The following is a 105,002-nucleotide window of genomic DNA, read 5'->3' as shown; positions in this document are numbered from 1 at the left end:
ATAAAATGACCAGAGCCTCAGCAGGTAAGCAACAATTATATAACACAACAGTTTTAGTTCTGCTTCTACTTTTTATTCTTAATTCAGTGAATAAAATGTTTGTCACGCCTAGTTTTAGTTTTAGGTTTTTCATTCATTCTGGGAAACTTTGAAATCTTAACTCTTAAGCTCCTTTAACTGCCTCCTCCATGAGTGTGCTGAACCTGCCCTCTCCTGCAGGCTCGGCATATGGCCACTGTGTTCACACTACTGCTATTTGATGAGCAGCAGGTCTGCTGGTGGAGCTCATTAACCCCCCAGCCTCCACCCCATCTACAAGTGCTTAACCAGCCACAAAAGCTGATGGGGAAAGTCATTTTTAATGGTTTAGCGGTCTCACAGCAGGGGTGGGGGAACAGATTTGTCCCTCAGCTGGTGGTGAAGAGCTGCCTGACGCTCATCGGAAGCCTGATCTTGACTTTCAAGACCAGAGTAAACGATCTGAGCCTGAGAGCCATTGCTGCAGCCGACCTCTGACCCAGCAGAGAGCTCAAAGGTCGCTGCATAATCTGCTGTATTGTACTCAAATAAAAATAAATCATGTATCTCCCCGCACCTCCTCTTTTTTTCCTCCTCCCTTTCTTCTTCGTCCCTCTTCCTCCGTTAATGTGTCACCTCGCTGGAATGCCGGTCTGTGAATTAGACTCCTAATTGTTGCTGCAGTTTAACAGACCTGCTGTCAGACTGCAGATTAACTCGTGTGTGTGTGTGTGTGTGTGTGTGTGTGTGTGTGTGTGTGTCAGTGATGAATCTCAGCACTAGCAGCTGCAGACAGGTTACACTTGCTCCGTCTCTGCAGTCAAACCTGTGAACATGCATCCTGGTCATGCCTAAATGCACTGAGCTGCTGCCGTGTGATTGGCTAATGAAAGGTTTGTCCTGAGGAGACCAGGTGAACAGGTGTACCTAATACCTAAAACCTGATCCATTCATCCATTTTCATTCCAACTCCATCAACCACATCTGAAAACATCTCTTCCCTCCCATCGCTCGCCTCCACGGCAGGAGCAGAAGTCTTAGTTATCCAGGACTGCTTAAAGACTGGGCCTTATGAGTGTCAAGCATCAGGCCCAGGGCCAGAACCGGCCCAGCAGAGACTCCAATGCGACCATCTGGACGACATTTTTAAAATATGAAAGAGCGCAAACAGTTTGGACTTCCAACTTTTAATTTTCATGATTTTTGTCCTGCTGAGAACAACCCCCGTACTCCCATTCACACCCCACCAAAGTAATGAGTAATAAACAATTAACGGACTGAAAGCTTCTCACCTTTTCTCTCTGGTCCCACTGCGACACTTTTACTACAGAAAAACACATTTTCTGTAATTTTACACATTTATAGCGCAAATCTGGCTGAGATTGTTTTCCTTTACTACAGCTGTGTTTCTTTAACATGTAGAAAATCTGACCCAGAGCCTTGTGTTTGACACCCCTACAGTATCACATAATGGTGTTTGCAGTCTGCCCACTGATCCTGTCACGTGTGGCTCTTTTCTGAATATTCCACAAAGTGCACTGAGCCCGCTTTCGCCTGAATGAATGAACTCAGAACTGGAGTTTTTCCGCGCCGTGCCTGCAGGGGGGACCCTCAGCTCCGTCCCGACAGCTGACTGCACAGACGGATCTGCACACGCACACCTGTCTGTGTGAGAGCTGCAGTCGGCTGCAGTCTGGCCGGACCCTCAACCGGGCATCGCGACATTTCAGCCCGTCACCGCTTCTTTCGGGACCCGAGCGAGAGTCCGCTGAGCTTCACGCGCAACACGCACTCCGAAAACCCGGGAAGACTTCTGCGCCCCGCGGCTCTCCTGCGCTCTGAGTCTCTGCAGGTAGAAAACACGATGAACACGCAGCTGCTTTAAAGTGTGGACTTTTTTAACGCAGGCAGGTGCAGTGAGAGGCGCAGACCGCAGCGGAGTTTTATTAAACAGGTTTATTTAAAAGGTTTGGGGGGAGCTTTGGACACAGCTTCATATCTGTGCGGTTAAAATGATTGTGCTTACTGAGAAAGGTGCAGTTATTTTAATCCAGTGTTCAGTTTTGTAACTATCCATTCTTATGCCGGTACTTTACACATTTAATGATTATAAGAGTTACAGTCAGGGGCGTTTCCAGGGCTTTTAAAAATGAGGGAGCCCACAGGAAGTGGGAATCTTTAATCAGAAATGTAAAAAAAGACTTATGAGTTGATTTTCATGCACTCATTCAGATGGATTACAAAGACTTTAAATACAGTGTTGTGTTAAATAAGAGTTTTACAAAGTAGTGAGAGTATTTTGACTAAAGTAACCCCCCCCCCCCCCACCCCCCATGGTTAGAGTCCATTTTCCCCTGAATTGTCTGAATTAAGAGATTCAAAGGGACACGGGGGAGTCTCCGGGCGTTTTTAAATGGGGTGGCACAAAAACCAAAACAACACAGTGGTGGGATTTCTGTTAAGCAACGGTTCTGCATGTAGAACATTAAATCTAATCAAATCTATAAGAAGCAGATCTCTGATGTTTTTTGAAGAGTTTCTGTGTAAAATATCTGAGCTCTATGATGCATGGCACACACTCGGTTAATATTTTACAAGGTTTTTGTTATATCTATGTTTTTTTAAATTATTATTATGAATCAGATCTGAATATGTTCAGAATGACAGTCATTCTGAACATATTCAGTAAAAGGACTAGATGCATTATCAGGGATTGTAACATCTCGTCCTTTTACTGAATATGTTCAGAATGACTGTCATTCTGAACATATTCAGTAAAAGGACTAGATGCATTATCAGGGATTGTAACATCTCGTCCTTTTACTGAATATGTTCAGATTGAACATCATGGCAGTCAGTGTACATGCAGTTAAAAAAGTAACAGAACATTAATGTATAAATGAAGTTAACCTTATATACATTAATTTTTACAGAGCCCCGCAGGGGACATGGGAGAAAAAAAAATTAAGACGGACTTTGCGAGATCTCGCAAAAGTTGAATTCCAACAATGGCGGCAGCTACTTAGTTGTAATTTTACTCTTTCTGGGTCACAAAATACACTTTTAAGATATTTTGAGGCATGAATGTAGCTGTGTAAACGTCAGATATCTGCTCGGTTTACAAGACATCACATATTTGCAAAAGTGCTCCGATGTTTTCGGAGATCTGACACCCACTAGCTCGAAGCTAACGGGAGGTCGAGACCTACTACAGCCGGGAGGAACACCGCTCTCCCGGCACATCGTGCCTCGACCTCCTGGTCGGCTTCGAGCTGGCGGCCTCCGAAGAATGCGGCTAAAACTTTTGTGAGATCTCACAAAACTTTTGCGAGATCCCGAGTTTGTTTTGCGAGATCTCGCAAAAGTCCGTCTTAATTTTTTTTCTCCCATGTCCCTTGCGGGGCTCCGTAAATTTTAGTAAAACATTACTGTGATATTTCAGAACTTAACTTTTTTAATTGCTTTCTATCCACAAGTAGCACACATGCTTGACAGGATGACAGGATTTACATATTTACATTTTGGGGGGGGATTATGGGTGATGGGGTAATAATTAAAGTGGACACTCTGGTTTGCAGAAGCGCTTTCAAAGGAAATAAACCATGAAGAAGGTTGTGATGGCTGCAAGAATATTAAAAACATGCACAGCATTGGGTGAAATATCTTCTAGTCCCTGCTGAACTGCCCCCAAAATTTAACGCTAAATATCAGATGATTTAGTTCCAGGTTAACTAAATCCAATTTATAAAGCTCCAATACTTGGATTTTATTTTAAAATGTTGTATTAAATTCATTTTAAGTGCAGAATGAGCTAAAAAACAAAACAAAAAAAGAACAACTAATTGGAGTGTGTGCACTTTTCCCATTGTGCATTGCTGCAGGCAGTAGTTTTACTGCTCCTGTTTTGTGATCTGTGACCTGTAGGGGCATTTGTTGGCTCTATTTTTCATGGTGAGGAGAAAAGATGTCTTCTTTTCTGTAAGAGTAGCCACACTACTTTAGGTACATTTTTTATTCTCAAAAACAGCCTTGCAGTTTCTGCAGTCCCTCTTGTTGCCTGTAGGGGGCAGACAGCATCACTGAATAAATGTTGTACAGATATCTCAGTGTTCAGGTGTCCATATACTTTTGCGTTCTGAAGTGTTGATCATCACCATATCAACACTAGTCTGAACCTCAAACAACTCTTTGAAACCGTGAGCCAAAGTGTGGAGCAGCTAACGTGTCCCCACAAGGATTAAACAGCCCCCACAAAGATAGATACACAAGTATAAAAACACACTCCCTCCCTCCCTTCATTTGTTTCTCTGTAGGGATTCCCCGTCCTTCTCCATTTCTTCACCATCACCATCTCATGCTCCAGGCCCTGGCTCTCGGCCCAGACACTGTTGACTGTTCCATGGAAACCCTGGCCTCTGTTTGGGTCCATGACCCCGTTGACCTCAGCGACCTCGGAGAGCAGCGTGACGAGTCATCGCCCGAATGGGGTGAGTCCAACTAACAGCATCAGATAGTAACAGTTAGTGAGAGGCCGAGGATGCAGAAGGCAGCTGTACTCTGCTGACTGCGATGTATTCTTCATGGAAGGAATTATTCTACATTTCTATAAATGCCACATTCAGCAGAGTGAGAATCAGCGAGCTGGAGGATCATTCATCAAACACAAGAAGCTCCCGGCATGTTCAACATGAGCGATCTGTCTCAGCTCTCTTTGCTGCAGATGGAAACATCCAGAACAGTTTATATTAAGATTCATCTTTTAATTTTCTCAGGCTCTTCTTTCTCCAAGAGTCCAATTTGTCAAGAATGCCCTGCCCTGGTTTCTCCACACTGCAGCTCCTCTAACGACCACTAGATGCTGCTGATGTGAAATCAGAGCCTCAAGACCAAAAACCAAGGGCTTTATAACCATCCACGCATTGTTGTGAAGACTTTTAATAACAATTAAAGGAAGTTTCGATGTGGTAGAAGTGAAACCAGTACTGATGAAATGGAAGAAACCTGCATTCTTACTAATGGCCAGCAGGGGCAGCTCCTCTGGTTTAAATAGAAGTGTCATTATATAGAAGTCTCCATCCATCCATCCATCCATCCATCTTCATCCGCTTTATCCGAGGTCGGGTCGCGGGGGCAGCAGCCTAAGCAAAGAGGCCCAGACCTCCCTCTAGAAGTCTATGAGGATAAAAGCCTTCTGCTCATTTATGGTCGCGGCAGTTGGTTTCAAGTCCTTTTAAATCCAACGTGTTTTAAATTAGGGTCACATTAGAGTCAGCTCAAAGTGAGCCATGGTTTACCATGCGAATGAAAGGTCAGCCCCGCCCCTCACCTGTCACATCTGGTTTCAAAAAGCTAAGATAGCGGCAGCTAACACATGAATTATACTTCTGTGTCAGAATTACGCCGTAATTAACCGGAACCTTCTATGTAACCTGATGTGCACCTCCAGAGAAATGTAACTAGACGTCGGGTCGGTGCATACCACAAAGACTTGAATGTCGTGCAAGGTTGTGGTGTAGGAGAAAAATGAGTTTCTGGTTACGTCAGTTAGGACCCAGATTTCCTGCAGAAGTCTAAATCAAGCTATCAGTCCTCAGTTTGAGGATTTAAAATTGGACCTCAGCAACTAATGGGTGGTCTCACAGGTGGAAGCCTCTGGGCCTGAAACATTAAGACAAATCTATTTATTTGGTTATGTGGACACAAGTTTCAAAAGAACCAAATCTCTAATGCTCAGCTGGAGGTTGCTCCAATCTTGAGCATACACTCCTGTGTTAAAATGTAATAAAAAGCCTACTCTGACTTTGAGAGCATGGTTTTGAATCCAGAACTTCAGCCGGGCAAATAGTCTGACTAAATCCTCCACTGCCACCAGTTTAAAGTCTGCTGTGTGTCTTCCTCTCAGAGTCTCATTGTGTCTTTGACTCCACGCCTCCGGCTGCTCTGATGTGGACGGAAGATCTCTCTCCTCACCTCCAGAGAAACAAACAGGTACCAACAGGTTCTCACATTTAATTTATTATTGTTTTAGTGCACACGAACTACAGTTAGCTCAGCAGCTGAGGTTAAACATGGAGTGCAAAAGACACAACCTGACCCTCAACGTATAGCAGTTCCTTTTTGTCCTTTTTGAGTAAGCTACTGTAACACTTCTTATTTCAGCTGGTACACTGTGAACGTAAACATCTAGCACGTCTAACTGACAGCAATATTTGTTAGAGAGCATGCACAGGGTCAGAAATGAGTCCATCAGAGGGACAGCTCAGAGTCAGAGAGGCTGAGATGGTTTGGACATGTGCAGAGGAGGGACAGAGGATGATGAAGATGGAGCTGCCAGGCAGGAGGAGAAGAGGAAGACCTCAGAGGAGGTTCATGGATGTAGTGAACAAGGACAATGCAGAGGGTTGGTGTGACGGAGGCAGATGATCCGCTGTGTATTCAGTAAACCGTAACACATTTCAAAAGAACCGGTCGATGTGTGCCACTGAACCTCTGCAGTTCATATACCCGCGTCCTTATAATCTGCATTGCTGTGATGTGATTGTATCCTTCCAGCTCCAGGACACTCTGCTGCAGAGGGAGGAGGAGCTGGCCAGGCTGCAGGAGGAGAACAACAAGCTCAGAGCATTCCTCAATTCCTCCTTTGTGAGAAACCTGGAACAAAAGGCAAAGGTCCGTGCAGCATCAGACGCACTGACAGCAATAAGACAGAAATAAACCAGCAGTCTAAACAAAGACACTCAGATCTTCATCTACTGAGCTGAGAGTCATAAAGACATATTTCACGTGTCCTGGGTGTGCCCGGGGGATTCTCCTTGTTAGTCATAGCCCCCCAAAAAGAGAAAAAATAACTTGCCTAGGAGAAACTAGTTAGACGCCCAAACCACTTTAGCTGCCTCCTTTCGATGTGGACGCTCTAGTCTTCCAAATGGCCGACCTCCTCACCTTATATCTAAGGCTGAACTGCTTGTAACGCCTATCTTGTGGTCGTAGTTGAAGGTAGGAACTATTCAGTAAACTACCAGGTATGCCCTCAGCCTCAGCTCTCACGTTAACACAAAAACTGGTATGGGTCCACATCACTGCTGACTTCATACCAACCCTATCAGCCTTCAGATCCATCGTCACCTTGTAGCTCTAACATGAATATGTTTTGTACAGAAGTAGAAAAATTATGTAAAACAAATTATGCCAACTGAAACATTCAGACACTGTTAATGAAACCATTGATCACTAATCCTGGAGACATCTCAAGTCTTTCAAAGTTCACTTTTATATCAGTCCAAAATGTCTTTTGCTCTATCAAAGCATTAAATGTTTTCCACCGATAAAGAAGATAATAACACACTGCTGTTATTCTGTCCTTGTTTCTTATAGAAACTAACTGCTGATGGGAGGAGGAAGCTGAAGAGAAGCCTGGCTTGCTTTGACAGTTTCTGTGGGGATCAGCGAGCGCCCCCCCAACAAATCAGCAAAAGAGTCTGCAGGAACCTCACTGCCCAGTTCTGCTCGGAGTCTTTAGAGACATCTGCTTGCTCAGAACCAAACCTGGACCTCTGGGTCCTTCGAACTCTGGGACTGAAGGATCGGGACACCATCGATACATCCGAGGAGTCCTCCTCTGAGTGGAGCCTCAGGAGTTTGGTTTACGATACTGCCGTCAATCCATCCTCATTCCCAGAATGCAATCCCAACTCTTCTTTCGGCCCTCCTGTCATCATATCCACAGATACTTCAGTCCACAGTTACTGTCAAAGAGCAACACATGGAACCAGCTGTAGGTACAGTGCTGCTGAATGCCAAGAAGCAAACTGTGAAAATCCTCCTGAGTCAGCTTCAAACTGCCCAGACGACTTCACTGCCACTCGAGTGAGCACACATTACGAGTTTCCTGAAGCCACGACCAGGACCTACAGCGCCCCGTCTGCTGAGACCTGTTCTCTCACTGCCTTCAGTCAAGTCCAGACTTTGGAGGGAAATCCTGCTGACCATCACTCTTACTGGTCTTCACTACAAGAAACCCAGACACCATCACAAGACACGATCCAGTTCAACCCACCAGCGGAAAGAGGCTTCCCCACCCCCGTGTTGCCTTCAGGTGCAGACCAACCCAGGAGTTCTGCTAGTGGCTTCATTCCAACGAGCCCATGTCATCCTCCGGCAGCACCACATACGCCTCGCAACCGGACAGATTTGGCATTCAGCATGTCCCTCAGTCCGTCCAGCAGCGTCAAGACCCACAGCTTCCCCCAGGGACAGGCCTTTGTCAGAAAGGACGTGGAGGGCCGGTGGAACTTTACCTGGGTTCCCAGACAAGAACCGTAGGAAACCAGATGGTCCTTACTCTGAAAGACAATCAAAAGCCTCACGTTGTCTTACTGCATAAACATCTCAGGCTGATCCTTTAGAACAGCAAGTTCAAGTGGACTCACTATGGCTTTTAGACAATGTTCTGGACTGAGTATCAAAAAATGCCTTGAAGGACCCTAAGATTAATCTTGAAGACCACACGGACAGATGTTTAAACAGCTCAGAGACCTTTGTCCTATGACAGCTTGAAGGAAAACCTCTTTAAGTCGCCTTTATGATGCCTATATTAATGACGGTTACTTGATTGCATTCTGTTTACTCAATAATCCAAAAGCTAAGAGTACAGTAGCAACTGGAAAAGAAAAACACGAGCCTGAGCAACCAAACCATTTTATTAAGTATAGATCTAATAAAAAAACATAATCTTAACTTAATGAAACATTCAAATTAACAAAACTGCCTAAAATAACACCTGTATGCGTTTAGTCTGTATTTGAAACTGCCACATAAAAATAATAGTACTGAAACTTTTGCTGCTTTGAGTCTGTATTTTCTACATACATATATGTGTATCACATGAACGTCAGTGAGGGACCAGAGCCATTATGACCAGATGACAAGTTCATTTCTGAAATCTTGTTGGCTCCTGCGAGTTAGCTGAGGACCTACTGACTATGGTTCAAGAGGGACTTTTAAATGGACCACGGCATTGGAAATGTGCTGAAGCCAACATTAAGCCCTGGGGCTGGAAATTAAGCCAAATCCAAAGTGCCCAAAACTGCAGTTCCTCTAATGTCCACCAGAGGCTCCAAAACTGAGGCAGTGGTAATAAAAACTGAGAGAGGCCGACAGTGATCACTGACTGTTTTTAGGGGCTTGTTCAGATTCAATAGAACAACATACAAAGCATTAAAACATGTTATAAACACAACAACGTTAATAAACACAGAGCAGTATTCATACGTCATCACTTAAAGACTGTCATGTTAAAATGTCCAACATTACAGCAGAAATAAACATTATAATTCCCTCGAAGCACAGGCAGACGCAAGTGGTTTTCTGTCACTGGTTTATTTGAAGACTTCTCTCCAAAGCCACCGTGAAAACTATACAGCATTAACAAAATAAAACTCAGCGTAAGACACAGCAGTAAAAACACTGCACAACAAACACTATAAATAAATACCTTGTTGGCTGCATGCTGCAAAAAGGGAATTAGCCGCCGTTCTTCTGAGGTTTCCTTTAACGGTTTAACCGTGTGTAGTTAAAGTCCACTTAACATGTCTTTCAATAAAAACCATCCTTTCTGCGCGCTTACAGGTGTTTTTCTTCGTTCTACCCAAAGAGGAAACTAGCGCAACTTGTAAGCGAACTTGACTTTCAAAATAAAAGCACCAAAACGTTGACTACAAAAAACAAACAAAGTAATGTACAGCTTAAACAATTTACAATCATGACATGGATCTTGACAAGATAAAAAAAATAATCCAAATTATATACAATGTCATCATGCCAACAGTTACAAACATGTTCACAGTTGTGCACAAACTTGTCACCTGGTCATATTTCACAACTGGTAAAGGTTACTGTTGTAAAGGAGTGTATTTCACCCCAAACCACCATCCTTTTCAAACTCTACCCCACTAGACTTTGGTGCCTTAAAAGAACCAGCGGGTGGAAATAAAAGTAAAAGCAAGTAAAAGTAAAACTACTCTGAATCAAAAAACAAAACCAAGTTCAAACACTAATTATGACGATTGCCATCATCCCTCCAACCTTCTCGCAGTGTTTAACATAAGAGTCATTGGGGTCTGATTCACTTTCTGAGTCAGCTTTAAATGATCACTAAAACAAATCACTGCTGTTTTAAACTTGGGGTTTAAAAAAACAACAGAAAAAGTTCGTTTTTATGGTTCACAGTGGATGGTGTTAACCATATTTCACATGTTTTCCATACTGGTGTGTTTTTAGGAACATTCTACCAATAAATTCAGCAAAAGTTTTTCAATGATTGCTGAAATTACAATTGATTCAAATGTGCCCAAAGCTGTTGTTGTTTATGTTATCATGTAGCTGTTTTGTTTTCAAATGCAAAGTTTTACTTTAAAATCTCATTTTTCTACCATATCTATAAAAATGTGTCTGATAACACCGTCTGCCTACATGTGAGTCCAATTAACATGAAATTGTTTTCATATTATTTGGAAAAATATTTTCTTAACCCATGGTTTAAACTATCAGATATGTTTACATGTGAAAGCATTATCCAACGTAAAAATAAAATGTGCTTCATTTCTAAGTGTTGGACTCTAAATGTCAAACATGTCAAACAGCAAACACAGTTATTTATTAGAAGGTGTGTGGGCCAAACTAAAGCTTTTTATGAGCTTTATTTTTCCATTTAGGATGTCAGGGCACAGATTTGGCCCATAGCGTAGTCTGACCCCAACATCAGCTGACATTAGCTCAGTCGCCACAAAAGCTCATTTCCTTGGAGGTGTTTGGTTCCGAACCAAAGACGTGGACACTTTAGAGGTTCAAATCTCAGAGATTATCTGTCCAAGAGTTTGTTCACTGAGACACTCCACAAGCTGTTTTCACCCAGACAACCACCGAGAGACGCCTGCCTTTCAATTCAATTCAGTTTTATTTATACACCAACTCACAACAACAGTCACCTCAAGGCGTTTTATACTATAACCCTACAATAATACAAACAGAGAAAAAACCAACAATCATATGACCCCCTATGAGCAAACACTTTGGCGACAGTGGGAAGGAAAAACTCCCTTTTAACAGGAAGAAACCTCCAGCAGAACCAGGCTCAGGGAGGGGCGGGGCCATCTGCTGTGATTGGTTGGGGTGAGAGAAGGAAGACAGGATAAAGACATGCTGTGGAAGAGAGACAGGGGCTGTATCCCAATTCAGGGTCTGCAGCCTTAAAGGCCGCATTTTAAGGCCGATTACGTCACAGCGACGCGACGAAGGCTGTCCCAATTCGAAGGCTGCTCGAAATGCAGCCCTCAAATGCGTCCTTCATTTCCCTGAACTTTAAGGCTGTGGCGGTGCAGACTTCGTGGCCCAACATATCCTAGAATGCATAGCGCGGCGGTGGGTGTGGATAATTTTGCCGAAAAAAAACGGCGGATGAGGGGCGCCCAAAGAGTAACTTAGTAAACTAAGTGCTGAATATTATGTCACTTATTTATGTGCAAATGTTTAATAACTAAGAACATTAAAACATTACTGTTGGCCACATGTTGGCAAAGTCATGTGACATCAGTGACGTTTGTACTAACTTGGTTTTAAAGCCTTTACTTTAAAATATACGCCGTTCAATAGCTGAGCTTAATCTTACAGAGAATGATCAAAGCTCATGTAGAAACAAACAAACAAATGAACAAACGATTTTCTCCTTCATTTCTGTCAAACAAAGCTGTATGACACGTTTCCAGCTGTTAGTATCATGGTTGCTAGGCAACCTGGGCAGCGCAACGGAGGCTAGACCGTCCCATTTCACAAGCCTCGCACTTCCGGCCTTAGCGGTCTTTAAGTACGCGGCCCTTGAGGATCGTTGAGGCTGCAGACCCTGAATTGGGATACAGCCAGAGATTAATAACAAGAGAAGTCTACTAACACATAGTGAGTGAAGAAGAAACACCCAGTGCATCATGGGAATAAGCAGCCTAAGTCTATTGCAGCATAACTAAGGGAGGATTCAGGGTCACCTGCTCCAGCTCTAACTATCCGGTTGTTAAGTGATGACGTGACGAATCCTACTTCCGGGTCTAAAGTACTCTGCGTTTAATATGGCTTTTGTGTTGTTAACATGTTTAATGTTTTGTATTTTCTTCTATTTGATCTCAAAAAGCTCCTAAAACAGTCAGTGATCACTGTTGACCTCCCTCGGCTTTTATTACCACTAATCATTTATTTAAGCTCAGTTTTTAAAACCTTAGGATGTAACTACAGCCCAGCCCATGCAGCAGTATATGAATGACTAACCTCGTATTGTGGATGGATTATCTCAGTTGTTCTCCTGGCTGAAGTTTGGTCCTTTTACAGCATCCTGCCATGCGATTACATTTGTTCCTGACCACCGAGAACACTCACGTTAACTTTTATCGAGTGGAAAAAAAGTTAGCTTGTTTATATTATGCTAACATAGCTGTGTCGCTAGCGGTCACGTAGCACATCATTATATACCAGCTAGCTCAACTTCAGTAACCCTACAAACGTCACTGCTGTTTAGTTTTCTGTCTTCATTTATGCTGGAAGTGATAACAGAGCTGTACGTTTGAATTTGTTTCCAAAACCCCGCAGTCAGGACATGCTATATTGTATTTAGATAGAAGCTAGCGAGCTAACTCCCTGCTAACTTCTAACTGCGTTAAATGTCATAAATTCCGTTTTCATGGATGCCTGGATGTTAAACTCAATTGTTACACCTGGTAGAGCAGAACGCTGATCATTTTATTAAAGATGAAAGACTTTAGACAGTTTTTCAACTCTCAGTAATGCCATAGTGATCGTTTGATATATGGACCTGCAGCGGAGTTTAGGTCCAGACACGGCTAGTGACGTCAGACTGAACAACTGGATATGCTTTACCAAAAGGAAAGTTTGAGGCCTAATCTTGAAAGTAGAGATAGTGTCTGTCTCCTGAATCCAAACTTCCCTGTCCTGTGTTGAGGACAGCAGAGCCTCATCACATGCAGACCTGAAAGGACAGCAGAGGGTGTCCACATACTTTTGGTCACGCGGGCGTCTCCTGCACTCCTGGAAACACTAAAAACATTGGAGTGATGCTGTATTCAGATGTAGCAGGTGTGATGAGTTTTCAGGAAGCTTTCTGATTCGAGGCACGCTAAGAATTAAAGTTTTGTGAGTTTGCTCTTCGTCTGTTACCAGTTAAACCAGTCTGACCGTCCTCCTCCTCGCCCTCACCTCCCTCTCTTCTCAGGAACAAAAGGAGGCCTGCGACTCCCCAGAGACGCCCCCCTCACATCCTCCTCCACCCCGATCCGCCCACGCAGGTAAAGATGATGGGTTTTACTTTCTCCCTGGGGGTTCTCAACATGGGGTCCTGGCCCTGCCACGGGTCCCCTGAGAGCGAAGCAGGACCGAGGGAAAGATGGGAGCGAGCAGTGTCCGTGGCGGGCCGACCGAGGAGGGTATCTCTAATGAGAAGGTTAAGACCGGCTGCAGATGTCCGACAGATTGGAGGCTCTTTTAGGGCTGGAGGGACCCGGAATCTGGCAGGAATGTGAAAGGAGGGTCGCTCTGGATCACAGACTCTGAGTGTCGGCCAGGGAGAGGGGTCATTAAAGAGGGCGGCCGGCTGAAACTCGATCCACGCCGGCTTACCCGGGAAACAACCCGACAGCTTGGCTCGCCTCAGATTGCTGCAGCTAATGAGTCGACACATTTCACACAGGTAAGCTTTCTCAGCTCGCCACTTGTTTCAGTTTCTGGACGGAGGACCTGAGCTCAGGTTTCTGGGGTTTTTCATCTTCTACACCCACTAAACCTCCACCTGCCCTCCGCAGCAACACTCAGCGTCACTGAGCCACTGAGCTGCAGCAGCTACAACTACACACTGACACCTGAACAAGTGCTTTACATCAGTTAAGCTGCGATGAAATAAAGGCACGAAGAACCTTTTCAAAGTCTCTGAAGCATCAGTCAGGTCACACAGCCTTACGTGTTCAGTCTTTGTCTAATATTACTGTAATGAACTTTAACCTTTAACATGCGAACTGAGGCCTGCACGGTCTGAACTCAGGGTTGGACGTCCACTCCTGGGAAGACTGCAGCTTTGTGCACACACGGAGAGGAACTCTGTGTTCAGTATCTGGCCTGAGGAGCAGCCAGGGATCGAACCTCCTGATTAGCAGACGACCTCCGGAGCTGCAGCCAGTGTTTCACAGTGTTTCAGCATTTTGCCTCAGTTTATGTTAAACAGATAATGACACAGTGTAGTATCTCATGTGTTTTAGTGCATTTTTATTCACCTGATTTAAAGACCTGCTAACTACAGTTATGTTCAGATACATAAAACCAGAGCAGAGCCAGAGCTGTACATCCAGGCTAAAAGTGAAGGACAGTCCCAGTTTCCTGCTGATGCACAGCGCTGCATGCACACAAGAACAACACGATTCAGTGTATGAGTGCCATAAGAATAACAGAGAGACTTTTAATTAGAAATTCATTTGGAATATGAATCTGCAGGCGACGTTAACCTCCTGTTTAAACACAACAATTAATGAAGGAAGAGTGGCGAGATAAAGAACGCCTGCACACACTGCTCTGGACTGTGTGTGTGTGTTTAAACGATATCGATTCTTCTCTAACAGTAATTAGCTGATTGATGAGGGAGCTTCACAGTCAGGACTGCACACACACACACACACACACACACACACACACACACACGGTGACAGACTGACCGAGCACCCGCCGTGTTGTCGCGCTAATTGCTTTTAGGTAATGCGTCATGTATAAGTGTATGGATGATGCTGACCTCTGACCTCTGGATGGAGTGATCAGTGAGAGAGAAAACCTGATGAGATGTGATGAGAGTCCTGCCGCTGCGTCGGGTTAATGTGCGTTTAGAGAACAATGAGGAAGTGAAGGGCGAGTGGACACGCCGAGGATCAAACAGCCAGCCAGGAGAAAATAGATGAAAAAATAGAAATGAAAATTAAGACTTCACAGTCGCCTCTGTTGGTGCACAGCGAGCGTTTTCATTGGTTTATCATGGGTTTATAATCTGTAGCTGATGGATTTAATAAGAGATAATCCTGTTTTGCATGGATGCCTAACTTTATTGTAACACCTGAGCAGAGACACTGTGACTCTCTCACTCTTATTTGTATTAATAATAATTAATAAATAAAAACCAAAGTAAGAGGAAAATCGATATGAGACAATCTGAAAAAGTGCAAAATGGTAAAATTTGTGTTAAGGAACAGAAATCAGCATATTAAATATAGATGAGTGTGTGTGTGTGTGTGTGTGTGTGTGTGTGTGTGTGTGTGTGTGTGTGTGTGTGTGCATGCGCGCTGAGTTTAATGGTTGATGAGTCCTAATGGCATTCTGTGTGATGATAAGTAACTACACACCAACTGTCTTCTGCTCAACAATTAACTCACTGTCACCACACACACACACACACACACACACACACACACACACACACACACACACACACACACAATGAGGTGGAACCATCACTGAATCGTATTTGGACAAAAGGTTAAAGGTCCCCGTGAGCTACCATCCATGGAGCTGCCAGATCCACGCTCTGTAGCTAACTGGCTAACAGCCTCCATGTTGGCTTACTGTGGAAATGACAGGTTTCTCCGTCTCATCCAGGTCGGGGGTCAGTCTGAGTGGAGATGCCCAGACGTCCCCTTCCTGGTCACTTCCTCCAGCTCTTCCAAGGACTCCCAAACAACCCCAGAAACATAATCTCTACCCCTGGTCTCTGGTCCACCGGGCGCTTGTCCTCCCAGCTGTACACGCCCAAAACATCTTGTCCAGGAGGCACCCTGGTCAGATGCTAACCCCGAGTCCCTGCTAAATGATCAAGGCCCTCTCCCTCTCTGAGAGCCCTTGTGAAGAAGCTCGTTTCCACTGATTTCATCCACTTTCATTCTTTCAGTCACTGCTCACAGCTTGTGACTGCAGGCTGAGGGCAGAGAGCTTATAGCAGTGGAGTGGTTTGGGTGCCTATCAGTGAGCCCTATCACTGATCAGGGAAAATCAGTGAGATCAGAAAACCTCTCTGATGATTACAAAATCAAAGGACCAGTTCACCCTGCCCAGGCCAGGGCGACTGGGGCCCCGCCCTGGATCCAGGAGGAAGGGCTGGAGGGCAAGTGTCTGGTGGACGGGGACAAACCTGTCACCTACAAGTCATTGATGTCAGAGGACATTAGCTTATTTTATGGAGCTGGTGTGAGTGTGCTGTATACATAAAGATGCTGAAAAAACCTGTAAATGTCCATCAGCTTCCCCTGCTTCAGCTGTAACAGGTTAACGATCGAACAACCCTTAATTTTTATTCTTGTCATTTCATGATGTCAAACAGTCCGAGTTCTTCCACCACCACAGAGTGACGTTACAGAGGATCCAAGCACACCGCTGTGGTTCGAGGAGTCAGCTCTGAATTCTGCTTCCTGTCACAGAGGACTGGAAGACGAAAGTGGACACCGAGAGTTATGGTCTGATCAAAGCTCAGGAAAGATGAACGAGGATTCGATATGGACTAAAAACATTGCGGAAGTGAAGCAACTGTGCAAAAGTAAGGAGACAGAAGTCAATACAAGCATCTAACGCCACATCCGGATATATCAAAACTGGCACGTTAGGCCCTGAAGTACTTATTTGATCATCTGACTGTATATTCGTGTCTTCGTGTTTCCGTGTTTCCAGAGAAAATCAGAGTAAACTGATCAAAGTCAAAGTGAAAAGAAATGCGGCGGAGGAGGTCGAGGAGGCGGGCGAAGGAATTTTCAGTCAATGGTGGATCAAATAACGGCGGTCGCGTGTTGCAAGCGTGCATTGAATGTAAATTTGCAGAGACGACCTTTGGTACAGTAGGCAACACACACACACTGTAATTAATAACCAGTTGAACCAGTCCACACTGGGAACATCAGACTGGATTACACATAAATATCTAAGCTGGTAACGCTGTGGTTGGGGGGTTGATGGGGTGTGTGCAGCTCTGTTTCCTTTACACTTTCCTCCACCTGTCCTTAGCACGTCAGCTATAAAAGAACTGATTGTGTTTCTTCTGTATCTGACCAATGATGTGACGGCTGTTTGGTCAGTTCCTCTGATAAACTGTCCAAGACGTCAGAGCTCCAGTTTGTTGCAGCCATAGAAGCTAGATAGCGTTCCACTGTAAATACGGTGATGTATGGCTCCCACAAACCAACATGGCAGCAGTCAAAAGGGTTCAAAGCGGCGAGTGACGTGATGGTGAAACTTTCCTCTGTCGGGGCTGCCGGGGGCTCTGATGCATGTTTATTCAGGCTAACGCGCAGCTGTAAATAAAGTTTGAAGACTGCAGCGTTCAGCTGTCGTGCTCATCTTTTATAAATCCAACATGCATGCAGAGGATCTGTGACGCTGCCAGAGGAAACTCCTCTAACTAAACTTTTAATCGATGTCCTGCTGCTGCGGCGGCGTCCTGCTGGCAGGGACGAGAGGGTCTGACTGAGCAGCGGCTCGCATTAATAAACGCTGATGAGCCTGTTTTTCTTTAAAAGCCATTTCTGCTTTATTAGTGCGAGCAGAGTAAAGAGCGACAGGTAGAGACAGATGAGAGGAGCGGGTAAAGGTCATGGTGACAGTGATGCTCAGTGGCGCTCATAGAGCATATCTCCAGCTAATCCCTCTGCTAATACAACCAGTCACAGTCACGCCATTATTTCAGGCTTTAGTCTGAGACCGCGGTAGCAGGAACACTGCACTGGGCTTTTAGCTCATCAGACTCTTTTAGGGGTTTGGGAGTAAAATTTAAGTTTAGGTAAGTTAGGCTTTGACACTTTGTTAAAATGATTAAAATTAGAGTTAAGAGGCCTGTGAATGCATTAATGTCACGGCTGTTCCTTCCCCTACTCATGGACCGGAGCGGGAAGCAGCCAAAGTATGACAACCACTTATCCAGAGTACCTCAGCACTACTCTTCATCAGAGCCCCCCAAACACAGCCAGCGAGTTTGAAGTGGATTGGTTTAACAGCTGCTGAGATAAGCAAAGAAAAGAGACGGAGATACGGAAGTTTCTTCGTGTGGAAACACCCTGTTTGTTAGTGGAAGTGACCTGGAATAGAGCCTGTTTGTTATAGTCATCGGCCTTTCTGCTGCTGTCTATGAATGTGAAGGTTTAGTAACTGCAAATACTTAAATACTGTAGCATGAAATGATCATACTTCATAGTCCACACAGCGTCGCTGTCACAGCGAGGAGGCGGAGCAGTCGCCCCCCTGCAGCATACCTGCATTGTTCTGACAGACAGTGAAGCAGCACCAGTCCAACTGTTTGCTTGTGACTGTGTTGTTGGCTGTTTTGGGCGGAGCATAGATTCTCACGCCGCTGTTTCCTGGAACACATTTCTGTGAGACTGTGCCACAAATCATTGTTAAAATACACGGAGGTGCGTTTGCTGCTCTCTGCAGACGAGCTGTCGAACACCATCAATGAGCTGCTATTGATCTCTGCGTGCACACAGCAGGAGATGATGGATGATTTAAATTTAACGCTCAGGTTTTTTGTGTTTCAGGGCTTCGGCCAAAGACGCCACTTAAACATGAATTAATTAGAAAACAACTGCAGCAGTTCAAAAACAGCTAATGTTACTGGTCTCTGGCTCATACGTCTCTGACGGGGTTCAGCGGTTTGTGTCTCAGCTGAAGGTGGCGTGTGAACTGCCAAAGCCTCCCCTGTGCAGTGAGGAAACAGCGTGTTTGTGCAGTTTGGTAGATACCTGCTGGACGAAGGTCGAGCTCACCTAATCACCAGGAGAGGAGCTGGACCGCAGGACGGATACACTCACATCCTGGTCCCTGGACGTCGGGCTATTCTCCGGTGAATGAGACGGTTGTGTCAGTAAAGTTTGTGCTTACATTTGTACTTTGGTGATAATTTCTAAGAGTAAGGAATCACAAGATGAAAAGTTAAACCAGACTACAACCAGTAATTCTCAGGAGCAGTTTATTAAAAGACAAAACAAGAGCAGGCCAGCAGACCAATAACTGAAACTCCCTGAAACCAGCCACCTAATCTTGCCCAATTGATTCAATTTTATTTACATAGCATCAAAACACAACAACTCAAGTCACTTTACATTGTAACAAACTTACAGTAATACAGAGAAAAACCCAACAATCATATGACCCCCTATGAGCAAGCACTTTGGCAACAGTGGGAAGGAAAAACTCCCTTTTAACAGGAAGAAACCTCCTGCAGAAGCATGTGGCCTGTCTACATTCCCAGTGACCAACAGGGAATGGGAGAGCATGAAGACAGTACAAAGACACTCTGTGGAGCCAGAGATTAATAACAAGCCTTCCTGTGTTTGCTTCACTTTCCTGTTACTTCCTTAGTTTCTCGTGGCTCTGTTCCTGTTGGGTTCGGCTCTGATGTTGGTTTATGTCAGAGGGAAGGCTCAGATCTCCCAGCTGAGTGGCTTCCCTTCTCTTTGGTAACTTTGGCGCGCCTTCTGTTGGCCATGGTTAATTTCTTTTGCTTCTTCTTAGATGTTAATAACTGACAGATTTCTTGGAACCACTTCACTCTTTTTAGTTAGGCGGGACGTGATGTGTAGAAAGACTTTCTGGGGGTTGTGACAGTTGACAGTAAGAATTCAGGTTTTTTATTAATCCATGCGTGCTGCCCTGATAAATATATAAACCTCATGAAAACAGAGGCGATACGCAGACTGTGCGTACTAACTCTGGACACACAGGAACTCCCACACTCAGGCTGGTGGTCGAACAGCGACACCTGCTGGTTTGTGCTGATTTAGCCTCTCATTTACGTTTCTGCTGATTTTCCCACCTGAAGTCACTTGTTACCGTCAACGGATCAGATTTGTTTAGGAAGTTGTGTAAATGACCCAGAAGTGCTTTCTTAATCACATCAGCAAAGGATGCGCTGGAGGATCCTTTGTAAAGGAAAGCAGTTAATGACATCCCACAATTCATAGCTGTGGACCAACATGTTCATTAATGATAATGTGTTTTCCATTTCATGCCATAACATGTTTGAACCTGTGTCAGGAAAAGTGATTAAGAAAAGACGTTTGATGAGAATGTCAAAATAAAAGTCCTGCAACTACATTTTAGCTGCTCAGTGACTATTTCTGAGCCTCAGTCAGTAAAGCACAGAAGAAGCTCATAATCATTAGCATTAAACATGTGCTCCCAAAGAGCCAAGACATCTGACAGTGAAACACATTCCTCCATCAGAGGTGGAAAAAACAATCACCTCAACTGTTTCAGCACGTTTTCCACAATCCACTAAAAATGAATAATTAAAAGAAATTTCAGATGCCAAACAATTATCATCGTCAACATAGATTTTTATTAACCAGTGTCTCTTTATAGAAATGGTATCACATCACGTACAAGCACGTTCAGTCTGTCCACGTAAAGATGAGCAGTGCCATCTCTTTATTAGTCATCAAAGAAAAGCAGGGTTTGATCTGAGAACAGCCGCTGACATGCAGAAACAGCAAAGCTACAAGAGGAGATAACACTGATTAAAGGTCTCGGGTGAAAACAGACGGGGCTGTGGAAACATTATGAAATCAACATAAATAACGAGGGACTCCTTTTCTATTAGAAAACACAGAGACTAAAGTAAGATATATAAAAATAAGGCATTTCCAGTTATTTTATAGGTGAACTGTGATTTTGTTAGCAGCTAGTGTCGTCACCTGTCGTGTGGTGGCGGGCTGATGAGCTACTTTCATCCATGATACATGAACCTGGATTGTTCTCATGTTCTTGTCATTTATCGTCAGTGGGTGTAGCAGCAGCAGCCCCTTTGTCCACCTGTCAATCAAAGAGGCCACACCCCCAACAATGCAAATTTTAAGCCTTAAGATCATTTAAACAGGAGAGTTAGCCAAAGAGAACGAAACCGTTTGTAAACACGTTGATTTCTGCTGTAAGATCAGACATTTCAACATCTGTGGGGACTGACTCACTGCTGGAGCCTCAAGAGGCCATTAGAGGAACTGCAGATTTTGGCACTTCAGCATCAGCTCAATTTTGAGGTTGATTCTCGTATAAAAGCCTTAAAGATTCAAAGTGTTTTGTTGTGTTGGTTTCATATTTTCACTGTGAGCTGTAAATCTTGTGAATTAAGGAAAGACACTGAAAACTTTGTCCCTGAGTTTGTCCTTAAGGCAGCGTTTCTCTGTGGCCTCGATGCAGTTTTACTAGAGACCAAATAAGGGAAACAATACTCTGGTTTATTAAAAGGTGTATTAACTTCCTCAATATGGACAAAAGTACGGGACCACCTACGTAAGACAGCTGTAAGAGCTGCTTGGCCATGCAAGAGGAACTTTGGAGCGCTGCAGCCTTTGACTCAACAGAGCGTCGGCGACTTTTGCAAACTGTGCGCCCGAACACTCGAGACCTCGTTCAATTACTTTACACAGTCTGTCACTGCATGGCCGAGTGCCTAAAAGCTTCCACTTTGAAATAATACCCCCGAAAGCGTGGTGAAACATTTAGGAGGGAAGTCGGACTTGATGCAACAATGGTTTCCTGTTACAGCACCTACTTCAATTCAAACTGACAACCCCTGAATTCAATAATTAGGAGATGTGACCCAGTACTTTTGTTCATAAGCGTAGTTCTTGTACTATTGCAGAAGTTCTGAAACCTTCAAGATCTGCCATTTAGATCAGCGGTCCCCAACCCCCGGGCCTCGGCCCGGTACCGGTCCATGAGTCGTTTGGTACCGGGGCGCGAGAGTTGAGGCTCAGGTGTGAAATGTATGGTTTTCAGGGTTTTTATCGGTTTTCAGCATTATTTTGTTATTGTTTTTATCGTTAACTCGGTTTTCCTGGGTCTTTTCACGTGTGATATGAATAAATCTTTTTTTCGGTACCGGTACTAGTTTTATTTTGTTGCATTTATCTTAAAGGCCGGTCCGTGAAAATATTGTCGGGCATAAACCGGTCCGTGGCACAAAAAAGGTTGGAGACCGCTGATTTAGATCATCCTGAAATATACGGATCTCCTGCTCTCCAGAGGATGAACTCTAAAGATTTGAATTACCCCTGGACTTTGCTGTCTATCGCCTCCCTCAGGACAAACCCATCTTAATGTTTCTTCTGACCTCCCAAACACTTGTATTTTCCTGACGTCATTTGAATGCAGCATCTCCTTTGAGTTAGAAATAAAGGTCTTTATCAAAGGGTGGAGTTGGTGCCATTTTCACCACAAGCTCCACCCCTTTTCCCTCTACGATGGAAGAACTTCCTCAGACGTCCTTGAACTGCTCACCGCCTGCTGCTGGTTGTGTTTCCCCATTTTGTTCTCCGGACTGATAGTGAGGGCGGAGTCAGAATCTAGGTGGTGTATGAGGGTGGGGTTAGGAGAGCAGTGAGCATCATGGGCGGAGTTAGGAACTGGGTTGGGGTGTGTTTCTGGGACCGGGTCTGAACGAACTTCTGTCCTATCGCATGGTTCCTGCTGTGTTTGTGTCTCTACTGTAAGCTCCACCCCTGCCCCCTCTACATTGCCCATAAACCCAGCGCACCCTGAGCAACTCCTGCTGTGCTGTGGCCCCTCCTCCATATTTATGACCCCTCTCTTGAGGTACCCTCTGGGCTGCGTCCGCCTGTCTCTGCGGCTAACATTGGTACGCCCGTTTCGGTGGCCCTGATTGGTTCTGTCGCTCTGGCTCTGGATCCGTTGAGCCCTCTGCAGGGCCATGGCAGCCAGGTCTGAGTGCGATGATGTGCTGTCGATCAACCTCCTGCCCAGAGCGAGTGGGCGGACGGGCAGTGCCAGCCTCAGCCTGAGCCAGAAGCGAGAGCGCCGCGGTTCAGATCGGGTTCCTCGCCATGTGACGGTGGTGATGGTGGCCTGACGGAGCTGAGGGACCTCCACGCAGGCCAGTTTGCTGACTGAGCGGTAAACCACAGCGATAATAGAGGCTCGGAGACTATTCTCGAGGTACAGACCGAGACGACACTCCAGGAGACTGAAGCTCTTTTCTGCCAGGAAGTTTGGGCTGAGAACCAAGAGGAGGCGGCGGCTCCGCTGCATTGACTGCAGGATGGCCTCTGATAGGTCTGACAGGGGACAGACAAAAAGACTCAAGGACTGCAGCTCAAGGTTCAGCTTACATCCACACGTACACGGGTACTTTTAGCTCTGCCACGAAGGAGACGTGGCAACTTTAGTTTGTCTGATCGTTCCAGAGTTACTGAAAATGTTACGGATAGATCTGCATAAACATTTCACCATAACATTAAAGGGATTCTTCACCTGAGATATGTCAATGTTGGACATTTAGTTGCAAATCTTCATGAAGACACATCAAACTGGGAGACATTGTCTTTATGTTTATGTTTATGTGTGTGTGAATGGGTGGATGACTGGATATGTAAAGCGCTTTGGGGTCCTTAGGGACTAGTAAAAGCGCTATATAAATACAGGCCATTTACCATTTACCATTTACCATTTATGTTCTCCACAAAATATCAGATATCAGGGGCTTCATTCATTCATGGTGTGGAGGGAAGCTACGACCGAGGCATAGTTTTATTTTTGTGTGTGTGATTCTGAAAATGGAAGACATCAAATAAAAAACACTGACATGAATAATGATGGTGAAAGGAAAAGACTTTTATACCAAAAAACAGAAATAAAATAACCACAGTTCACAGCGTGACAAAGTGCAGGATGCATTCTCTCATTACAATACTGATTGTTCAGGTTAGAGATAAATAGCGTAGCATATTTTAGTAAGAAAAATATACAATGAGAGCTGATTTTTTGTTGAAATATCAAATATAAAGTGGAAAATAAAGAAAGTGCACAGTAATTAACAAACAAATAACAGGTTACTCAATGCTGATATCTAAAACCTGCAGTGCATGAAGCATGAATCCATACTTGGTTTTTCTTGTGTTGTTTAGCAGGTACGATAACTCCTCTATGCAGATGACACCCAGCTTTACCTCTCTGCTGGTGTCTGTGCAAAAACTCCTCAACGTCACAACTATCCAAGCGATGTCACATGTGTGCACGCACAAATCACACAGGTAACCGTACCCACCAGTCTTTAAGAAAATGTGGGTGTTCCCTGACTGGTTCCTGGAGGTTGCTGTTACTGGGTGAAACTGGTTGTACCAAAGACCTTGGATGCTAACAGATTGCTGTAGCTGCACCTACGTTGGATGAAAGTGTCCGATTTGTCTGAAAACACTGTCAACTACTGAGCGGTAATGAAATCACTTGTTGCCATGTTTGCCTTCAAAGTAAAAGTTGTACTTTTTGAGTGGATTTCAGTTCTAAGGCAGAACTTTGTCTTTGAAGGCAAACTATTCATTTCCGGTTTGTGTCGCACTTTAAGTTTTACGACTGTCTGGTGGTTATTTAGTGGGTATTTTCAGATAAGTCAGTATCTTTCATACACACTACAGGTGATTGTGTAGTGACCTGCTCATTAGGCAGGTGTTGTGCTCTTTGTAACCAATTAAAATGACGACTACATTCAGCTACAGAGGACATACAGATATATAAATGGAAATGCTCCCCGTCTGTGGCACATGTGATGTGTTAGCATCCATTGTATGGATTTGAATAAATTTTGTATAGATGGTCATGGCCCCCCCCCCCCTCCCCGAGGATGACTCTTACCCACTTTGTTATCCTGACACCTCTCCACGAGTCCCACCAACAGGTGACCTTTGGTTTTTAACAGATATGTAGAAAAAAACGATAGAACCCATATGAACCTAACACTGAATGCTAACATGATACAGATATAGGACTTGATTTTAATCCACCTCTATAGTCTATTAGTGTGTTAACTGTGTGTTACGATTTGATTAACATGTGTTTAAGGCTATTTTGTGCATGTTTGCACAAAACACTGTAAAGTAAAACCAGACCTCTTTTATAAAGCACCAGTTTAGAAAACACAAAAGTTTTTAACTCTGGACAAACAAAAAAAATGAAATACATAAATGTGATAATGACACATGTGATAATGAGTGGATACTGTAGATGATGAAATGGCAGCTAATATCAAAGTTAAAATAAAATGAGTGAAATTGAAAACCTGTAAAACAAACACTTCTATCGAAGCATCTGCATCGTCCTCCTCCCGCTCTTGAGGGCGACCAGCTTTAACGGCATCGTGACTTCAGCTCCAGGACTGACAACACAGACTTCCTGTTGTAATGAACACTGCAGCCTCTAGGGGCGCTTTCAGCATTTTAACTAACGAACTAACCCTTTAAAAATGTTAGTCTGAAGCTCGTTTTTAGCCATGCTAGCAGCTTTGCAGTAAGGACGGTAACATCCACGCTTGAACGTTGATGTTCAATGAACCACTTCAAACAATCACGGTTTCCACAAAGATGAACTCCTTTCCCCAAAGCACGATTAATTGGTCCTTCGAGAGCCGGAGCCCTGGAGTCGACATTCACCGAGGGGAGAAGAGACACGCTGAAAGACTGACGTCAGTCAGGAAGTTCCTGTAGTAAAGTCCCGAGATGCTAAGCAACGCCAAGTAAGTTGGAGAGTGACTCTATAATCGCAACTGGGTTTGTCTCCCGAAGCTGGGTTTGTGTCCCGCAACTGGGTTTGTGTCCCGAGAAATCGCCCTGGGTTTGTGTCCCGAGTGTCCCTTCATTGGGTTTTGTCGCGCGACTGGGTTAGGGTCCCGAAAGATTGGGTCGGTGTCCCGAGTGTAACGGTGAGAGTTCGAAGTAGGCCTAATTTGTGTTGTTGTTGTTGTCATATGCGTTTGTGTGAATGCTGCGGAGCAGGTGTGGTCTGTGACACGGTTGTTGTTGTTATCATAGGTTCCCGAGCAAGTAAGACTGCATCACAGGGAGACAACGCATTCATGCAAGAATTCACTCCCAGCGGCGCGAGATATTCATATTCTAATACAAAACTGTGATTTTGAGGGTAAATTGGTTGCTGTAAAATGTTTAGATTCAAGTCTTAGAAATTTTCAGAAAAAAAAACCCGCCTTGAAGAGTGTGTGGAGAAGGCCAGCCCACATCAGCAGCAGTTAAGATATGCTCTGGTGAATGGCTTTCCCCCACCCCTTGCTGACACAAAATGCTTAGATTATTCTTTGGCTTGCCCTGATCAACAACAGCCTGTGCTCCAGACCTTAGATTTAATTGAGGTGGATAGTTGTTAAAAGTAATCTGCATTAAGCTTGTGGTTGCTCAAATTCAGTACAATGACATATGAGATGAAGTAAAATAGGTAAATATTTAAACTAATGATGTGCATAGAGGCACTTGACCTGTGTGAAAGACTGTCGTCTTATTATGAGCCATTGTTGAGATGTAGAGCACACCTGTGAAAACAACTAATATGCTGAACCCTGTATGAAACATCTAAAAGTACATGATGGAGAAGCTGAATTGAATATGAAAGTGCACGTCTTTGCCACTGTGGGGCAAAGCACGCAACCACTGTGTGAGGTTGCGTTGTGGTCTCTTCTGAGCTGATGAGCAAGCTACACATTATCAGATCGAGAGCTGGCTGAGAACTCATCAAAGAGAGGGAAACAGAACTATGATAACTGTGATAACTGGAGTGTGCAGCGTTTCTGTGAGTTCAGCTTCTTCTTTCAGATGTGCAGCAGTTTTTCTGCATCTTGACTCGTGTGTAGAGCGTTCATAGCATCAGCATCATGATTCTATGAAAAGCACATGAACCAGAAGCTATGGTGGTGATGACAGCAGTTTCCTATGAACATCACCTAATGCTGTGCCACTGCACTGTGCATATGATGACACTCTGAAGACTGCTGGGATCATAACAGCAGTAAGATAACTGGACCCAGCACCCTTTCCACAGAGGGGTTTTTCTGCAGAGCGTGGACAGTGGAGGAGTCATAAGTACCCCCCTCGCAGGACGAAGGCCTGAAGTGAGGTGATGGGGGTTGGTAGAGGCCATAAAACTAGAGTGCTGAAGAGGTCTGCAGCTTTCATGATAGCTGAGACCCATGTTGACAAACAACAAAACCAACTGGTATGTTTGAATGCTTATTCTACTCTGGTCCTATGGACAGTGATGGAAACAACTGGAAGAGACATTCATGACGCCCTGCAGAACTCAAACCACTCTGCATAGATGATGGGTGATCACAGCAAAGCTGGGATGTTTTTGAAAATGTTACTTTCTTATTTTAACTATTAAATTAACAATTCATTTGTTTGCTCGTAGGATGCAGTTTGCCATTGGATGAGATCAATGAGGAATGGGATAACTGCTAATACATTTGTCAAACTGTGTACGGTTACAGTAATTTAGGGTGATTGACATATGCTGTGTATAAAAATGTTTGCATTGAAACTGTCAAACATGAGGTGATCATAACTTTTCTAGCATAAAGGTCAAAAAGGGGGGAATGTTAGGTTTTGTATTGTTGATTGTCATTTATGCTTAGAAATATCTACTTATATATGCTTAGAGTTTTATAATTAGTTGTAGATTGGTAGAGGTTTGAGCCTTAATAGTCTGCAAACTTTGTGTGCACACCTACATCCTGGGAGCATGGGAGAGGTCGTACCTTGTCTTATTGTTTCATGGTAGGATAAACGTGGCTGTATCTGTTTTAGGCTAAGTGCCTTTTGTTTAGATGAACTGCTGGACTTCCAGACCAGCAGGTTTAGGGAAGTTATTTATGGGGTCACACACACACACACACACACACACACACACACACACACACACACACACACACACACACACACGGTACTCTTTGTTTGTATGTAGACGTCATATGTTAATGAACCTATGCATATTCATGTAACCTCAATAAAAGAGCAGTGTTACGGGGGAGCGGACGAGAGCAACTGGGGTCAAGCGAAGGAACGGCGTTTGTCCGGTTCTCTCCCGTGCACGAGAAACATGAAGAACTTTGTCTACTTCGTGTCTTGCTTGCTGTGTAATTATATTGTCTTCAACGTTCCAGCGAATAGGTTCAAGCTACAAACCTGTCAGGGAGATTTACATTTTCCTTTTTAAATATCTGCACAGCTGTTAGATGATTAGTGTGAAATATGGCTCGCACATACATGGACGTCTGTCCTCTGAGCTGCACGTGCTGGGCTCGACCTGCACCGACGGTGTCGAGCAGCCAATCCTCTGTTCTCAGCTAGATGTAAGAAGTTATTCCGTTTTTTTCTACCTTACGTTTTTGTAAAATTCATAGTTCATTCCAACCGTATTTTTTAACCGTTTTTAAATTACTTGAACTATTTTGTTCCATTTGGGAGGTTTTGGTTATTGTGCAGCCTGTTGGTCAATGATTATATAGTTCATAGAAATAAACTTGACTACTGTACTCACATGGTGTTCTATGTCAACCACAGTCAAGAGTAAACTGTTATATTTAAGCACCAAGAGCTACGCAGCTATGTTTAGGCATAAAGAACTTGGTCGGCTTCAGCAAATATTGTGGTTTTGGGTTAAAAATGCGACGGCCACATTTAAAACTGAAACTTTGTCCAAAACAAGTCACACTATGACATCGCGTGTCGTTGCTCAGAGGCCAAAGGAAACCGTGCGGGTATCTGTAAGTGGTTTTGGCCAAACATCACCTGAAGAGGAAACAAGGTGGAGCACAGTCTCATTAACCCAGGACGCTGAAACGTGCCATTTGTTCATAATGCGACACTGATAAAAACATTAGCTTGTTGATGGGAAATGTTTTCTGGTGTAAATACTGACAGAGCTGCTAGCATGGCTGTGGACTTTTTCATATCCTTAAAGGGAAAATGAAACTTTGTTCCATAAAATGAATAAATCTGAGTCAGTCCTGGTCAAAAGCATGACTCTCATTCAGAGAAACCACGAGCCTTCCCCAGGCTGAGCTCCATCAGCTGTAACTGTTCTCAGAGAGCTGCTGCTACGCTGCAGAATTCAGGACTTTCTGCGGGTCTTTGACGGTGTTGCTGATCAGCCCCGTTTGGGAGTTTGTACTGTTCTGACTGTGAAGCCTCATCAGCGCCACCTCCTTACTGCTCTCTTCTTCGTCCTCCCCTCGGCTGCTAACCCTCCTCACGGGCAACTCCACCCTCAGCCTCTTCCAGAAGCGTGACGACAGCTCTCTGGACTTGTCCCCCTGCCATCGGACCAGCGCCAGAGCCACCCGGGCCCGCCTCAGCTCCCTGACCCAGCCCTTCCTCCGGACCGGCTTGTACTGGACCAGGATCACCCGCAGGTGCCCAGCTAGCGCCATAGTGTCAATGCCGGCCTTAAGCTCCAGCAGAGCCTGGGAGCCCTGCGAGGCGTAGCCGGGACTGACGACCACCAGGAGGCGCCTGCTGCGAGCCACGAAACTCAGAGTCTCATCTGTGATGGCTGCAGGGAGAGAGGGATAATGAAGGATGGACGGATGAAAGGATGGATGGATGACGTGTGTTTTGGTTCACCTGTTCAGTGTGTGTGTGTGGTGTGTGTGACAGCACACGTGAGTACTCACTCCCGCCTGGCAGGCTGTCTCGGTCGAAGATGCACACCGAGTACCCGAGCTCGTTCTCCAGGACTCTGCGCAGCGTCAACAGAACAAACTGCTCCTCCTCACTGTTCCTCGCATACGAAATGTACACGTCGAACTCCTTATCATCTGAACACACGCACACGCACACACACACGCACACACACTCCATTACAGAGGGGAAACTTCTGAGCTTCAGTCGTCAGGAAGTCAGGACGTAAATGTCACCCACACATGTCGAGTCAGCGAGATAAAAGTGAGTGGAAACTGATCTGATAAAGCGCCTCCTCCTCCTCCTTCTTCTTCTTCATTCTCTACAAAACTAAACTGAACAGTCTCACTCAAGGTTTTGGACTTTTCAAATATGCTGCATGTTTCAGTGAATCGCTGCTCTCCACATCTGTTCCCATTTTTCCACATGACATGAAAACGTCCCTGCACACACACACTGCTCAGACGTCCTGTGTGACATTTCTGGTATGCACAAGTTTCATTTGCAGATAAGATACAATCTTTTTCTACCACGACATGTGAAAACTGTCAAATTTTGCCTCCGATCGAGATAAAGCGAGGGGATTTTTCTGTGAGAAGCTGACCGAGTGTCCTCGAACGCAAACATGTAGCTCTGGAGTGATTTTAGGGTCACAAACGTTCTCCTTTAATAAACTAAATGCTGCAAGCGCAGCCAGGCAGCGCGACTCGTAGAGAAGAAATTTAGTGTCAGGGCATAAAAAGTGAAGTGAGACTGCAGATATTTCAGTTACCTGGCCAAAAACAAGGCTGTAGCTTTATTACCTCGTGTTTTACACCCCGAATATGCAGAATCATAATCGCACAAAAAGGCGATAAAAACGGTGCGTCTGAGGGTTTATCTGACTGCGGGTCATAAAGGGAACGGGCGAGCAGGTGGAGGGAGCTGGGGGCGGGGTCTCACCTGTGTGCCGCTCGTCTGTGCCAAACCAGGAGCGATAGAGCAGCAGCAGCTCCAGCCAGAAGACGTGATAAACCACGAAGAGGATCAGCATGAGGAGCAGAGTGACGCCGAGGCCGCAGCCCAGCTCCACGGTGGGCAGCGACACTGCAACACAAACACACCTGAGGCCTCAGTGACGGCTAAGCCACGCCCCCACGGACAGAAAACAACACAGGGCAGGGGGTCTTCATCATTTCATTGTAACAAACCTGTAAGAAATGGAACGACATCTGTGCTTTTGATGCTTTCTATCTAACGCTGCTCGAGCTCAAGAGCGCCCCCTGTGGGAGTCCACAGTGGGAGTTCTACATTACGCTGGACGTTATCTATGGTTTTGTCATCGACACCTTGGTCTACTAAAGACGTCACAGGTGTTGGGTGGGGATCACCCAGGACCATAATTCCCAAATCGAACTTCCTGTTTGTTCCCTGAGACCTGAAGCTCATCTGGAAAGTGTTTACTGAGCTTGAGTTTCAGATGCATGACGAGCCTTTAATGTGAAACATCCACACGGCGTGAGCAGCGCTTCCTCACCTTCCTCCTCCAGCTGAGCTCTGCGGGTATCGAAGCCTCGCTCGTTCTTCACGGAGCAGTAAAACTCTCGCTTCAGGTCTTTGGACTGGAAGTCCTGGATCACGAGGATGTTCTCGATAGTCAGGTCCCTGAAGTGGTCTCTCACCACCCTCAAAGCACAAAAAGAAGTGACATTTCAAAATAAAAGCACGCTTTCTGCAGGAATTTACTCTCCGCTGCTTTCGTCTGATAGTTCGAGTTGTTTTAAATATGCTGTGCTGCTGATGTCTCGCAGCCTAGTATATATATCAATAAAGTAGTGTTTCAAGTTTGTTACATTTAAACAGCTCCTTTCACATTATAAGCACTGAGGCTACAGACACACTTTACACATTTTATCTTGTTTTTGTAAAACACTCTTTGAGTTGAACTTTAATTCACTATTTTGAGCTTTTTACTGAAAGGTTTGGAGTTAATTCCAACGGTGCAAAAATAGGAGACGCTGATGAAAGTGAAGGAGGCGTCATTTAAAATGAAAAACCCAAATAAAAGCAAAAACCTTAGCAGTGGTCAGCGCTCTTATCATCAAGTTTATTTGAAGATGTGACTTTATAACAAGCGCCCGTGCAGAGCGGCCGCTGGCGCACGCGCTCTGTTCGCACCTGTTAATTTGTGTGAATCGATCAGGAAGTTTGTCCAGCGTCTTCCCATCAACTGTCCACCAGATCTCCCGCCACGGTTTGTCCAGGACGAACGGAAGCTGACCTCTGCACACCAGACGCACCTCGGTGCCTGAAGAGACAGAAGGATATTCATTTCAGTGCAGGATGAAGGTAAAGTGTTTCCTGCTGCAGGCGTGGATGTTCACGTTAAACAGTTCACTCCACTCGTGGATCTGCATGATGCCATAGAGTGGGAATATCCTAATGTGGTCGTTTTGAACTGCGACTCGCGCAAAGCTGCACGTGGAGCTGGAAATGAGCGGCACACGTCCAACTTGGTGACGGACATGACTCAAAGTGATTTTAGTGTATTCTCTGGATTCATTTCTGTTGAATATTTGCGGTTCATTAAACGATCCGTGCAGAACACATGTTCCCGAGCGTGTTTTTATATCTCGATGTTTCTTTGCTGCACAGCTTCATAAATGCAGTAATTCGGTCTAATTAACGACCCGTTCAAACTTTTTGGAGTCGCAGTGTTTGCAGCTTTGGAAAACGCAGCTGCAGTTTCATGACTTTATTTTCCTTTCACAGACAATGACGCTGATATTGAAGTCTTAAACTGCTGCTGATGACGGCGCTGCGGCAGTCGTTTCCTTCAGACATTTATCAGCCTGCTGGCTGCAGTCCTGCTCGCCTCCATCGGCACCGACTCACACTGTGTGTGCATGTCGCGTGCGTTGATGGAGCGTGTGCACGCCGTTAGCAGCTCGTTCTGTTTTATGAGACGTTCTCCCGCAGCTTCCACTAATTCTGAGCGGACGATTAACTTTGTGAATGTCGAGTCTCAGAGAGCCAGTTTGAAAGAAGCTGCTGGCAGACGAAGTGCCGCCCGTCACGTCCTCAGAGTCCAGCTGCAGGTGGAAGAACTTCCTCCACAGAGCCACACGACTCTTCCATCAACTGCTGATGTTGTCCATGCACATCTGGACAAATCAGCCTGGTTAGATTCACCCCTGTCCCCGTCCTCTGTGTTAATGAGAGACGTGGCGTCTGTGCAGACCTTTGTGTTCATCAGTGTGAGCAGGACTGAAGGCTGCTGTAGATCAACCTCATTACACTCAAAATGTTCTTAATGGGTTCAAAGATATCTGTGCAGCACGTTTTATTCAAGCAGGATTTATGTTCCTGCTGTGAAGAAGTCACAGGACAGCCAATCACATCAAGTTATTTATTTAACATGTGAGCTCTGTTGGTTTTGGTTTTTCTGTTCTTTCAATTTTTTATTCGTCTGCACGTTTTCCATTTTGACCAATCGTTTCTGATCAATAACAAATTAACACTATCGCTCCGTCAACAGCGACCTCCGGCTGTCATCTGCACCGATCAATGCGTCTGCTGCCTCGCATACAAACAGGGTCTCCACAATACACGACTGCAGCAGCTCAGGGTGAACGACGACACAAAGAAAACCCTTAAAAACTTGATTTTTCCTTCCGGTCCTCATCATGACACATTCCAGCCAACAGACATTTTCTCTCGTTCAGGGTCTGCCCCGGGGTCTCCTCCACACTGTTCCCAAAGGAACGGGCACTCCAGCCTGTTCCTGATGGGAACCTGGTCTCAGACTGAGAGGTGCTGAAGCTGGAGGTCATCGCTCCGCAGAGCCAGAAAGACCATGAGGCCACTGAACCCACAGCCCACCAGGACTCTGAATTAGTGCCAGCAATATGAACCAAACAATGGGCCCCAAGGTAAAGCCCAAGGCACGTTTGACCGGCATCTCCAAGTCACGGCAGGGACGGTCAAATGCTCATGAAGTTTATGCAAATCTTTAAATCTACACATAGGAGCGTTTAGCACGTCCTCGAGGCCTCTGAGCTGTAAAGCTGCAGTACAAACAGGAGAAACGTGCAAAGACAAAGATGACTGAACAGCGCTCGGGGGGTTTGTTCACGTACCTGTTTTGACTGTGAAAATCTGGTCATGTGTGGGGTTCATGATGCTGGGCTCTTTGGGCAGCGAGAGGGGCACTGAGAGTAAATGAGAGCACCGGTTACCTGCACAGTTACTGCCTGTAATCTCTGTATGCGAGTTACCAGAAACGGTGTCTCACAGATGGCCGTGACGTTGATGCTCCTGGTGAAGTTGAGTGTTTGGTTCCTCCTCTGGTACTGGACTCTGCAGTAATATAAACCCTGATAGTGTTCCATCATGAGGTGAACCTGCAGACTGTTTCCTTTCTGCTCCCTGTCGCTGTCCCAGAACGGATACCAGTCGCACACCTGAGAACGGCGAGATTCACACACTTTAGTTTCATCCAGCCCATCCAGACCCGATCTGCAGACGATATCCTGCAGCTCCGCTCGGCTTTACAGCGTGTTTCAGTTCAGCTGTTTGCTTTACTGACTCGTTGACAGAAGGATTAATGAACAGAGCTGCCACGTTTAAGAGAGGAAAAGCACGAATACCACACTGAACATATTCTGTTAATTGAAAGAAGAAGTAAAACTGTTATTGCAGAAACACAGGCATCCCATCGTACGAGGAAGAGAAAAAAAACATTTGTGAGAGAAAAAAGATTAATCAGCTATAACGGTGCTGATACGTCTGTGGTTTACTCAGTCATTAGTATCACAAGGTGTATAACGAAACCAGGGAGACTTCTTTACAAAACACATTCATTTCTAGTTAAACATAAAGTACTTCATTGAAGGGATTCCATAAGGCTCAATATTGGTCCCACTGCTATTTTCAAAATATGGAAAATGACTTTATACAAAGTTAGTTGAATTCTAATAAATATGTTTCTATATCATTAATATGTCATCATTTCACCTCTGCCCCTGAAACAGTGCCTTGATTTTCTTTAAAATAATATATAATAAGTGAAGAAATGTTCTATCGTAGAAAAACATCAACATCAGTCAGAGTAACTAAAGAAAGGTAAAGATAATGTACAGCCATTAGAAAAGTTGCTGACTGGAAATAAAACAGAGCAGCCCAGTAACCATGATTCAAGAGAGCGCCAACATACAGCGACCAGAACAAACCAATAAATCCGTTACACTGAAGGCTGATTGGAGATGAACTCAAACGACAGATCGTGTCAGAAGGTGGACGTCGTCCAGCTGCGGCGACTTCGCTTGGTTAAGTCGCTACTCGCAGAACAGACATCGATATGTTTGGTATTTGATTCAGTTTTGAGTTTGTGTTGGGGCCCAATGTTGTGTTCAAAACAATAAAAATGTTTTTATTTGCAGAAACATTAAAGATATACTCGATTACTTTTGATCTACTGACATTTAAGAAAATGTCAATTCAATAAAGAACCGAGTGTCTAAAAGGATTTTAATTTGGTGTCATACAGAGAAAGCACTCAGAGGCTGAAGGACCAGGCTTTATGTCAGAGACAGCATGATTTTAATGTGATTCTGAGTATCTGAATGCAACAGAATCAAAGACTGCAGATAAAACAGGACAGAGGTTAACAGCAGTGCTGAAAACTTACCGGGTGCGCCACAAAGTACCATTGGACCTTTGGTGCGCTCTCTGACATCTTGGTGGCGTCCTGCAGGTCTGGACAGTCTAACGTCTTCCCCTCCTGTAAAGGGATCAAGTCCTCAATCGGTGCCACGGCAACCGGAAGCGCACACTTAACAACGTCGTCCGGCCGCAACACTTTGAGGCGGATGGCGATCTTACTGCAGGAGGACTTGTTACTGCAAGTCAGAGACGGGAGATGTCAGCAAGCAGGAACCCATCCAGAGCATCTGCACATTTCAGCTCCGGCCAAACATTCAGATTTTTATTGGGGGGGGGGGGGGGGGGGGGGGGGGCAGTATGGAGATTATGTAGGGAAGTGAGGAGAGTGAATGACACACAGGAAACAGTCTGGGGTGGACTCCAACCCAGGCGCCAGCTCAGGAAGGCGCACGATGCTCACGCCTTTCCCACGATGCTGCATCAGCTCTTCTAAAAGTTTCGGGGAACTGACGGCATTCAGAAGCGGCGTTCAGCCGAAACATGACAAAGTGGAGCAGAGCAAACCACAAACCCACAGGACGCGAACACAGGCTGTGATTTTGGGTCATCGCTGGTCTCGGCATCATCAGCACAACAGAAAGAAGCTGGTTGACTCTCTGCTTCATCTCTAAAACTATTGAGCCTCTTATGTTATCACAGGGTTGTGATTCAGATCAAAGATTCTAAACATCACCAACAAACTGATTATTATCTTATCATATGAACAGTCGTGCGCACGCTAGCCCAGCTGTGCTGTTTTATTCTCGAAACCAAACGTCAGGAACTTACAGGCTACAAATACGTGAACTCAGAGGCTCGTGAGAACTTGAGTTTTGACCTCTGAAACATGTGGATGCTATTCCTGCATCTGTGTCTGCACGGCTTTGTGCATGTGCCAAATAATTCTCTGAAGCCGGTAAGACAGAGGAAACAGGAAGTGACCTGACCACACAGGAACGCAGAACTAGATCACCTTGTTCTTTGAGGTCTGCTGCAGTATTGGTACTGAAAGCAGCTCTGGCAGCACTCGTACCACAGACGGCAGCAGCCTCATGACGGACGGACCGGCAGTGAAGTAAACGACGACATCAGAAGAAATACGTTTGTGTTTGTAGCAAATATGAAAATTAAAATACAGACGTCGGTTTTTTGTCTTCATTAGTCACAAAATAACTGATGTGAGCTTAACTGGTTGTGGCTCAGACAACTTACAGGCAGAGCTGTAATGCCTGTCTGGCTGGGCCTGATCTCCATGAAATGTGTGCTGTGCGTATGTGTGTGCATTCATGTCTTTGTGGGGACCAAAAATTGGAAGTTCAGTGTACTTGTGGGGACCAACGTTTGAAGGCATGTCTGAGACTCAAAATGTGGTTTTAGTGTCAGGGTTACAGTCGGGTTATGTCAATTAAAAGTCCCCACAAGATATGAATCCCCGACGTGTGTGTGTGTGTGTGTGTGTGTGTGTGAGAGAGTCTTATTCATGTGCTGAGATAATCTGCCCAGTTCAGATTTATTACGGCCGACTCCTCCAAGTCCCCAAAAACGTTCAGATGGAGCTGAAGGAAACCCCGCCCGTCCTCAGTGACTCGTCCGCTAACACGGCGAGCTGTTTGCTCGCCGTGTTAGCGGACGAGTGTACGCCGTGTGCAGAGTGCAGCGGGTTCGAGCCCTCCTCTCTCTCTCCTGTCTGTCTAATAAAAATTCCACGAACAATCATCTTTAAAAACAAAGCGTGACTGTTGTGCACGGCCGTCTAAGTTTTCATGTTTTTTTCAGTATCATTAGAAATGAATGAATCTTGTTTTGGACGCGCTCATGGGCTTATTATATTTTTATATTATTTTGTTTGTGTTTTCTAATAAATACAAAACACAATAGCGACGCAGAGACCAAACAACCAGAAACACAACAACATTATTATTGAAATAAAAAAAGGAAAAGCTTTATATAAAGGTAGTCAAAGCGTCCTCTGAGCGCCGGCTCATCGTTTAAAACGCTTCTTCATCGGTTTGTGTTTCAAGGTGCTCGATGAGCTCACCATCAGCCTGCTGCTGTTGCTCCATCTGATTAACGTGTGATCTCCACACCGTCCAAATGCTTCACGCTTAAAACTCTAACTCCTATAACTAGTTCACATTCTCATTCTTCTGGATTTCAGAATAAAAGACTTATTTATAAATATGTTTCCGTGCGTTGCATGGTCAGGTGACTCGTGAGGTCGAGTAACGCTGATCTGCTTCCTGTTCCCATCACTCGAAATGAATACGAGGCAAATTCAAACGTGAACACTTTTAGTAAAACGGGGCAGGTGACACTTTACTACATCACGGGATCATCACTTTGGCACAGATTGACCCTCGTAGACCGATCTCGCTCCATCGTCCCGAGGCTTGCCCGGACCCTCCTCATCCCCTCGGGACCTGATCCTGTTTGCTGACTGTTACTTGGAGGTTTGGAGCGAGTCCAGCTGACAGGACTTATCCGTCGAGCTGAGCGGCACATTTAAGATGCTCTCACAGCCACTTTGGAAGATTAAGTGTGGAGCGGCCAAGACGGAGGATCGAAGCTAAGAGACCGGCTTGTTGCATCTGACTGATCTACAGGCTGATGACCGGGCTGGACCGGCCGTGTTGGACCATCAGCCGGCTGGAGTCGCTAAAATCGAGGCCTATCCGCGAGACGAGTCTGAAGACTCTGTCAGAATTTATATTAATTGGAGAACAGAGAGGTCAGCTGCCCGCTCAGAGCTGTGGCTGCAGTGAAATTAAATATAATGTGGTCACTGAATGCTGTTGGAGATGGAGGCCCTCTGTCACCCCTCGCCTTACAGCGGCAGTGGAAGTGGGTGTGGCCAAGGCTGAATTGCTAATCATTTACACCTGAGGATAAAGGTGTGCCGGAGGCTGGCTCGGTGAAGCTGCTTCGTAGCACTTTTAAAGCAGTTTGAAATAAAAACAGCATTTCTGGTCGTAACAGAAGGATTACATACTGGTCGCAGTGTGGCTGGTATTGAACTCAGAGGGGGAAGGACCAGTATAAAACCAGTATTTGTAATAAAACCTCGAGGTTCTGACGCTCTGGGCCGTTGACAGGTGAAAACATTAAACAATAACAGGCTCTGAAGGTTAAAACATCCTGAGGAAACAAATTATGAACAGAAAAGAGGAGGTCGTGTTTAAAGAGGCTCAGTGAGGAACCAGGAATCCTCCACGTCCAGATGAACAGAATCAACCTTTTGGGATTTACTTACCTGGATGATTGAGCGTGCTCAAAGACAAATGTTTGATATATTTGCAACATGCGCTTCGGTTCAGACAAAAACTTTCCCAGCAGCCCCGGCGTCTTACCGCAGCATGCAGATGTACTGGCCGGTGTCGGCGGCGGCGGCTGGCTGCAGAAACAGTCTCTCTCTGTCTTTGCTGAGCCGCGAGCTGCAGAGCAGGATGACATCACCAATGAGTGAACGTAAATCAGACACGACTCAATTAGAACAACATTAGAACAAAGTCGGCGAGGCGGATCGAGCCGCCTCCCAAACACCATACGTCCTCTCTCGAAGGGAAATCGTTACAGCCCACTTCATCATTCAGCTCCTCTCAAAGTGTCTCAATTAGCCACAACCCCCCCCCCATCTGCTTTAAACTCAACCAGGCTCATCTGTAATCGATCACAAACACATTGGTTGTTTATTCCCTCTGTTATTCTCCAGACAACATAAAGTTTATATAGAAATAAACCTAAAACCTTGAACTGGAGCAGTGGAAACCTGCAGGGCAGAAAAAGTGAAGCCGGTTTTGGTCCTTTGGCTTCAGCTTCCTTCTAAACTTGGTCGATCGTGGCTCAAGAGTTGGGCGTTCGCCTTGTAATCGGAAGGTTGCCGGTTCGAGCCCTGGCTTGGACAGTCTCGGTCGTTGTGTCCTTGGGCAAGACACTTCACCCGTTGCCTACTGGTGGTGGTCAGAGGGCCCGGTGGCGCCAGTGTCCGGCAGCCTCGCCTCTGTCAGTGCGCCCCAGGGTGGCTGTGGCTACAACGTAGCTGCCATCACCAGTGTGTGAATGTGTGTGTGTGGATGGGTGGATGCTTGTGTATAGTGTAAAGCGCTTTGGGGTCCTTAGGACCAAGTAAAACCAAGTAAAAGCACTATACAAATACAGACCATTTAAACTTCCCCTGAAAATGACGCCGACGCGTTAATGGGGGTTACCTGTACGTGATTGGCTGCTCCAGGTCGTGGCCCTCGGGGAGGCGGTACCAGAAGAGGTTGTGCCCGGCGCTCTGGGTGGAGGTGTAGTTGTAGACGGAGGGATGAGAGAAAAGAGGACAGGAGAGCCAACCGACCTCGCCCTCCACTACAGAGACCGCCCCCTCGCTGGACTCGCCCCAGTCGTAGCACATGGGCTCTGAGAGGAACATTAAAGGAACAGTTCAACCAAAGCAAGTCCTCGGCGTGCAGATCACACCGAGAACGAGCCAAACATTCAACGGATGAACTTTTTTATCAGAAACTGATGAGTGAACAGGAAGAGGAGTTTGTGGGGGTTCTCCCTCTCTGGATCAGGATGCTGGTCTGGCTCTGATTTTTCTGTGCGAATTAAACAGCGCTTAGTGGATGTCATCGTTAACTGGCCTTGTTAAAGGACGCGTCCGCCTCATTAAAGGATTAAAGCGCAGAGGGCAGCTGCTGCACTGCTGAAATTAAACTGCTTGCAGCGGTTATTAAATTTGGTGCAGAAAGCTGCACAGAGCGAAGGACAAAGAGCCGTGCACGTGAACAGATGGAGGCACAGATTTCTGACCCCGACCTCCAGGCTCAGAATATCCCAGCGTCTAGCTGGGAAACACAGACATCAGCATCTGGCACACAGACAGGCTGTGGACATGCTGCCTCACATGTCCACAGCCAACTGAGACCTTTTTTACTTCTTTAAAGTTAGTGTGGGAACCAGATTATGCAACACAGAAAACATTTGTTGTGGCTTTTTAGCCTCTCGTATGTTTGGAAAGCTGAGGAGAGAGAACAGGGCCAACAGCCTCTGCATCAGCCCCACACGGAGCTCTCTGCAGCACAGAGCGGTGCAACAGTCACGCCTCGTTTCTTTATGTTGGGCAGGAAAATTGGAAATAGGTGCAGCGATTTATTGAAACTTGGAGAAACATACACAGAAATACGGCAAAAATATGTGACTGCCTTTATTTTTCTGCTTGACCTCTGAGCAGCTCTGTCGCCTCTGCACGATGGAAACATGCAACCTAAGCTAAGGCATGCAATAAAAACGGGCTTTATTCATGTCCTTACAAAAATAGACTGACTGTGCTGTGCCTGGATGGTGTGTGTGTGTGTGTGTGTGTGTGTGTGTGTGTGTGTGTGTGTGTGTGTCCCCTGTGATGAAATTTTTCCTGCTGCAGAAAGCAGATGTTCTGATGATGCAGATGTTAATAACAGATGTTAATAATATGAATAAAGCCAAACGGGCCTCACTCACAGTTTTACTGGGGCGCGGAAAATAATGTTTATTTTTATTTTTTGTAAATATGAAAACAACTTCATTAATATTTTATTTATATATTATTCTAGTAATCTGGAAAAATAATCTTCCAAAGTGTTTGACTGAATGTGGACACCCCACGCCCCCCTTTAGACTCAGCCCTGCCTGCTGAAGGTGATGAAGGTCTCGGGTTAAGCGAAACATCAAAACCATCTCTTTCTCTTAACCTGAGCTCGGTAACAGCTCCGCCTCTTTGCTCTCTGCCGAGTGTGTGTAGACCAATGGGTGCAGCGTGTTTAACTATGACATCATCATCTTAGTCACAGGCATGCTCTTTGATACGTTTCTACTGCGGGGCTGTTTTCAGGTGCAGATACGGGCGAAACGCTCACTGACGTCGCGAAGCTCAAAGCAAAAAATGAGCATCAGGGATTTTCTGTGATACTCTGTGAACTGGGCACTCCTACAGAAACAGACAGTAAAATATCATCAGCATAGAAATTACACGAACATCTGCTTAAGTTCCAGATTGCCGTCACTGTCTCTGCTTATCATACAAAGGTGGAACAGGAAAAAACAGGGTGAATTTTAGCCCAGCACAGACATCCCGCCGTGCTGAATGAGGTGTCAGTAAAGCCATTAGTGCTGTAGTAGTTATAGCTGATGTAATTCTCCTGCAGTGAGGATGAAACAGCTCTAACTGATGGCTGTAACTAAAAGAGAAAGTGCAAACCCTCATCCAGGATTTTTATCGTAAGCAGGACTTAAATTACCGATTGATCATCAAAATTAGCGCAGACCAATTTTCCCTCAATTGATTTAATTGAGCAGCGGTCTCAGCGCTGACCCGAGGCCAATCAGTCAGTCAGATTACAAAGCACGCAGCTTGCTCTACAAGCACCTCATCTATAATGACTGAATGACTTAAATGGAGGATAAAGATGATTGCTGTTCAACACAGCATGGGATAATAATAAGGACGACTATCATCCACCACGAGGAGCAGACTCTTGTAGAATGTGCGACCCCTAAACCCACCTAAGCACAGGAAATACCCTTAAAATCACATTTAAGACCCCCCCTCACAGTCTAAACTGAAACACACACTGAAACTGTCTGAAGGTGCAAAACATTATCAGGGATCAGTGGGACCTCTGTAACCATAGAAACCAGGTAACTCATGCATTATGAGACAAATCCAACAACAGAAACTGTTTCGATTTCGTGGCTCGTCCAGCGGCTCGTCTGGGGTCCCGAGCCTCAGTTTGAGAAACTGAAGTGCAGGTGGTTTCAGGATGGTGAACACCGAGCTCTGGATTAATGGAGGCTCTGTGCCCCTCCTGTACGGAGCTGGATCGAGTGTGCGTGTTGGTAATTGACCTGTCAGGTTCTCCCGGCCGGCGTATTAGTCTTTCTATTAAAACCTTCTCCAGCATCCGTCCACCTCTTCCCGTCCTCCTCCCTCGATATCCATCCATCCATCTACACTAACGCCTCCAGCCTGATCCTACCTCTCCACACACACATCACCCATCTGTCCGTAACAAGCTGCAGCGTTTAGCTTCAGTCCCAGCGATCTGTATGAGGATAATAGGACTACAGTGATGGCGTCGCTGTGTTTGTGATGCTTCGATAATCTGGTTGAAACAGTTTAACATTGATCTGCAACTCGTGTCACAATCGAGGTTTGACTTTAGTCCTTTTATTTAATTTTGCCGTTTTCAGACGTCAGAAATAGCTTTTATTAATGAACCAATCAGGGATGTTACACATCAGGTGACATCTACATATATCAGCATCGTCCAGGTGACGTTTATTTCTTCACATCCTGCTGATGGTTTTAGTTACTCTGGAGGTCTTTAAGCTACTATTACACCAAACATCTGAGCTTTTAATCATGGTTATCAGGAGTGCTTGTCAGGCCCTGTTTAGTCTCTATAAACAGATCTGCTGTGTGGGTGTGCAGGTCACCCTCAGCCGTGTGCGTGCGTCTGCAGCGTGAGCGTGGAGGGAAACTCGCGACCTTCAGGGTGAAAATTAAAATCACGTTGTTGTTTTTGAAACGGTTGATTTATGGCACGTTTGAAGAGAGCAGCTTTTCCGCCCGCAGCGTCCCCTCCCCTCCTCCTCACTTTACATCCACCCACCTCCTCTACACTGACCTCCCACTGCCCACCCCTGCCTCCCCGCCACCCTCCGACAGCGTTACAAATGAGGCTCCTCGCTCAGGAACCATCCATTCGCCGTCCCACGGGGCGAGAGCTCCGGCTTTTAATTAACCTCACTTCTGCAGAGTTGCATCGCAGAAACAAGAAAGATTTTCAGTTAAGCAGACCTGAGAGACTCTTAGAGGAAAACACGGCACTCGTTTTTGTCCCTCTCAGTTCCCTTCAGCGTAGAAAGAACTCGTCGGCCTGATGGATCCAAATCCACACTTCATCCTCACTCCTGTGCCTCTACATGAGAATCACCTGAAGCTTTTAAAACCAATGTGCATTCAGATTTTTAGGTTTTCTGCTTCGCTGCTGCCGAAAGACAAAAAATGCCAACAGACTCGAGTCACTGACTCGACCCCCCGAGGAGCTCCGATCTCATCCCGCCTGTCACAGCTGTCACCTACCTGTCGAAGCGCTGGACTGACTGGCAGCAGGGGAAGTCCCGCCCATCACGGCGAGGAGGAAGACGAGGACGGAGATGAAAGTTGCCCTGCAAAGACAAAGACTGTTAATGTTTATTTTTCAACAACCTTCAAAACAAACACAAACAACATGAAACTGCTTCAAACTTGACAAAGAAAATTTTTTTGAGTCATTCTTGTCATCATTTTTCCATAACTCCATCCATGACTTCAACTTTTTAAGTGAGTGAGAAAACCAAAGAAGGCGTTCACGTATGTGTGGTCTGAATATGTCTGAATGTCTTTATGAAATTATTTATTCCACAAAGACTCTTTTGTTACGTTGGGTTAGTGTAGCATCAGGGTTTAGAATTACAGTCCTCCGCACATGCAAGGTCTTCTCTTAATGACCTTGTAGTACCATATCACCCTATTAGAGCACTTCGCTCTCGCTCTGCAGGCCTACTTGTTGTTCCTAGAGTATTTAAAAGTAGAATGGGAGGCAGAGCCTTCAGTTTTCAGGCCCCTCTTCTGTGGAACCAGCTTCCAGTTTGGATTCAGGAGACAGACACTATCTCTACTTTCAAGATTAGGCTTCAAACTTTCCTTTTTGCTAAAGCATATAGTTAGGGCTGGACCAGGTGACCCTGAATCCTCCCTTAGTTATGCTGCAATAGACGTAGGCTGCCGGGGATTCCCATGATGCACTGGGTGTTTCTTCCTCACTATGTGTTAACAGACCTCTCTGCACTGAATCATACTTGTTATTAATCTCTGGCTCTAACTCTGTGCTGAAAAGGTCACTGCAGCTGACCTCCCAGCAGTCTACACACCTGTCTGCTGATTAACTTGCACACATGTGTAACTGACAGCTGTATCTGCTCACCTGACCAGCATCCAAAGGTGTGCAGATCGTGGAGGGATATCTGAATGATTCGAGAATGAGTTTGTTTTTTAATTCGCATCCGTTGCCGGGGAAACCTCCGACACACACCGGCTGTTTTACTGGACTACAGCACGAGTCCAGGCCGACCTACCCCACCTCTGTCTGTCTGTGCACGTCCATCTCCATAAATCTGCAGCAGAGTGAGCTGATTAATCCAGTCGTTATCTGAGATGAGATGGATGATGACCTCCACGTCTAAGGAACTGACTTCAAATGAAAACCAACTGGCATGGCAGCGAGAAATGAGAAATTGTATCTATTTTCATTTCATTTTATTGGTTTATTGTGGGAGTGTGTGTTTGCTCTGCAGCAGCGAGTCATGATTAATTTTTATGGATCAATATGTGCCACCTCCTCCTCCTCCTGCGTGCAGCGCGCTTCAGGACAGGAAAGAGGGTTAAAGGTCACATGCCTCCTTACATAGATGATAAATAAAAGCTAAAGATAGATTTGAAAAACGGAAATCAAATAAAAACTAGACTTCTGCCAAACAACAGGATCTGACTGAGTCAAACTCTAAACACAGGAAATGTCTTCAGCTTTAGTTGTTGTTAATCTGCTTAAATCTGCAGCCTCAGCGAGCCGTTACTATCAGACAGTACTCACATATATTCCTACTTTAACTATACAGCTGAGAAAGCCATGCTTTATCCTAATAATCTATAAAAAGCAGAGTAAAGATTACCCGGTTACTAACAGATAAAATAAAAAAGGAGGCACGGCTCGCAGGGACAGTAAAACTTGCAGCGCCTGAGATTTCACTCTTAAAGGAAGTCACGGTCCCCTGCCCGCACACCTCCACAGGGAGGCTGATGGATGTCTCTGAAAAACGAAACGACCCGAGCTGCAAGCAGGTAACTGCTCATGTCACGCTGTCTGAATAACAGACCGTCTTCATGGTCGCTTAGTAATCCAAACCCGTCGCACTGACAGGAAGAAGCTTTGCAGCTTGTTTGTCTTTCCTTCGTCCACCTGGAACAATTGGAGGAGACTCGGTCAGCTGATCGCAGGTGAGGCAGGTGAGACGTTAATGCGCTTAAATCTGGAAATCTGAAAAGTCACATGATCAACACGAGACGCTGATCACTGAAAACGGTTTTGGGCTGAAATACAGTTGTTGGCACTGAGCCTTCTCAGTTGCCATGGTAATGCATCATCTCTGAGGAGGATGGGCAGCGCATATTTATCCTGCAGCTACAATCCACTTTGCAACCCACCTGCACCCAAGCTCCTCCCTGTTATGGCATTCCTAACTACATGCTGTGACGCAAACAGAATCGTGACTCACGTCTTTATCTGCTTCATGCCTCTCATGAACAGAAACCAGCCTCCCAGTATGGAAACCATCACTTTCACTTCAGTTCCCATTAGTCTCATTAGTCTCATTAGTCGTGTGGTCTGGGAAAACATCCCAAAACTTCCAGTAAGACTTTGTTCTGTTCGACCAACACCTGAAAACCTACAAACGTTCATTCACCTGAGATGTGAGAGGCCACAGATCTCAGCTGTTCCTGTTTGACATTTTAATAACAAACGAACAGCCGAGCCACGGGAAAATGCACCACAGCAGAAAACGAGTAAGAAGGTGAAGAAAGATGGAGAGGCGCTGCAAGAGACAGACGGAGGGACATAAAGAGTCACGGTGGACAATCAGGCAGAACTAGTGGATCCCAGGAGGGACATACAGACCCAGAGCTGCTCACCAACGCCATCCATCACTCACACACACTCTCTCACTCACACACACACACACCTCCTGTGTGTGTTTGCACGAGCGAGCGATACGCTTCATCACAGGTACAGAGATATAACCCCCTCGAGCTTCGCCCCAGAGGATTCTGGGTACTAGATTGCCCATTTTTTAGAGACTGAGTGAGTTAAACAAACACACAAAACAAAACAGCAGCTTCCTCTGAGGAAATCTTCATCACTCCATCTGCACACTTCATTTACAGTTTACTCATCTGCTCGCTTTTATTTCTTTGTTGTTTTTCTTCATTTCTGGGGGGGGGGGGGGGGTGTTACTGCACTGCCTCATCAGTTCAGTGCTTAGATGTGATGATGATGATGATGATGATGAAGAGGCATGTGGGCTGCAGTTATGTTTCTGCTGATCACTGCAGACTCTGACCTGACTGACTATAATCGGATTATCGGGACCAGATCGATGGAGACTGTCCTCCAAACGTCAGACTGACATTTATAAAGTGTCCACTTCCAGCTGCCTTCACATCCGGACAGCTGTGAAACGAACTTCATTATTTTAAGAAGCTCTCTGTCCTTCACGTAAAATTCGGCCCTCATAACATATCAGAATTTGAACTTCCACTCACAGCAGCAGGACAAAGCGTAAATGATTTACTGGAGTTGTACATGTTTTTGAGCGCGGGCAGGTCGGGGCAGGGCACGCACGCCGAACCGAAGGACACATAAACATGATATCAGCTGACGCGCGTTTTCTGATAAAGAAAATCGATCCACGCAGGAATTGTGAGATTTTGAGAATGAAACTCGGCATGCAGGCGCACGGACACCAGCAGAGAGGCTCTGCGTCCGGACAGCCCGCTGCGGATCACCGGTGTGCGCGGTGGTACTCTCACTGACGGCGGCTCTCCGTCAGTGAGCCCGCAGAACCAACCCGAGCCTGGTAAAGCACAGCGGCGGGGTCCGTAGAGGAAACAGTACATTTAAAACCAGCAGGCGGTCACTTACATTGGCAGCAGGTCCTCCGGGGGTGAGAGGTGTGAGTCCGGTCGGGGCTGTCAGAACAGCTGACAGAACCAGGAGTGTCCGGGTCCAGTGTGAGGCGCCAGAGTCCTGCGGCTCACTCACTCCCTCACCCTCTGGGAGCAGCGGGGCTCTGGTGATTAACGGCCGCGTGTCAGGGCTCGATCTCGGCTGTAAATCTCCCACAGAGGCCCCGGTGCTCCGGGAACTCCTCCAAAGTGACGCTCGGAGCTGCTCCGGGTAATTAAGCAGCCGCGGTTAACATCACGTGCCGACTAATTAAAGGCGCGGGAGGGTAGAGCGAGTCTTCGAACAGCTGTGGACAGATGCTGACAGATGTTAACAGCTGGACTCGGTCCGCACAAACTTTAAAGAGTCTTAAAAGCGCGTAAAAGGCGCAGCGAGCGACGCAGTGTTTACGTGGAGGAAGTAAAAGTTCCGCGTATTCCGGTCCACGCTCCTCCTCCTCTCTCACTCTGTTGCGACATCGATGAGAGTTATTTCCCAATAACACACACACACACACACACACACACACACACACACACACACACACACACACAGAGCTCCGTGAAGGTGCCCCCCCCACCCCCTCCATTAACAGGTCTCTTGTTTGGTGTTAGGATGGATGATCGTTTCTGAAATAACGGCGCTTTATTCATTTCTATCTGTGATGCTTTTTTGAATTCGCTGCGTTTTTCTATTCATGTTTTTATTTCATTCACATTTTTATCAAGATTTGAAACTAGCAAAATATTTACTAGTTTTATTTAAGGAAATCGTCAGAAACTCCAGCTGGGAACCAACAGCAGTGCTGCTTCAGTCTGAAAATGTAATCTGATTACAATGGTTGGACTAAAAGTTGCAGCCTGGTGTGATGTCGCCCCCTGGTGGTGTCTGTCAGCAGTCTGAGCTTTGCAGGCTCACTGACGTTCAAATGTGGTGAAGTACATTTAAAATAAGAGAAAAATAAAACCTGATCAATCCCAATTTTCTGAATCTTTCACAATAAAAGCCTCTCACCCGTTGACTCGATGACGCCAGAGAAAACGCTACCCAGGTATTTCCCAATAAAATTCCCATGTTTCTTCACGGTAACCAACAGCTGTTTTAATTTTAATAGAGTGAGGATGAAAGATTTGATCTAAACTACTGAAATGTGTAAAACTGGTGGAAATTCAGTGGAAAGCTCTGCAGCCGTACTCTTCCTGAAGGCGTTAAAGGAAATTAAACTCATACAGCCCACCTTTACAGCACTGACATGGAGGACCAGCCAGTTCATTTTTGGATCAATAAATAATCAATAAAGGTGTGACTGATCAGAGCAGACTAAACCTGAAGTTTCTGATCCAGCTTCACCTTAAAATTCCTCCTACAGCTTCACAGTAAAAGCCTCCTTGTAATTTCACAGTAAAAGCCTATTAAACCCTATACAGCAAGTCACATAGATCAGGGGTCCCCAATCCCAGGCCTCGAGGGCCGGTGTCCTGCAGGTTTTAGATCTCACCCTGGTCAACACACCTGAATCACATGATTAGTTCATCATCAGGCCTCTGGAGAACTTCAGGACATGTTGAGGAGCTAATTTCGCCATTTAATTCAGCTGTGATGGATCAAGGACACATCTAAACCCTGCAGGGACACCGGCCCTCGTGGACTGGGACTGGGGACCCCCGACATAGATGTTTTACATTAAAAGTCTCCAAGCTGCTGCTTCACAATAAAAGCCTCTCATCTGTAGATGAGACAGTAGAGATCCCCAGGCTGCTTCAAAGTAAAACCCCTTTACCTACTTCCCCGCGAAGAACCATCGTGGCTCCACAATAAAAGCCTACCGTTTACAAAGAAAAAAAAACTCACGAAGTTCCTTCAAAGTAAAAGCACTAAAACGGCTTTACAGTAAAAGTCCATCAGTTTAATTTTGAGTTTACCTTTTCAAGTTCACTTGTTAAAATAAAAGCCCTTGCATTAGTTCTCCAACATCTTCAAAGTTAAAGCCCTCCCCATCTTCTTTATAATAAAAGCCCTACAGCTGTTTTACATTAAAATCCAAAAGATTACATTAAAAGCAGGAAGTCACACAAACACTTCACAATTAAAGTCTTGAAACACATTTGAGCAGTAAAAGCCTCCACAGTAAGAATCCTAAGCTTTGCAAGAAAATCACCAAATCGATTACAATAAGTCACAACGATGTTTCAAAGTAAAAGCTTAAAAGTCTATGGTTTGCTTCACAATGAAAGCTTCACACAAAATAAAAGTCTTGAAGCTGGGTCAGGGCACTACTGCTCCTTCACAATAAAAGTCTCTCAGTACACACAAAATAAAAGCACAAAGATGCTTGAAATTAAAAGCAAACAAGTCCTCCTATGACTTCACAATAAAAGCCCACCAACAGTTTCACAATAAAGGTCACAAAGCTCCTTCAAATTAAAAGACTTAAAGTGGCAATTAAAACTCAACAAAATTCCTTTACTTGCTTCACAATAAAAGTCCCCTAGTAACTTCACAGTAAAAGCCTCTGAGCATTTTTACAGTAAACTGTTTCAAAATAAGAGCTCAGAGACAAAATAAAATGCTAAAGCTGCTTCGTAGTAAAACTCTCACAGCTAACTGTGTGACCAGATTTAGAAATGAAACTCTCGGAGTCGCTTCAAACCGTGTGAATTGGTTTGTAATTAGATGCTTCACAATAAAAGTCATTTCTTTCAAAATAAAACCTGCCACCTGCTTAACCACGAGATGCTGTTGGATCCCAGAGGTCAGGCTGACGGTGTTTCCTCCTTGTTGCTGTGATGTCGGCTGATGGTCGTGTTTTTGTGTCTCTCCTTGTTAAAGTTGGATGAAGCCGCCTGCGAGGTCGTCGCCCGTAAAGTGGAAACCAGCCGCTGAGTGCCTGGATGAGCTTTTAGACCATCTCGGGAATAACTGAGAGCTTTTTAGTGGGAAACCACAAAAACACCTGAGTGTTTCCTGCCGCGGCTGCTTCAGAGATCCCAACGTGACATACACGAGCTTTATTTGTGGCCTAAAGTCTGAATCTGTGCGTTTTGTGTTTATGCAGCAGGACCGAAGTCATTCGAATACAAATCCTCGGACTTACAGGAGATTTGATGACAGATAAACGAGGCCCTTTATCACCATGAAGCAAGTCTGCTGAAGTTACAACTTCAAATAAAAATGAGCGATATCTGTGCTACTCTGACCTTTTCTCAATATTGTTTTAAACGATTCTTTCATTTTCTTTACACATTAAAATCACAAACTCACTAATCTCAAATATTTTGGGACAGACTAACGAACTAACGTGCTTATGGACTGAACAGCTGAACGTACAGAAATCCTGTTTTAAGCAGGCGCTGCTGAAACGTCTTTAGGCAGCTGTTGTTGTGAAATGTTGTTAGTTAAAAATAAAAGTGAATTGAACTGAAACAGTGGCCAGAGCATGAGGATTCATTTCAGATTAAAACACAGAGGCCGACTTTGTTGCTTATTGTGTTTCCAGGGTCTGTGTGCAGTGGATATCCTTAAATGGTCATGTCTGCACAGAAGCCCCGCCCTTACGCCCTTGAAACCTCCTTTATGTGAGGAGCAACCAATCAGAAGAAAGTTGCCCTGAAGGATGGGCTGTCCAAAGGGCCAGGATAAGATAAAGAAGGATTATTTTGTGACTCATGCAAAGCAGCTGAGAATGAGCAGAGCAGATTAACATGTACACAGACAAACAAGTTCATCGTCAGGAGTAAAAAACACAGACAGACACTGATGCTCTTATATGTTTTTTTATTTTTCAGTACTCTTTTTTCATCCTGCTGCGTATTTGCGATGATTTTCTTCTAATATATGATGCGTTTTTATATGGAGGTGCGTCCGAAAAGGTGCAAACATCAGCAAACACAAAGAAAGAGCAAGAGATTTTAGGTTCGACAAACACGTTGCAACTCGGTGACGTTCACCCTCCTCCTGGGCCTGCGTCGCTTCGTAATGACATCATCATTTTGTGATACGACAGTGCCCCCTACAGGTTCAACATCTCACTGTTTTTGAGTAAAAAAACTGAGCGTCTCAGTTTTTATAAGCAGGAAACTTTAAAACTGCCATCGTTTAATTTCTAGAGAGCTCAGAGTCGAACCCTGAACGCTTTAAAACACAGACTTTTGTCTTTTCTACACTTTCTGCTTCTCATGAACCGGTTTACAAACTCATGCTGCCTTCAGGTGACGCAGATTACCATCGATGCGAGCCTTATCAACGATGGTTCAATGTTCCCGCTCTGATTTTGTGCTTGTGAAATAAAGGATTTGAAACCCTGCACTTATTTTTTGCTAACTTGAGAAGACTCGAGTTAAAGTATTTGAGAATGTCTCAGTAAAATGACAACAGGCAGCACGGAGACGAAAGAAACACTGTGGACGTTTAAAGCAGCGAACGAACGCACACATCTGGTTTTTCTTACACTTTAAGACATTCTCAAATATTTGATACGCAACTAAAATCTTTTCTTCGCAGGCGTTCGTGTGAGTTTGTGAAAGGTGACAAATGTCATCTGGTGTCACATGTAAATAAATCAAAACAACATTTTTATTTACTTTAACATATAAAAGTTAAATTATATGGTTAACAACAGTAGAAATTATTTTATCTATGAAAGTTATTACATTTATTACTAAGTTGTTGCTGATTTTTTTTCCCTCTATGTTGAATTTATTTCCTTTTTTTTCTGCTTTTGTTTCATTGCTGTCGTGTGCTAGCGTGCTACACGAGCTCAAATGTGAGCGCCATTTGTAGTTACTTCATGTTTGCATTTGAGATCATTTTTTTGATGCATATTCTGAAATAATGTATATTTTCATCATTTTAGTTTATTTTGAAAAGTCTCAACAGGATCTTGAGCTTTATTGTGAAAGATTTATGTGAAAAATAATCAAGTGGACGGTTTTTTGCTAACAAACCGACGCGTAAAACAGTCGCACGTCCGTCCGTAGTGTGGTTATTTTAAATATAAGACAAAGAGAGAACTATAAGAAGAAAGTAAGATGGCCACTACATCAACATTTAATTTCTATCTAGATTTTAGATTTATTTAGATAATAAACTGAGATTTATGACATATGTTTTGGTTATGTGACTGGCACTTTGCTTCCTCCGTACAAAAGGGCTCTCACATGATTTTTGAGGCGAACTTATCTCGTAACTTGAAGGCAGTTAGATTGAAACTGGTTCTGGGTCTCCTGCTGAGCCTGAAGCAGAGGATGTGGTAGAAAAGACACCCGGTACAACATTTCTGTCGAGTGGTTTGGTTGTGTTGACGCTTACAGAAACATTAAGAGGAGAGCGTTCGTGCCGAGCCGCTCGTGTTCCAGTCCTCGCGGTCCGACCCAGAACCCCAAACTGGAAGACATTCTCAGAGGCAGCGCAGCAGACTGTGACTGGTCCATTCATTTCCACCCTTCAGTCCATTTATCCATTTACAACCTCACCAACCACGCCCCGCTTGACCCCGCCTCCTTTTACCCTCCACTTCCACCGATCAGAGTGTTTTTAAGTGTCATCTCTGCAGCTTGGTGTCGGCCGACGGGAGGTGACGAGTTTCCCAAAAACAAACACATCAAAGTTCAAACTCTCGTTCATCTGCAGGCCGAGCTCCTCGTTTGGTGTCCAACTCCAGTCCTCCAGAGCTACCTGCAGCTTTTAGACGCATCCTTGTTCTGACACACCTGAATCAAATGAATGGTTCGTTATTAGGCCTTTGCCAAACTTGATGTCTGCTGAAGAGGGAATCGAACCTTTTGATTCAGCTGTGTTGGAGTAGGGATGCATCTAAAAGCTGCGGACAGCAGCTCTGGAGGACTACAGCTGGACACCCCTGGGTTAAGGGACTTTTATGTAACAAACGTGCAGAACGTCATCAGCAGTTGTTGTTTTAACTGTTTTAAAATGTGACCGTTCTTTAAACCTTTGCTCTGTTTTTATCCCTACGCTCTTTTCGCCAACAGACGTTACTCTCTTACTTGGCACATAAGGTGTTTTTAGTAACTTACTTAAATACGGCTACACTGACTTGCTGCTCCTTATGGTACAAACTGGCCCAGCCTAGTTCTAAAATGAGCAGCTGCTTATTCAGGTTCTGAGAGCTTCCTGTTAATCAGCAACAGAATCAGGATCAGAAGAACAGCCGGGACTGTTTTGGGGACTTGGTTCAATCTAGATGTGGAACCAGGGACAGTACAGTGGAGGGACATTTCAGCCTGAGCAGAGGTTTTCCATCTCTGATCTTTATGACTCAAAAATATCTTTACAAATGATTTTATGATGACAGAAGTTTCTCAGGATTGTTCTGAGCCAGCGTGACGACAGAGGCTGAACTTGTGGAACCACAGTATGAGCTGCAGAGACAGGATCGCAGCACGAATGGCACTAACGACTTTCCATACATGCTGCAGTCCTGGTGATTTTCTCCCGCTGAGAACGGTGAAGGCAGTGATAGAACGTGTGCAGGAGGAAGGACGCGTTTGATGGAGACTTGTTTCATTTTTTTCCTGGTTTTCTTTTTGGGAAACTCGGCTGGTAACATCGGAGAGAAGTAAAGGGTCTGAGTGAGAGAAGAAGGAAAGTCTTAGAGGTTGGAGAGGGCAGTGCAGCGACTCAGGCTGAACGTCTAAACTTTACTCTCTGGAAAGGAAAAGATCTCGCCGTCACAGAGCAGTGCAAGGAAGAAACGTACTCGGGGTGGACGCAATAAAGGGAGCTTTCAATCCTGAGCATCCACCCAGGGAGCTGCACGTCTGCTCTTCCTTAAACTCTTGACTTTTATTTTGAAAGATGACAGGAAATCTTTTCCTTTCAGCTGTGTGAAGTTCAGACGAGGTTGGAGTGAAACAGTTTTCAGGGCAGTGCTCTTTGTCTAAACAAAGCGGGGCAGTGTCAGAAACGCTCCAAAGCCCCCCATCGGCCGACACCTGAATGCATCACGGTGGAGGGAGTGAAAGTGGGAGCGTCGGGCGTTTTATCCAAACACATTCACATCCACGACATAAAAACCTGTTCTGGAATCTTTTGATTCACTAATCAATAACCGACCACTTCATCTTTTCCTTGAAGTTAAATTTAAAATTCAAATTTTCTTTTCTTGAACCGCTGCACACATCGTGCCAATTCAACATAAACAAATGGACCAATCAGAGCTCAGTGTGCCCGTCCTCATCAAAACCAAACACACAGTCGTGTTAATAACAGACAAAGTGAGCGCATGCTGTGGCGTTTTAACCCGTTAAATCCTGATCACGCAGAGCTCCAACACGCCTGCACAGGGCAGGTCGCGGTCGGCTCGTCGTTCAGCTTCAGTCCTGTTCAGACCGGATCAGAGTTACACAACTCGGCTGTTAGTGTCTCAATAAATCATTTAAACCTCCCCATGTCTGCGGGGGCGTCGCACAGAAAGTACATCATGCAATATTTCTTGTAACGCCGCAAAACCCAAAATCTTGTCATGTGATCAGAGCCTGAACGCAGCACAGAGAGACTGAGCTGCGATCAGTTTTTTATGACATTATTGGTGGACTTCACAGTCCTGCTGATCTCTTTTTAAAACCAGCAGCTTTCAGACCAACCTCAAACTCCCCACAGTCAGAGTTACACCTCCACCTGTGCTCACGGCTCTTTGACCTTTCCTGCCCCGGGTTGTGTCTCACAGGCTGCAGGCCTCTAACAGTAACTCACACCAGCCGTGTTTTGGAGAGCAGACTGGTTATAAAGGACAGCTGTAGCTACCAGGACGTCACTCGCTGTAAAATACAAATAAAATTCCAGAATTTCAGTCGCCAAAACTGGAGCTCAGACTTCTTAGGCGGGGGAAATTATCTCTAACAGTGTTTTTTACCAGGCTGTATATTTCTACTGTAAAGCTGTTCATTTTAACATACCAGTCTATGGGGACTGGCTCAGCGCTGAAAGTTGCTGCTTGATTTTGGGCTCCTGCCGTCCTTCATTTATTACTTTCTGTGCAATGGAAAAGAATTAGCACTATGCTAAGCTGCACATTTCTGGCATGTTTGCACAGTTCATGGTTACTACAGATCGGTTACTACTACAGTGGGTGTGCTCGCTATAATCTGACAGCACACTGACTGTATAGTTTATACCAAGAAGCACCCAGGGTTGTTTCTGCCCTACGTTTCCCCTGAAATGATTAATTGATTATGTTTTAGGATATTCAAAATCCCCCCATCGTCAACTATTTGTTCATGGAAAATATTTGGGAGTACACCATCTATACTACAGTCTGTTCCAACCGTAAACTGGGCTTGTATTTGACCTATAAACAGCTGCAGGTGCTTTTACAAGCCTCTTGGCAACCCACCTCCACCCCAGCTCTTCTGGGGTGTATCATATCTGATGTCTCAGATGCATAGTGACAAATATAAACTCCTCTGCGGATGTAACAGCCGTTAACACAGCCTGAGACGAAGCCTGCAGACAACACTCAGGGCTGAAAGGTCAAAGCCTTTCTCTGAGCCTCGCACAAACCTTTTAGAACTCGATCCTTCACGTTTGGATGCGTTTAAAGAAGTTTCGTCGGTTTTCGTCAACGTGAAGCGAAAGCAGGAACTCGATCTACAAACTGCTGAGTGATTTTAAAAAGCAGGAATGTGGAGTTCACGTGGACACCACCTGCAGCGACCACACAAACCGGCACGCTGTTCTGATCCTCTCAGGCGTACAGTCACCCGGTCGCCCGACTGACCTCCGTCACAGGAAGCGGTCCGATCGGCACAGAGCCGTCTTCTTTCCTTCAGTCGCCAGTGTCTGCAACAAAAACCCACAAAGGCTCCCACCCCGAAAACACAACGTAACGCACGTAAAGATGTGGCAGCTGAAGAAGACGAAACAGAAAAGGTCTTCCTTCCAACCGGACAGAACATCACGCAGAAGAAGAAGCGGCGTGTCAAAAGTGCGAAAGTCTTTGCATTCATTAAGAAATGAAAGGAAGTGAAGTTTCTACATGGCTTAAAGCTTCGGAGTTCTCAGCGCTCGCTCGACTCGCAAAAACATTTTGTCGTCGTTGTGACAGAAATGATGATGATGATTACAATGTGGCGATGAAGAGTAGGTGGGCTAGCCTCTCGGCGCCATTTCAGCAGGGCTCTTTGCATAAAATGTAAATCATCATCATCAACGTCTTGATTTTTTTTCCATTTCCAAACAGGCCCCTCCCCCTCGCCCTCCCCCATTTGATTTAAAATATTTCATAACGAGCACGAAGACCCCACCGCCCCCCCTCCCCTTTTTTTAAGCTTCTTTTTTTCTTTGTTTTCGCCGTCGTTGTTATGGCGGTTGTTGTCGTCGTCGTCGGTGTGGTTGTAGTTGTTGTTGTTGCTGAACAGAGGGAGTGTTAAAATGGGAGTTCTCCTCCTCCTCCTCCACCTTCGCCTCGTCTTCCTCCTGCGGGTGGCGCTGCAGGCTACGACGCCTCTCGTTCTGTGGAGGACTCCGCTGCCCGCTGCTCCCTCTCCAGGCTCCTCGCCCGCTCCTCGCTGTTCATCGTCGGGCTCCTCGAGGACTTCAGCAGCTTCTCCTCGAGCTCGTGCAGCGACGGCTCCTTATACATGCAGACTACAGGGGGGAGGGCGGGGGGAGGACGGGGGAGAAAGACAGTGAGTCATTAAAGCATCACGCCACCACCAACTCTCGAATTTACACATAAAATAAACTGAAAGACATCCAGACGTAAATTCAGATGTCAGAGTTCAACCTGTGATGCTGCATTCAGTGACATAATCATAACTAACAGGTGTGCAGTTTGTGCCAGCGTGGACGAGGACACACCTGAACCTTTATGCAAAGTATAAAAACAAAGCTATTAAAACTAGCAGCTACTTCGAGGTCTATGTGCTGACGTTAAATAACAGAAAAGAAGAAGAACGAATCAGAAATGAGGAGGTAAAAGAAGACATCAGTGAGTTAACGAGGGGGGAGAAGGAAGAAGGGGAGAGGAGGAGGCTGAAGGACACAGAGGAAGAGGAGAAGATTGACAGAAGGACGAGAGGAAGGTGATAGTTGACAGATGTATAGTTGATGGATATTTTTAAATGAAGATGAGGGATGAGAGGGGAGGGGCAGAGCAGCTGAAAGCAGAGACGGAGCTTCGTGTTTCCAGTTAAACCTCCATCTGTGATATTAGAGCTTCACCTTGTCCTCACACTCTGAGTTCTGGCTGGACGACCTCGGCTCCTGGCTCACCTCTGAGCTCTCCACGCCTTCCTCAAACTCTCTCGTTTGCTCCCAGGATCTACGAGCACAGCAGCTGAGCTACAACGGCTCCTACAAACCGACAGCACAACCTCCCAGTCTCACAGTCAGCTGCCGTTTTACTGGTTGTATCGTCAAACAGGACTAAAAATATCACATTAAAAGGCTTCGCTATTCTTTCAATTTATGTAATTCTGGTTCAAGTTCACCAGGAAATACGAGTCTCGGCTGCTTTACTGTTAAGAGGGTCAGTGTTTACGTAGGCTTTACTCGGCCAACGGTTCACCTGAAGTAGGTCAGAATGTGAGGCTGAGGATTTTGAGATATGACGTTCAGAAACACTTTTTCCTGCCTCTGTGTTTTAATATCAGGACGTTTCCAGCAGAATGTAGATGTCAGTGTTTCAGTGTTAAGCACCTACATTTACAAAATCACCTCTAAATGCAAAACCTCAAAGCCCATTTCACTTATTGAACTCATCTTCTACTACGATAAACTACAGACATGTGGAGAACCGTCGATTTCAAAGTACAAAAATCCCAAACTGGGAGAAAAAGCTGACTTTTCTACTTCTTCTCTCATGTTTGCGCTTAAAAAACATTTTGTTGTAAAAATACAGAGTGTGGAGTTTAGCTCAGAGCGGGAGGCGAGGTTACACTTCCCTCTAAACACAACTTGTGTGTCTTTCACTGACGCGGAGCAGAGGAAGCTGAAGATATCAGCTGCATGTGCACACAGAAGAACAATGTGAAATAGTTTTAACATTAGCTTATTAAAAGTTTTGAAATATGATGACTTGTTGGTTAAATGAAATGGAACTGAAACATTTGCTTTTTTCCTCAAATGTTTAAATATTTCTGAAAATTTGATGAACGATAAATTCTGTATCCAAACTGAATCGTGAGCTCCTGTCGTGTAAACCAGAAATGGAACTGTTGGACTGACGTCATCACAGACCTGCAAAATCAGTCATGAACTGTAAGGATAAATATTCACTCTGGGACAACAGAAAACAAGCGTGCCTTGAACTCCAGGACGGTTCCCCGAGGACCTCAACAATACTGCAGACCCACAAACCTTCTTTACAGATAAAGAAAATCGACGGTGGCGTTACTAATTCACACTTCGTCCTCGTGTTTTGTCTTTCTGTCTGACCCGTGAGACACGAAAGCATCGCCACCACCAACATCTGTGTCCACAGCTGGTCTCACCTTCGATGGGTCTGGGGACAAAGTGTGAGCACGGTTTGGTTTTCTTCACTCGGTTTCCCTTCATGATGATTCCTTCCTTATTGAGGCCCAGGAACCAAGCCCGGCCCGACTCGTGCTGCCGATACATGGTGGACGAGTAGATGACGTAGTAGTTTTCAAAGACCGACTCCTTGAACTTGCACTCTGGTGTGAACACATCCTGATACACAAACACACAGAAAACATTTCAAGTGTAATCAGCAGAGAGATCATTTTGTAGTTTTCCTTACACGACCGCCTGCTTCACATCTCTGTGCGTCCACATGTTTGATTGCACGACTCGACTGCTTTTATCTGAGTTTTATTTTGAAGTTTAAACTTGGGGCTTTTATTTTGAAATGAACAGCGTCGAGTGCTGACCAGCAGCCTTTTAGCGTCACGGTTCAGTTTGTGCTCAAAGCTTTTGTCATCATTTTACTTCCATATGAATCTGCCTGCCTGGTGTGACAGGACACTACATGCTGATACTTCACAGAAACACGGCAGGATGTGATAGGACACAACACGCGAAGCAGCCAATGAGCTGCGACCAATACGAAACACCTCGAAGGTGATCGATCACATTACACGCACACGATAGCGTCAGCAGCACTGCAGCGCAGCGTCACATGTAACAGGACATGAGAGTCTTACAAAAGCTGGGTCTTAATTCTCAGCCTGAGGTTCACACTGAGCACAGGAACTGTTCACTGCTGCAGTCTTTAGAACATTTTAATTAAACAAAAGGAATCTGAACTGTAAGAACTTCAATAATCCATAAAACATAAATGGGAAAAGAAGCTCAGTGCAAAGCAGCTGAAGAATAAAACTCGACATTATTTTGAAAGCTTCAAAAAGCTTTTAAGTTGAAATATTAATGTAAGTCTTGTTCGTGCACTTTATCCTTCACGGATCAGGAAGCTGTGGTGGACACCAAACGTGACTGCTGGGCCGTTTAAAGTCCCAGTTTAGCACCTCCCTCCAGGTATAACAGGTGTGTGTGTGTGTGTGCACCCTCTGGATATAACAGGTGGTCAGGTGAGCCAATCAGAGCAGAACAACCCCCCCTAGCCTAGAGCCAGAGCCGGCGTTCAGTTACCTCAATTCTGTGATCACTTAATAAATAAAAAGCAGTTTTGGTCAGCAGGTGTGGACTGCAGGCTCCTGGAGAAGCTTAGAGGCTGTTTTTATTTGTAATCTGTTGCCGATTATGTTTATGTGTCGCTGTGCTTCCTCTCCCAGCCTTTTGCTGCCCTGCTCCGACCTTTGAGACGCGTTCCTGTCATAAACTTTGTATTGATGTAAAAACTTTGCTCACCGTGAGATGTCACAGATGCTAATTACAAATCTGTCTCTGAGTGTTTAAAATGATTCACGAGTGACTGAGAATCTGATAAGAATCACGCTGAAGTCACTACTACACTTAATAAAACCCAACACAAACACAGCAACAGATAAAGAGGAAAAAGGAGCCACGAGGAAGGAAAGACGGGACTTCAAATGGAGGAAGAGGAAACAGAATAAATGATGAAAAGCGTATTTTTTCCTCCCAGCACGCAGCCTGCATCTCATATCAAGACGTGATGGTTTCAGTAAACAGTGTCGAGACGCTCGGGCCTCCCAGCACAACTTTACTTGCAGCTGTCTCACCGCTCATGCTGTAATGCTCTTACATAACTGCAGAGCAAGAGGAGGAGCTGCTGTACTCTTCATCTGAAGCTACACCTGAGAGAACATGAGTTTATATTTTATGGAGCCGAACCAAATCCTCACTTTACCTCCTAAAAAAACAGGGCTGCCTCTTCCATCCTGGATTTATTCGGCATGTGGTTGAAGGGCTGAGAGATGGGATGAAGTCATGTGATCTCCCCGCTCTCGATGGGAAGCATTTACATTTCAAAGCATTGAGCAGTCAGGACCGACTGGTGAGATGGGATCAGGCCAATTTGTGATTAATTAATAATTAATTAATGATTAAGATTCATGAAGAGGACCATCGAGCTAACAAGTGCAGAAACATTTACTAACAGCTGCACTTCCATATATGGCATCAAACCACGAAGCAGAACTGAAGCGCAGCTGCAAAGTGGCAGCAAGGTTTCATCACATACCCGCCACGAAGGCGCGCTCGTGTTACACTGACTCAAACTACCACACAGTCAGCGTCCGCGGCTTCAAATCGCAGTGGCGGCGAGACATCTGTGATTGACAGGCAGCAGCAGCCAATAGGAGCGCTGCAGAACAGGTAGTTCATGGTCGCTCCTCAGAATTACATCTTCCCCACAGCGCCGACCAACAATCGCAGCTAACAGCTAGCTTCTTCGGGCGCGCTGCGAGCTCATATTTAGTTTTTGTGTCTAACACGCCTGAGAAAGCTTCCTCACATCGTCGCCGTTATCCTCCTCTTCCTCCACCACTCTGCCTCCATCCTGATGCTGCGCACAGAGAGGCGCATTTTAAAGTTTTATGCACGTGTTGTGAATTATGGATGTTAGATGGACTCGCTGAGCAGCAGTACAGCTGTAGATGTCCTCGGTCTGATCAGGGCTGTCCTCCTAACTACTTCCAATGTTCATCATCAATTAATTATTACACACGCTGTCTAAAAGTGGAACTTTTGTACCGTAATGTCACCGAGTTTGCATCTGAACACGAGCTGGAACAGAAAAAACAAACGCAGGATCTCTTTGCAGGGGAAGAACTGGATCGGTCAGATAATGAAATAAGATCTGAAATCAGATCTTGTGGGGATTAAAACTGAGAGAAGTGTTTTCACTTCAGTGAGAAACTTTATCTCAGTGTCACCCTTGAGCAAAGCAGTAACACCTGATTACCTCACAAACAGTAGTTGACTATCAGTGTTTTCAGCAACGAGACGTTTTAATAGTTAAAATGATTGTTGGGGACACGTCAGGAGCTCCTGGCTTTACCTGCTCCAAACCTTTAACGAAACAAGCTCAAGAAGGACATGAGGATGAGGCAGATGTTCTTACAGATGTGTAGAGGAATCCCTCGGCGTTCATGGCCACGTACAGCGCGGCCTTCACTCCCTGGATGGCCACGACCCTCAAACCTACTGGGATCAGGTTAAACAGAGCTGGAGGGCGAGAGACATAGACAGAGAGAGAGAGTTAGGTAGTGAGAGGCAGAAGTAGATTAATACAAAACGTCACAGAGAGCACAGAAGACGGACGGAGCTACCAGGAAGTCTGCCGCAGTTAGCGAGCTCTTATTGTGAAACCTCGAGTTGAGTCATTTGGCGTTTTGAAAGCAGATGTGACGATCGAGCGGCGGAGATGAACGAGGAACTAAGATACTGCACTAAACTCCCCTCTTAACGACCATGATTTCAAACGTTGATGACCTGGCTCTCTTCCTCTCCTTACTCCTGCAGGTTTCTTCCTGTTAAAAGGGAGCTTTTCCTTCCCACTGTCGCCAAAGTGCTTCCTCATAGGAGGTCATATGATTGTTGGGTTTTCCTCTGTATGTATTGTAGGGTTTACATTACAGTATGAAGCACCTTGTTGGGTTTTCCTCTGTATGTATTGTAGGGTTTACATTACAGTATGAAGCACCTTGAGGAGACTGTTGTGTAAATAAAACTCAATTCGAGACCTCCCAGAATATTTTTGTTCTATGAATATGTGCACGTATATATCAGACGGAGCAGAAACGTTTAACACTGCAGGATGATGTGAAAATGGTGATTGCTGGAATAATTCATCAATGGTGGGTTAGCCACGAGGCCCCAGCGTCTCAGCCAGGCGGAGGTTGAGACCCGGACTCTGGACCGCTGCAGCAGCTCCATTCTTTCCTTTTTCAGCTGTTACATGCTAGCATGCTAACAGAGGCCTGTAGAGTCTCCTGGGGGGAATTTGCTGGGACATCCACTCCTGAGATGATGTCTTGAGTGTTTTCCACGTGTGGATACCGTCCTCCGCTGTGGAATAACGGACTTGAGATTCTTTGGCGATGGCCTTATCCCTGCGTGACCGATGGACATCAACTGATGCTTCTTTAAGCTCGTTGCTGATGCCTTTCCTCCTCTGCATCGTGTTAACACACAAACCTGCAAACTACAGAAACGTCTGCTTCTATCTGTTCTCACATTTGCAGTAAAAAGTGTCAGAAATGAAAATGTCACGAAGAGTCGCACAGAGCAGGTTTAAATTAATAAACCAGCAGTGATTCCTCCATCTCTGCTTTAAATCTTCTGCACCTGTGTAAATCAGACCCACTCAGCATTAAAAAATCCCATTACACCTCCTCAAACTGTGAATTCTTGTGCTTTTAGTCGATCTGTAACGGTGGTTAAAACCCGGCTCAGCCTGCTGATGTGCTTCCAGCTGATAAAGCGAGAGAAAAAGACTGAATAAAAGCAGAGAGAGAGCGAGAGGGGGGGTGATAGAGGGACGCAGTGATGAGAGGTGATTTAATCCTCGGGGACAGAGAGCTGCAGTGTGGGTGAGGATGAGGAGTAGGAGGAGGTGGAGGAGGAAGAGGCCTGTGGCAATGGCTGTGGTTAATCCTCCTTTATTTAACTCAGAGATGATCAGAGAGAAAGCGAGAGGGGGAGAGAGGGGAATCCAAAACATCTCCTCCTCCTCTTCTTGTCCTGTTTTTGCTTATTTTTTCCAAACCAAAAGGATTTACAGGAAGCAGCAGAGGCTGTAATCCTGAGCTCATCCAGCCGAGAAACAAAGACCTGCAGCGGGAACGTGACCGAGTATCGACGATCAGAAGCTGCCTTCAGACTGCTCCACCTCGGATCACTCTGTTACAGACGCCAGATGCAGCTTCAGCTCTGTTTTCTGACGCAACCCCAAACGGGATTTGTGGAATCGAACCAACAACCTTTTGCTTGCCAAGTGAATGTGTTAAACATGACAACGTTGTAGGGGAGGTGCCTTTAGTGAGGGGAGGGTGGAGTGTGAGAGCGACAGATGGATTGGGGCGGAGTGACATCCCTACACTCACCTGTGGGGAGTGACTGAAAGAGCTGCAGGTGTAAGCTGTGGAAATGCATTTCCTTTGAAGCGCACTTAGTGACGGGGCTCAGAGCAGATCTGCTGGTCCTCCACATCGAATAGGCAAGACCGACCGGGAGGAGGACCGGGCAGACCCAGGACTCACTGGAGAGATTATATCTCAGCTGGCTGGGATCAAATCCCCCCGGATGAGCTGGAGGAGCTGGCTGGGGCAAAGGGGGTCCGGACTTCTCTGGTTAGACTTCATGACCCAAACCCAGGGAAGCAGCAGAAGATTGTTGGATTATGTTTATGTTCTGATTTAATGAGCTGTTGTGTTTGAGATCCTTCTTCTGTGTAATGTTTCACCTTTCTGAGCTGTTCTCTTGTTTGACATCGGATGATCCACGGTGCTTTTACACTTTGGCTGTGGCTCTTTCCATAAAAGTTGGAGGTAGCGACCACGACATCACACAGTAGTGAGTGTGAAACAACATGCTCACTGAACCCTTCATAAAACCGACTCCTAACACCAAACTTTAGAAAATGACCTCATCTTTTTATTTAGCTTGACCCAAAACGAGCCCATAGACCCTCAGGATCGCCCCCTGGAGGCCATTAAAAAGAACACAGGTGTGAGGCATTTTCTCTTCACTCTTCAGACAGAGAAGCCACGCCCATTTTTTATGTAGCGTGCGGTCTAGACCAGGGCTGCCCAATCCCAGTCCTCGAGAGCTACTATCCTGCAGCTTTTAGATGCATCCCTACTCCAACACAGCTGAATCAAATGGTTTGATTACCTCTTCAGCATGCCATCGTGTTTGGCAAAGGCCTGATAACAAGCCATTCATTTGATTCGGGTGTGTTGGAACAAGGATGCATCTAAAAGCTGCAGGACGGTAGCTCTCGAGGACTGGGATTGGGCACCCCTGGTCTAGACAAATACAGTTTTAATGTGGGACTCACTGTAGTCGCTGTTCTCGTCCTTGGTGCCGCTGATGGCTCCTTCGGGCTGCATCTGCAGGAAGAAGCCCTGCTCGCTGAAGAGGCGCGTCACGATGCCCTTCAGCTGCGGCTCTGAAACACAAAGACCGATGTGAGGTTCAGCACACACACACACGCACACTGTACCTGACAGCAGGTTGTCAGGTAGCATTGCTGAGTTTATCTCACTCATGTAAGCGTTTCTTCTTCTTCTCTACTTTCACATTTGAGAAGAAGAAGAAGAAGAAGAAACAAGCGTACATCCCAACATTTCCCGTCCAGCGTTCCTCACACAGACTCGACCGCAGAGAACTGTCACACCTGTGCAGTCAGCTTGCAAATCACGCTAGCTAGCATTAGCTGATAAATCCGCAGTTCACCCTTTGCTTGCATAAGACATATAACACTAACAGTGTGTCAGCCACTAGTTTAAGAACATGTTTAAACATGACCATCGGAAACCCTCCAATCTGTGTGGAGAGAGTCAGGAAGTTCCTGAAGCCCCAAATCAGTGACCTTTGCCCTCAGAGTTAGCAGATGGCTGCTGATGGGTTTCCAGCCTGGGCCACGTGAAGCTTAAGGGCACACAAACACACATGGTTCAAACCCCAGGGTGTCACATGTGCCCCAGAGACAAACCCTGAGGCCACGGCTCAGCACGCGAGTCCCTCCTGCTTGACTTTAACACCGAGCTGAAGGTCTGAGGACGTAAACACGGTAGAAGCTGAGCAGACGAAGTGATGCTCCAGATGACAATGTGGGCCAGAAGGACTCATCTCTGGCAGAAATAGACCAAAAAGACAGCGAGGCTAATGTGGAGCAGGCCGCTGTGCTACTTAACATCTGAAAGGACCGAAGACACACATACGTGTCCGGAAACGACAACAAGGTAAATCTTCACCTTTTAACAGAGCAGACGTGAGTGTGAGTGTGGAGGAGCTGACACACAGCAGGACCAACCGGCCCTGCAAAACACAACGACCTAAACAAAGACCTTTATTGGCTGCTGCTCATTAAAGTCGTTTGGTTTTACTCTGATTACCCGTCAAACAGCTCACATGTATAAATCTACACTTCCTACATTTCATGCAGTCACAGTATTACAGGCCTTGTTTCACAGAGAGGAAGTGGATGCAAACAGCTTCCTGCTTTAAACGGATCATTTTCACATTGTTTGACGACAGCATCACTGACCCACTGCGTTGTGTGTCCTTATTATCCAATTCATCCTCACTCCCAGCCGGTCGCAGCTGATGGCCCCGCTCCTCCTTGAGCCTGGCTCTGCTGGAGGTTTCTTCCTGTTAAAAGTGGGTTTTTCCTTCCCACTATCGCCTTGCTCAAGTGCTCGCTCACAGGTTTACTTTCTGGTAAAAGCAATCTTTGTTATGAATTCAGAGAATAATAATAGCCTCCAACATGATCACTTTAAAGGATTTAAGGTGTCAAACAGAAATTAATATTAACTAAATACCAATAAGGACCTAAAGTTTATATTCAAGGAGCTAACTTATTTATTTCTGGTCATTTTTACGTTCATAAATACATTCAGTTGTTTTCCCACATATTTATGTCATCAGTGCATTTTAAAGGAAGGCCATAGAAGTCAGCTGGTTTACTTTAGAGGGCAGTGGCGTACCTCACGCTGTGTTTTGATGTTCAGAATCCAAAGTCAGCGTGCTGACGATTCAAACACCGACAGTCACGAAACATCTGCAAGGTGTAATCTCTAATTATAAGCACGGATCCAGGAGCTATATCTGTGAGTGTGTGTCACGCTGTGTGAAGACAAGCTGTGAGTTTTAACATCTGTGAGGCCGCGGGCGACAAAACACCTCGTCACACGCTGCTCCCCGAGCTCAGGCGTGATCAGACTGACAGCGCCTTTAAAACCCAACCTCGTCTTCCCGAGTCGCAGCGAAACGATAAACGCTGAACTAAGAACGCCGTCTGCTGCTGTGGGAGCTTTCTACACGAAGGAACCGTGACATCGATGAAAGAAAACCACCTGCTCATCTCTTACATATATTTATCGATGACCCGAGATGGTACGAAAGCCAACGTTTTCTAAATGTGCATTCCTTTTAAAGGCCACCAGGGGGCGACACCTGAAAGAAAAGACGAGGAAATAGCTCATGGACCTCATTACTGGTTTCCACACACCAACACAGTGATGGTGTAAATCAGGAGTGTCAAACATGAGGCTCGTGGGCCAGAATCTGCCCGACGATGACTCCAATCCGGCCCACTTTAAGTTTTGCAGTTTTCTCTCCACGCCACACCAAACTACAGGATATGCTCTGTGAATTAATGAAAACTTTACATTGTAAATGCATAATTACAGGACAGTCTGAGCGATGAGCTACCAGAACCTTCTCTGCAACTTTCCTACCTGTTTCAAGCCCACTACACATCACAGTTTTCCTTTTAGGACATTGCAGACTGAGAGGGCGAGCGGCTTGATTCTGGCCCTCAGGCCGCACTTTGCCCCTGTGTGTGGTCGATTCTGCACAAAAAGGTGGCGAAAAAGCCGAAGGAAAACCTGGAAGTGCTGCTGAAGGATACTGGAGGCACGCGGTCGTGTTTTGATTTGAACTTGAGCAAAGTTGGGGGTGAAATCTTTAGGGCTTCAAAAAGGCTTCATGCAGTAACAGATCTCATTAGCAGAGGACTCACTGAGGGCGAAACATCAAAGCAGGGCAAAGTGCTGACGTTGAGCTGAACGCCGACTTCACCAGCTGCAGAACAACTCATGAATAACTCGGCCTCTTCCTACCAGCTCCTTACTGGAGAACTTGAAGTCTGCAGACTCTGAAGGAGCTGATCAAGCACAAGTGCTGCGTAATAGTTTTAAGCTTTAAGAAGCTGTTTGTTGTATTGCCAAGAAAACAGGAGGCGGAGGCGACGGCGGGGAGTCGGCTAATGAGAGATGAGAGCTGCAGCTAGCTCATAAATGTGTAAACGCAGACATCTGTCCAGTTCTCCGACGCTCTGCTGCTGCTCTCCGAGAAGCTTTCTCTGGAGGGAACGCCGCTCGAGTTCAGGTCGACTTTTATCTCGTTATTCTGCAGGAGGACTAAAAAACATAAAGGTTTGCAGTTACTTCAAGAAAAGAAAAATGCCGTCTGGAATCACACCGTGGGGATCTGATGATGCAACGCTCATTACAAATGAAACAGAGAACATGGAAGAACCCACAGCAAACAGGGAAGTGAGTTTTCTTTATGCAATCCAGTATCATGATGAACCCACAGAACATACAACACCATGGAAACCTCAAATTAAAGCTGAGCTTCAACTTTCTGAGCTTTAAAAGGCTGAAACCGTCCTCGTCAAGGCAACCAATGAACTTCTTCAGTGTTGACAGACACAGGTAAGGAAAGCCCTGAATCTGAATTTATCAAAGTGAACATAAGGATAAGCTTTATTTGTCAGTTGCAGTTGCTTGCAGCTGAAATGACAGACCTACAGACAATATACAAACTTACACTGGGGAGACAGGTCAGGCTAGAAAAAGGGATAGACAGTGAAATATGTAACATATGGGGGCAAAGTCAGGAGAAAAAAAAGGGTTTCTGCCCATGATGACTTCCAACAAGTGAGTCATCATAAGGAGAAAGCACAGAAAACTCCATAGCACACAAAGAAGCACAGATATCATCACACTCTACGCCATGAAACACAGACAAGCAGCATACGGGCGGGGGTACGCCGATGTACACAGTGGTCGCGGACGCTGCAATTCCTCGCGCCTCCAGCTGAGCCACTGTCTCCATCGGGGGAGGGGGGGTAAGCACGGTTACCTGATCAGAACTGATTGATGTTCTGATCAGGTAACTGTGCAGCAACCAAGGTGTCTGTTTAGTGGTCGAGTGGGAGGAGCCAGACGTCTGAAAGCGACGTTAATAACTAGGGGGGAGGGGCTTCAAAATAACTGCCCGGATTTGTTCAAGTTGCCAAGTTGGGAGGTTTCCTTCCTCAAAGATTCCTGCGTCATTGACAGGAAATGTTCTTATATGGCGATCTCAGGTGCACAGAAGGCCTGCTCACCTGCTGTTAAAACCAGCCAGTCAGAGGAAAGCTGAGTTAAAGCTGCAGGTTGTTCACATTAAATTGGACCTGTGTTATTTCCTGTCATATATCTGCTACTTTACGAGCGACAGCCAATCAGAAAGACAAAGGATGCCCTGTGTAAGATAAAGAAGGATTATTTTGAATGGTGACTCGTGCTAAGCTGCTCTGATCAGCGTGGTCATGAACCTGTGTGAGAGCAGTGTTCCCGTCCCGCCGTAACACGGCAAACCTTTGCTCTCCGAATCGTTCCACCCACCTGGTTTCCGGCGTACTGGTCTTTTCTTTCCGCTGCAGAAGCGAACTTTGCTAAAGACGCTGAAGATGTGTCGCTCACACAGAGACCTCGGGTCTTTACTGGGACTTGAGCGTCGCTTGTTAGTGGCGACTTTGTCGCTGTTGGACTCGCGGGCCTGGCGCTTCTGTCTGATCAGGGAGCTGGCGATAGCCGCCGCCATATCTCTGAGAGGAGGACGAAGCCACAGAGGAACAAAATATCTGCTCCTGCTGTCCGAGTCTGAGGCTGACGACCCTTCAGTCCGAAACAGGTGACATGTCGCCTGACGGGCCTCGGAGGGACCGAGCCAAGATGAAAAATCTTCTCCCTTATGGCAGATCGTTGATTAAGAACCAAAACGTTAGAGATCCACTGTGTGGAACAGCTGATGCACAACGGTCACACGTACAGGCTTCAAAAGAAAAACACCAGAAGGATCCTGAAAATCCACAAAAGTGAAGAACCCGGAAGTCGTTTCACGTTCGTGCGATTCACCGCACAAAACCTGTGTGCACTCCGATGTTAGGAAACAGATATTCCTCTTAAACAGTTTAAATAGTTGATTTATGAGTATATGTTTACATGTTGAGGCTTCCTTTCTGACGACTAATCCAAAGAACGGTGATGAAGTCCCCGCACTCTTCAGCTGAGGGTTTGGAAATAGATCACAAATCCTGACGGAGCTCTGAAAGACGGAAACTTTAAATATCCAGAGAAGAACAGAATACCTGTTCCCTAAATAACCCTACAGGTTCCCACACAAGTTAAGACGCAGCACTGGCCTGGAGACAATTATTAAAGAAATAAAGAAAAACTCTGAATGAACATTTGATGAGTGATTACGCCTCGATCGAGGAGCTCATCGTGTCTGCTGGGTAATTTATCACTTTAGGTCGCCTCCATCTTTCAGACGCTCCGATGGAAGCGCACATGGCAGCAGGGATTTTCTCGATTTACGCGCCACAAATAGAAGAATCAAAGAGCTTCACCGTGACGTTTCTTCACATCTCTGTGGAGCGAGAGGAAAGCATCTTCATCCACCCGCCTACATCAGCTCGTCAACAACTTCCCGACATGCAGAAAAAGAGGAACAAACCCGAGAAGTTCAGAATTATCCCAGAGAAGAGCCGATAAAGCCGCCGATTCCACGCGCATGCACTCCGCTCTGCTCTATTTTACTCTACTCTGTTCTCCTGCCTCATCCTCTCCTCCTCCTCCTCCTCGCAGGCTGAGAGCTGCTGAATGTGAAGAGAGAGGAGTGAGGAGAAAAGAGAGCAGCCGTCAGCGAGAGATCGAGGAGAGAGAGAGAGATGGAGAGAGGAGAGGTGGAGGTGTGGAAGAAGCTCCTAAAAATATTCCGCCTGATGTTTCATGTTGCTCCCACAACAGACCACTCCATCTTCACTGCAGCATCCCGACGCACACGAGCGCGTTACACGCCGCAGGACGACTGGTTACTACAGAGCAACATCAGCATCGAGGCGCCCCGCTGTCGGAGTCGTGCATGTTAGAGAAAAAAATCCTTTCGTTTCACTTTAATCTTCAAACCAGATCATCACAAATTACAGCCAACCGCTGGCTTCTGCACTGTGCGCAAACATTTTGTTTGTTTGGACCCAAAAGTGACCAGATCTGGACACGTGCGTGGTTAGAAGACCTCATTTAGGCTCTGATCAATTTTAAAATGAGGATTTTCTGCTTTTGTTTTGAAAATATATCTACAGGAAAGGCAAAAGCAGCTGGCGATAAAAAACCTCGGAATCCTGCAAACAACACGGCGCTGTCTGATACCACAATCTTTTGCAGCACAATCCGCGCACAAACATGTTCTGGAGAGCATCAGCATGAAAACAACTTCAAAAGCTACATTTTCACTGACCTAATTGAAAAATAAAACAACTGAATTTTAGGATTTTGGGGTTGTTTTTGTAGCAGGACACAGTTTGAGAAAATTCAAAAACTATAATTATTACAGAATTATTAGCAACAAGCACACTTCTCTAGAAAATTGCCACATAGTCCTCATCATTTTGAACATTAATAAAAAATTCCTCTCTGCATGTGACCCATTCACTCAGCAAAGCAGTGGGCAGCCACCAATCTAGCGCCCAGGGAGCAGTGTGTGGGGACAATACCTCGCTCAGGGGTACCTCAGGGTAGCCGTTCAATGGATTCGAACCCCCGACCTTCCGATCATATCCGACCAATCTACCTACTGAGCTATCCCTGCCCCTACGAAGCAGCTTAGTGTCACTTTGAGAAGGAAAGTCTGTTGCAAGAGGCGGCTCTCCCACAGGGCTGCTCCATTATGGCAAAAATCCACACTTAAGGAAACTGAGGCATACTGAGTGTCTTGATGCTCAATCATCCAGGTAAGGAGATCCCAAAAGGTTGAGTCTGTTCATCTGGAGGTTTCAGTGGCGTTTCATCATCATCAGGTGACGTCTGCAGTCTCAGCGGACTGCAGGTTTCAACCTTATAAACAGGACATTTGGACAATGACTGAAACCAGCCAATGGGCTGGGAGGTCACTTTCTTTATCATTAATATGCAAATTGACATCAATGGTCATGAGTCCCATTCACAGAGAGTTGGGGAATGGCTGCAATCACAGCATGTAAGATGGGGACAGATGGACCCTTAGGCCCCCTCCTCGATTCAGAGATGGTCTTTCCCTTTTCACGTAAATGGCCTCCTTGACTCCGCCCTCAAACCAGCGTTCCTCCCTGTCCAGGATGTTACATCCTCATCCTTGAAAGAGTGTCCACTGGCCTGTAGGTGTAAATAGACTGCAGAGTAGCTCTTCTGTGTTGGTCCACCCACATTGAGTTTGTTTGGTTGTGTATCGAGGAGGTTGGGGTGGATGGATGGGTGCAGGAAACAGAAATGTTCAGACAAATCCTGATCTTTTCCTCATCTGATCATATTCCTGATGAAACCAGATATTTACATTTATATTACTACATAGCAGACGGCTTATTTAACAGTGATTTGTGGCCCATCTCTTGCTGCTGTGGGTTTTATTGTGGAGCAGAAGCCCTGAGGAGATTCTGATTTATTCACGGAGGGAGCAGATAAACGCGGTGCAGTAAAAGTCTTCACTTTTTCCATGAAGCATGTAGTTTAAAACAACGGAAACAAGGTGCATGTTAAATTGTCGAGCTCTGCAACCTCTCAGTTTCTGCTCTGAAGCGTCTCTGCTGTGCCGCGCTCACACTTCCTGTCAGAGGCTGTGAAGTCAACTGCAGGGTTACATAAAGGCATCTTTATTCCCGCTGCATCTCTACAGCGGCAGCACACACGGCTCACGAACACGTCGCCGGGGCTGAATAACCGTGAGATCTGCTCCAAGTCAGGAAACGCTCTCTGAGCCCGCAGGCAACGACGTGATCTGACACTCAGCCCACCGTCCTGTCGTTCTGCGCTCAGAGCAGAAATGATTCACTCATCGCTTCACATCTGATCACGCTGTGAATGCTGGAAAGCTGCAGCCTCAGGTGGGGAGACAAACCCAGAGAAAACTGATCCCAGCTCTGTGCACACGGCTGAGTCTGAGCTTCATTATGAAAGAGCTAAATCTACAACAAGTATTTCAAATATGGATTAAAATACAGCTTTTTTCTAGATTCGTTAAATGATTCTTTGGCATAAGATTTCCACTGAAGCCTCTTTATTTCAGACCTCTTACTACTAATGCTTCTACAACTGTTTGTTAATACAATTAACCTCTCAGCAGTCGTGCTATTGGTCAGATAATGTCATTAAAACGGCTCCAACAGCACAAACACAGTCCAGAGGTGCAGTTCAGGTGCTAGCAGACCGCTAGCAGCTACAGCCGCCTGTGTCACCAATGGATCTATTAATGCAAACTTTAAACCTTAATACAATTTAAACAGGTGAGTTATTAATAAATTGTCCTACGAAGGAAGAAATGATTTATAGAGACCAAAATAGTTTTTCTGTCAGGCTGTAAACGCGCTTATTTCTGCTGTTGGACATTTCATCGTGGGAGTCTTTTTGGACTGACTCTGGAGCCCCCTGTGGACATTAGAGGGACTGCACCTGTGTGTTGGCTTCATTTGCTGTCATATTTCTGGCATCCAGTAGCTGTTAATAGCTGCATGTTTGTGTTTTAATTACCGTGTTTATATTCTTTCCTTGTTGTTTCTGCATTGATGTGTAAATGGAAAATAATACAGATCCATATTTTTATTCTGGTACTCCAAGGCATAGCTTTACATTACATTACAGTTTCTTTAAGCCCTCCCGATAAGTGAGCTTTCATCTGATTGACCAGCTCTGTAAGCCTACCGAGGGGCATGTATAGGCCCAGTGTTACCAGTAATCAGTCCAAACCGAGAACTCAGAGCATCTGTGGTGACCACAAGATCTTATTATTATGGGGGTGGGCACTTATGCTAAAACACTGGTAACCTTTGCTTCCTTTGTGACTGACCTAATATTACGGCGTACTGAGCTGCTGCAGCTATTCTCCTGTTAAATCTGCTGATTAAAGCAAATTTTGGGGGTTTTAGGATCTGGTTCTGATCCAGATCATCTCATTTTTCTTTCTGAAGAGTGAAATCCTGCAGAGAAGTGTGAAACACTTTCAGCAAACAGGTCATTTCAGCGCCGTTAAAGACGAAGGCTCCACCTCTCTTTGGTTTGTCTCTGGGCCTGAGGCTGAGGCGTCCAGCAGGATCCATGGCTCACGCACCGAAGTGAAACTGAATGGGATTAACTTCGTCACTAACCGGGTGCGCACGTGTCAGTGAACGCACCATCATGCTGAATGTAGGCCTACACTCTCGCAGAAAAAAAAACAGGTCAGCGTCTTTAATTACTGTCGTGTATTTGCGTCCTCGTACCTGCTCAGTGGGACTGAGGGAGGAGAAACGTCTCCGTCGCTCACTCTGATTATCAGATCCTGACGCTGCCAGTTATCCTGCCCAGATCAGGTCAACAATGTCTGACTCACTCGACGTTAAAAGAATCGTGTAGTTATTAACTTACTGCTTTCCGATACTTGTAGAAACAAATGAAAATGCTTATTTGAGAGGAGATGTGCAAGACTCATGTCTACCTCTAAATCTCTTAACCCAGTTCTCTGACACTGAAGCTTGAGGTCTGTGGGCTAAATCCAGCTCTTCACAAGTTTTAGTCTAGCACATCGCACATCTCCTTGTAGCTCCTCCATTCCTTAAAAGCCCACTTTCTATTGATTGGTGAACACGTGGAAGCCTGCCAAGAGTACGGAAAGATCATAGTAAAGAAAACGCTGGAGGCCAACTCCAAGGCAACCACGCAAGCGTGGAAGATAAAGATACGAAGCACCGTCCCCGGCAGTGTTCTCCATAGACCTGAAGCTCATCGTCAAAAGCAGAGACGCACATAGATTCAGGAGTGGAGTGACCGTCAGTCACATCCTGTACGTGGACGACTTCTGTACGCCACGATAGAGCGAGGCATCGACTCAGCGATCCACATAATCAGGATCTGCTGTGAGGACATCAGGATGTCATTCGGACTGTAAGAGCGACACGTGCTGAGAAGCTGAACGGCAGGAATAAGATCCAAGCCATCAATATGTACGTCCCCCAGACACCCAGCTGGGATAAGAAGGTGGTCACAGGAGGAAGTTACCGATTTCTATGTATGTGGCCATTGGAGGAACTGCAGCTTTAAGCTTAACCGAACCCCTTTCTTCTTCTTTTTATACACTTTTAGTACTTTTCTATAATTGATGTCAGGAGAGATGAGTTTAATTCGGGTTTTGTTTGGTCTACATCGACTCTGCAGCCTGCATCAGGGACTTAACAAGACGACTGTCAAACTATTAGCTTGCTAATGTTGATATTTATCCTCCACCTCCAACTGTTCACTGTAGACAAACACCTGTACGACATCACTGACCTGTCCTGATGGTCGCAGGTTCGATATCTGCTGAATAATGTAAGTGTGATAGGTTCATACCTGGGAGAGTCCAGGACCAAAGGACAGGAAATCCACTGTGGCAGCACCACAATCGATCCCACGGCTCATTAACACCCAGCAGGTGTGTGTGTGTGTGTGTGTGTGTGTGTGTGTGTGTGTGTGTGTGTGTGTGTGTGTGTGTGTGTGTGTGTGTATACAGTTCAGGTATGTTTCCTGATCAATAGACAGACTGCCTCATCAGAGGGCAGGAGAATGTCAGCAGGGCAACAACAGCAACACCATTAAACTGCCAGAGAACACAGTACACACACAGTACTTGCAGTACACACAGTACACACACAGTACACACAGTACACACACAGTACACACAGTACACACAGTACACACACAGTACTTGCAGTACACACTACAAACTCAGTACACAGGTTGCTCATGATATGAAAGAACCTCTCAGACTGAATATATGTATTTAATACTGCATTTGTCTTCTGCCCAACACAGTGTGTTAACCACAGAGTCTGGCTGAGCGGTGACTCACAGCAAAAGCTGGTTTAAACCCACTGAGCTGCAAAGCTCTGCTCTCACTGTTATCCTGTAATAAAGAGGTTAGACTGACCGAACATAAATAACTGAAATAGGGACCAACAATGATTAAACACTGTGGTATGAATGTGTTGTTCTAAACAGAAAGGTGAGAATGTGGAACAGGTAAACTCGATAAGGACACAGCAGGAAAAGAAGGTGAACTTAATCAAGGATCGACCCTGTAAACTGAGGAAGTAAGACATGAGATAAATTATTAGGCTCTAAAAGAAACAAAAGGTGAGGGAAAGTAAGGCACAGGTGAACTTAATCAAAACAATAAGCACTGTGAGAAAAGGAGGGAAAGCAGGAAAAAATCAGAGAGTGAACACAGGAAACACGAGAAACCAGGAACAAGGAAGATGTGCAAAGCGAGATCAAAAGACCGCGACGATGAACCAGGACAGCTCTGGGATTTACTTGCAGGAAGACAGTAAGTATGAGACGGGAGGTGTTTTCAAAAATAACCTGGAAAAAATCTATTCCAGGTCCATCAGAGACACATTCAGCCCAAAACTGAGGAAAGACTCCAACAAACAGCGGCGTGGGCGGCACAGAGGACGGCCGCTGGATGTTCAAAATGTTAACAGCAGCACGTATTGTTCCTCCGTCTATTGTTTCACGCCGAGCGTGCACACAGCGATATATTTTTAAAAATCTGCCGTTTCTCCTGCCGATGACTCACCGCTCATAACAAACACAAGCTCAGAAAGCCGGCCCGCCATCACAGAGATGATCCAAGAAGCGGGATTCAGACGACTTTATAGGACGGCGTGAATGACACGTGCAGAACAGTGCGAGCAGCTCAGAGGTGCAGTCAGACTGGACTCTGCATCTACAACAACATGAATCTGATTGATTAAAAACAGCAGCACTTCATATGTGATGTGCTTTACATAACAGTGAGGGCATCAGGTGGAGAGCTTTTATGTAACACGTGTAATTTATTGATTTCGACTTGATTTAAATGGATAATAGAAATGATGTGTGAAGAGCTGCAAAAGTGTTTACTTGGTCATTCCACGGGAACGCAGAAAGAAAGGAATTTTTCCCTCTGTGAAAAGCAGGAAAAGGGTTGTTTTTTTTATATGGACACTGATTCGTTTTAGGTGTTATGTAATATAAATTTGATAACGTTTGAATATTTCTGTCTCAGTAAACGGGCTCTGTTCACTGGACAGATGCTGCCATCTGCTGGAGGTCAGGTGAACTGCAGGTTTGAGTCTGTGGGGAGGAATCAGTTTCATAAAGTTTTTTGAATCTGTTTTCTTCTTGTTTTGGATTTTAATGTTTGGATATAAAGTTGATGTTTGTATTTTTCCACTTTTACCTTAAACCTACAAAGAAACATTAAAGTAACTTTTTCCTGATCTGGAAAAGGCCGTAAACACTTGGATTGTGTAAGAGATTATGCTTTTTACATATACATATATAAATATAAAATATTTTAATGAGGTGGAGTTAGTGTGACGCCGTATCGAGGCTTGAATGATCACATGCATGGCTAAATGCCCGGTGGGCCGATGGTGATTTTTCGTTTTTATGGGCCGATGATACATATTGGCCAGATGCTGGTCGATGTGTAAAAATAACTCAGTTGTTTGGTGGTGGCTGTGGCGGAGCTTCCACTGAGGCCAGCAGGTGGATGATGGAAGGGGAGGTAGGAGGAGGAGAGACCCGAGGCAGCCACCAGTCCGAGTGTCAGGTGAACTGAACTTCAGGTAAGAAGTTATGACCTGCAGTCTGTCTGGGTCAGATATAAACCAAGTTTAGGTGGAGTTTATTTTTGTTACCATCAGTTACAATAACTCGTACTGCGTGCTAGCTAGCATGACGGAGTTTCTATACAGCTGGGTGGTGCTATGATGTTACTGATAGTGAACTTTATTTTATTCATAAGGTCAGTTAGTAGAGTTGCCAATCGTCCCGTAAAAAGACGGAATCGTCTCGTATTCAGAGAAAATATTACGTGTTTCGTGTTGAGCTGAGAAGAGACGCAGTTTGTCCTGAACTTCAGCTACAATGGAACAAAGACAGAGCTGAAGTTATTCTGTGTTTACGCTGCACAGCTGCCTCTTCTCTCATTCTCCCCCCTCCCTCTCCTGTTGCTACTTCAATCATGAAACTGATCAATGATCAGCTGATCGGCTTTTCTCTCTTGTTTGTTGATCGCCCACTTTGCGCCAGAAAGAGGAAACCAGTGGATGTCGCGCTAAACAACAGCAGCACGTTTAAGCTTGATCAGCTGTTGTTAGAATGTATTTAATATTAATTTCTAGTATCAGCTGATGTTTGCTGGAGCCACAGCTGTAAAGCTGCTGGTCATGATGGTTTGGATATGTGGTGAGAGGGAAACATGAAGATGGAACCAGGAGATGTCCTTACTGAATCATCAGAGCTGAACAGGTGATGGAGAAACAGGTTTACCTTTTAGGTGACATGAATGAGTTGAAGTGAAGTTATGAACTGTTTCTGAGAGACAAATAACATCCCGCGGCCTGGTGGATCTGAAGAGGTTCACATCCACCCGTGACTTTACTCCTGAATAAACACCACAGAAGAAGAACTGAACAGCCAAAGCTCAAGCTGACACGGCTGCTTCTTATTCGCTGTCAGCGAGGTGTCGTCACAAACTGAATTCTGGACGTGTTGCTTGCAGCCAACGTTATGATTTAACTTTTGAAGCACTGGCCAATCAAACCACATTATGTAAATACTGCGAGAGAGCACGGTGGCTGTACAGGTGGGAAAGATTCAGCCTGTTATACATCAACAGTACCTGTAGTTCCAGCTAGCTTGTCTGATGCTAACTGCTGACTCATCTAGCTGACTAGTCATCTAATTGTTGCTATGACAACCATACTTGTAATATATAGATAGATACCCACCTAAAACGAGCGCCCACTATCAAGCTCCAGTGATCCTTCCTGCCTGAAACTTTAAAGGTAAAAAAACTAGAAACGGGTTTTATATTCCAATCGTCTCAAAGTGCAGCTTTGCTGCTGCTAGCCACATGCTAAATACACAAGTTTAACTGAAATCAGGATTAAACCTTTTTTCTGACCTGGAACATAAACTTTTACCACCACGTCTGCTGAATCATCCGGACGGTTCAGTTCACGAGTCTCTGCAGACGCCCACCTCCACCTGAGCTCCTTTCTCAGACCTCTGCTGGTCACATCTCACCTCATTTCTGTGGTTCATATCCACAGTTATTTTCATAGTGACAAATGTAGTTTGTGGCTGTCCTCTGTATTTGTTGCTGTGCGTTTCCTCTCAAGTCTCTTGGAGGAGGAGGAGATGCCCACTGTGCCCAGCAGAGGGAGACAGAGACCCTTCTACAGCTCCTGTTCTGTCTGTTTTCAGACGATGTTTCGGTCGTTGTGAATCATTCATGTCATCCTGTCAGCCACTTTGAAGGATTAAAAAGAGAAGCTGAAAACACTCCATGTTCTCGTTTTAAACCACACTTTCAGGCACAGCAGCAGCTCGAGGTCAGCTTTCTCTTCCTCCATCAGCTAAAAAGTCATTTTCAGTAACACGTCCAACGTCAGTCGAGTAATTTAGTTATAGAGATGTTAGCACTACACAAACACACACACACACACACGTTTGTTTGGTATCAGCACCGAGAGTCTGCACAATTAAAAATCATCTGAACTGAATTTCTAACCTGTTTTTATTTGGTTTCAGATGTTAGAGGTTATGATGCAGGACACCTGCTGAAGTTTAACCTGCAGGCGTTCTGTGACTGTCACACTGATGGTTTCTATAACTGTGAATCTTGGACTTGTGTTTGACGAGCCTTAAGCCAATCAGCATGCAGAGGACGACTCAAACAATGGCGTGACAGATTTACGGAAACAGATTCAACTTTTTATTCAGCGTGACTGAAAGTGGATTGATAGGTTTGTAGCATAAACCTATTCGCTGGAACGTTAAGGACAATCTGCTACGCAGCAAAAAGCAAGACACAAGGCACCAAAGTTCTCTGGTTTACTCATGCATGAGGGAGACCTGGCTGGGGCCAAGCGTCGTTCCACCACTTGACCACCGTCAGACTCTCAGCCAGGTTCCCCATAGCACTCCTTTTATTGTGGTTACATGAATATGCATAGGGTCATTAACATATAACATCTTACATAGGTATACATGTGAACAAAGAATACTGTGTGTGTGTGTGTGTGTGTGTGTGTGTGTGTGTGTGTGTGTGTGTGTGTGTGTGTGTGTGTGTGTGTGTGTGTGTGAGGTCAAGGTGTGACCCTGTGAAGACTCCCCAAAGTTGGTGCCAGGAGTCTAGCGGTCCATCTGAACAAAGGGCTCTTATACTTAAACAGATATACGTGTGTTTGCTATACCATATATCAGCAAGAGAAGATACGACCTCTCCTAGGAGGTGTGATCTACGCCAGAACACTCTGTAGAGGGAGTGAACGCACTCCCCCTTCATGCTACACAGAGCTGTTACAGACCTCCTAGGATGAGACATTCTTTCAATCTACAAATGATTATACACTTCTAAGCATATATGAGTAAATGTTTCTAAATACAAATGACAATAACAAAATCTAAACCCATCATGGATGAGTCCACAAAAAGTGTTCAAGTCAGAAAAGCTGCTTTCCCGCCGACCGCAACCACAGCTATCACCACCTGGTGGCCTCACGATAGAATGCAGGTTTATGGCACTGATGGAGGATTCTAGCTGCTCAGCAGTCCTGGCTCTGCTTTGTCCTGAAACGTTATTATTCACTGCAGATGATCAGATATCCAAAGTCCTACGACGCGTTTCTGCCATCAAATTCAAAATGAGCTCACAGTGTTTCCTCTACTGTGAGTAAAATGTGGGTTTATGAGATTAAACTACAACTGTAAAAACTGTAAAACAATAAAAACGGAGCTGAAAAAAAGAAACCAACTCTGGAAGCTATCAGAAACCAAACTGAATTAGAAACAGGAAGTCAACATGAAAGATAAATCTGTGACGAGCTGCCGACCAAGCAGTGACGTGTTCCCTCCACATGATGCTGAAGGTGCTTAGATTTGTGATGAAGGAGCCTTTCTGCTTCTTCAGTTTGACCCACGTGGTCCAGTATGAAAAACTAAAGATCTACAGCAGACCTGGAAGACCTGACACAGGAGCTGAGAGACGGTGATCGACTGTTTCACTGAAGCTTCATCAGAGATGCTCTCAGTGGAAGGACGGCTGTCAGGAAGTCGCTTCACTGAGCAGAGAAACAGGTCTGATGGAGAGATGGACGCACATCAAGGTCAAGAGGAGGTCAGGAGGAGGTCCATCAAAGAGGTTACAGACATCAGAGAAACACGGTGGAGACTGTCATGGTTCTGCTGCGTGTCAGTCAGCGGTGTTGGACAAACTGATGAATTATGAGGTCAGAGTTTGAGCCATCATGCAGTAACATCTGGAAACATCTGAGTGGCAGCAGCTTCATTTTTCAGCATCACAATGACCCCAATCACACTGTTAATGCAGTGAAAGCACACCTGGATAGAAACGCACACGTCGGTCATGGGTCCGCCTCCCAGAGCCCGGACCTCACATCACTGAAGCAGTGTGAGATCATCCTGACAGAGAACAGAGCAAAGGACAGAAACATCCAAGAAGCCTGGAGAACTGTTCCTGAGACGGCTTAACGGGACAACAGAGAGCTGAAGAATAAAGGTGCTCACACTGAATATTGTGCGTCTGCATTTATTTTAATAGCTGACATTTTCCTAAGAAGTGTGTGTGCGCGCTATTTCTACTCGAGTCCGTCCAGAGTCACTTGATATGGACGGGTCTCCGGGTCGGAGCAGCAGAAATGCAAAGTGCTGACTGAGCCGAGCAGACTAACAGCTGCTCAGACAGAAATACACGAAGCTGTAAATATAACGGAGACAACACACACGCACACACACAGTGTGTGGGCTAATTTTAGTTAGCATGTTCTGTTTCTGTCACAGGCCTTTAAATGTTGCTCTCGCTGCTTTTTGTTTGACACAGAAACTCAAAACTAAAACGAGAAACTCCAAGAAAACTGACCCAGAATCTCCCCCCGCACTGCCAGTTTATTAGGCACACTTATCCAAAGTAATTCAGCAGTTTTTCAGTTTAGAGATGAGCTTTATTGTCACTGTGGATGCTCCGTGAATCATCATGCCTTCAGCTCTGGGCTGTTGGAATAAACTCTGTGTTTTATCAGCCTGTCGCTTCAGCTCGACTCCCAGCTGTCAGAGGATGAGCTTGGAAAACTTTCAAATAAAGTCACAGAAGCTTCTGCAAACTGCTGGAAACCTCGAGTCACACAGGCCACGCCCCTAAAAATGGTAATTATAAACAGGCAAAGATCTCTAGAGACGAAACCAGTTTGTTTTATCGGGTTGTAAACATGTTTAGTTCTGGGGGGACTGACACCCCCAGTGGACGTTAGAGGAACTGCAGCTGATGGGTTTGTGTGTTTATATATAAGCAGATATTTTGGTGATGTGAGAATCTGTCAGTCATCAGCTGATGAAGGTGTGAGACACCGAGACCTTGACGCTGATATTTATAATCGTCTGCGAACACGGGACATGTAAGGACGCGGCGAGGACGCACAGTAACATTTGCAGAAGCTGGTTTTTGATACTTCACAGGCACTCCTCTACACGCTAAACGCCATTATAAAAACACACCTGCTCATGAAGCGCGTCATGAGAAAAATTGTTTTCTGTGAGCTTTCTGTCATTTATACGAGTCGCAGGTTTCACTGCAGCAGGTGTTTTACTGAAGTGTGTGTGTGTGCACAGGTTGTGTCCCTGCAGTCACACACTCAGGTGTTTGCATGTCATTTGGCTTTCTTTTGCAGCACAGAGACCTCGACCTGCAACAACTCCAACACAACATGGGATCCAAGCAAGCGCAAAAACACAACAACACACCAATCAGACACACAATAAATCCATGCAGCAGGTGTGCCGTGTTATTCACGTGTAGTCTTCACCTACAGATCAGCTGATGACGTGTTGACGTATTCGACATGTATCGATTTTCTGTTTTCACAGCTTTTGTTTCACTTTGACCAAACTTAAGATTAAATATTTAGAGCCTCACACTTTCACATTAACCCCCCCCCGTCACACAATCTTATCCTGACTTATCGTCTTCTTGGTTTGCAACAAATCAGCCGTCTCTGCTTCGCTGTCCTCTTTTCTACGGTTTATAGTCAGACTGCAGGCTGTTACCACGTTGCAGTCTTTGCTGACCTGTCATGATACATGTGGGATTGGTGCTGTGTGCTGGTGGCTCTTTCGCTCTGCAGACAGGGACCGTGGGAATTCAACCAAAGCGATGACTACAGAGATGCACGTCAGCGCAGTCCTCCAACGAGGCAACAACGTCCAAAACTCACAAGCTCCGAGAAGTGATCCCTCTCTGTGAGAGGATCGCTGCTAGCTGAGCGAGTGTGGTTTTTTACAGAAGCTGCTGTTTGATTGTTATTTATCCTTCCTTTGGTTTTTTATTACTGTATTCTTATTTTTCACCGATTTTGTTTCATCCTGTGGATTTTGATAAATACGTTGCAAAATGACAACAAACCTTCTTGAATCTTGAAGTATTTACATAAATGCAAAATACAAAAAGTGAGAAGAAACAGAATATTGCAGAAGGTTTTAGAAACAACAATGATGCAGGACAAGAAGCAGGCAGGAAGTAAGACACAGGTGAAGATAATGGCTGTATCCCAATTCAGGGTCTGCAGCCTCAACGATCCTCAAGGGCCGCGTACTTAAAGACCGCTAAGGCCGGAAGTGCGAGGCTTGTGAAATGGGACGGTCTAGCCTCCGTCGCTCTGCCCAGGTTGCCTAGCAACCATGATACTAACAGCTGGAAACGTGTCATACAGCTTTGTTTGACAGAAATGAAGGAGAAAATCTTTTGTTCATTTGTTTGTTTGTTTCTACATGAGCTTTGATCATTCTCTGTAAGATTAAGCTCAGCTATTGAACGGCGTATATTTTAAAGTAAAGGCTTTAAAACCAAGTTAGTACAAACGTCACTGATGTCACATGACTTTGCCGACATGTGGCCAACAGTAATGTTTTAATGTTCTTCATTATTAAACATTTGCACATAAATAAGTGACATAATATTCAGTACTTACTTAAAGTTCACTCTTCGGGCGCCCCTCATCCGCCGTTTTCTTTCGGCAAAATTATCAGAACCCACCGCCGCGCTATGCATTCTGGGATATGTTGGGCCACGAAGTCTACACCGCCGCGTCCTTAAAATTCAGTGAAATGAAGGACGCATTTGAGGGCCGCATTTCGAGCAGCCTTTGAATTGGGACAGCCTTCGTCGCGTCGCTGTGCCGTAATCGGCCTTGAAATGCGGCCTTTAAGGCTGCAGACCCTGAATTGGGACACAGCCTAAGTGACAGACAGGAAGTAAAAACTGAAATATGACGAAAAAACCAACAGATAATTACCAAAAGACAAACACTTAACAGGAAGACGCGCACAGAGGGAGGAGCCAAGTGCAATATAACAAATGGACACGCCCACTGCGACGCTACATGGTTAGCAAAGTTGTGCTATGACACCTCAAGCACAGCATTTTCCCCATGATGGTGACTGTGAAACTGCATGCTCATTGGCTAACTAGTTTAGGGCAGAGAGCTGTTTCCCCTTCTTCACACATATACAGTACCAGAAGTCTTTCTGCAACCACAGATATCGCCGCCCTGGTGGCCATTTGAATGAATGTCAACAGTAAAACTTCACATTTACTGGGCAGACAAACAAATAAAAATGGCATAAACTCAATAACAACACAAAAACCATGTTAGGTAGACTCTTGATTGATTAACTTGAACAGGATATCAGTTTCTGTGTAAAAGAAGTTACAGAGAAACATCATCTCTCTTCTCTGGTTCGCTGCGTGCTTTACAATGGTCACAGTCAGAATGTAGGTTCATGATTATTGTGACGTCTCTGGTTTTGGACATATTTTACACTTAAATGATGGTGTACCACAAAGCTCTGGACCTCTGCTTATCTCATGTATTTGTGATATTTATGCTAACAACATCCTCCATGAACTAAACGTTAGTTTATCTGCAGATGACACTCTGCTGTATGCCCGTCCTGTTAGCAAACCTCCATCAAGCACTTCCCTCAGCTGCTCCACCCTGCTGCTGCAAACACACCAGGAACTTTCCAGAACACATTTCCAGTTTGTGAAAGACGATCTCAAACTCTTCTGGAAAGTTTCAGGGTTCAGCTTCAGAAAGGAGACGAACAAGGGTCCCACACTTCCCAAAGCTAATGTGGCCTCTAAAACTCTTCAGTCTACTCTGAATCAGAAACACCTTCTCACATAAACTCCCCCCAAAAAAGACGTTTCTGCAGCTTCATGCAACAAAAGACAGAAGCAACATAAAAGAAGTCAGCGCGACCGGACTCAGGGACAGATGTTTGTGCATATTTCTGTTATTTAAAGTAAATGATGAGATTATAGAGGCGGACATGGTAACTGTGAGGTTAAATCACATCATGATTCTGAGTTGTGAGTCTTCCTCTGCTTTCACCAGCTCTGATCACTACAAAACAAAGTGAGCATTAAAGAATGAGAGAGGACTCAGGTGGGCGCCGTGTCTCCTGAGGACTCACCCTGCTGGCTGCTGTCTTTGTGAATGCTGCCCTCCTCTTCATCGGCCTCCTCTCCTTTACTCTCTCTGGACAGCAGACGCCGAAACAGGCTGTAATAACGGGTCATGGCAGGCAGAAAGCTGACTGAGACTGAAGCTCCAGTCACTTAATTAGTCAGTCAATCAGTGCGCTAATCGATGAGGCAGCCACTGGATCTGTCGCCGAGAGCCAGTCACTGTTAAACACAGAGTCTCAGAGTGCTGCACACGCCTCCACGTGACCACGCCCAGCTGCTGGTACATTAATACCGAGAGAAACGCTGACAACAGCCAACAGTCGTAGTAAACACCGAGCGCTCGCGTGTCGCCTCCTCAAAGGTTTTCAGACGTCAGAAGGTTCGTGTTCCCGCCCAGCTGCGCATTTGACTCACTCGGTCCGTGAGTGAGTTTCAAGTATGATTTCCTGTCCTGAGCACGAGTTGTGTCACTGTTTGCTGCAGGCCTGATAAATCACAGAGGGGGGTCAGGTTACACAGCTGGTTTCTGCAGCAGCTCCTGGTTATGCAAAGCAGCGTAAACCAAACCTCAGCAAGTTTATGAAGCACGAAAGGCTCGTTTGTCAGGTCTAAAAACATCATCTGCTAAATCCAACTTTTAAAAATAGGTACGAGTCCCCAGATAACGAGGAGTGAGAGAAGGATCTCAGGTGAACCAAATACAGCAGTAACACAGTTTGCATTATAGGGGCGTGGCCTCGTTGACTGACAGGTGGATGGTGACACAGGTGGGTGTCAGGCTTCACCTGAACTGGACCTCTGGACTGATTTTGTGCTGTTGGAGCCTTTTTAATGACATCATCCAACCAATAATGTGGCTGCTGTGAGGTCGCTGTGGTAACAGACCACCTATGAAGTCTGAGCTCCAGTTTTTTTGAGTAAAATTCCAGGATTTTAATTGGATGTAACAGATTAGCAGGTACCTGTGTCCGTGTGAAGCACCTGTCAACTTAATGACTTAATCATTTCTGGCTCAAAGAAATCACAGGTGTATTTGAAGTGCCAGGAGCCTCTCCTCTCAGTACGTTTGTGTGTGGATCTGTCACGGCTCCAGTCAAAGGCTCGTGTGGGTTGTCTCCAAGCACCAACTAGGACCGGGTTTATTTACTATTTATTTTGAAATCTACATTATTTGCTATATTTGATGATCTATGTCATTCTCCCAGGATACTATCCTGTTAATTGGTTCTTTGATATCTAAGCTGGCCTGTAATCAGGAAGGCTACGCCCTCTTATCTACCTGCCTGATCACCTGTGATTTGTCAAGAGAACTCGAACATGAACTTCAGAGAGAAACTGGAAATCTTCTGGTATCCAGTCTGTGTTTGAGGTCATCTGGCTCCCAGTAAGCCCTTTGGCCCCCTGCTGTGCCAAAAACAAAGACTACCAGACATCTGCTGGAACCTGTAACTCCTCTCAGTCCTGTTTCTAAATCTAAGTCCTCCGTGATGTCACAGTATTGATTTAGGAAAGCAGAGATTGGATGCAGATCCCAGCGGGGTTTCCGGAGCAGCTCTGACGGAGGAGACCGGCTGCGTGTTAGTGATGAGGGAGGGCGAGGATGCAGCTCTAATGACAGCATAGTGATGATAAATATTTTAAACATCCAAATCAATACCAAGATTTTCCTGAAAGTACTTTACATAAAATCTTTATGTATGTAAATAAATAATATTAAGGTGCCGGCAGATGTTCCAGCTCTGCACCTTTACAACAACAGCAGCCGCTCATTTCCCATCTTTCCCTCATTTTGATCATTTCCAGCTCCGTCTTTCCGTTCTGGCCTCCACCACAGCAGCTCTGCATGACTTAAAGTTCAAAATAATCCTTATTTATCTCACACCGAGCCTCGGTGCAGCCTCGGTCTGAAACAAGCTGTTTTAGTCACGTCCCTTCACAAACTCAAAGACTAAACAGAAGGTGGGAGGGGCTTCTGCGTGGAGCACGCCTGAAGATGATGACCATGTAAGGATATCCCATCTCTGTGACATCACTTCTTATTACTGATTACAGTTTTAAACTGTGTTTAAAGTGCGAAGACGAGGCTGTTCTCTTCATCTGAATGAACATCCGTAAATAAACACTCAGTGACCTTCCACATCTCTACATTTGCTTCTGATGATGAAGGTTCCTATAAAAATCATCCCCACTGGAGCTGAGAGCCTCTGTGAGCTCAGTCTGTTTACACGTACATCGTCATGTTTGAAGCTTCATATCCTCTGATTATTGGAGAGCGTTGGCTGAGAGCAAACAGCTGACCAGCAGCTGGGCTCGCCCCGTTGAGCCTCCTTTTGTCTCCGATGCTGAGGATGTGTGTTTGTTTTTCAGCTGCAGCCTCGAGCTGCTGCAGTCTGTTCCCCGTGTGACCAGCAGGGGGCGCAGAGCAGGCGTCAGGGCGTGACGATGGGGGGGTGCTGCACTGAAGGACAGATGGTCCATCCCACTGCATCCACGTTTCCCTGTGTGATCAATGATCCAATCAGCTGTCAGCAGGCTCGGCTCTCTCTGGACATCTTCTTTTTGTGTTTATATTAAAGCTAAGAACCTTTAGGTGCACGGCAGAGAAGAAGAAGAATGAAACACAGCACAACACAGCAAGAAACATGGTGGAAGGAAAACAGAGCTCAGAGCTGCAGCTGAACCCAGAGGAGAAGAAGCTGAGGCTGAATCTGTGCCTGCAGTCTGCTGATCACTTATCTCCTTATCATAAATGTACGTCCATGTAAAGCATCTTATAATCAGCTCAGTGTATGTATGCTCAGTTTCACAGTTTTTTTCTATCCTTGGATCTCTATGATGTCACAAAGAGAGGGCATCTTTAACATGGCCATATGCGAGGAGCAGCCAATCAGAGAAAAGCTGGCTCAGTGGGTGGGGAGCGGGTTTCAGACAGAGGATCAAACTCTGGGTTTATTCTGAACTGTGCATCATGCAAAGCCAGCTAATGACAGCGTCAGGTGCTGAACAATCATAACAATAAAGTCATCAGACGTTCATTTATCAGATGCTGTGATTGGCTCCTCTGTACGGTTCTCTGTTACAGAGCGCGCTCAGCTCACGTCCAGACCTGGTCTTCGTCACCGCTTCGTGTCCCAGCACCTTAAATTAATGAGGTATTAAAAGCTTTTTAAGTTCACTTTTATGTGCTGATGCTCTTCTCTTCCCAAGGTCATGCAGACAGACGTCAGTAAAGATGACAGAGGATAAACTGAGACAGAAAACAGCATCAAACCTGCAAACTGTCTCCGTCTGCCTCTGAGCGAAAGGCAGAAAATAAACTATGAATCTGTCAGAATGAATAAAGGAGCTCCACAGGGTTCTGTGCTCGGGCCTTTTTCATCTTACTAAACATCTCCTGCAGTCATCTCTCCTTCAGCGTGTACATTAAACAAATATGTAGGTCTGCTTTTTTTTCCCATGTGATCAATATCGCTAAAATTAGAAACGCCCTGTCTCACACTACTGCTGAACAAAAAAACTATGTGTGTGCTACTTATACAGATTAGTTACATTTTATGCAAAGCCGGTCTAACTCACTATGCTCATACTCAGAGGTCGTTTCTATGAGGTGCCGTAAGGGACATTATTACTGAAACGCTCTCACACACACTACTGAAAAACCAAGTCATTTCAGTTGAACAGGAAGGTGTTTCAGTTAAACAGGAAGTTAATTCTTGACAAGGAAACTGAAAGAAAAAGTGTTAGATTTCAAACAAACCACTACACAGATGTCTACTCAGCAACCTGTTAGTTAGGGGTGGGTTTTTATAATCGATTTATTGATTAAAATCGATTCTGGCTTGGATAACGTGAAATCGATTCATTAAAATCCTGAATCGATTTTTTAATATAAATTTATTTTGCCCGAAATGCCAGAATCTCTGGTGAAACCTCACAAAATTTCAACAACCACCAAACAGCTAAGACAGTAAATGAGAGCAGGTACACGGCTTCTGCACAAAGACGTAAACACACAGCGCGGACCCGCGGATCAGAATCAGTGAGATGTCGCCTTTCTCACCCGACAGCACGGACACGGTCGGGGCTGAAAGCCGACAGCTCGCTGACTCTGATCTGTCGGCAGGTCCGCGCTTTGTTTTCACGCCGTTTTTGCGCCGATTCTAAAGCTGTTAGTCTGATCTCTCTCCAAACAATATTGACTGAACCAGCAGCAAAAGAAGATCCAAACTGCGCTTCACATAAACATCGTCATGAATTCCCTCACTGTTTTGCTTCCACCACGATACGGCAGTTTCCCGTCTAAAAATCTGTTTTCTGTATTATTCGCTTGCTTGTTAGGCACAAGTCTACTGTTGTTTACAGCGCAGTCGGCCGCTGTTTTTTTTTTTTTTTTTCATTTTACATACTTCCGAAAAGAAAACCTAATTTCTGCCGTTCAATACTGAATAAATTTAAACTTTTTAAAATTATGCAAAATGCAAAACGTTAGCCGTGTCTCTAATAAAACCGCTGTAACGTCAGAGGTAACGTTCATATGTTGATTAATGGTTTTCTTTCGTTTTTGATGTACTGCAGAATATTTTTATAAAATCCCAGGCCAGGAAAACCACCTTCATGTTTTTCTGTGTTTTATCTTCAGCTACTTTGACACAAAGGCATCTGCTGTGATGCTCACACCTTTGATAAAGTCTTGCGTGTGTCAGCTTCCTTTTTTTAAATACAAAAATATGTAAATGTACTGATCTGAATTATAATATTTCTGACTGTCAAAATTCCCCATAATCAAATCGAATTGAATTGAATCGAATCGTGGAACAAATCGATTCTGGACCTTAGTGAGACAGCTGCATTACTTAACAATATATTAGCCTCAGCATAAGTCAAAGTTTAGAATAGCGGGAGACGTGCATTATCCTGGTTATTTTTTTGGCATATGTGCTTTTTGTCTTTTTTAGCAAAGAAAAATATCTTAAAATCATCAATAAAACCAGGGAGAGAAGGCTTAGCGTTCCTCCATTTAGCACAATGGATATGATATTTACTCAAAAGTATGATGATGTTAATAATGTCTGAGACATCCAATGCTAGATGATCCATATAAAAAAAATTATGATGTAATTCAAACAGTGGCACATCATTAATATTTAGGGAAATCCAATTTTTTAAGTTGCACCAAATACATTGTGTGATAGGGCATAGGAAAAAAAAAGATGTTCTAGGGTTTCATTTTCATCAGTACAAAAAGAACACTGATCCACCTCAAAGCCAAATCTCTTTTTTTAGAAATTCTGCCACAGTATTAGTTTTGTTTAAAGTGTGTTTCTTTAACTTTAGGTAGAATAGGCTATTTCATAAATTTTTAGTATGCTTTATCCAGTGTATATGAAATAACTAAATTAGAACCATGCCATGTAACCATTCTGTTGTAACTATGAAATATTTTGTCTTTGAAGAAACTACTAACAAATTTCTTATTGCATTTTTATCAAACAGCTGACATTGCCCTAGCAATAAATTTGGGATCACTGATGAGAAATTATCGTATATCATAAAAATTTTAATCAAATGAAGCAGAGGCAGTGGGACCAGTTCACAAAATGTTATATTCTCTTTGAGAACAGTTTAGACAATATTTTTCTGAAAAGTCTGTGTAACTTAGAATGACACCGTTATCATCCAACAAATCTGTTATGAATATAATATTTTTGTTCAAACTAGTCACTCTTGAAAATTGATTTTTGATTAAGTGTTATTACCCTATTATTCCATAAGGTTGAATTATGGGGAGAAGTTGAAAATCTCATTTTCCCAAAAATGCAACGTCTGTTTTGGAAAGTTTGATATCTTTATGGGGATTTTATTTACCGCAAAATCACATTTCAAATTAAAGTCTAATCCTGTATACTATTTTATTAAACAAGAATCATGGGATGTGGAGCTAAGTAGAGTCTGGCTGTGACAGACAAGATTTTAACCATTTAATTCTAAGGGTGCCAACCATAAATTCCAATTCTGGAGTTTTGATACCACCTTTATTGTATCCCTTCACAAGCTGAGATCTTTCTATGTAATGGGTTTTATTCCTCCACAAAAATTCGAACACATTTCTATTTATGGTTTTCATGGTATTTATCGTTTTTTTATTTTTATATCGTTTACGTGGCGCAAAAAAGGTTGGGGACTGCTGTACTAGCAGGTTGCTGAGTAGAAATCCTTGTAGTGTTTTGAAATATACCACTTTTTCCATCAGTTTCCTTGTCAGGAAACAACTTCCTGTTCAGCGGAAATGCCTCTGGTTTCAGTGGTGTGTGTGAGAGCGTTTCAGTTGTGTGTGTGAGAGCGTTTCAGTAGTGTGTGTGAGAGCGTTTCAGTAGTGTGTGTGAGAGCTAAAATTTCAGTAGTGTGTGTGAGAGCTAAAATTTCAGTAGTGTGTGTGAGAGCTAAAATTTCAGTAGTGTGTGTGAGAGCTAAAATTTCAGTAGTGTGTGTGAGAGCGTTTCAGTAGTGTGTGTGAGAGCGTTTCAGTTGTGTGTGTGAGAGCGTTTCAGTAGTGTGTGTGAGAGCGTTTCAGTTGTGTGTGTGAGAGCGTTTCAGTAGTGTGTGTGAGAGCATTTCAGTAGTGTGTGTGAGAGCGTTTCAGTAATAATGTCCTTTACGGCACCTCATACGTTTCTGTGTGGCTGTGACTCCCTCGTAGGTCACAGACTCTTTACAAAGTTGTGATTTATTAAAGTCAGCTCTGGATTTACTCTCTCGACTGAAAACATCACATGACCATACTTTATCAACACACCTGCACAGGCGAAGCAGGGACGGACTGGTCCTTTACAAACAGGTAGGGACTCTTATTTTGACGGGGTAAGCGTCGTGGATGCAGGAAGCTGTTGGAGCTGCAGAGGGTTTGATGGGAGCGTTAATGCAGCAGAGACATCCATCCTGCTCGGCTGCTGCAGCCACACCACCGCATTACATTAGACTGTTCATCAACCCTGCGTGTGTGTGTGTGTGTGTGTGTGTGTGTGTGTGTGTGTGTGTGTGTGTGTGTGTTGCAGAGACCATTTCCAGAGGAGCCTCATAAATAATTGAAAGGTCTGCTGACTCTCTCTCTCTCTCTGTCTACATGACGATACACTTTTAGGTTAAGCTCGCTTGCTCCTCTCTCTCTATGACACATGCCGTCTCTCGCCCCTTCACACCGTCTCCATGGCGATACTCTTAAAGGACCATGCCACGTTTTCTTTGCACGCTGTCCCGTTTGCCGACGCAGAGGTGACATCAGGCTCTGTGGTAATAAAACAGCAGGTCTGCTGATTACTTTCAGCCGTCAGTAGCGTTTTTGTCTCTGTGGCAGGAAAAAAGCTTTTTCACAGCTCAAGGTCACAGCTGCCGACAAACAGAAGCATCAAGTCCTCTCCCTAAAGGCAACAATCATTCAGTGTTTGTATGTATACTTAACAAAAATCACAGCTACTGATCAAAAAACAAGCAATCATGCCAACCCCAACAAATACTGCACAACATCACAGCACTGTAGCTAAACTAACCATTTATCTTTATCACTGCTGCTGAATAAAATATTATAAATCCAGCTCAGAAGTCCCAAATAAAACGTGCTGCATGTCCGACGCACTGCAGGTCCAATATCTGCTCCAGTGAAGCTGGATGTTCATATTAAACATGGACAAAGTTTTTAACAACGAGGTCAGACTATAATCTCTGCAAACAGCTCTGAACACTCAGTTTCACGCAGGTTTTTCTATCTTTGATGTGTATGATGTCATAGAGTCAATATCCCTAATATGGTTGTCTCAGGCACAGAAGCCCCACCCACTTTCCTTTCTCGGCAGCCGATCAGAAGTGAGTTGGTTAAAGGCTCAGGGGGACTAAACCAGCTTGTTTCAGGCAGTGGGTGAAGTGAGAGGCCCAGAATCAGACAAAGAAGGATCATTTTGAAATGTGACCCGAGTGCAGCCAAAGAATGAAAACAAGGAGCTGCGAACGAGCTCTGGATGAATAGATCTGGAATGAATAGTGAGTGTTAGCAGACTGTGGTCTTGGTGTGCTCATCTCCAGTCACAGAGTCTGTGGTGTGATCACCATCATCCAGTCCTCCGCCTAAAAAAGCAGCTTCTTGCATATTTATGAGTTTGGAGGTTCTTTGATTATTTCTCTGAGCTATATGTGTGTGTGTGTGTGTTTATTTTTAGATAAAAATATAGCTTTTATGTTCCATTTGGGTAAAAGAAAGGACAAATGATATAAAAATGGCTGAACATTAATCAAACTAACCCTAATCACAGACAGGTTGTCATGGGTGGATATTAGGAGGTTAAATTCAGCCTGCTGGAGGTGAAACGACAGGTTTAAAGTGAGTCACACATGCGTCTGAGCTCGTCTGTCTTTGGGAGCAACTGGCCACAAAGGCCGTGACACCAGGAAGATGCTGAACCATCAATCTGCTCTGAAATCTAAACCAACATCATCCTCCCGACGCCTTTACTACAGAAATGTAAGAGAGAACATCTGTGACACAGCCAAGAATCGCAGCTGTCACACACGAAGAGCTGATGAAGACGGAGTGGGAAATGATTCAGATCTCTGCGAGCCTGTCAGGACAGAGTGAGACGCACTAATGTGGGTTTGACATGTTCCCATATTTCATGGGACGCTCTTCTCCTCAGATGACGGACCTCCTGTTTCCTGTCGTCCAAACTGGATATTACAGATCATTTTATAGTGACAGGCTTTCTGCTTCTAATAACCTCCTAACATGCACCAAGTCTCCGGCTGTTTAGAGTCCAGGTTGGGTTTGGTCACTCAGAGGAGTGCAGGCCGGTCTCAGGTGAAGGTCACTCGGTCCATCGTCAGGAACGTTCTGGTCTCAGCCTCGTGTTTTTATCCAGCAAACAGGACACAGAATATCTGACCTGCTTCTGGAAGGACTTGCTTTGCGGTGACAATGAACTCCTTACAACAGGGGTGGAGAACTCCAGGCCTCGAGGGCCGGTGTCCTGCAGGTTTTAGATCTCACCCTGGGTCAACACACCTGAATCAAATGATTAGTTCATTACCAGGAATCTGGAGAACTTCAGGACATGTTGAGGAGGTAATTTAACCATTTAAATCGGCTGTGTTGGATCAAGGACACATCTAAACCCTGCAGGACACCGGCCCATGAGGCCTGGAGTTCGACACCTTACACCAAGACTGGAAATTACCAGATGGCCTCCATTCGAAGGTCTGAGTCTTTGTGCATGATGTCAGATCAGCTTAAGCCAAAGGCTAAAGATTCAGATTGACAAACATCCAACAATACATTGTTTTCCTTTAAGTGCTTTTACTTTTCACCTAAACATAAAGTCCAAGGTTTGGGCCATCACGGAGAGTGTAACCGAAGCCCTGGATGGTTCTGTAAATGACTTTAAGCTGTTCATATCCACCACGTCACTACGGACCTAATCAAGACTAGGGTTAGGTTTCACTTTATTGACAAGCTAGAAGGTATTAAAAATCAAGCCTCATAGCGGCATCCTCACGGTTTCCTGTTATGGATGTCCAAGAAGTGAAAACTCCGTCCGGGGTGGTAAGGAGCTGGAGGTCACTGCTTCATCAGTCATGGCCCGGATGGGACTTAGTGTCAGGCCTGAGCGTACCCCTCTCCTACCTCGATTGAGGGTTTTGTTGCCTCTGCTAAACTGCTTAAATAAAATATCCTGCACTCAAAAAGGGACTTTTGCAACTTCTAAGTGTAACAGTGAAGGTTAGAGCTTGTGAGTAAGTATGATGTCTTCCATCTTCTTCCTGGCCTATTCTTTTCCTGGCTCTAAAGTAATAACCAAGCCAAACCATACTTGGTTTTTAGGCAGTTTCAGCTTTACCTATTAGAAACACCCATTTCACTCAGAAACCTGGAGCCTTTGAACAGAGAGCCACTCCACACTTCCTGAACAGGAGAAACTGGGATAAAAACACCTTAAATAATATTAAATGAGCAAGGTACTACAACACAAACTGCCCAAAACTCAATACCAAGAGCTGACAGATTCATCCAATCACCCAACCTTAGGAGGCGTAAAGGGGTTTCCAACTGTTTCTGAGCAGAGTCTGAACATGGTGTAGGAAAAGAGGCCTTTAGTGTGATGTGCAAAAGTTCCTGCACCAGTCTGATGTCATTATTTAACAGTGTGTAAAGTCATAACAACACACCAGCAGCAAGTCTGTCGAACTGAACAATGTGGTCCCAACTCTTCCCATTTAGAATACAAAACTTTCAAAATAAAATGTCAATAAACAAGAACAGCCAACCAATCACAGACAGCCAAGGTGAATATGTTTGCTTTGTCAGACAGAAAATCCTCACAGAGGTAAAGACCTCTAAACACGAATGTTTTTACATTTCAGCTGCAGCTGTTTCAAAATGAGGTTTAAGTGACTTCCTGTTTGTGATTTTGCTTTTCCTCCCGATGCCCTCGGACTTCTGCTTCCATGTCCTGGCCTCTGCTCCTCGGGAGCTGCTTAAAGAGCGTGCATGATGCAGCAAGCGTGCAGTAACTTTCCACGCTGAATGTGAAGCTTTGGAAAAAGCTTTTGTAAAACGATCATAAACTGGCTCAGATGTTGTTGCTGTTCCACTTCCAGCTTCCTGTTTAAAACGGAGAGCCGAGCGCTGCTGGGAATGATGGAGACGCACTGGCCATAAAACATCAGACAGGGAGGGGCTGGCGCACGCTGAGCTCAGCATCTTCTGCCTTTTATGTTCATCTCCCACACAGTGGAGGAGGGTGGCTCGTTTGTGAGAGGACTCAGCTGTACTTCAGGCCATCCAGGGCCGATCGTTCATCAATTTATTCAAAAAGATCCTTCTGCTTTCGTTCGTGTACGCGCTTTCTAAGTTTCCTGGAACAGTTTAATCAACAGTCCATCAAAATCAAACCACATTTCAGAGAAATCTGCAAAGACCTGCAGCCAAAGCTCAAATATATTTCTGGTTATTTCATGGAGACTTAAACCTGCTGCAGTTCCTCTATCATCCACTAGAGGCCTGACTCCAACTGAGTCAGTCTCCATAGACTTCCATGTTTAAATGAAAAATGTCAGATTTCGTAGACGTTGTCCTGGACACGATGTTTCACGTCTCATTTCCTGCAAACCATCGACAGCCTGCAAACTGACCAGCGAATGAATGATTGCTGAGTGGGCTAGCATCTCCTGAACATTCACATTAACTCGTTTCCATCTCCCTGTTTCTACTCTCTGATTCTGCTAGGGTAGCTTTGCATGACTCATAGTCCAAAATAATCCTTCTTTATCTTATAATAGGGCTTGGTGGCAAATTTCTCCTGACTGGGTGCCCCTCGTAAACACGACATCTGACGTCAGTGTTTGAAACTCTGTCCATGTTTCAGATGAACATCCATCGGAGCAGCAGAGAAACGACAGGAAATAAGGAACAGGTCCACATCCTGCTGCTGCAACCTGAGAAGGAGCCGAGCGCTCGATTACGGACTGAAACTGAGTGAAACAGCAGCTGGAAGCCACTGACTTTTGCAGCTTGATCCAGATAATGAGCTTAATGTCCTGCAGGAATCGATCCGCTGCAGGAAAGTGTCAGTGCTGTATCGCAGCGAGCTACAGAAGCAGCGAGATGATGCAGCGTGATGCCTCTTCACTCACACACGATCTTAACCAGCAGTGTAATTACCATGAAAACGCTGCAGCTGACAGATTCTGTCATCGCTGTTGACGCTGCTCGTTTTAACCGTGAACTGTCGGCGCCGGTCGGCTGTAGCGGAGCAGCTGCCGACACTACCTGCAGGTATTTTTTCATCATAACAACCAGCAGACACGAAAGCTACGCCTGTTAGCACAGGAGCTCGATGGATGTGAGAAACTGGATCCAAAATGGAGGCAGCTGTGAGAAGCTGTGACAGGTGACGGAAATGAGGATTTTGTTGATGTGATCTAAACGCTCCGTGTGTTACTGTGACAGACCCACCAGTCAGAGCATCTCCTCTCCCCTCAGCTGACCGCTCACACTGAGCTCAAACTAGCCTGGAGGCAGGCACTCGGCTCCGCCCCGCTTTTAAACACGCCCCCGCCCACAGGTGTCACTGTGAGACAGGTGCAAGGGGACAGCTGATGTGATAACTGACTTCTGACTGCATTCACAGAGACTCATGAACTTTTACGTATCATTTAAAGGACAGAAAGAAATGACAAAGACTGTTTTGGACTGTAAGCACCGTCTGTGGGAGGCGGGAGGTGCAGGGGGGGTAAAAAGGGGCAACATCCACAGGGAGACCGATTCAAAGGGCTGCTGGAAAGGTTAACACTCCTCCCACAGGGTCACCTGCAGAAACCTTAATGACTTTTACCTCCTCTACACAGGTCTCGATTACCAAAGGCTCTGCTGTGTTCATCTCAACCCTCGATCCAGGAGTCGAAGCTTTCGTGCATATTTCAGGATGTCGGCAGTTTGAGCTCGCAGCTGAACGATACTGAAGACCGTCGCAGCGGCGAGCTGAGCAGCCTGCCCGAAGGGAAACGAGCGAAGCGGCGGTCACAAAGTATACCTGGAAACACAAGTCTGTGTGAGAAACACCTGGCTGGAAGCACAGCAGTGATACCTGCAGGTGTGTAAAGGTGGGAACAGTTGGTCAAATTTTCATCTGCAGGCGGATTACCAAACGCCCTCACACCTGCTTAGTATGACGCTGAGGTGAAGTCACTGCAGAGGCTGTTACACCAACATATGAGAGCTGGGTCAATATTCAAGAATCCAGTAAGTGAACAAAGTCATCAGTGATGGACTCATCACTGAAAACTGCACTCAGATCTGCTCTGTGAGTGTTTTAAAGGTGAGGCTGTGCATCTCCGTCCCCGGTGGTTTGACTGCAGCTCTCACCGGCTGGTAAATCATCACTTCCTGACACTCTAATTTCATTTTTCAGTAACGGGAGGGGAAGCTCGCGCCGAGCAACCGCAACCTTTTCGATCGCTCCGACATGCCGAGTGTTTTTCCACAGGACTGCACATGAAGGTAAAGGGCAGAGTAATTCTACCCCCGCAGAGCGAGGACAGGAAGATCCACCTCATCTCACTTGTGAAGGAGAAGCAGGAACTCTAAAATCAAGCCTGTTAGTGAAGAGACAACAAGAACGCTTCTTATAACTATGACACTGATTATTGTTTTATATGAACACAACATCTTACTGTCTTTGTGAGGCATTCGTTTTTAGAAAACATGAAATTGAGCGTTCTGACACAGGAAGTGAGAATCATCTGCTTCAAACATGGCGAGCCTGCAACAGGACTCCAGCCAGCAACAACACAAAGGTGTACAGGTACACAGAGACACTGATACCGGCAGTGTTTGGGTGAAAACACAACCTGAAATCGACATAAACACTCCCCTGTGTGTGTGTGTGTGTGTGTGTGTGTGTGTGTGTGTGTGTGTGTGTGTGTGTCCACAGAGTCTCTCAGGTTTCTGTTCTGGGCAGCAGGTCACTGAATCATCCTGATTGGTGTGGATCTGATCCCAGAATCAATACAACACACTGATCTGTGTGCTGTAAACAAACACACCCCTTTAGACCACGCCCCTTTAGGCCATGCCACCTGACAGTTGTGAAACAGCAGGCCCAAAGCAAATCATTGCACCCTGAAGCTTCTCCCTCGCCAAAATAAAAGTCTCTGGTCTACATGTTTGCATTTTCTACAAAGCACTGGGTGAAAATGTGCTCTTTCTTTGATGTGGGCTTGCAGTAGGCCACGCCCCCACACTGGACGGCTTTATATTTGACACATTTACAGAATCAGTATGAGGTTTTTGTGGACGTTTACTTTTAGAGCACTTCAACTGCTTCATGACGAGGAAGTGACGCGACACCAGACTCCTCCTGTAGGCTTACAGCCCTGAAGCCCCCTCAGTCCTGCTACCTGTTCTCTTCTGTCTCCCTCACAAACACTCCCAGCAGACTGCTGTCGGGTGTCTTCCTGTTAAAAGGGAGTTCTTCCTTCCCACTCTCTCCAACTGCTGCTCATAGCGGACTTTCTGTTGTTGCAGCTACATCTATACATCACAGGCTCTCTATGATATAAACCAGCTGTTTTGTGTTTTTAAAGCAGACGTCAGCTTTGTGTCATGTGACTGTTGATTGTTGGAGCAGCTCTGACTGCTTCAGCATGCAGAGCTTTGAGAGTGAGATTTTTAAAAAGCACACTAAGGAAAATAAATGCATTTCTGCTTTTTAAAGGATAATCGTGGTTTATTCTACCAGCACGGCCTCGCTGGCACAAAGAGGATTTCTCAGAATAATTCCCCATCGTTCAGGTGGGCTGAGAGCTGCACTGGCCTGCAGTTCTGCTGATAATACAGCGCGCTGATGCTGTGAGCTCTCCTGAACAGCAGAGAGCTGACTCACGGCAGCTTTGAACTCTTTTCGACTGACAGACATTTCACTGACTTCAGCACAGCTTTCACGTGTCTCTGAACCAGCTCGGACCACATCTGGAGGAGCTTTGACACTCGCTCCGGCCAGATGTTACAGAGGCTGCACTGCAGCAACACACTGCAGGTTAGGCCTCTCTGTTCCCCATCAAAGAGAAAGACTGTCGGGCACCAAATGAACACCAAATGTTAACATAAAGGAGTCTGACTCATAAAGCAGTTAGCTCAAAGTTCAGCCTCGTTTATCTTTGGCGAGTGCGACGACGGAGCGCGTTCTGTTTTATGGCAGCAGGAAGCCGCCTGGCAGGATTGCTTTACGCTTGTTTTATTGTGAGTCTTCTTTTATGAGCCGACATCTGTCACAAACACGCTTTAATAAAAACATATCAACTGTGAATTGGCCTGCTGCTCCTGCTGCCTGGTGTCATCAGTAACTTTGACATGTCCTCGTAGCACCGACCACAGGACTGAGCTCTCTCTCATCCATGCTGGGAGACCCGGATGCTTCTGACTGCCGTGGCTTTCTCGTCCATTGTTAGGTGGTTGCTAGGCAACATGTATAATATCTGATATGGATAAGAACCTTCAGGAGACGAAGACTGCAGATGCTAAATGTTGCTGACGGTGTTGGAGGCGTTCTCGCTGTGAGAGATCAGCCTTGATGTTAAGACTCTTCCTGAGCCACTTTAGCGCTTCGGCGTAATACGAGGCTCCTCCGTTACACAAAGATGCTCGTCTGGTTTCCTCCTCAGATGTTGATCTTTCAGTTTTTTCCCTCTTGTAGCCTTTAGGGTTTGTGGCGGAGTTGTGGTCCCTGGCTCAGCTGCAGCAGAAGTGGAGATGATTGTACTGATGTACTGAGGTCGGAGATCAGAGGAGAGAGGAGTGTGTGCACTCGGCTGGAAAGTTGGCTGACGTGTGTGCCAAACCGGGAAAACGTGTGAAATAGTGAAATCAATGAAAACTCCAAACTAAATGCAAAGACGGTGGATCGCAGTCCTTCACAGAGCTGCTTCTCTCTGCAGCATCATCATTGCTTTCTGCTCTTCAAACCTGCTGCTGTGCCGTCTGCATAGCTAGCATGAGCCCGCCGGTTTAAAACATGCTAACATTAGCCGCTGTGCACTTGTTTTGTTGGGCAGTGTAAGAACAACACTGCAGACACATTAATGAGCATCTGCTCAACCTTTACATGAAAACATGACCAATAAATATTTCTAAGAATATTTTCATCCATCCGTTTGTCTAATTCAGGGTCGCAGTGGGGGTGGAGCCTATCCCAGCTGTCTGGGCGAGGCAGGGTACACCCTGAGCAGGTCGCCAGTCTGTCACAGAGCTAACGCATAAAGACAGACAATCATTAACACCTATGGGTGATTTAGAATGACCTATTAACCTTACCCCACTAACTGCACATGTTTGGAGTGTGGGAGGAAGCTGGAGAACCCAGCAAGCACAGGGAGAACATGCAAACTCCACACAGACAGATCTGATGGTGGAGCCAAACTCAGGAGCCATAAGAATACAAACTCTGGGACTTTCTATTTATTACTAAGATAAAGATTACCACATGCTGCTGTTATTCAGGCCACACAAGCTCTTCCTTCCTCCTCTCAGCCCGAGTGCACTTCATTTTACTGCTCCTCACAGTGTGGAGCTCACAGAGACCCAGAGGCCAAATAACACGATCACCACCAACCCCTCCAACCTCAAAATGTGGATTTTTTAAAGCAGAAAATATGACGGCACAGGTGAACAAAATTTTAATTATGTCAAATATGAGAAACATGTATGATCAGCTTCTTTGACAGAGTGGGTGCAGGAAACCAGCTGGAAATATAACTGCAGGAAGTGCATTAACCCTGCTAATGCTGCAGCCTCTCCATGTGTGCGCAGAGACAGCACGAAAATCTGTGCGAAACTTCTGGCGTGCCGCTAGGGCGGGGGCTGAAAGTCGTGGACCCCGTGCTGCCTCTGGTGTAACGGCTGAATCTTGGTGTTGATGGTCAGCTGTCACGTCTGCAGTCTGGAGACCTCAGCAATCAGACGCTTACCAGGATAAAGGAATGATGCAATCGAAGCGTTGCATTACCAGCTTCCTCGTGTGCTCGGCTGACAGCAGTGACCTGATTTTACTGCAGCTGCCATAAATTGATTTTCATCAACAAGTTAGACACTTAAAATGAACCAGGCTCATTAAAAAGCTTCATACATGCAGCAGCTTACAGCTGAGTTAGCGTTGCTAATGTAACCGTGGTTACCGGAGGAAGCATTTCCACCACAAAAATGAGACGACACAAGGAGAACGAGACAGCTGGACTTGTTTGCTAAAGCAGAGAAAAGTTTAAAATACGAGCAGAACCACCTTCAGCCACATCTGGATCTCAGCATCTTCACTGCCAGGATAAAAATGGCTTCTCTCAGATTCAGAGAGTTTTTCTCTACATGCAGTTTTCATTTCTCCAAAACTTTAAATTACAGGTAATCCGTAAATACAAACAACCAAACAAAACGCCTGGAGGATTTCAAGATGGATGCCGCGTGGTGACACGTGTTTTGAGCGTCTTCAGCTCGTCTGCACGGATCCATACACCACAAAGAGGGAGGCGCCGAGTCTCCTCCAGTTCTGTTTCGTGGAGTTAAAAGCGAGCAGGAAGTTTGTTTTATGTTTGAAGGTTTTTGACTCAAACTTGTTTTCTCCGCTGCTCGCCTCCGTGTGCGAGGAGGTGCACGAGGCCTTAAGAGCAGTGAATTAGGAGGAAATGATTAAAATATCCCAAATGAACGTTCTTGTTTTCTTTTTCTTTTACCGTGGTCCTGTTCTTACTGGTTATTTTAATAATAAATCGAGTAAATGTATATTCTCAGATGAATTTAGTTTAAGCTGAGTCTGACATCGTCACACAAAGAACGAAGAGAGGAATTCAGCTTTGGGTTTAATAAAACTATCAGCTGCCGCTGAGGTCAGAGCTGGATCGCTGTAATGGTGACCTGGGATTCACGAGTATTCCTTTGATGTTTGGGGAGAACTTTTGGATCTGCGTCTCTGAGGCTTGTTTCTGGGCCGGTGTCCACGGCGATGTTGTGTGAATGGAATTAACCATATTTTAAGTTGTGTTGCCGTGGAGCCCGGGACGGCCAGGCGAAGCATCACTGCACCAACAGCAGCTCAGTCGCTCCGCGTCCGTCAGTCCTCCTGCCACCCGTCATCCATGTGTCTGCATCAGTCAGCATCACCACCCTCACCTGTCTGCCTGCCTGTGTGTGTTTGCTGCATCAGGCTTCTGTCACACACACACACACACACACACACACACACACACACACACACACACACACACACTGCACCCCATCCCATAATAACCACACCTAAAAAGCTCCAGTGCAGCTGCATTCAGCAGGATACCGCAGTACACTTTTACCCAACATGCATCAGTCCCCTCCACCCATCCACCCGTACATCCATCCATCCATTCGGGTCCCCTTCATCCTGCCTCCACCCTTCCATCCACCTCCCTCTGCGGGAAAAAGCACCAAGTTCCTCTCATCCACCCTCACAGGATGAGGGAAACTTCCATCCATCCATGCACCGTTTCATCCACCCATCCCTCCGTCCTACCTGGGGGTGCCTTCTCTTTAACCAGCTCCATGTCCGAGGCGAGGTGCTCCCCTAGCCTGCGTCCCTTGCTTCCTTCCTTGCTTCCTTCCTTCTTTCCTTAATCAGCTGTTATCAACAAGCGTCGAGTCTCGGATGATGTGATCACCGATGAACCGCTGATGGGTGGATGGTACCGGGAGAGCTGGAGGGAGGCACCGCGGGACCTGCTCTCAGATCCTCCGCAGCTGCTTCTTCGCCGTTTTTTTTTCTTCCTGCGGGCGTCGAGGCTCGTGCGTTCACCTGAGCTGTGTCCGCGCGCCGCTCTCTCTCTCTCTCTCTCTCTCTCTCTGTGCTGCTGCAGCTCGAGGCAGGAGAGCACAGGAGTGACGTCACTGTTAAGGTGACACGATGGTGGTGCTGATTGGTGTGAGGAGGAAACGTGATGAAGGAACTTTTAGGGCACGGGGTATTGCCCATCCCACCGCAGGGCATCAACGGAAGAGAAGGAGTCGAACCCGCGACCTCCGTGCACAAAAGAAAAGAAAAAAAAAACATGCAAAACTCGGGGCCCATCGCGCATGCGCACTGCTTGTCCGTTAACTATAAGGAAGTGTTGCACGGGGAGCTGTGTGAAGGGTCTCCTGCACTGCTCGTTTTGCTTTATTTAAACACTAAAACGACCGCAGAGCACAGATTCATCAGCAAACATCACAATACGTCATCATCTCGAGCCAAAAGCAGACCCAGTCATGTTCAGGTGGGACCCTCGCAGCCCGCAGGTGCCTCCAGGCCACCTTAAATGCTTCTACTGACGCCAACTCCTTAAGATTTAGCTAAATGTGATCACGTTTTCCCCCAAACCAGTCAAAACCAGTCTCTCAGATTGTTGCTCCTCCCCCAGCCTGCTTCTGTCAGACGTTTGTTCCTATTAAAAGGGAGTTTTTCTTTCCCACTGTCACCAAGCGCATGCTTATAGGGCGTGGTTTGATTGTGGGGTCTTTACCTTAGAGCAGATCTTCCCAAAGTGTGGGGCCCGCCCCCCAGCCCCAGGGGGGCGCAGAGCCATTGCAGGGGGGGCGTGGTATGAAAAGGGGGGGAAGAAAAAGACAAAACGCTTGGACACTGCTAGCACAGGGGGCGCCCACAGAAACGCAAAGCGGGAGATGAAGCATCGCTGAACATGTTTCCAAACCAACTTCATTCTAAGCCAAAGACGAGAAAATATGGTGAAGCAAATCTTCCCTTTGGCTTCACCTGCACAGGTGCCGAAGTAGGTCTCCCTGCAGGGTTGGTTTTCCCTGCGTCGGGAGCAGCGCTGCTGTTTAAATCACAGACAAACAGGATCCCACAGCTGTTTATGTTTTTAAACCCATTTTGCACAGAGAGGCATTTTTTGAAAAATGCATTGATAGCAATGTTGAATATTATTACACATACAGTAAAATAATCACAGCGTGACGCCTCTGCCTTTCTAAACAGGGGGACAGTACCTGCGTGTAAACCTGCAGACAGTCAGATTAACAGTATTTCGTCTCTATCATTCTGCAATTCATCTCATGTAAACAATAACGTGCGCACAGCGTGACGTGAATAAAGGCACATACCTTTGACGTTGCGTGACGAACTCTGTATTCCTCGTCCACACGTAAACGCAAAAAAGGAGTTTTAAAAAATCGCAGTTTTCGGTGATTCGAAACGTCGTTTACGTGGACGAAACGGCTGCGTGTTCAAAAGTACCCGTGTAGGTGTGGACGCAGCGTAAAAGAGTTAGTAGTTTATTTTCTTACTACCTGTAATTTATTGCAGATTACTTGTATTTGCTTAATTGTTTACTAAATGTTTGAGGTGTGAAATAAACCGCAATGGAGCAAAATATGGGCGTGTGCAGAGGATGTGTTTGTGCATGTGTGCGCGTGCACGCGCGAGAAGGGGGGGGCGAACATTTTTCTTGTAAAACAAAGGGGGGCCCAGCAAAAAAAGTTTGGGAACCACTGCTTTAGAAT

The 105,002-nt window shown here is 45.4% G+C and overlaps 4 protein-coding genes and 1 long non-coding RNA gene across 9 annotated transcripts; 2 read left to right on the top strand and 3 right to left on the bottom strand.

Moving 5' to 3' along the window:
• Positions 1–1,680: 1,680 nt before the first annotated feature.
• Positions 1,681–8,891, top strand: gmnc (geminin coiled-coil domain containing). The gene is made up of 5 exons (XM_085478889.1): positions 1,681–1,870; positions 4,332–4,505; positions 5,921–6,006; positions 6,571–6,687; positions 7,393–8,891. The coding sequence occupies exons 2-5, from the start codon at positions 4,373–4,375 to the stop codon at positions 8,338–8,340; spliced, it is 1,284 nt and encodes a 427-aa protein (XP_085335015.1). The 5' UTR covers positions 1,681–1,870; positions 4,332–4,372; the 3' UTR covers positions 8,341–8,891.
• Positions 8,892–11,604: 2,713 nt separating this feature from the next.
• LOC146694698 (uncharacterized) lies at positions 11,605–17,523 on the top strand. 2 transcript variants are annotated; one of them, XR_014914931.1, is made up of 4 exons: positions 11,605–11,967; positions 13,289–13,762; positions 16,421–16,633; positions 16,765–17,523. It is a non-coding gene; the product is annotated as an uncharacterized LOC146694698 (long non-coding RNA). The 2 variants fall into 2 exon arrangements; XR_014914932.1 differs by lacking the exon at positions 11,605–11,967 and adding an exon at positions 12,593–13,152.
• Positions 17,524–19,034: 1,511 nt separating this feature from the next.
• LOC146694697 (uncharacterized) lies at positions 19,035–23,154 on the bottom strand. The gene has a single exon (XM_085430970.1). The coding sequence runs from the start codon at positions 23,128–23,130 to the stop codon at positions 22,321–22,323; it is 810 nt and encodes a 269-aa protein (XP_085287096.1). The 5' UTR covers positions 23,131–23,154; the 3' UTR covers positions 19,035–22,320.
• A 537-nt stretch (positions 23,155–23,691) lies between these two features.
• On the bottom strand, positions 23,692–47,617 carry il1rap (interleukin 1 receptor accessory protein). Of its 2 annotated transcripts, XM_085430967.1 has the most exons (12): positions 47,003–47,617; positions 43,348–43,433; positions 39,446–39,641; positions 38,588–38,671; positions 35,227–35,437; positions 33,832–34,000; positions 33,677–33,748; positions 31,716–31,845; positions 31,075–31,223; positions 30,501–30,644; positions 29,552–29,695; positions 23,692–29,430 (listed from the first exon to the last, which is right to left on the bottom strand). In XM_085430967.1, coding segments are annotated over exons 1-12 (1,842 nt in total). In that variant the 5' UTR covers positions 47,005–47,617; the 3' UTR covers positions 23,692–28,975. The 2 variants fall into 2 exon arrangements, with proteins under 2 accessions (XP_085287093.1, XP_085287094.1); XM_085430968.1 differs by lacking the exon at positions 47,003–47,617 and having other exon boundaries at positions 43,348–46,303.
• An 8,679-nt stretch (positions 47,618–56,296) lies between these two features.
• Positions 56,297–103,337, bottom strand: LOC146694695 (fibroblast growth factor 12-like). Of its 3 annotated transcripts, none has more exons than XM_085430965.1 (5): positions 103,021–103,337; positions 64,428–64,538; positions 61,488–61,591; positions 58,477–58,675; positions 56,297–56,629 (listed from the first exon to the last, which is right to left on the bottom strand). In XM_085430965.1, exons 1-5 carry the CDS (start codon positions 103,049–103,051, stop codon positions 56,478–56,480), a joined length of 597 nt encoding a protein of 198 aa, XP_085287091.1. In that variant the 5' UTR covers positions 103,052–103,337; the 3' UTR covers positions 56,297–56,477. The 3 variants fall into 3 exon arrangements, with proteins under 3 accessions (XP_085287091.1, XP_085287090.1, XP_085287092.1); XM_085430964.1 differs by lacking the exon at positions 103,021–103,337 and adding an exon at positions 84,958–85,339; XM_085430966.1 differs by lacking the exon at positions 103,021–103,337 and adding an exon at positions 68,773–70,019.
• Between the last annotated feature and the right edge of the window lie 1,665 nt (positions 103,338–105,002).

The sequence above is a fragment of the Copadichromis virginalis genome, linkage group LG14 (genome assembly GCF_057382275.1).
Source record: "Copadichromis virginalis isolate Kocher_CV1m ecotype Utaka linkage group LG14, C_Virginalis_male_GT1.1, whole genome shotgun sequence".
Lineage (NCBI taxonomy): Eukaryota > Metazoa > Chordata > Actinopteri > Cichliformes > Cichlidae > Copadichromis > Copadichromis virginalis.
This window is presented reverse-complemented; position numbering and strand designations above follow the sequence as displayed.

Excerpts from the sequence above, each read along its gene's own strand:
- gmnc (XM_085478889.1), top strand. The coding sequence starts at position 4,373 with ATGCTCCAGGCCCTGGCTCTCGGCCCAGACACTGTTGACTGTTCCATG. Across the intron at positions 6,007-6,570 it reads ACCTCCAGAGAAACAAACAG|CTCCAGGACACTCTGCTGCA; the intron begins GTACCAACAGGT and ends GTATCCTTCCAG. Across the intron at positions 6,688-7,392 it reads ACCTGGAACAAAAGGCAAAG|AAACTAACTGCTGATGGGAG; the intron begins GTCCGTGCAGCA and ends TGTTTCTTATAG.
- il1rap (XM_085430967.1), bottom strand. Across the intron at positions 38,672-39,445 it reads GAGCAGCCAATCACGTACAG|CTCGCGGCTCAGCAAAGACA; the intron begins GTAACCCCCATT and ends CCTGCTCTGCAG. Across the intron at positions 35,438-38,587 it reads CAGTACATCTGCATGCTGCG|TAACAAGTCCTCCTGCAGTA; the intron begins GTAAGACGCCGG and ends TCTGACTTGCAG.
- LOC146694697 (XM_085430970.1), bottom strand. The coding sequence starts at position 23,130 with ATGCAGCGGAGCCGCCGCCTCCTCTTGGTTCTCAGCCCAAACTTCCTG.
- LOC146694695 (XM_085430966.1), bottom strand. The coding sequence starts at position 68,971 with ATGGCGGCGGCTATCGCCAGCTCCCTGATCAGACAGAAGCGCCAGGCC. Across the intron at positions 61,592-64,427 it reads GGACGAGAACAGCGACTACA|CTCTGTTTAACCTGATCCCA; the intron begins GTGAGTCCCACA and ends CTCGCCCTCCAG. Across the intron at positions 58,676-61,487 it reads AGGGATTCCTCTACACATCT|GATGTGTTCACACCAGAGTG; the intron begins GTAAGAACATCT and ends TTTGTGTATCAG.